General features: G+C 38.3%; 1 pseudogene; it reads right to left on the bottom strand.

Annotated features, from left to right (window-relative positions):
- Positions 1-49,459: 49,459 nt before the first annotated feature.
- Positions 49,460-89,534, bottom strand: LOC128053019 (14-3-3 protein eta-like; annotated as a pseudogene).
- Positions 89,535-144,179: the final 54,645 nt, after the last annotated feature.

A 144,179-nucleotide genomic window follows, 5' to 3' on the forward strand; every position in this document is an offset into this window, starting at 1 on the left:
TTACTCAGTTTAAATAGCCTGTACCCAAGCTCATAGGAATATCTATCTGTTTCCACTCAACTCCATGCACCTATGTAGATAAACTAAGTGGTCACATACCCAGTCTTTCAAAGCAGAAGGATATTTATTGTAATAAGGAAGGAAACAGCATCTTGTCCCCACCTGAGGACCCAGGATATGGATTTTTCGGACTTAAATACCTTTTCCCAAGTTGGCTGTCAATGGAAAGTGGAGCTGGGTAGTAATTCCTTTAGGACCACAGCTTGACCATGCTGGATTTCTGGCAAAGAAATGACAGAGGAAATGACAGAGTGAATTTTGGCTTTAGGGTATCACCTGAAAAGATTTCTGCCTAGCCTTAGCTGGTAACCAGGGTTTAGCAATTTTAGAATCTATTTCCTCTGTGTTAAAAGGTTCGACCACTTAGTTGTCCATCTTTCCCAGATGGCCTGTGAACTTGGAGACTCACTTCACTATGGTGTTTTTCTAAAAAATCCATATTATATTCTATATGTAGAAGTTACCAGGTACAAACCACATGATACCCAGTGAGGTTTAGCTTGCAGAGAATTTCAGAGAAATTCAAGTTTAACTGGGCATCAAGTACTTTTGTATGCTATATCTGGCAACTGTATTCTATAGCTAACTCATTAGACGTGAGGGGAGGGGCAAGCCACTTTTCATTGAGCAAGTCATCTTGTTGAATGTAGATTAGCTTAATAACACTAGAAGTGAACGTATATTTTTTTGTACAGATGGATGGGAAATTCTCTCTTATTTTAAACTATATATTATAAATTAATTACATTCAAAGCTCTAAATCTAAACATATTTAGTATGATTCCCACCATTCATTCTTCCAGGCTAAGATAAGCACTGCAACAATTTTCAGGAACTTTCCACCTATCACTTGTGATTAAGGGTTCCGGAAATTCCAGAAAATTCCATGAATTTTCTTAAACACCAAAACATTTTAATTTTCCCTAGAAATTTTTCTGAGGGGTACTTCATTCTGCTTTCTCTACTTGGGGGTGATTATTGAACATGACTTCTTCTGGAAAAATCAGTATTATCATTACTAACATAAATTCTTTGAGTCCTTAATACAATAATACACCTCACAGTCTATAGGCACATCAGTTCAGTTCAGTTGCTCAGTCATGTCCAACTCTTTGTGACCCCATGAATTGCAGCACGCCAGGCCTCCCTGTCCATCACCAACTCCCAGAGTTCACTCAGACTCACGTCCATCGAGGCAGTGATGCCATCCAGCCATCTCATCCTCTGTCATACCCTTCTCCTCCTGCCCCCAATCCCTCCCAGCATCACAGTCTTTTCCAATGAGTCAACTCTTCGCATGAGGTAGCCAAAGTACTGGAGTTTCAGCTTTAGCATCATTCCCTCCAAAGAAATCCCAGGGTTGATCTCCTTCAGAATGCACTGGTTAGATCTCCCCACAGTCCAAGGGACTCTCAAGAGTCTTCTCCAACACCACAGTTCAAAAGCATCAAGTCTTCGGTGCTCAGCCTTCTTCACAGTCCAACTCTCACATCCATACTTGACCACAGGAAAAACCATAGCCTTGACTAGACGGATCTTAGTCGGCAAAGTAATGTCTCTGCTTTTGAATAGGCTATCTAGGTTGGTCATAACTTTTCTTCCAAGGAGGAAGTGTCTTTTAATTTCATGGCTGCACTCACCATCTGCAGTGATTTTGGAGCCCAAACAAATAAAGTCTGACACTGTTTCCACTGTTTCTCCATCTATTTCCCATGAAGTGATGGGACCGGATATGCCATGATCTTTGTTTTCTGAATGTTGAGCTTTAAGCCAACTTTTTCACTCTCCTCTTTCACTTTCATCAAGAGGCTTTTTAGTTCCTCTTCACTTTCTGCCATAAGGGTGGTGTCATCTGCATATCTGAGGTTATTGATATTTCTCCCGGCAATCTTGATTCCAGCTTGTGTTTCTTCCAGTCCAGCGTTTATCATGATGTACTCTGCATAGAAGTTCAATAAGCAGGGTGACAATATACAGCCTTGATGTACTCCTTTTCCTATTTGGAACCAGTCTGTTGTTCCATGTCCAGTTCTAACTGTTGCTTCCTGACCTGCATACAGATTTCTCAAGAGGCAGGTCAGGTGCCTCTTGAGAAATCTGTACACAGGTCAGGTGGTCTGGTATTCCCATCTCTCAGAATTTTCCACAGTTTATTGTGATCCACACAGTCAAAGGCTTTGGCATAGTCAATAAAGCAGAAATAGATGTTTTTCTGGAACTCTCTTGCTTTTTCCATGATCCAGCGGATGTTGGCAATTTGATCTCTGGTTCCTCTGCCTTTTCTAAAACCAGCTTGAACATCAGGAAGTTCACGGTTCAGTGGAAGTGAGAAATAGATTTAGATCTGATAGATAGAGTGCCTGATGAACTATGGAATGAGGTTCGTGACATTGTACAGGAGACAGGGGTCAAGACCATCCCCATGGTAAAGAAATGCAAAAAAGCAAAATGGCTGTCTGGGGAGGCCTTACAAATAGCTGTGAAAAGAAGAGAAGTGAAAAGCCAAGGAGAAAAGGAAAGATATAAGCATCTGAATGCAGAGTTCCAAAGAATAGGGAAGAGATAAGAAAGCCTTCTTCAGCGATCAATGCAAAGAAATAGAGGAAAACAACAGAATGGGAAAAACTAGAGATCTCTTCAAGAAAATCAGAGATACCAAGGGAACATTTCATGCAAAGATGGGCTCAATAAAGGACAGAAATGGTATGGACCTAACAGAAGCAGAAGATATTAAGAAGAGATGGCAAGAATACACAGAAGAACTGTACAAAAAAAACTTCATGACCCAGATAATCATGATGGCGTGATCACTCATCTAGAGCCAGACATCCTGGAATGTGAAATCAAGTGGGCCTTAGAAAGCATCACTACGAATAAAGCTAGTGGAGGTGATGGAATTCCAGTAGAGCTATTTCAAATCCTGAAAGATGATGCTGTGAAAGTGCTGCACTCAACATGCCAGCAAATTTGGAAAACTCAGCAGTGGCCACAGGACTGGAAAAGGTCAGTTTTCATTCCAATCCTAGAGAAAGGCAATGCCAAAGAATGTTCAAACTATAGGCACATACAGGACTGTTCTTCTGTCTTTAAACGGTCTCACTTTGTTGTGCCTTTATGGTTGCATGATGCTGTTTGCTTTCCTCTCTCTCCATCTCCAGGAGATGGGTGTGTGAATGAAGAACCAAGGGGAAGCTCATTTACAGACGCAGGGTGGTGCTAGTGGTGAAGAATCCACCTGCCCATTCAGGAGACATAAGAGACTCAGATTCAATCCCTAGGTCGGGAAGATCCCCTGGAGGAACACATGACAACCTACTCCAGCAATTACCCCATGGATAGAGGAGCCTAATGGGCTACAGTCCATGGGGTTGTGAAGTTAGACACAACTGAAGTGATTTAGAATGCAGTACATGCATTTGCTATGGGCCAGCTGTGATTATTTTGCAGCTACTTCAGAGGCCTGCTTGTACCTCGAGGTCTAGTTTTGCTCCTGACAGGTGACCTTTTTTGGATATGTGAAGGGCTGCTCTGTGTTTGTCATTATTACTTTCCAAAATGTATTTTACTGGACACAAGTTTTCTATAAAATGTTAATAGATACCTCAAGAGAAACTTTAATAGTTGAAGAGTTTGAGAGACAGTGAACCCGTAAAATGTTAAACCTGTAAAAATTTAAAGCTTCCTCTAAAGAGATTTTCATTATGTTAACAGGGATTATAAAGCCCCAGGTGTTTAACGTGTTGTGTGGCATATTTTGATTTTATCTGTACACATAATCCCTTTTGGTGAAAAGTCATACTGGACACATTGTGACATCTTGTCATCACTCATAGTTTTAGTTGTACACAGAAGCAAAAACCTTAAGCATGATGTAAGTTCCATTCTAAAAACTTGGGAAAAAGGAAAGAAATAATGAAATGATTTATAATGGGGATGGATTAATATCCTTTATGGATTCAACTAATTATGTGCTGGAGACAGTTCTTTGAAAGTAATAGCAAATGTACAAATCTTCAGGTCAGGGCGTTAACTGGAGGACAAATTTCTTATTTAGAAGTAAAGGGTTGAGCTTCTGAATGCTCATGTATTAAAAACATAATGTGTTAGGGTTTAGAACCCGTAAAATATACTAACAGAACTCCTTCCTGCTCTCTGGACAAGTTCAATGAGAAGCTAGTACTAAAGGTTAAATAGAATTTAATGATTCCACGAGAAACTGCCAAAAAATGTCAAATAATCTTGGCTTCTTTTTTTTCCTGAACTGCAACTTGTTTCTATCTGTGCACTTAGAAATATAATATATATATATTTTAGGTGAATGTTATTGCTTTTAATCAATGTTTTATATTATTTTGTCATTAGTTTGGAAGTTATTACTATTAAGTACTGAAGGAAAGGACTGCACATTTTGTTGAGAGGAACACACTAATATCTGCTTTAAGCATGTGTGCCATCTGTCTTTTCCTGAAGACACACACACACATAAATACATTTCTATTAATTATAAACATTTAACCATGTATAACAATGGCCTCTGTTCTTCATTTTATCTCATGTCAGAAATGTAGTTTTATGGCTTAGCATCAATGATAAATTGTAACTTGAATACTTAATTTAATCTGGGTTTAGATCCTTGTTGCAAAGACAATTCCATAGCTTCCTGCAGCTATATTGTCACCTACTGGACCCTGCATCCTTAGTGATCTGTGTGGAGAGGATCAGTTTGATAATAGCAAATTCCTATGTCAGTCATGCTTCTAAAATATAGTACATGTATGGATATTATTTAATTCTCACAATAAAGTGTTCACAATTTCATTTTAGAGATGACAAAACCAAGGCTTATTCACTCCAGAGCAACAGTTAGTAAGTGGTAGAGCTAGAATATGAACATACAAGTAGTCTGATTCCAGAGGTTGTTTATAACCACTGAAAATGGAAATATGGGAGATACTTAGATTATTCCATACAATTCTAATTCTGCATTTCTAGAGCCTTTCCATGGGTTTCCCGGCAGCAATGTGACCAGTGAACTGAATTTTTACAAAACTTTACAAAGATAAGAGGAACAGATAGAGATTCTTCCACTCCCCTGAGCATAGCTGATGAGGTCTGATGTCTTGATTAGGAAGAGTAAAGCGCTGCCGGGCTTGGTGCCTGGTGCCTATAGTCCCAGTTACTCGGGAGGCAGAGGCAGGAAGATGGATTGAGTCCAGGAGTTCCAGGCTGTGGTGTGCTCTGCCAATGGGTTCAGCATTCACATGTTGACCTCCTGGCCACAGGGGACCAGCAGGTTACCTAAAGAAGGGTGAACTGGTCCATGTCAAAAACAGAGCAGGTCAGAACTCCTGTACTAATTAGTAGTGGGATGGTGCCTGTGAATAGCCGCTGCAGTCCAGCCTGGGCAACACAGTGAGACCTTGTCTCTTTTGTTGGAATCTCATATCCCCTGGCTTCCTGGTGGCTCGGCGGTAAAGAATCCACTTGCAATACAGGAGATGCTGGAGACTTGGGTTCTATCCCTGGGTCGAATCTGGGAGCCTGGCAGGCTATAGTCTATGGGGTCGCAGAGTCAGCTGAGCAACTGAACAGGCATACTTCTTACATGTTCCATATATTCCCTAAAAATATATGGAATTCCATATATTCCCTAAAAAAAGAAAAGAATAGTGAAGTGCTAACATTACTGATAGCCAGTGTTTCTATTTCCTTAAGTAGGAATATGTATTATTCTAAATCCTGGGAGAGGGGTGGGCTCTGTCTTCTTCTACTTTTAATATCCTACAATGCAGAACCAAGTGCTTAGTAGTTGTTCCACAAAGACTTTCTGAGTGATTCTAACTTTACTGATAAAATTGAGGCCCTGGGACATGAAGACCTTGACTAAGGCATTAGAATAAGTGGTAGAAATTCCCACCCATGGTCACAGGTCCATAACACTTTGTTGACACTTGGTATTGATCTTGAGTTAATTTATAGGAATGTTAAACTGCTAGAATGATTTAAACATACTGACGTTGTGCCTGTCATGATCATACTAGAGTAAACACTGATAGCTTCATTATCATGACTGGGTCTTGCTGGTGATCAAGCTGATACTGTTGGTGGTTTGCTAAAGCTAATTACTCTCCAGATGTATTTGGGCCAGTAGCACTTTTTGGCTTCCTTACAGAACATCCCTATCTTCAAGCAGGCTGGACAAATCTCCTTTGTATCTTCACTAAGAGTCTCAGGTGGTAGCAAACAAATGCTTATTCTATTTTGCCTCTGAAAAAGCTAGGAAGGATGGTGAACTGTTTAGTGTTGATCAACCCACACATTCTACTCCCTTCTCCGACAATGCATTTTCAAAGACGATGAACCTTCTTTCCAAACAAGAACCATTTTCCAGGGGAACCTTCCCAAATATACCAACAACTTGCATCTTGATGGATCTCTTCTATTTCTATTTGCCCACTCATTATTACTGATGTGTATATATTTTCATATTTTTTTAACTTCTGACAAATTTTTGGTAGTATCTGTTCTTTCATGCCTCTGAATTTTACCATCATGCTCTCTGTTGATGCTGTTCAGTCACTAAGTTGTGTCCGACTCTCTGTGACCTCATGCACTGTAGCCCACCAGGTTCCTCTGTCCATGCGACTATCCTGGCAGGAATACTGGAGTGGGCTGCCACTTCCCTCTCCATTATCATGCTATTAAAATGGCCAAAAATGCAGTCATCACACTTCAGATACTCTGGTATGCCTGCCTTTTCCTGTTTTAGAAGAACATGTGCAAAAAGAATTTTTTAAAAAATCTGTGGAGCATACTATGTGTAATAAAGGATTTTAATTGTCACTGACTTTGAAGTCAGATTACACTTGAATGGCTGTGATAATTACCACATGAACATGCTATTTAACTTTTATACACTTAGTTTTCTATACTGTACTTTCCTTATCTATAAAATGGTGCTGAGAATAAAACTTATCTCATAGGACTGTGGGCATTAAATTAGATAATGCATGAAAAGTGCTAAGCAGAGTACTAGTTTGTACTGAACATGTGTTAATTACTTATTTGCATCTTCCATATTGACTGATATAGAAAGCAGGTCTTTCCAGGTCTGGGAAGGGTAATGTGTGCCCAGAAGTCACAATGAAATCTCCTCCATTATAGTAAGGAAAAAATAGTTTCTGAAAAGACATAGCTATAGGAGTTTTGTAAGTGTGAATAAATACTAATGGCACTGCTAGCCTATTTAATGTGATACACACACACACATACATACAATAGAAGCAAAAATTGTTATTCTGAGAGTCACATAAATGTAATAACAACAAAACAAAGAAAAACAACATAAAAACTCTACCATATTACTTTCTGGGAACTAGTATCTTTATAATCATATGTCCTTAGGTATGATTCATACCTTCAATTCTACATGCCACATTAAATGTCTGCATTGTAATTATACTTATAAATACTAATATAAAATTATACTTCTGTGGCTGAAAGTATATATTCATTAGTGGGAGAAAATAATAGCAAACAAAGCAACTGACAAAGAATTAATCTCAAAACTACACAAGCAATTCCTGCAGCTCAATTCCAGAAAAATAAACGACCCAATCAAAACATGGGCCAAAGAACTAAACAGACTTTTCTCCAAAGAAGAGACATACGGATGGCTAACAAACATGTGAAAAGATTCTCAACATCACTCATTATCAGAGAAATGCAAATCAAAACCATAATGAAGTACCATTTCACGCCAGTCAGAATGGCTGTGATCCATAAGTCTACAAGCAATAAATGCTGGAGAGGGTGTGGAGAAAAGGGAACCCTCTTACACTGTTGGTGGGAATGCAAACTAGTACAGCCACTATGGACAACAGTGTGGCGATTCCTTAAAAAACTGGAAATAGAACTGCCTTATAACCCAGCAATCTCACTGCTGGGCATACACACCAAGGAAAACAGAATTGAAAGAGACACGTGTACCCCAATGTTCATCGCAGCACTGTTTACAATGGCCAGGACATGGAAGCAACCTAGATGTCCATCAGGAGACGAATGAATAAGAAAGCTGTGGTACATATACACAATGAAATATTACTCAGCCATTAAAAAGAATACATTTGAATCAGTTCTAATGAGCTGGATGAAACTGGAGCCTATTATACAGAGTGAAGTAAGCCAGGAAGAAAAACACCAATATAGTATACTAACGCATATATATGGAATTTAGAAAGATGGTAACAATAACCCTGTATGCAAGACAGCAAAAGAGACACAGATGTATAGAACAGTCTTTTGGACTCTGTGGGATAGGGCGACGGTGGGATGATTTGGGAGAATGGCACTGAAACATGTGTATTATCATATGTGAAACGAATCACCAGTCCAGGTTTGATGCATGACACAGGGTGCTCAGGGCTGGTGCACTGGGATGACCTAGAGGGATGGGATGGGGAGGGAGGTGGGAGGGGTGTTCAGGATTGGGAACAGATGTACACCAATGGTGGATTCATGTCAATGTGTGGCAAAACCACTACAATTAATAAGAATTAGAAAATTTAAGAAGAAAAAAAAAGAAAAACTATACTTTTGTGGCTGAAACTATATATTCATTTGTGAATATCTCACACTACAATTAGAATATGAAGGTAAGAAATACTTTATATTTGAATAAGGAAAGGGGTTTTCCATGGGCTCACGTCCCCTTGTTCTTTGTTCTTCTCGGTCCGTGTGACAGAACCCCTAAACATGAAGATGCGCCCCAAACTGCCCCCACCTGCCAAGTTTTCTACGCTTGACTTTCCTCAAAACTGTACTTCATTTTGTTTCACTGAGTTCATGAGTGTATAGATATTTATAGTTTATTTCAGTATTGAAAGTGAACGTGAAGTCGCTCAGTCGTGTCCAACTCTTTGCGACCCTGTGGACTGTAGCCTACCAGGCTCTTCTCTCCATGGGATTCTCCAGGCAAGATACTGGAGTGGGTTGCCATTTCCTTGCCCAGGGGATCTTCCCAACCCAGCGATCGAACCCGAGTCTCCTGCATTGCAGGCAGATGCTTTAACCCTCTGAGCCACCAGGAAAGCCCTGTATATATTTCAGTATTAGCACACAAAATAAGTTAGGCAATTCTCAGGTCCAAAAAAATAAAATTAGATGCTAGGCTGATGTAAGTCAAAGGTCAAGGTTAGGAGACCTTCAGTGCCCATCTTTTGATTTATTCTTGTTCTTAGTGACTTTGTGGAAATATCACTTTTGAAAGGCTCCAAAAATATCTGTCAATAGCCTCTTTTCTTCTAGGTAGGGTGACCATATTACCCAAACAAATGTGAGTGATTATGACTTGATAAAGATTTTACTTCTACCTGTGATGAACTGTCTTAGAGGTGACATGCAGGAATCTTGAACATCTCAAGGTTTATGGGAGTGGTTCATAAACCTTTGGAAAGTGAGCGACCATGTTTGAGTGCCTCCTGTATGAGGAGCTAAGCTAGGGGGTTATCAGTTAATTCATGTTATGACTCAGTGAGCTGGCTCTTTATATTTTCTTAATCTCTGAGGAAAATTGAAGCTTAGAGAGCTTTTCCCCAAATCATATGGCCAGTAAATGACAGAGGTTGGATTTGAATCCAGGGACAGTTCTACCATGTAATAAAGCTTCATTAGATTTTAAAGATTCCAAAAAAATCTACTTGGTAAATTCTTTTAAAATAGTAGATTTTTATACATCTGAAACTGTTTAAATGAGGGAATTTCTAGAAGCAGGGGAAAATCTTCACAATCTGATTTTAACAGGTGGTACAAAACTCCTCTTTTTCCTAACAGAAGCTAACTTCGAAAAAGATCTGATTTGGAATATTGACATAATTAAAGCTATCAGGTAATTTTCTTATTTTCTTTATAAGATATTAGACATCTTGAATCATTGCTTACAATAACCTCGCTATATGTGAACCATAAAGTCTATCTACCATAAGGATAAATGAAGTTTTCATAGTGAGCGAGGGTAATTTTTCTATGTTGTTAAAAATATATTTATACTGCTTTGCACATCAGCTTTGGTTTATAATCATGATTCATGAAAGCCTTGACATGTGACTATAATCTAGAAACATAATGAATATATTTATAATTTTGAAATAACAAGAGAATCACCCTAATGTAATAGAAACAACATAGCCCTGGGCTTTGTCCTCATATTGTCACAAGGTGGGTGTAGAGGTTTGGGTAATGCCTTGGTCTCTCTGGAACCAGTCTCTTCAGCTATCAAATTTATTGGGTTGGACCAGATGATCTGCAGGTTCCTTCCAGTTTTAAGGTTAATAATCCTCAGAATGAAGGGATCAGAGGGGAGAAATACTATATTGAAGAGGTTTTGTGTGCTCTGAGCTGCCTTTTAGAAAGTTGGCAGTAGCCTTTAATCAATCATGAACCCGAGGGCAGAGCTGCAATGTGAGAACTGAAAAGCTTCTTGCTCTTAAATTTTAGGTGCATTTCTGATACTGCAGGGTGGTTTAAATGTCTCTGAGTGCCCGAATGCCACACAAAGCTCACATCACTCGAATCATTATGAAACCTTCACAGATGTGCACAGGAAAGATTTTTCTGAGGAAGTTGGAAAAACGAAACTGTAAATGTCTTCCAGCTGGCATGCCTAAATGTTCTTCATCTCATTGGAGACATGTTCAGGTTAATTTCTGCTGATGACTGATAGCTCATCCAAATGTTACTCAAGATAATGTGAAGCAATTTTTCTCTCCTAGTGATGAACTCAGATAAGAGGGTGATTATTGGGGAAAAAAAAAGTAACTAACATTTCTTAATTGAAAAAAATGGTATCATTACAAAAACACAAAATTAAATTATAATAACTTTTTGAAAAAAAAGACTCAAGGTTGGAACATAAAAAGCATAAGGCTAATTACACACATGCATATGGTGTGCATTCTAGTTAAGTACTGAGGGAGTTAACACCTTCGTGCCTAGCTGGTTTAGGTCATGCCATTTACATCCTGCTGTTCACAATAATAATGATAAGAGATGGGCTGCCTGCTATCACTAAGTACCAAATACAGACCATATGGCAACAAGGCAACATCAAATTTTTTAAAATAGCAGTTTTCTCAAGATTTAAAATAGTTTGATAGGTTAAAACATGCAATTTATTGCACATTTCCTTAATTCCTTTAAATTCCTCTTCTCATCCTGGCATTGTTGCTGGCTGCTCTTCAGCCATTTAATGTGAATGTGAAAACAAGCAAAGAGCATGATTACAAAAATCACATATCCTGGAATGTAAGTTCATTACTTTAGACCATTTCCTTCTTTAAACGACAGCTTCTCTCACTATAGAAACAGCAGAATTCCAGGAAGAAAAACATAGAAAGGGATGACAAACTATTTAGAAATATGCATATAGGCAAACACATGTGATGTGAAATGATTTCTTGAAAGTAAAGATAAAAATAATGTAATCATAGAATATTAAAGCTAGAAGCCATCCCAGCTCTCTTCAGATTCACCCCACTGCTTTACAGAAAACGAAACTGAGGCAGAAATGTGTTAAACCACCCTTCCAAGAGCACATGAGAGTTATTGACAGAAATGAGTCTATCATTTAGACCTACTGACTTCCAATCTAGTGCTACTCTCAAATCTGTATATTATATGTTAGAGTTAAAGATAATATGATTTCAAATAATTAATTTAATAATGATTGATTGAGAAGCTGTTTGGTGTACAACAGGTAAGCAAACCCGGGACTTCATGATTAAAAACAATATATTTCTAACAAATACAATATATATTTTGAGGAAAAAGTTGAATACCTCTTTAATATGATTTTACCTGTTAGCTGAATTAGTGAATTGTCCTAATCACTCTATGCATCAAAAAAATTTGGTATCAATTTTATAGTCATTTCACCAATTGTTTTCTCTAAACAAATTTAAAATGGTGTATGTTTTGATGATGATATCCTCTTTTGTAAAATGGGTCGAGGTGGTCTAAAAGGTCCTTCTCCACTCCAGCAGCTTGGTTCTAGTGTACCTTGTTCACAAAGAAGTTTGACTTTTGAAGCTGTGACCAAAGGATTCAAGGTAATTAAACTTTTGCTGATTTAAAAAAGCCATCACTCTACAGTGTTGGTTAAAGTTACATTTTTGTTTAAGATAGCTTTATAACTTCAAATTATACCTAGATATCTTAGAACATCATTCTCAAGATAAATGTTTAGAAATTTCTATCTACTACTGATGGGGCCCTTATCCATTGGAGTTTTTCTGTAACTCACACTTAAGTGTATGAAATAAGAAGCCATTGAGACTATTTGCATCTGTGCAGAATTTTCAAACTTTTTTTTTGTGTGTGTGTGAGTGCAACGTATTTTTAAAAGCATTTGAAATTAAACTGTTCTCATCGAGATTGCATTAGACTTTTTGCCTCTATATTTTCCTGTTCAAACTCCATGATTAAAACCAATCCCAGATATCAGAGCATCAGGAGGACAGGTAATAAAGCGAGAGGGACAGTCATGGTTAACAGCACTTTCAATTACAAAGCTGAGTAAAAGATTGAGCTTAGAAACTTACAGCTAACAACTGATTTATTAAGAAGTGTTTCTGTTATTCAATTTTGATTTGATTGTAAACTACTCAAGGACCTCAAAGGGTAAAGACAAATGATTATTAAAGACTAGTCAGTGATTATGTAAAAATCTATCATTAAATTTTAAGAAAGTCATTATCCACTTCAAGTTTTGTCAAAATGGCTGATTCTGGGGCTGGAGAAAGGAGAGTCTAAAATATCTTCTAGTTCTAGAAAGGAAAAAAAGCTCAAAAACGGAAAACCACATGGGTGGGGTATACTGAAAAGATACAGGAGCCAAACTGAAAGAATTCCCAGTGGGCAGAGTTGGATCAATCTGAGCCACAAAATAAATAATATAGTATTGGATAATAACACAAAGTATAAAACATCCATGAATATACACCAATATAAATAAGTGATTAAGTAAATGAGAAAGAGATGAATTTCTTGAATTTCTTGAATTATGTAGCTACTAATCCCTCAAGAAGGTGAATCTTAACTCTGTCCCTTAAATGTGAGCTGTGCTTAACAACTTACTCCCAAAGGGTAGAAAAACAACAGCAAAAACAAACAAACAAACAAACAAAAACAAAAACCAACTTTATAGTGAGAAGCAAATGCTATCTCAATTAAATGATCAATGTCAACATGATCAGTGATAATGATAGTATGTACTGATAGCATGCATTTTTGATGTGGCAAGAAATGCATGTCACCTCTATGGCCTTCTTCCCACAAACCTGCAATCTCAGCCTAAAAGAAAACATGATACACACCCGAAGCGACATTCTCCAAAATGCATGATCAGTATTCCTTAAACTCTCAAAACAAGATAAAAATCAAGAAAAGCCTGCGAAGCTTTTAAGACCAGCGGTAACTAAGAAGACATGATAAGTAAATGCACTATGTACCCTGGATTTCCTGTAACAGAAAAAGGAAAAGGATAATATGCAGAGAATGAATGAAATCCGAACTACTTATGGAGGTGAGTGAATACTAACATAATGGTATTGGTTTATTAGCTATGACAAATGTATGATACTAATATACTAACAACAGGGAAACTGGGAGTGGGATATGTAATAACTACCCATATTATATTTGCAACATTTCTGTAAATCTAAAACTATTCTAAAATTAAAATTGTATTTAAAAACAAAGAAATTTGATATTTTGTTCTCTAAGGTTTGGACAAGGTATGTGGCAAGCTTTGACTGGCAGTTTCTATTTGATTAAGGCTTTTTGCAAAAAAAGTTCAGAATAACTAGGCAATAGAAGACTTGCTTAATGCTGACAGTTTATATGAGTATCTCACAGAGAAATAAATTATGTTTCAAATTATGCTGCCCCCTACCACAAAGCTCAAAGCATTTTTAAAGTCATCATTCATTTTCTAATGTGATAAAACTTATGAAAGTGTGTTGTAAATTGTCAGACTATAAAATGTATACCATAATCATTATTTCTGAGATCTCAATAACATATTGGTTGTTAAACAAAGTTTCTATAAGTTAGATAATTATTATCTTTATAAAGTTAATGCCAAAAAAATGGTCCTGCTTAGCCCCATAAAATAATACTTAATGTGATTTTAATTGCACAGTTGTGCCCTTAGAAGAATTATGTGTTAATGTCCAATTTAGTTGGTTTGTCTTGCCTTGGTCAAACCAAGCACTTCATATTCTGAGTGTCATATTTAATGAGCTATGTTAATAAAGAAGGCCAATAAGACTGATCATATTTATTATGTACGTATGATTTGACCTTGAGCATATAGACACAAGCTGACTGACCTCAGTAAGACAAAGCTGCAGACAAGTAAGGCAAACTTACTGAATATTCATTTTCCTGAGAACACAGTTTTGGAGTATGAGTGGGTGATAAAACATTTTTGGATGAATTTGGACTTCAGCCATATTTTAAGATAAATCAGTGGTTGATGTGAGAAGAAAAAGAAAGCTGAAATGCAAGTACACTGGTGAAAGAGATTGACAGTGGTGGGAAACTACACTCCTGCTGTGAACTCTCTCTGTGGATTTTTAAAAAAGAACCTAATTGAGGTATAGTGAAGTGAAGTGGCTCAGTCGTGTCCGACTCTTGGCGACCCCATGGACTGTAGCCTACCAGGCTCCTCCCTCCATGGGATTCTCCAGGCAAGAGTACTGGAGTGGGTTGCCATTTCCTTCTCCAACTGCAGTACAATATACTTCACATAATTAAATTGTATAGTTTGGTAATTTTTGACATATGTATGCAACCATGAAATGATCACCACAGTCAAACAGTGAACATATCAATCACCCCCAAAAGTATCCTTGTTCCAGTTGTAATTTTTCTCTTGTCCCCCCATACTACCTCCATCCTTGCCCCTGATCATTGATCTGCTTTTTGTTACTCTAAATTAGTTTGCATTTGTTTTAGATTCTTTAGATTATTTTTATTCAAATAGAATCATGAAGTATTTATTCTTTTTAAAAGACATCTAGATTTTTTTTACATAGTATTAATTATTATTGAGATTCATTCATGTTGCAGCACATGTCAATATTTTGTTCCTTTTAATTGTATGGATCTAGCACAATCTGTGTTTTCATTCACCTGTTTATGACTATTTGAGCTGTAGTCTCCTCTTCTAAATATTAGTTTTACCACTGTATTTTATCCTTTTACTTTCAGGCAATTTGAGTTTATATTAAAAGTGCATTTCTTATAAGAGCATATTTGGTTCTTGCTTTTATGTTCAATATGAAAATCTCTGCCTTTTGACTTGGGTGTTTAGACCATTCCCATTAATATGATTATTAATATGGTTACATTTACACTTATTTTGTTGTTATTTGTGTTCTCCCATTCCCCTGTTTTCTTTGTTACTTCCTCTTCTGTCTTATCTAGGATTAACTGAATTTTTTATAATTATATTTGCCTTTTAAATTTATTTATTAGCTGTAACTTTTTTTTTTTTTTAGTGGTAGCTTTAGGGTTTGTGGTATAGATCTTTAACTTACCACAGTCTACCTTCAGAGTTGTCAGTAAATTATGGTCAATGAGCCAAATCTATCCCGCTGCCCATTTTTGTAAATGAAGTCTGGCTTTGTTAGGTGATCTCACTGAAGCTGCCAGTTGTTCACAAGATCTGTTTCCCAGTTCTTACACAATTTTAAAATTGTAGCTGCACATGGTTGCCCAGTTGAGGATTACATTTCCAGCCCACTTTGGAGTCTAGTGTGTCTGGATGGCTAAGTCCTCAGTTTTAGAATGTGAGCCCCAGTGAAGATTGCCAATTCTGGTAATGGGTGGGTGGGTGGGGAGGATCAGGAATGATACTAAACTTTAGGTTACTCAGACTCTTTGAAGCCAATTCTGAGTACAGCTAAAGGCACTCAATAAATATTTTGTAATAGATTGAAGAGCCTTGTGATATTTCAATATGAGTGAGAGAAATCACATAAATTATTCTCCTGTGAGATCTTCATGACATAAAAAGACTGATATGGCTATTAATGTTATAGCCATGTGTCCCAGATTCAGCAAGTCCAGCTTCATCATAACAAATGAACTGTACATACTGACACTGTACAGAGTATAAAGTTAGAGCTATAAAGGGCTCAAACGTTTAACTCAGAAACCCTTTCTTCAGTTCTGCTTTACCGTCTCAAGGATAAGGTGAATCCTGAGGGAATGTTAATGGAGAGCACTCAATTCCAAATTAGATTCAACAAGTCAGTGATATTTTTCTTTTAAAAAAGATCTTCAAATAAGTATAAAAAACTACCAATTCACTAATAGCTTTTGTATCTGTATAGAAATACATCTATAAAACATACATAGTCAATGTTTTCTTAATCACCTAGTATAAAAAGTATTACTCTTGAGTGAGTGAGTGAGTGAAGGCTGATGGCATGGCCACGTTAACTCCTCCCAGGTATGAATTATTATTTAAAACTGTTAATCAAGAGTTCACACACAAACAGAAACTGCTGAAAGGTCACAGGAAAAGGTATTCTGTCACTTGTATGCACATAAAACCCACTAACTGGGTAAATTCTCTACCCTAAACACTAATGGTTTGATGTGACAACTGCTGAGCTAGTTTCTTTACAAAAGCCTTTTTAGGACATTCCTATCCTTCTATCTCCTGCCTTGCCCTTTCTCACTTCTCTAATCAGAATCCAGAAAATACTTAATTCCAATGTATTTGTTTCTACTGCCAACAAGATTCATAGAATAAGAAGTCATATGCTATTGTCGCTCTTTTTGTTTTAGTCACTAAGTCGTGTCTAACTCTTTTGTGACCCTATGGACTGTGGCCCACCAGCCTCCTCTGTCCATGGGATTTTCCAGGCAAGAATACTGGAGGGGGTTGCCATTTCCTTCTCCAGGGGATCTTCCTGACACAGGGATTGAACCCAGGTCACCTACAGTGGCAGGAAGACATTTTTGCCACTAAGCCACAAGTTAAGTATGTGTATAAATATAAATATAAATATATATATATGTATGTATATATAAATAGTCATACAATGTGTGTGTAATTGTAAACCTGCCAAAACATGATTGATTAAATGTCAATTTTTGTAAGGAATTAAGTCAATATATTATGACATAAAAGAACTATTAGAAGAGAAAAATTAATAAATTTCACTAAAAACACTCTTTTTTAGCAAGTGTAAAAGGCAAGACTGTAATCAAGAGTGTAATATCTATGTCAAAGTTAACTTTATGAGTCAAGTTGACCAGATCATGAGGTGACCAGACATTTGACTAAACATTATTCTGGGTGTTTGTGGGGTTCTTGCTGGATGAGATTAACAATTGAGTTGGTAGACTGAGCAAAGCAGACTGCTCTCCCTAATGAGGGTGAGCCCCATCCTTTCAGCTGAAAGTCTAAGTAGGGACAAAAGACTGATCCTCCCACAAGTAAGAGGGAATGCCTCCTTCCTGACTGCCTTCAAGCTGGGACATCAGATTTGTTCTGCCTTTGGGCTACATTGGCTCTTCCTGCATCTCAAGTCTACAAATCTTGGGACGGGAACCATCCCATTGACTCGCCAGGGTCTCCAACTTGCCAACTGCAGATCTTGGGACTTGTCAGCCTCTTTGACTGCATGAGCCAATTCCTCACAATAAATTAATCAGTAAACAAATAGACAAACAATATCCTATTCGTTCTGCTTCTTTTGAGAACCTTGACTAACACACTATGTTAGGTAATGAACTCAGATAACAAGAGGTAATGATATAACTGGAAATATAATTAATGAGCAAAATTTTGGAGTAATGATCTTCCTATCCAACAACAAAGTGTCATTTTACATTTATTAAAATAGTTTAAAATTTTGACATTTATACCCAAGCCTGGAAAAGTTTTGTTAAAACTGCTAAAACAATCCATTACTGGAAGTAATAATTTGTCACAACTCTTTATGATAGTAATGCAGAAAAATATATAAAAGTGGGAGAACCATTTATATCCCTTGACACCAGTCATCTTAACATATAGGAACTCTTCTTAGGGAGATAATGCTAAAGAGAAACAAAAGCTATCTGCATAAAGAATACTGCAGTTTTATACATAACAGTGAAACAGTGGCAACAGCCTAAGAAATAGATAATACAGAAATGGTTTAGGAACCTAGTCAAGTGAGTATTATGCATCTATTAAAATCTTAATTATGGTGATAATCTAAAGGACATTCCTTATAATCAAGCTTTGTTCCTACAGATTTTAGGGAAATATGGGTACCTATAATTTTCAGTTCAGTTCAGTTCAGTCACTCAGTCGTGTCCGACTCTTTGCGAGCCCATGAATTGCAGCACGCCAGGCCTCCCTGTCCATCACCATCTCCTGGAGTTCACTCAGACTCACGTTCATTGAGTCCAGATGCCATCCAGCCATCTCATCCTCTGTCGTCCCCTTCTCCTCCTGCCCCCAATCCCTCTCAGCATCAGAGTCTTTTTCAATGAGTCAACTCTTCGCATGAGGTGGCCAAAGTACTGGAGCTTCTTTAGCACCATTCCTTCCAAAGAAATCCCAGGGCTGATCTCCTTCAGAATGCACTGGTTGGATCTCCCCACAGTCCAAGGGACTCAAGAGTCTTCTCCAACACCACAGTTCAAAAGCATCAATTCTTCGGTGCTCAGCCTTCTTCACAGTCCAACTCTCACATCCATACATGACCACAGGAAAAACCATAGCCTTGACTAGACGGACCTTAGTCAGCAAAGAAATGTCTCTGCTTTTGAATATGCTATCTAGGTTGGTCATAACTTTCCTTCCAAGGAGTAAGCGTCTTTTAATTTCATGGCTGCACTCACCATCTGCAGTGATTTTGGAGCCCAAAAAAATAAAGTCTGACACTGTTTCCACTGTTTCCCCATCTATTTCCCATGAAGTGATCATGCCATGATCTTCATTTTCTGAATGTTGAGCTTTAAGCCAACGTTTTCACTCTCCTCTTTCACTTTCATCAAGAGGCTTTTTAGTTCCTCTTCACTTTCTGCCATAAGGGTGGTGTCATCTGCATATCTGAGGTTATTGATATTTCTCCCAGCAATCTTGATTCCAGCTTGTGTTTCTTCCAGTACAGCGTTTCTCATGATGTACTCTGCATAGAAGATAAATAAGCAGGGTGACAATATACAGCCTTGACGTACTCCTTTTCCTATTTGGAACCAGTCTGTTGTTCCATGTCCAGTTCTAACTGTTGCTTCCTGACCTGCATACAGATTTCTCAAGAGGCAGGTTAGGTGGTCTGATACTCCCATCTCTTTCAGAATTTTCCACAGTTTATTGTGATCCACACAGTCAAAGGCTTTGGCATAGTCAATAAAGCAGAAATAGATGTTTTTCTGGAACTCTCTTGCTTTTTCCATGATCCAGCAGATGTTGGCAATTTGATCTCTGGTTCCTCTGCCTTTTCTAAAACCAGCTTGAACATCAGGGAGTTCACGGTACACGTATTGCTGAAGCCTGGCTTGGAGAATTTTGAGCATTACTTTACTAGCATGTGAGATCAATGCAATTGTGGGGTAGTTTGAGCATTCTTTGGCATTGCCTTTCTTCAGAATTGGAAGATACATATACTACTATAAGAATAAGATTCTGTTAAAAATGTATGTGAGTGTCAGGTGAAATGAAAATTAAGGTAGGAAAAAATAGATCCTGGGCCATGGTTAGTACCCAGCATACCTACCCATTGTCTTGTTTGATTTATTGGAGGTGGGTCATTGATTTGGCACAAGAAAAGATGCTCAACAGCCCTGATTTCTGACAGCTAATCTGAAATAAAATCCACATTGTCTAAAAAACTTTAAGAACACACTAGCTATTACACAGCTATTTTCAGCATGAAATCTAAGAGATATTTTTGCTTTTGAGTCTCTGCAAAGAAGACACTGTGTGAACCTAGTGAACAGGGTCCTACATTTTAGTGGGAGGGGATTATTCCTCCCTTCTTCCATGTTTCCATGGGAGAAAAGAATGTCCACTCCCCTCTTCAGGAGGGCAGGTCGGAGACATACACTAGGAGGTTCTCTTTCATCCCCTCTCTAAATAGGGAGGAATGATACAGCTGGTTGAAAAGTTTGAGAGAAAGAGAATGTGTAGCTTATCTCCTTCCTCACTTATAATTCTTGAAACCAACCTGTCTTCTGGGAGTCTGAATACTCTGCAGCTCTAGGGCAAATTTCAGGGTGCAGCTCAGCGTCAGAGAAATGGGGGTAAATTGCTACTATTTACCTTTGCCTGTGACTCAGCTGGTAAATCTCTCTCAATCATGGGTGAAGATTCAAGGAGTCCATTTTGCCACAAAGACAGACCCTCCTCCATCAGGCCTCTTGACAAGGAGCTGAAATATTGACCTTCTTCCATCAGGTGTCTCTGATTCTCTTGCAATTGGTCAGACTTTGGATTTGAAGAAGAAGGTTATTCACTGGCCCCTAAAATTCATGCATTTAACAATATCCTTGTACTAGATACATTATTGAGACTTTCAGGGATATTTCTTACAATGTACCCCCAAACAAGACATGTTGCTATTGGAGAAGTAGTACAGAAACCTATGTGGCTGGAGAGTAATGACTGATGAGGAAAGCAACAAGGTGAGAAGCAGAATGGTAGTTTAGGGACATATCTTAAGTGTAATGTGATGGCATGGGAAGGTTTTAATTTATACCTATAGAGCATTCCATCCAAAAGCAAACTATACTTTCTTTTCAAGTAGACATGGAACATTCTCCATGATAGATACATGCTGGGCCACAAACAAGCCTAACTTTAAGACAACTGAAATCATATCAAACATCTTTTCTAACCACAACACTATGATATTAGAAATCAACTACAAAAAAAACCCCCTGCAAAACCACAAACATCTGGAGGCTAAATAATATGCTAACAAACAACCAATGGGTCACTGAAGATATCAAAGAGAAAATTTAAAAAAAAATCTAGAGACAAATGAAAATGAAAACACAGTGATCTAAAATCTATGAGATGCAGCAAAAGCAGTTCTAAAAAGCATTTATAGCAATAGAAATTTATCTCAGGAAATAAGAAAAATCTCAAATAAACAATGGAGTATTACTCCGCCATTAAAAAGAATACATTTGAAAGTTCTAATGAGGTGGATGAAACTGGAGCCTATTATACAGAGTGAAGTAAGCCAGGAAGAAAAACACCAATACAGTATACTAATGCATATATATGGAATTTAGAAAGATGGTAATGATAACCCTGTATGCGAGACAGCAAAAGAGACACAGATGTATAGAACAGTCTTTTGGACTCTGTGGGAGAGGGTGACAGTGGGATGATTTGGAAGAATGGCATTGAAACATGTATAATATCATATAAGAAATGAATTGCCAGTCTAGGTTCGATGCAGGGTGCAGTATACTTGGGACTGGTGCACTGGGAGGACCTGGAGGGATGGTGTGGGGGGGGGAGGTAGGAGAGGGGTTCGGGATTGGGAACATGTGTACACCCGTGGTAGATTCATGTTGATGTGTGGCAAAGCCGATACAATATTGTAAAGTAAATAATAATAATAATAATAAAGGGAAAAAAATAAAAGATTTATATGTAAACAAAAAGTAAACTATCTCCCATGAGGTTAAAAAAATCAAATAAACAATCTAACCTTACACCTAAAGTAACTAGAGAAAGAAGAAAAAAAATCCAAAGTTAGAAGAAAAAAATCATAACAATAAGAGCAGAAATAAATGAAATAGAGATGAAGAAAACAATAGAAAAGATCAATGAAACTAAAATCAGGTTCTTTGAAAGGATAAACAAAATTGATAAACCTTCAGCCAGACTCATCAAGAAAAAAAGGAAGAGTATTCAGATGAATAGATTAGAACTAAAAAAGGAGAAGTTACAACAGACATTACAAAATCACAGAGACTACCACAAGCAACTATATGTCAATAAAATGGACTAACTAGAAGAAACAGACAAATTTTTAGAAAGGTACAATCATTCAAGACTTAACCAGGAAGAAATATGAACAAACCAGTCACAAGTACTGAAATTGACACTGTGACTGAAAAGCTCCCAGCAAGCAAAAGTCCAGGACCAGATGGCTTCACAGGTGAAGTCTATCAAACATCTAGAGATGAGTTAATACTTATCCTTTGGAAACTATTCCAAAAAAAACTGAAGAGGAAGGAACACTTGCAAACTCACTCTCTCTATCATACTGATACCAAAACCAGACAAAGACACACAAAAAATAAAATTATGGGCCAAAATCAGTGATGAACATAGACATAAAAATTCTCAACAAAACACTAGCAAACCAAATCCAATAAGACATTAAAAGGATCTTACATACCATGATCAAGCAAGATTAATCCCAGGGATGTAAGGATTTTTGAATATATGCAAATCAACCACTGTGATATACCACATTAACATATTAAAGAACAAAAACCATATAATCATCTCAATAGATGTAGAAAAATTTTTGACAAAAATTCAGTACACATTCATTTATGATAAAAGCTTTTCAGAAAATTGGCACAGAGGGGACATACCTCAACATAACAAAAGCCGTGTATGACAAACCCATAGCTAATATCATACTCAATAGTGAAAAGCTGAAAGCATTTCCTCTGAGATCAGGAACAAGACAAAGATGTTCACTCTCACCACTATTATTCAACCTAGTTTTGGATGGCTGAGCCACAGCAATCTAAGAAAAAAAGAAAAGGAACACAAATTGGAAAAGAAGTAAAACTGTCACTATTTATGCAGATGACATCCTATCCACTGAAAGATGGATGTAAAGATGCCACCAGAAAACTACTAGAGCTTATTAATATATTCAGTATAGTTGCAGGATACAAAACTCATACACAGAAATATGTTGCATTTCTATACACTAACAATGAAAGATCAGAAAGAGAAATTAAGGAAACAGTCCCATTTACAATTGCATCAAAAAGAATAACATACCTAGGAATAAACCAACGTAAGAAGGCAAAAAACCTGTACCCTGAAAACTGTAAGATGCTGATGAAAGAAACAGAAGATGACACAGACAGATGGAATGATATACCATGTTCTTGGGTTGGAAGAAGCAATATTGTCAAAATGTCTATACTACCCAAGGCAATCTGCAGATTCAATGCAGACCTTATCAAATTACCAATAGCATTTTTTTTTTTTTAGATCTAGAACAAAAACCCAAAATTTATATCAAACACAGAAGATCCTGAAAGCAATCTTGAGATGACAAAAACAGTTAATCAGGCTCCCTGACTTTACACTATATTATAAACCTATGGTAACAAATAAAGTATAGTACTGGCACAAGGACCGACTTATAGACCAATGGAATAGGATAGAAAGCCCAGAAATAAACCTGCACACTTATGGCCAATGAATCTACAACAAAAGAGGCAAGAAAACACAATGAAGAAAAGACAAGCTCTTCAATGAGTGGTGCTGGGAAAACGGGACAGCTACTTGTAAAAGAATGAAATTAGAACATTCCCTAACACCATACACAAGAATAAACTGAAAATGGATTAAAGACCTAATTATAAGACTGGATACTATAAAATTCTTAAGATGAAAACAGAAGCAGATGACTCTGACATAAATCACAGCAAGATCTTTTTGGATCTGTCTCCCAGACTAATGAAAATAAAAATAAACAAATTGGTCCTCATTAAGGACCAAGTTTTTGCACAGCAAAGGAAACCATAAACAAAATGAAAAGACAACCCACAGAAAGGGAGAAAATATTTGCAAATGAAATGACTGACTAGGGATTAATCTCCAAAATAGCTCATGTAGCTCAATGTCAGAAAAACAAACAACTCAATCAAAAAATGATCTAAACAGACACTTTTCCAAAGAAGACGTATGGATGGCTAAAAGGCACAAGAAAAGATGTTCAACAGTGCTAATTAAAAGGCTACAAACAATGAATTCTAGACAGGCTATAGAGAAAAGAGAACCCTCTTTCACTGTTAGTGAGAATGTAAACCACTATGGAGAACAGTAGGGAGGTTCCTTAAAATGCTGAAAACAGAGTTACCATAAGATTCATTAATCCCACTTCTGAGAATATATCTGTAGAACACCACAATTCAAAGAGACACATGTACCTCAATGTTCACTGCAGCACTATCTACAATAGCCAAGACATGGATGCAACCTAAATGTCCATTAACAGAGAAATGGATAAAGAAGCTGTGGTACATGTATACAATGGAATATTAGTCAGTACTAAATTAGAATGAAACAACACCATTTTCAGCAACAAGGATGGACCTAGAGATTATCATACTAAGTGGAATAAATCAGACAGAGAAAGACAAATATTGTATGTCACTTACATGTGGAATGTAAAAAATGATACAAGTGAACTTTACAAAACTGAAATAGACTCACAGACATAGAAAACAAATTTATGGTCACCAAAACTGAAAAGTGGGGGGAGGGAATGGATAAATTCAGTTCAGTTCAGTTCAGTCACTCAGTCGTGTCTGACTCTTTGTGACCCCATGAACTGCAGCATGCCAGGCCTCCCTGTCCATCACCAACTCCCGGAGTCCACCCAAACCCATGTCCATTGAGTCGATGATCCCATCCAACCATCTCATCCTCCATCATCCCCTTCTCCTCCTACCCTCAATATTTCCCAGCATCATGGTCTTTTCAAATGAGTCAGCTCTTTGCATCAGGTGGCCAAAGTATTGGGGTTTCAGCTTCAGCATCAGTCCTTCCAATGAATACCCAGATCTCCTTTAGGATGGATTGGTTGGATCTCCTTGTAGTCCAAGGGACTCTCAAGAGTCTTCTTCAACACCACAGTTCAAAAGCATCAATTCTTCGGCGCTCAGTCCTGTTTACAGTCCAACTCTCACATCCATACATGACCACTGGAAAAACCATAGCCTTGGCTAGAAGGACTTTTGTTGACAAAGTGATGTCTCTGCTTTTGAATATGCTGTCTAGGTTGGTCATAACTTTCCTTCCAAGGAGTAACCATCCTTTCATTTCATGGCTGTAATCACCATCTGCTGTGATTTTGGAGCTCCAAAAAATAAAGTCTGCCACTGTGTCCACTGTTTCCCCATCTATTTCCCATGAAGTGATTAGACCAGATGCCATGATCTTAGTTTTCTGAATGTTGAGCTTTAAGCCAACTTTTTCACTCTCCTCTTTCACTTTCATCAAGAAGCTCTTTAGTTCTTCTTCACTTTCTGCCATAAGGGTGGTGTCATCTGTATATCTGAGGTTATTGATATTCTTCCTGGCAATTTTGATTCCAGCTTGTGCTTCCTCCAGCCCAGCGTTTCTCATGACGTACTCTGCATATATTAGGATGTTGTAATTAACACATACACAATGTGTGCTGTGCTTAGTTACTCAGTCATATCCAACTCTGCGACCCATGGACTGTGGTCCACCAGGCTCCCCTGTCCATGGGATTATCCAGGCAGAATTCTGAGGTGGGTTGCCATGCCCTCCTCCAGGATACACAATACTACATATAAAATAATCAACAAGGACCTACTGTATAGCAAAGGGAACTCTACTCAACATTCTGTAAAAACCTATATGAAAAAAAGATTTTGAAAAAGAATACATATAACTGATTCACTTTGCTGTACACCTGAAACTAATACAACACTGAAAATTAACTATTCTCTAATATAAAATAAAAATGAAAAAATAAATAAGTAAAATAAAGATTAAAAAACTTAGCTATATGAATGTCTGATAACCAACAACATGGTCCTAGGATGATGTTGCCAGTCCAGTAGCTCTAATGTGACATTTCTCATAATTAAGGCTTTCTAAAGAACTTCTGCATCTTTTATTATAAAACCATTCAACAAACACATACACATATAAAACAAGCATTCCCACTTTTCTTTCCTCACTGGCAGCCACTTTCATTTCTTTTAGCTAATTATTTTGGAATTTCTTTTCATGTGTTAAAATTTCATACTTGTATTGCTACTTCCTGACTCAGTTTGAGGCTTTACCACTTGATTTCCTATTATATAAAACAAGATTTTTGATCAGGGTCTTCCCATCCCATAAGCAGATATCACTCTCATTAACTACTCTTCTGTCATATTATAATTTGGGATAGATCAGTATGTCGTGTTTACATTGTTGTGACTATTAACAGCTAAACTATATTATCAAAATGGTTTTCATTTTTGTGCCCAACTTTTCCTTCCCCTGAAGATTTAAAAATTTTTTTCTATCACAGCCTGTTTACATGTAATTTTCTCTCTGCTTGCAATACCTGCCTTTCTACTTTCCATATTTTTACAAACATGCGTTATTATTTTCTTCCCTTTTGACTTAAAGGGTAACATATTGTTAATATGTGGTAAATTCTTAGTATTATAGTCTGTTTATCGGTGGATAGATGTTCATCATCCATAGATATTTATTAAGTACCTACTCTGAGGTAGGCACAGTATTATGTCCTGGGGAGAAAGCTGTGAATAAAACAGTGTCCCCACCTTGCATCCCAGGGGAACTCAGATATTGTAAGCTTCAGTGGTGACAACTGCTTCTAAATGCAGCACTTTTTGTTGTGTTTTTACTTTTAAAAAGAAACAAATTTAATATCATCTAATATGAAAATATATGCTTATCTGTATTGAGCTCATAAATATGTAAGTAAAAATGTTTATCCAGCTGAGGTTTATTATCTCTTCTAAGCTTCCAAGTTTTTGTTTAATGAGTCACATTCTTAAAGTCACTGAGCAGAACTAGAGGGCCCTAAATTAGCGCAAATCTAACCCAAGTCAATTGCTTTACAGAGCAATTAAATACAGGAATAATTAGTTTTAATCTCAAATCCTCTTAGTGAAGTCACTCTCTTACATAATCAAACGTGCTATTCTTTATTTATTCTTGAAAATAAAGATAAGGTGACATGTGGTCCCCAAACTTTATTTTTACCACTGTTCACACTCTACTTAAACTAGCCCTTTTCCTATCCTGTGGCCACAGACTTTATTATTTTCTAGAAATATACCACAAGCCTTACCTGCTTGTCCATCACCTTAATCTACACTGTTTGCTGTCATTTACCAAATTCTCTCTCTGCCTGCCTATGAGTTACACAGCTGACTACTTCAGGAAGACCTAGATCACTGATTCAAGGCATATGACAAACAAAATGACACACATATTTTACTTCCACTTCCAGAAGAAAGCAGCTCCTCATTACCACTATTGATTCGGTAAACATGTCAGTGCTGGTAAATACCTTTCTGACAATATCCACCTAATGAAACTCTGGGAGAAATGACAAACCTGCCATTAACCTTTAGAACAAATGACAGTGGTAGGACCAAAATTTATCATTAATAAAAATTACTTGTCAATGTTTTATGGATCATTTATCTAAGAGCTAACGATTAATGAAGTAAGTTCAAACCTTGAAGCATTAAGACTTCTATAAGTAAGCTGTTTAACTAAGTGAACAATTACTAATTCTAACACTAGAAAGAGGCACAGATATATGCTGCCTGCGTGTGTGCTCAGCTGCTTCAGTTGTGTCTGACTGTTTGTGACCCTATGGACTGTAACTCGCTAGGCTTCTTGTCCACAGGATTCTCCAGGCAAGAATACTGGAGTGAGTTGCCATGCCCTCCTCCAGGGGATCTTCCTGACCCAGGGATCGAACCCACCTCTCCCGCATCTCCTGCATTGCAGGCAGATACCTCTGAGCCACTGGGGAAGCCCTAAATACACACTATCAGAATTCAGAAGCTTTTCCCAGGTCCAAACTCAGGGACATATTGTGAACCCAACTCCACAATAACAATAAAATTTTATCCTAACTGTGCAAAGAGACTCTATCAGGAAAGCAATAAAACTTATTTATATTTTAGTGAGGAACTTCCCATAAAACTTGATATTTATCAGATTTTTCACAAATAGTCTGGGAAGTTTACTCTGTTGCATTCCTTGATTTAATAAAATAAAAAGTAGAGACAATCATAAAATTTGGGTATCTCAAATTTTATTTTAATTACACCTTTCCAACGTTAAGTACTATGAGTACCAAAAACATAAATATCATGAAATTCACAGCAAGGTCCTGAATACGCTAAAGCATTTCATAAGGTTTTAAAGTCTGTTGAATAATTACAATCCTTTTATCACTCTGCAAGTTCCTCAATTGGTGTCCTTAGACCATCTGAGATTTTAAAAGTCCCTGTCTTAGTTCAATGTGCAGCCACAGTTGAGGCCAGGGATCCACATTTCTCAAAGTTCCTCTGAAAATGACGTGCCTCAGAGCCACCCAGGATCTTGTTAAAAATGCAGGCCAGAATCTTTAGCACTGGGCCTTGAAATCTATGTTTTTAAGAGGGCACCTTAATTGCACTCAGGATCACTTCAAGGCTTAGTATCAACAGAAATGTAATGAGTCCTGATTTTTTTCTACAATGAGTTATCACTTCACCTCTGTGAAAACAACCATCATTAAAACGTCTGCTGCTGCTGCTAAGTCGCTTCAGTCGTGTCCGACTCTGTGCGACCCCGTAGATGGCAGCCCACCAGGTTTTGCCATCCCTGGGATTCTCCAGGCAAGAACACTGGAGTGGGTTGCCATTTCCTTCTCCAATGCAGGGAAGTGAAAAGTGAAAGTGAATTCGCTCAGTCGTGTCCGACTCTTAGCAACCCCATGGACTGCAGCCCACTAGGCTCCTCTGTCCATGGAATTTTTCAGGCAAGAGTACTGGAGTGGGGTGCCATTGCCGTCTACAGATAATAAATGCTGGAGACGCTATGGAGAAAAAGGAACCCTCTGATACTGTTGGTGGGAATGTAAATTGGTGCAGTCACTTTGTAGAGCAGAATGGAGGCTCCTTAAAAAACTAAAAATATGGTTACCATATGATCCAGCAACCCCTCTCTGTACATATAGATAGATACTGATACAGATATGGAGATGGAGAGAGAAAACTTTAATTCAGAAACATACATACACCCCAATGTTCATAGCAGCATTATATACAATAGCCAGGACATGGATGCAAATGTCCTTTGACAGAGGAATGGATAAAGAAGATGTGGTACCCATACACAATGGAGCATTACTCAGCCATAAAAACGAATTAAATGATGCCATTTGCAGCAAGATTGATGGACCTAGACACTATCAAATTAACTAAGTCTCACAGAGAAAGACAAACATATGATATCATTTATAGGTGAAATTGAAAAATCATATAAATGAACTTTCTTACAAACCAGAAATAGACTCACAGACATAGAAAACAAACTTATAGTTACCAAAGCAGAAAGGAGGGAGCAGGCAGCAGGGGGAGAAATAGATTAGGAATTTGGGATTAACGAATACACCCTACAATATATGAAGTAAAAAACAAGGACCTACTGTGTAACACAGGAAACTACATTCAACATTGTGTAATAACTTTTAATGGAAAAGAATCTGGAAAAAAATATATACATAACTGAATCACTTTGCTATACACCTGAAACTTATACAACATTGTAAATCAACTATAGGTCAGTAAAAAAAAAAAATCATAAATATGTCATAATGAATCCTGATTTTTCCCCTTTCTTATTTTCATAAGTCTTCTAAAGCACAAACAGCAGTATCAACAGCTGCAGCTTTACTTTGTGTCTGCAGTGATATGGTTGTTATCAAGATGTGCCTCGTTATTTATTTATTTTTCACTTCCCTGCTAGCTCCAGTACTCTCCCCTGGAAAATCCCATGGATGGAGGAGCCTGGTAGGCTGCAGTCCATGGGGTCGCTAACAGTCAGACACGACTGAGCGACTTCACTTCCACTTTTCACTTTCATGCATTGGAGAAGGAAATGGCAACCCACTCCAGTGTTCTTGCCTGGAGCATCCCAGGGACGGGGGAGCCTGGTGAGCTGCCGTCTGTGGGGCTGCAGAGTCGGACATGACTGAAGTGACTTAGCAGCAGCAGCAGCTCAAGTCTTTGAGATCCCAGACCAATTAATTTCTTAATTCACCAGAGGGAAGTGTCACTCTTATCTTTTAATTTTGGCATTAGCTTGATAAAGAACCATAACTAATTCTTTGAGAAAATTTTTGTTTTTTAGGTTTGTTAAAATTTAGCAAAATAGGCAGTCCATGGACTACTACTTGGGATATAAATTGGTGCATTTTGGTGGGAATATGGCCCTTTCATCTTGGGAAACCTAAGAAGATCACGCTGGGTTTCATGGCAGGGTCATGAGTCAGCCTTATTTCCCCAGTACTACCCCCAACTATGCTGTAGATGTGAGGAGACTTGAATCTCTAATTTAGTTCTGTCCACATTCCTGAGCCAATATGAACCCAGAAAGACTCTCCTGACCTGCAGGTTAGCCTTGCATGATCCTGGCACGGCCCATGGTCATGGGCAGGGCACACAGGATTCCTTTCTTTCTTTGCAGTGTCCTAAAATTATCTGGACATGCTACCAGTTATGTGACTGTCTGCAACTTGATGCATTTAGTAATATACTGACAGCTCTTCATCTCACAGATATATTTGTAAAGGTGGCAAACATTTTTCTTATTGAATATTTTATGTGTATTTGAAATAAAATGAAAAGCAGTTTATAAATTAATAATAATAGCAATTATCTTTTTTGGGCTGCTGTATATCAGGCACTATGTTTGGACATTTTGGATATATTATCTTTAACACTCTCACAGAAATTGCAAGTAGGTATTATCATTCCCACCTTACAAGGAAGGTAATTGAGTCTGAGATTGTTCAATCCAATATCTTACAAATAGTGAGTAGAATCCAAGTTTTAATTCAGAAGTAAACTCAAGAGTTGAAAATACAATCTCCAATTTTACTTTTTGCTCTGTTTTAACTGAATGTTTTATTAAACAGTACCTAGTATATACAATAACTTTAAAGATCCATCTGGAGCCAGATGAATAGAACTTTGATTACTGCCAAGATGAACTTAGGCAAATGTCTCCATTTCTGTGAGTTTAAGTTTCTTCACCTATAAAATGTGACTATTTGAGGCTTACCTGAGAACATGGGCTTCCCTGGTGGCTCAGTGGTAAAGAATATGCCTGCCAGTACAGGAGACATGGTCATTTCCTGGGTTGCGAAGATCCCCTAGAGAAGGGAATGGCTACCCACCCACAAATTCTTGCCTGGAGAATCGCATGGACAGAGGTACCTGGTGGGCTACAGTCCATGGGGTTGCAGAAGAGTTGGATACAACTTAGTGACTAAACATCAATAATAACAACAAATGAGAACATGAGTGTCAAGAACCAAACCAACAGGTGGTCCCTCTGACTACTTATTTTCCTCCTTCATGCCTAACTGTAGTGCTTACCATGTGCATATTATTTCATAGTAAATTGGAATTGAGAATAAAACTCATAGTGTGTAGATTAAACTTAACGTTAAATTGAGAATAAAGATTTGTATTTCTATCAATTCTGAGGAAAGAAATGATTATAAGATAACCTCACACCTAAAGTCCAATATAAAACCAATCTTTTAAAAAATGCAGGGCTCCCTGACTGCCATACTTCACTGAAAAACAGCTAATTAACCACAGATACAACAGATGAAGACAGACGAGTTCTTTCCCTCTAGTTCTTCCAGAAAAGCCCTATTATCACTTTGCCAAAACACTGTGACATTGTCACAAAGCTGGGGAATGCAAACAGATGAAAATAATGTGGTCTGAAATGAAGAAATAGACACAGAGAATTTCTCACTCAAATATTTTTTCACATATATTGTTGTTTAGTCAACTGTCCAATTGTCAGAATCTACAGATGTACCTGGAGGGCAATTCAAAGAAAATGTTAAGAACTAAATGAAAGGAGAAGGAAACTCATGCAAAAGTGCTTTGTTTTGATAAGTTATGAATAAAGTAAGCAACCATAGTTTCATGTAATATTTATATAACACTAAGAAAATTAACAAGAGGGTTCTGTAACCTTTAGGAATTTTAAAATTAATGACTTGAGCCTTGGCTTCTTTCCACGGAAGTCACAGGAGGAGTCACAGTGAGCCTCAGGCTTTTGTCACAAATACAGCAATTACTCTTTATGATTTTGCTAGAGATTCTTTTCTGTTTGAACACTCTCCTCAAACAAAATATGATAATATTAATTTACACCCATAAAAACGATAAATTTTTTGGTTCCTTATCAGGCAGTGCCTTAGGCTCCACTTTAAAACAGGTTCATAGGGAAACCCTCAGTATTCATTACCCAAGAATCCCTACAAAGAGTTTGTGTGGATGGTAGTGAAGCATAGGACTGGGGAGCCAGGATGCCTGGGCCTCCATTATAAATCCTGCCGCTCACTAACTGTGTCTTTGGGAAGAGACAATCTCTTTGTGCATCTGTTTTGTCACCTGTAAAATAAGAGTAATAAGAAGGACTTACTTCATAGGTTGTGGTAAGGATGTAAAACTTTGAGAATATTACCAGGTACACACACAAACACTAGGTACATAGCTGGCGCTATTAAAACCAACAGTTTAGAAAAAGCAATTTGTCAGAGTTACCACCTAGCCACTTGGCATTGAGTAAGTCACTTTCCTGATTCTGATTTTCTTAATCTTAAAATGGAATATATAAGGTGCAGAGTGAGGGCTAAAGATTGTCTTTGAAATCATGGCTGTATGCTGCAAATAGTTGGACATGACTAAGCACAGCACAGCACACAAGCAGCAAATACAGTTGCCCACTGTATTGTAACTGCTCATGTTTTTTAAATCTATATCTTTTATATCTCTCTTCCCACCTTCTACTTTATAATTGCTTGTGTGTCTTTTTATTCCTCTCTCTCTCTCTCTATATATATATATATATATACACACACACATATTTTACATTATTAATTCCCTGAGAAATGGAAGCAATATATATTTATACTTCATAGCACATAGGTCAGTATCTTAAATATAGTGAATACTAAAAAACTATCAACTGAGAAAAATTAATGTTAGTTTAATTTTAGTACTTTGGCATACACTAAATTCTGTGAGTCTCCTTGGCTTTACATTATGGAAGAACTCATTAGGAACCTGGGAAATTAATACAGTAATACTTTCTATACCATATACACAGCAGAAGTAGAATAAAAGTTTGCAAAAATACTGAAAATTTACATTTTCCCTTTGATGATTTGCCATTATTATTATTTGTTTCTCTTGTAAGCTCACAACCCACTAGAACCCAGATCCATTATTTCCACACTTCAAATGTAACTCATCCATATGAATTTAGAAATGTCCCCAGGTAACTGAAACTGATAACGTGAATCAGTAAGGTCTAAGTGTAAGAGCACTTATACCTTCAATCAGCTTTCCAAGTGCCGACTGTGCTGCGCTCCCACGATTGTGCTGTGTTCTGGCCTCACCCTGGCACACCTATGTCTGTTTCTATCCATTATGCTGTCCTGGCCCAGACACAACTTCTAAAATTCACAAAATCACAGGTCCTCAAGTATTCACTAATATAGTCTTTTAGCAGCATGTTAGTTTCCTACTGTTGCTGTAGAACCACAAACTCAGTGACTGGAAATAGCACAGATTTCTTCTCTTATAGTTCTACAGGTAAAAAGTGTGACAGAGGTCTCCCTGGGCTCAAACAAGGTATTGGCAGGGCTGCATTTCTTCTGGAGGCTTGAGAAAAGATGAGTTGAGTTCTTCTCCTATCCCATTACTCTGATTTTTCTTCTGCCTCCTTCTCCTCCCACATTTAAGGACCTTTGTGATGACACTGGGCCCACCCAGATAATCCAGAATAATTTCTCTATTTTGAGGTCAGCTAATTAGCAATCTTACTTCCATCTTCGAGCTTCAAACCCCTTTGCCACGTGAGGTGACGTAGATTCCCAGGTTCCAGGAGATAGGATGCAGCCATCTTTAAGAGTTCATTGTTCTGCCTACCACGAGTTGTTCAAAAATATGTTTAACATCCTTTAAACGTATCCAGGTTAGCGCACTGGAAAACTGGCATTTTAAAACTGGAGTTCTTTGATAACTAATGAGAACCTACTGTACAGTTCAGGGAGCCCTACTCAGTGCTCTGTGGTATCCTGAATGTGAAGGAAATCCAAAAATGAGGGGATACATGTATACACATAGCTGACTTCATTTTACAGTAGAAACCAACACAACATTGTAAAGCAACTATATCCAATAAAACAATTAAAAACTAAAATAAAATTGGAGTTCTTTAAGTAATTTGGGAGAATTAAGACTTCTAGAGGGAGGAGATAGTTCATTTTTGGAAACAGGCTCATGTAGTAATGCCAAGAGACTCTTTCATCTCAGAAGTCTGGTTTCCACAGTGACCAATACAGCATCATCTGTTGTTTTGCAGTCTGCCATGTAGGGCACCCACCTCGATCCCCGCACGGACAAATAAGTGACAGAACACGAAGCCCTCCTGGCAGACACACTTTATCTAAAAGTCCACAGACTGAGGATTTTGATGCATAATTCCCGCTGTGTGCGTGGCAACATGCTGGACTCAATGGAAAGACATCATTCACATTGGATGGTTTCCACTGACTGACAAGTTGACTGCAGAGGGAAACTTATGACAAACAGATAGGACCTCAAGTTCAGCTACCGTCAGAGTGCTAGTGCCACAGATGAGCTGCAGTCTGAATGTGGAGGTTTGCTTCATGTGGAAGCTGGCTTTTTAGACTCCTTTGGTATAGCTGGTTATTAGTAACATGGCCTTGATATAAGATAGCCAGGTGCAAAGCCCAGCTCTTTCCCTTAAGAGATTCGTCAACTTGGGCATTTTACTTTCTAGGTCTTAGTTTTTGCGTCTGTAAAATTAGTGATTGCTACCATACAGGATGATTATGAGGAAAAGTGAGTTAATATATTAATTTTAGCACAGTGCTTGGCACACTGTAAGCCCTCGATGGATGGCACTTCTTTTTCTCTTTTTAATCTGTTAGACTTCACTGCTTTAAATTCTAGCTAAAATATTAGGGAGAATATAAAAATATATCTTTTACCCATAGTAACAAGCTACTGAATTATTATTACATTGATACACTACTTGTTAAAATAGTTCATTCTGTAACACTGTAATTGAAGATAATATTAAATCAATTAAGTGAAAATGAAAATTTTAGTTTAAATGACTTTCCAGCAACATGAGATGAAAGTCCTTATTATTTTGCAAATTCTATTATTTGCAAATGTAGATTTATTTCTGCCTTGTTTCCTTGCCTCTTTGCTTTGGGGTCTCTCACATTTAAACTCCCTGTTACTGTGTTTCTAATGGGGCTTCCCAGGAGGTGCCAGTGGCAAAGAGCCAACCTGCCAACGCAGGAGACATAAGACACAGGTTCGATCCCTGGGTCAGAAAGATCCCCTGGAGGAGGGAATGGCAACCCACTCCAGTATTCTTGCCTGGAGAATCCCATGGACAGAGGAGCCTGGTGGGCTATGGTCCATAGTATGGGTTACAAAGAGTTGGACACGACTGAAGCCACTGAGCATGCATGCATGCAGGTGTTTCTAATAATGGCTTCTTGTTTGTACCTGTTTATCACTATACTCAGAATCTACCTAGTTCAGGATTATCCTGTTCTTTATATGATAATGGTCATGCTAAACCAGGCTTCCCTGGTGGCTCAGATGGTAAAGAATCCACTTGCAATGCGGGAGATCTGGGTTCGATCCCTGGGTTGGGAAGATACACTAGAGAAGGGCATGGCACCCCACTCCAGTATTCTTGCCTGGAGAATACTGCTCCTCTCTCATGGACAGAGGACCCTCATGGGATACAGTCCATGGGGGCTCAAAGAGTCAGACACGACTGAGTGGCTAAGTACAGCACACAACACATGTGAAACAAGAAACAGGCAGAAAGAAGAGATCTCTGATAGAGGAACACATGGATTGTGATGGAACCTATTCTTAAGGAAGAGATAGATTTCAGGCTGGGCTTGGTCTCAGTCACCCTTCTAGACAAAAAGACTAGCTGAGTATAAGCCAGACGAAACACATCTGGTTATGAACATGATATAGACAAAGAGAGCTTCAGGGCCATAGAAATCAAAAGGAAAGTTGGTCCCTAGCAGTAAGCAACCAGCACTGGGGCACTGGGCAGAGCTTTCCTAGCAATAGAGTTGAGAATTACCATCTGTAAAGTGATCTGGAAGGAAGTCCAACTGTAGATGGTGAGATCAAGGGAGTGAATGTAATAGCCCCAGGTTGCTTGGAAGTGTGAGACAATGGGAAGCCAAGAAGCAGAACCTGAACACAGCAAGAAGAAAAATATGTTCTGGCCAGAGCAGACCAAATCACTTAGCTAGTGAGCTAGTGAGGAGGATTTAGAAATTCACCGTCCAAAGTGAAGCTTCAGTTCAGTTCAGTTCAGTCGCTCAGTCGTGTCCAACTCTTTGTGACCCCATGAATCGCAGCATGCCAGGCCTCCCTGTCCATCACCAACTCCCGGAATTCACTCAGACTCATGTCCATTGAGTCAGTGATGCCATCCAGCCATCTCATCCTCTCTCGTCCCCTTCTCCTCCTGCCCCCAATTCCTCCCAGCATCAGAGTCTCTTCCAATGAGTCAACTCTTCACATGAGGTGTCCAAAGTACTGGATTTTCAGCTTCAGCATCATTCCCTCCAAAGAAATCCCAGGGCTGATCTCCTTCAGAAAGGACTGGTTGGATCTCCTTGCAGTCCAAGGAACTTTCAAGAGTCTTCTCCAACACCACAATTCAAAAGCATCAATTCTTCAGCACTCAGCCTTCTTCACAGTCCAACTCTCACATCCTTACATGACCACTGGAAAAACCATAGCCTTGACTAGATGGACCTTTGTTGGCAAAGTAATGTTTCTACTTTTCAATATGTTATATAGGTTGGTCATAACTTTCCTTCCAAGGAGTAAGCGTCTTTTAATTTCATGGCTGCAATCACCATCTGCAGTGATTTTGGAGACCCCCCAAAATAAAGTCTGACACTGTTTCCACTGTTTTCCCATCTATTTCCCATGAAGTGATGGGACCAGACGCCACGATCTTCATTTTCTAAATGTTGAGCTTTAAACCAACTTTTTCACTCTCCTCTTTCACTTTCATCAAGATTATTTCTAATGTCTTTATACATAACCATGCTGAAGTTATATGCAAATATCAAGTATATGGCTTTCAATGTGTAGTCATCATGTAAAGAACTAGTAGCTGTTATCCATTTCAGCGGATTCCTTTTATGATCTTCATGAAGCTATTAGTTAAAGCCTCTTTTGGGAATTCTCTGGTGGTCCAGTGGTTAGGATTCTGTGCTTCCACTGCAGGGGGCATGATTCGAAACTTGGATGGGAACTAAGATCCCACAAACCATGCAGTGCAACCAAAAATAAAATAAAAAAGCTCTTTTTAGGCTTTCCTCCAGGTAGCTACACATAATAGTTTAAATCTCACACTAAATTTATCCAAATACTATCTTCCACAGTACCAAGCGGGCTTGCTATATATGTTTGTTGTTTTTTACTACATTAGTTCTTCCTTTGTCCTTTTCTTTCCTAGATGTATACTGGGAAATATGTTAGCGCTCATGACCTCATCTGTTTTACATGTCCAGGGAAGCCTAATAGGAATTTAGAAAATTCACTTATAACATATGTGATCCCTACATTCTTAGCCAGCAGACTTCACTGGTTGAGTGCTGATGGGTCTGCTGAATGTCCTGCTGAATGTCTTTTACCTGAGCCCAGGTAATGAGAATAGGTGTATCTCTTCTTGGAAATTAATGCTGTTTTTGTCATCTATCTCCAAAGATACAACAGCAGTTTGAGTGTGCTGCAGCTCTCTCTGCTTCCCCAACTCATATGCTCCCTACTAAAATCCCTCAAGAGGCCATCTTCCTCTGTTTCACTCATGATGCATCCTATCTGTCGAGGATTGTACTGGTACATGGGAGGCATGTGGATATTTAGTGCCAAGTTGCTCTTGGGGAACAGGAAGCCTAGCAAGGGTTAACCCTGTGTTGAGGGGAAGGGTGAGGGGAGTAAGGTGGGTCAGAAATCTACACTATTGGTTCTTGAGAGAGCAGACATCAGAAAGGTTTGTGCTTTGGTTGCCCTTTCCAGGTATCTCATGGTCTTGCTTTCACACTGTTTTTTTTTTTTTCCTAAGATCTTTTTTTTCACACAATGCTAACAACTACTGTATTAACTTAGTATTTTAAACATTTTTTCATAAGTACCACTTTTAAAAATATATTCGGCTGAGGAGACCACTCTCTCTGTCATCTACAGTCACCTGAGCCACACCTCTGTGTGGAACTATTTCAGGGAGGAAACTACCACTGTGACTTTGCTAAAGGGAGCATTATTAAACGGATGGGTAAAACAGAGTACAGAAAAACAGCATCGAACATTTATGTATTTGTAAATTGCTGAACATATTTATAAAATTGTCTGCCTAATAATCTTTAATGTGGTGGTGTTCAATCAGTCATGTCTGACTCTTTGTGACCCCATGGACCGTAGCCCACCAGGTTCCTCTGTCCATGGAATTTTCCAGGCAAGAATACTGAAGTGGGTTGCCATTTCCTTCTCCAGGGGATCTTCCCAACTCAGGGATTGAACCTGAGCTCCTGCGTCTCCTGCATTGGCAGGCAGATGCTTTATCACTGTGCCACCTGGGAAGCCATCTAATCTTCAGTGCTCATGCTAAATATCGATACTCCTGTTTATGTAATCATCAGTAAACCACCAGTAAAGATTATCACTTTAATCTTCAATGCTTCCCTTCTTTATCTTTTATTTCTGATTGCTCTCTGTTTTTTTCCTGCTCTTTTGTAAATATTCACAAAGAACATACAATATCTATAGCACTGATAGATGCTGGCTTACAGAATAGAATTACAAGGTACTCAAGGTATTTAAGGTACACAAGGAGACAACAGATGTTTGGATCAACGTGATCCTGTGTGTTAAGTTCTATAGGGAGATTATGTATGAGATGCTGCGTCACCACACAGGAAAATAACTAAGTTTACATGTTGAGGGAAGCTGCCCAAAGGAGACATCTTAAGAAAAGAGTGAGACTTCTACAGGAAGTCAAGAAAGACAGAGATTTCAAACAAAGGGAATATGTCCCTGACCCCACTGGCTGCCCCTTTAAGCACCGTTTCCTCTTCAGCTATTCCTTGCCATTGAAATCCGACTTTGTTTGTATTTCTAGTAGCCTCATGAATCACTTAAGGCTTGAGTAAGCCTTAGAGATTAAATCTTGGTTAGTCTAAGTCAATAGGAACAGTTTTATTACCCTCTGCATGGTTGCTTTAGAAAAGATGACTTCATTCCATCCTGGTCCATGAGATAGAATTGGGAGATGATTTTTTGTGGGGATTCTGGGACATCCCATGTGAGGATGGTTTTTATATGCTGCAATATCAGGATATGAAGTTTGAAACTAACAGAGACACTTGTCACCATGGGAGACAAATTTGATATTAAAAAAAAAGGGGGGGGGCAAAAACAACAATCCTGGAACCACTAACTGGAACTAACTCTGATTTCTTGTTGTGTCTGATAATAAATCACTTTATTTTGTAAGTAATTTTGCATTAATGGATAAATAATAACAAAACAAAGGCTGTAGGGACAATAAATTATCATCGTTCCACAATCCGCATACCTACACTAAGGGCTTGGCTAATGTTTCTGGAATCCTATGGTATTGAACTGAGTAGTTAAGGATGAAAAAGCGCAATTTCCCTGAGGCTGTGGATGAAGACCAGGGCCAACTCTCACAAGCTTGAGACGCCAATAAATAAAGAAGAAACTAGTTTGATTCTATGGGAAAATGCAAGATGCCCTAGTCTAAATATGAATGTCAAATATAAATTTTGCTAGTCTCTGGAAGGGTATAGAGCAACTGAGTCTGGCAGGAAACAATAGGTTGGTCTCTCTGACTTTAGTTCCTTTAAGTTGGCAGGCTCACCAAGTAGACTCACTCCTATAAAAGCCTGCCCTTAAACGTTCAAAGCTTTAATCATGAACCACTTGTACCGATTTTGTTTCACTAAGAAAATCATTTTCAGTTTACGATTTCACCATGATCTTTGGTCTAAAATGCTCAGGGCTTCTTCACTGTTTTTCCCTCCACTCTTCCCCTACACGCAATTCGACGCTCCATCAACATCTGGGGCTTCCTCAAAAAAAATATCCTACCAGTTTTGGTCAACTAGGATCATCTTCTCTGGCACAGACCACTCTGAACAAGATTTGCTCCAGCTTTATGAAGATTCTAAACAAGATCCACCAAAGTACTTTCTTACAGAGATAGAAAACTGACCAAGTTATTTGTAAAAAGCCCCATTCTTTTTATTTACTGATATTTAACATGTACTTAGGCGTCCCTCGGAGGAGGCAATGGCACCCCACTCCAGTACTCTTGCCTGGAAAATCCCATGGATGGAGGAGCCTGGTGGGCTGCAGTCCATGGGGTCGCTAGAGTTGGACACAACTGAGCGACTTCACTTTCACTTTTCACTTTCATGCACTGGAGAAGGAAATGGCAACCCACTCCAGTATTCATGCCTGGAGAAACCCAGGGACGGGGGAGCCTGGCGGGCTGCCATCTATGGGGTCGTACAGAGTTGGACATGACTGAAGCGACTTAGCAGCAGCAGCAGCAGCAGTAGGCTTCCCTGGTGGCTCAGATGGTGAAGAATCCGTGAAGAATTCAGATGGTGAAGAATTCCCTGGGTCAAGAAGACTCCTAGAGAAGGGAATGGCTTCCCACTCCAGCATTCTTGCCTGGAGAATTCCATGGACAGAGGAGCCTGGTGGGCTACAGTTCATGGGGTCACAAAGAATTGGACATGACTGAGTAACGAAGCCAAGAAACATGTATTTGGTTTTTTGAACATATAATAGCAAAAAATTATCAACCTTACTTTTTGCAGACAACATTCAGTTATCTCAAAATCAATATTGCAATATAATTATTGAACCCATATTAATTCATATTGACATAAATTTAGAATATGTACATGTACCAAATAATAAAAAAATAGGTATAATAAAAGTAAATAGTCATGGTGTTTATTTCCCTAAAATAGGTACATTGGAGCAGATGCTTCAGAAAAGTGTTTAGATATTGACAGGACAAAACCCTGCCTCAGAAATATTTTCATTAAAGAACATCTAGCTTTTCAGGATAGCCTTTATAATTCTTTCTTAAGCACAAGAGAACATTTCTATAAAACTGACAAAACCCCATTTTCTTAATTCTCATTGTTTTCCAAAACTATGAGCCAGACTGAAAAGCTGCAGGAACAGAAACCCAGCACTCTTGTTTGTTCTGAAATTCTAGTGCTTAACAAAATGCTTCACATATAATGGGTGTGCTTCTCTTTACATATACATATTTGGAATCAGAAGTCTGAGTATTGCTTTTCTAAAATAAATTTTTTATTCATTTATTTTTGGCTGTACTGGGTCTTTGTTGTTGCTCACAGGCTTTCTCTAGTTGTGGTGAGTGGGGGCTACTCTCTAGTAGCAGTGAATGGGCTTCTCCTTGGGATGGCTTCTCTTGTTGTGGAGCACAGGCTCTAGGCGCATGGGCTCAGTAGTTGTGGCTTGCTTAGTCGCTCTGTGGCATGTGGAATCTTCCCAGACTAGGGATTGAACCCGGATCTCCTGTATTGGCAGGCAGATTCTTATCCACTGTTCCCCCAAGGAAATCCCTGAGTATTGCTTTTGAGTAATACGTGAGCTGTGAAATTCCAGATGTTCAAGCTGGTTTTAGAAAAGGCAGAGGAACCAGAGATCAAATTGCCAACATCTGCTGGATCATCGAAAAAGCAAGAGAGTTCCAGAGAAACATCCAATTCTGCTTTATTGACTATGCCAAAGCCTTTGACTGTGTGGATCACAATAAACTGTGGAAAATTCTGAAAGAGATGGGAATACCAGACCACCTGACCTGCCTCTTGAGAAACCTGTATGCAGGTCAGGAAGCAACAGTTAGAACTGGACATGGAACAAAAGACTGGTTCCACATAGGAAAAGAAGTACGTCAAGGCTGTATATGGTCACCCTGCTTATTTAACTTCTATGCAGAGTACATCATGAGAAATGCTGGGCTGGAAGAAGCACAAGCTGGAATCAAGATTGCTGGGAGGAATATCAATAACCTCAGATATGCAGATGACACTACCCTTGTGCCAGAAAGTGAAGAAGAACTAAAGAGCTTCTTGATAAAAGTGAAAGAGGAGAGTGAAAAAGTCGGCTTAAAGCTCAACATTCAGAAAACTAAGATCATGGCATCCAGTCCCATCACTTCATGGCAAATAGATGGGGAAACAGTAGAAACAGTGGCTGACTTTATTTTTCTGGGCTTCAAAATCACTGCAGATGGTGATTGCAGCTATGAAATTAAAAGACGCTTACTCCCTGGAAGGAAAGTTATGACCAATCAAGACAGCATATTAAAGAGCAGAGACATTACTTTGTCCACAAAGGTCCTTCTAGTCAGGGCTATGGTTTTTCCAGTGGTTATGTATGGATGTGAGAGTTGGACTATGAAGAAAGCTGAATGCTAAAGAATTGATTCTTTTGAACTGTGGTGTTGGAGAAGACTCTTGAGAGTCCCTTGGACTGCAAGGAGATACAACCAGTCCATTCTGAAGGAGATCAGCCCTGGGATTTCTTTGGAAGCAATGATGCTAAAGCTAAAACTCCAATACTTTGGCCACCTAATGTGAAGAGCTGACTCATTTGAAAAGACCCTGATGCTGGGAAAGATTGAGAAGGGGATGACAGAGGATGAGATGGGTGGATGGCATCACCGACTCGATGGATATGGGTTTGGGTGGACTGTGGGAGTTGGTGATGGGCAGGGAGGCCTGGCGTGCTGTGGTTCATGGGATCGCGAAGAGTTGGACACGACTGAGTGACTGAACTGAACTGAACTGAGTACCTGATGGTCTGAAAACACTGAAGCAGACTGTGGGGGTGCTGTTATGCAGTGAGTGTCACTGTGCTTTCAGAAGACTATAACCTATTTCTGATTTTGACCATGGACTCTTAGATTTGAAGGTAAGTAAAGAGGTCTTTTCAACCTCTTACCCACTTCAGCAAAACTGCTGTTTGTTTCTGCTCTTTTTGGTTTTAGTTTGCTTGCTACATTCAATCAGTTGTCTTAGGCATTCTTTTAAAAGAAAGACAGAAAAAAATTTACTCCATCTTCTATATGACTGTATTTTCAGATCCAGAAGAATAGTTGTCCTTCTGCACATGAACAATCCCCAATTTTTTATGACCTTGCTTCTTGACTCTCATCATCTTGATATTTAATCCTTTCACCTTTCTCTGGGACATGGAAATCTCCTTTAAAATGTGGTATCATGAATTGAACTCAGTACTCCTGATTCACTCTTTTTTTTAATCCCAGTTAAAAATATAATAAATCTAGAGAAAAGTTAAAGGAACATTGTATTATTCCCCTTTATTAACAATATTTAATATTCTCATTTATTTTTTCTTTGTCCTTATAAAATACACTAATTTTTGCCTGAAGCTTTGCTATTAATTTGCTGACATTAAAAAAAAATTACCCCCAAATATATTTGCCCCTAAAACATAGCATGTATTTTATGAGAACAAAGACATTTTCTCACATTATCACTGTACCATTAATACATCCAAGAATGTAACATTGCTATGACAATAGTCAACATTCAAATATACCTAACTGTCCAATTGTTATTTATAGGTGCTTCTTTTTTCCCTGTCCCAGGATCCAATCAAGGACCATGGTTTACATTTGGCAGTTGTGTCTCTTTAATATTCTTCGAGTTCTCTCAGTTTTCTTTGATTGTTTTCTTTTTAAAAAGACTTTGGGGCTGGTGTCTTACAGAATATCCCACAATTGGAATTGGTCTGACTGCTTTTTTATGATTAGAGTCAGGTTAAACATTTTCACAATAATACTAGGTAAAGTTGTATCAATAATAATAGGTAAACTTGTGTCATATCACTCTACTGCCTTAAGCGGAGCATGGTATCAGCTGGTTCCATTTCTGGTGGTAAGCATTTTTATCATTTGATCACCATCACTTAACATGGTGTTCCCAGACTCTCCTGTATAGAGGTCAGTATTTTCCTTTGTAATTAATCCACATATAGGGGTAATATTACTTTAAGACTATATGAGCATCTTGTTCTCTAAGATTTATACCTATAGTTTTAGCATCTATTGATGACTCTTGCCTTCATCAATTATTACACTGGCTGGTGCAGAATTTCTAATTTTATCTCTTTAAACTTTACTAGCTGGCATTCTAATATAAAGAAGAGCTTTGCCTTTCCTGATGTGCTTTGTGTGGTTTTCATCTCCTTTGTTCTGAATATTATATTCCCACCAAAGCACCCTAAGATTGCAGTAAATTATTTCTCATAATTGGGTCACACAGGTCACTCAAAGAACAAATTGCAGTTCCATTTGAGCATGTAGAGTTTTAAACAATTCAGCATATATTAGAGCATTAAAGTGTAAGAATTAATTAGATATGTTCATGTAATTCATAGCGGATATTGCTATTTCTTTAGCATCCTGACTTAGTTAATTTTTACTTTTTCAAAGCTCTCTACTGACAATGTATTTTCCTGGCTTCTTATGTTACTTCCTGCTGGAGGTTTATCTACCATTTGTCACTGAACTGTAGATACATGTTTAGCAATAAAAATGATCACATAATATTTCTGAAAGTGATTGTAATTCTACCCATAGCTACAAAGTCATTTGCCAATGATTTTCCCCATATCAGCATTATATGTTAACATGTCACAAGTGTTTATTACATAGTAACATTAAATGAGGAATAACATGGTATAATATTGCAACGTAATACTTCTCTGCAGAAAACCCTTGACAGAGATACTGTTAACATTTAAGCATATTAATTATCAGAAAATGGTCTAAATGGTTTGAAATTAGGATTATCTGGCTCACCTTTTTTTTTTCCCCAGAGAAAACAACAAAGCCTAGAGAAACTAAAAATCACTTCTTTATTTCTTTTCACAAGGTCACTTCTTTTCAAGGACACGGATTTTTTTCTTTAGAGATTCCTGAATTGGTGTTTCTCTCATGAGTGTCATCATCCCTCAAGCTTACAGAAGAAACAGATGTGGCTTTTCTTTCCATAAAGACTGTATGAGGCTGCAGCAGTTAAACATACTTCTCAGCTGCATCTTCACAACTGCAATTTGGCACTGCTTTTTAATTTATCAAATTGAAAAAAACATAAGGCAAAAATTACGAGCCATTTCTCTTGTTATTATACTGATTATACAGATTCAGCATGAGCAAGACAGATGCTAATTTGTGCATAAAGCACATTCCTTTTGACAGGAAAATATATATAAACTGTGGTTGAAGAAAGACAAGGGTAGAGCTAAAAGCATTTTTTGATTTGTATGGAAAGTTTTCAGTGAAAGACATGATCTCCTGCTTTATCATATCACCAGTAATTCCTAGATATAGAGTGTCAGTAAAGACACCCAAACAAATCTCTTCCCATGGAGCCCGGTGAGCTTGGCAACTGGGATATTTGAAACAGGATGAATCCAAGCAAATCACAGAAGATAGGTGTGATTGAGAGAAAACAACGAGGTCACCTGTGTCCCAATTTTTTGCACCATTTCTTCTACAGAAATTCCAATGTGACCTTCAGCAATTCCCTTAACAGCTTTTGGTTTCTGTTTTCCCATCAAGATGTTTGGGTTACATGCTGGCTGTGTACCTTTCAGCTATAACATTTGATATATGGATTCTATTTTCCAAGCTGTGTAGAATGAGTTTGTGATCTAAGCATCTTTGAACTGATATAAATTCAGAGTCAAATAACCCCCATGACAGGTGGATTTTCCCCAAATCCCATTATGACCTAGAAAATTTGGTATTAAAAGCAACTTTCCTCGATACACTTATAAGCACTTAAGTGTCATAAATTCAAGACCCAGTCAGTGCAACAAGAATGATATCTGCCAAGAATGATGGCAAAGCAGAGTTTTAGAAGAATGGAAGATTAAAGCTTAAAGTGGAGAGAATGTCTGTGGTGATAGATGAACTTCTCCTACTTAATATGTAATAAAAATCATACTCTTCCTTCAAAGCCTAGTCAAAAAGCTACTTACTCTATAAAAAGTCCCGATTGCCCCTCACCCACCCTATTTTCCATTCAGTTTCCTTTCCATTTTGTTCTATCTTCCCTTCAGTGTGGTCTTCTGTTAAAATTAACTATTCGCATGTCAATTTCTCGCACTGTTTTGTAAATTTCTTGAGCCTAACACTTCTCTTTCACTTTTGTGTTCATTCTTTTTTACTTTCTTACAATAGGAGGTCTTGGTAAGAAATGTGGAATGAACAAGCTACTACTAACTGAAAGAATTTGGGAAAGTTCAAAAGGAGAGAGAAGATGCCAGTTAATATGGTCTCTCAACCTTCCAGGATCCTCCTTGCTGGAATCTTATCTCGGCTGAGTGATGTACATGCCACCAAGAAGGATCCTGAGTCAGAATGATTGGCTATAGATAACCTGGAAACTAATCCCATCACCATAAAACCCAAGACTGAGCCACGTGGCACAGCAGTTCTCCTGGGTTCCGTTACCCTGCTACTCTTCACCAAGGTACCCCTTTCCAACAAAGACTCTTGCTTTGTCAGTATGTTGTGTCTCCTCAGATAATTCACTCCCAAGCATTAGACAAGAGCTCACTCTCAGGCCCTGGAAGGGTCCTGCTTCCTACAACAAAATGATTAATATGGCCAGTTGTCTTAATGATCACTAGATGCAATTTCTGAGTATTAGCCTCATTACTCAAAAAGTAAATAATCTCACATCAATAAAAAAGAATTAACTACTCTTTACCGCGTTTGCTATTGGAAACAGTGGAAACAATGTCAGACTTTATTTTTTTAGGCTCCAAAATCACTGCAGATAGTGACTGCAGCCATGAAATTAAAAGATGCTTACTCCTTGGAAAAAAAGTTATGACCAACCTAGATAGTATATTCAAAAGCAGAGACATTACTTTGCCAACAAAGGTCCGTCTAGTCAAGGCTATGGTTTTTCCAGTGGTCATGTATGGATGTGAGAGTTGGACTGTGAAGAAGGCTGAGCGCTGAAGAATTGATGCTTTTGAACTGTGGTGTTGGAGAAGACTCTTGAGAGTCCCTTGGACTGCAAGGAGTTCCAACCAGTCCATTCTGAAGGAGATCAGCCCTGGGATTTCTTTGGAGGGAATGATGCTGAAGCTGAAACTCCAGTACTTTGGCCACCTCATGCGAAGGGTTGACTCATTGGAAAAGACTCTGATGCTGGGAGGGATTGGGGACAGGAGGAGAAGGGGATGACAGAGGATGGGATGGCTGGATGGCATCACTGACTCGATGGACTTGAGTCTGAGTGAATTCCGGGAGTTGGTGATGGACAGGGAGGCCTGGCGTGCTGTGATTCATGGGGTCGCAAAGAGTTGGACATGACTGAGTGACTGAACTAAACTGAATGACATGTATTTTCTACATTATGATTGTAGACAGTTAAGTACTCATCAATTTCTGGCAGACAAATGTTAAGATTTACCTGACTGAGCTTCTTGAAGTCAGGGATCATGTCTTGTCCAGTTCTGTGCTGCTGGCATTGGTCATGACATCTGGCACTAAGTATCTGCTCTATTAAGGCTTACTGAATGGAACAATCCTGACCTAGGGAGCTGGGTTAGGATTAGAAGGGGAGCTGTGGGGAGAAAACAATAGATTAGTTTTTTTCTTGGATGAATTCAAAAGAGACTTCCAAGAAAGTAAACAAGGGATTGCAGCTCCCAATGAACCACATTATTTGCAATATTTTCAGAGTGACTTAGTCTTTAACTAACTATAGTTGACCCTGGAGTAACTCAGGGTGGGGAAGTGTTTGGGGCACTGACCCCTGAACAGTCCTTAACCTACATGTAAGTTCAGTCTGCCCTCTTCATCTGGGGGTTTTGATCGGTGGACTCAACCAATCAAGATCACGTAGTACTATAGCATGTATTTACTAAACTAAATCTGTATATAAGTAGACCCTCACAGTTCAATCCCATATTAAGGGTCAACTGTAGTCTCATTTCAACAATATATACTTTTTAATAAACTTGTATCAAGGGATGTGAGACAGTGAGTGTGAGATCATGAGATACAAAAGGAATCATTTAATATTCTAGATTGAATCATCTAAGGTTATCTCATTCCTGAATATTCACTGGAAGGACTGATGTTGAAGCTGAAACTCCAATACTTTGGCCACCTGATGCAAAGAACTGACTCGTTTGAAAAGACCCTGATGCTGGGAAAGATTGAAGGTGGGAGGTGAAGGGGATGACAGAGAATGAGATAGTTGGATGGCATCACTGACTCCATGGATATGAGTTTGAGTAAGCTCTGGGAGTTTGTTTGTGATAGACAGGGAAGCCTGGCTGTGCTGTAGTCCACAGGGGGTCGCAGAGAGTAGGACATGATTGAGCGACTTAACAGAACTAAAGGTTATCTCATTTTTTTCTTATTTTTAAAAATATCCCCCAAACAGCATTTATTTACCCATTGAACTCCAAAAGATATAATTTAAAAGTCTAGTATTTTATAATCATCCATTTCGATTGACATGGGCTGACACATAAGGAAGACAGCCAAAGAGTTACAAAAAATAAATCCATGACTCTTAAATAATCATAACCTCCCCCCACTCCCCAAAGTTACAGGTATCAAAACTTTAGATGTATTGCACTGAAAAGGTTTGTGCACCTCATTATTTAAAGAGGGAAAACAAAGTACAACTTAATCCTCACGTGAGGCAGCTTATTATTAAGTGGATGGAAAGGAGAAAGGATCTCTCCGTCTCAGCTTCCCTGAACCGTTTTCCATCAGTTTAAGAAACAGGTGAGAGCGGTAAATTCATATTTGCATGCACGGACATACTGCTTTAACAAACATTACCAGCTTGTTTTAAATGAATCATTTAAATAGCTGACTGTTAAATAGCCTGTGTCCGCTAATTCTCCCTTCTAACTTCCCCATTGCTTTCACCTCCATTTCACTTAGATAAGCAGGCATAGTACAGAAAAGGCCTCCTTGGGAACGTACCTGTCTGCACAACTGGAAAAGGAAGCTTCCACGGGCTCAAAGCAATGCCAACGAATTTGTCCAGAACTGCTTCCCGGGAGAACGGAGAGTAGATATGAGTAGTCTGAGTAGCTGTGCTGCCACACAGACAAGTTTAGCACTAGATATTCAGTGATTGTGATGAGGAAGGACTGGCGGTGACAGGGTGGGGGTCAGGACCGAGGCGCCTGCGTTGTTTTCTCCAGCTTCCTCGTCCTGTTGGTTGCCCCTCCAGAGGGTGAGGTTCTCTTGCAGCAGCCGCACGACAAGCAGGTAGTTCTTATAGGAATCCTCGTTCAGTGAGTCCAGCTCGGTTACGGCACCGTGAAAGGCTAAGAGAGAGGCTTGCCTGCGATCTTTCTGGATCTCGGCGTAGAGTGAGGCCTGGCCTAGCCGGATTGGGTGCGTGGGCTGCAAGCGCTCTTGGCTGATTGCGGAGGCTTCCTTTCCGCAGAGTGCAGTTTGGGACAACATCCTTTTTCTTCTCACCGGAACCGGCCCCTGCCAGGTAGCGATAGGAGTCGCCTTTCATCTCCAGGGAGAAGACTTTACTCTCACACTGGAAATCACTGCGGTTCCTCATGAGGAACTTGTCCAGAAGAGCCAGCATGGCATTGCACACCGTTTCCAGCTCCCTGTTGATCTTCGCTCGGTAAACCTTAACCTTCTTTAGTTTCTTCTCATTCTGCCACAGTTTTCTGGTCGATGATCCTCCAGGAAGACAGGCAAAGCCCACGTTCTTGTAAGCCACAGAGAAGAGGTCTCGGTTTTCAGTGAAGACAGGTTCATTGAGGCTGGTCGCTTCCTTCATCGCGGAGGCTTTGGCCAGCCGCAGTCGCAGCTGCTTGCGGTGTCCCTTGTCGTTGTGGCCGGGCCTCTCCTGGCACCAGGCTCCCTCACTCGCCCATGGTGCGCGCGCTTTTGGCCACCGCGGAGGCCACTGCCACTGCGCACGCGCGCACTGGCTTGCCTTGTGGTCCAGGCTGCAGGTGGCAGGCAGCTCAGATGGCCCGCAGCTGTGCTGGCCTTCTCGGCTGCCTAGACCTCTGGGCTGGGTTGTCTCATTTTCATATTTGTCTGGAGTGTCGAATAAAGTTTATAATTCCTTTTTCCTCCTTTCTTACATGATTGAGATTTTCTTTTTTATCCACTCCATGAGCTGTTCCATAAAATCGATAGCATCTGTACTATTCACATAGTGTCTGAACTATAGGGGGCAGCATGTGGGGGAGCATGTGGGAAACCAAGGTCTGGTACAGCTGGCTGTTGTTGTTGTTCAGCCCCTCAGTCAGGTGCGACTCTTTTGTGACCTATGGACTGTAGCCTGCCAGGCTCCTCTGCCCATGGAGTTTTCTGGGCAAGGTTATTGCAGGCGGATTTTTTACCCCTGAGCCACCAGTGAAGCCCACAGCTGGTTGTGCACTGGTCAAAAACCTAGCATAGGGGGGTGATGCTTGAGTGATTTTTGGCAATTTTTAGTATATTCATTGCTCAGTTTCCTATTGTTTCATCTACATGGAAGACTATATAAAGACTATATAGAATGTGATTTTCTTTATATTATGTATGATAAGAATATAGGAAAATATTCCCTCTATATGCTCTGAGGTCTAGGGTCAGAATAACATCAGAAATGCTACATGCATCACTTAGACATTCTTAACACCCATTAGCACATCAAGAACCTTTGAGAAATTGTTTAACATTGTTATCCTAGAATTTTCTATGTGTATTTGACCATTTTGCATTTTCTTTCTTCTTCTTCCCTTCCCTATCACTCTTCCTCCGTCCTCTACTTTGACAGAATATCTAATATTAATACTATAGTTTAACCTCTGATGTGTTTTTTTGGAAGACCTCTAGATAAGTTAGAATTTATTGTGGAATAAAATCAGGCTAGGAGAAAACTATAGCATAGTCTAGATTGTGTAGATCTGATGGTTTACTCTCATGGAGTTTCTTTTTGATGTTATATTCTCGTAAAAGTACTATCAAATCTACCTTTATATTTGATACAGGGATGCTGTTTGGAAATATTGTCCATCCCAATGTTCACTGCACATGAAAATGTTTTTTAGAAAAATTTCTGTTAATTGCTAGTGAAAATTTGCTTCTTCCAAATTAAAGCATCAATAAATGTATAACCTTAGTTAAGATGTCAGGAGACAGTTTGGTTTAAGAGTGATTATTTAGCAACTTAGTGATATTCACAGCAATTATAACTTCCTTTTTTTCAGCTATGCACTTTCAGTGTCAAGCTTGTTATCAGGCTAGCCTATGTCATTGTTGTTAGGTGTTTGTAGTAGTACTGGGAGTCAAATCTTCATAACAGTAACATCCTAAAGAATAACATATGCCAAATTTTCTCAGAATAATCTAGCTAAATGCAGAGGAACATCTCCAGAGAACCCCCAGTTATCTCCTACAATTTCATTGGCCAGAACCAGGTTAGGTGCCCAGCTACAACAAATACTAGCAGAACGACTATTGCAGAGGAGATGAGATGACCGTGGCTGGCTTAGATTAACCATAATTTACCCCCAATCTACATAACTACCATAATAAAAATGTGTTTGGTTTTTTTTAAATAAAGAGGAAGGAAGAAATCTTGAGTAGGAAACATAGTGTCTATTCGAAACACTTCCAGGGGCTCCTTTTCATTTAAAAATAAAAAACAGATTAAATTTATAAGCCATACATGTATATTTATGGCCATTCTACTTTATGGCCCATTGTTCTGCTTTTATGTCTTAATCTCATTATCAATTAAAATTTATTTTCCTGTTGCTCATGGTTTTTCTGTACTTTTTAAAAAACGTATAGTTCTGATGTTTTAAACTTCACATGTTTTTCAAAATGATATATAATATATAAAAACTAGAGCTATCAGATACAAACTAGGGGATAGAAGGTGATTAGGTAACTTTCTGTGTTTGAATATACAGGACTCATTGACATTCCAGCTAAACAGTTAGAAAGTACTTTGGGCCAAGCCTTTAAAAACATGGCTGTGGTAATCAACTTTCCTAGCATGATAACACTGAATATTCTCATGTCATTAACATCTCTGACTTACAGAAAAGCAGCAGTGGTGGCACTCTAGGTAGAATTTAATTAGCCAAGACAAATAAATTAGGTTTCGTGCTTCTATCAGGATAGAAGAATTGCAGAGGCTGGTTTGGAAATTTTAAGCCATTGAATATGCCATCTGACCTCTCAAGGAAATTAACTTTTCTAGCTGCCATTCTGAAAAGTTCTAATTAAGCTATATTGTTATTATTGACTTATTTGTTACATTGGATGTCATATAGGCAACTTTCTTGAAATTCTGGAAAATCTTTCAAATGCTTTTTTTCTTAAGGTACAACTGCATGATAGGTGAGATGGAAGGCATCTTATGATGGTACATGTCAGCTGGACCATAGAGAAGATTTATAGATTTAATCATACAGATCCCCAAAGATTCACTTTATTCTTTCCATATGGGGACCCAATTTGAATTACATTTCCTTTGTACAAGAGACTTATAGGATAAAGAATGCATGGAACATTTGAAAAAAAAAAAAAGAGCCTATGTAGTAATGGGAAGAGACAGATGTTGGAAAGGCAGATGTGGACTCATTTTATGGGAAACTAAATCAATAATGGGAAGACTTACATAAGAGTGACAGTTAGTAGTGATCCTAAGGGAAATGATTCAATTAAATAATATATAGTACAAAAAGTATTAGAAAAGGATTTGTAGGTAGAGAATAACTAATTATAGGGTTATGCAAACTTGGAAACACTTTGTGTGGTTGGTGCTTGAACTAAAACATATTTCACTAGTACAATTACTTCAGCAGAAAGTAGGAAGTATGTGTTGGAATCAGCAAGGACCCTGGAGGGCACAGACATAATGAAGAAGCAGAGAAAATTTTATATTCTTGCAGTCAGAAAAGAGAGAAAGGAAATGAAGGGTAAATGTCTTTAGAAAGAACAGTTAAATGTATGTGATTATAATGTGTGATACATAATAAATTATTCCTATGTGATAGGTAATGTATGTTTTCTCAACGTCCCCATAAAATAATTGATAAAAGCTGATGTTTCTCACTAATTCTTTGTGAGATAGCATGCATTTCAGGAATGTAACAAAGGCTGAGTTCTGGTCTCAGGTTAGTTCAATTGAATCTTGGAAGGACAGCTACTTAAGATTCCATTAGTTGGGTTTTGTTCTGTAAATGGACTTATTTCATGTTTATTTATTTCAGTTTTGGAAAGAGATACTGCTTTTTATTTTTCTCCATAGCAGACGTCTAGAGTTATCTTGGGCTCTGCTCTGTTCTCCCATCTCACTGCAGAGCCAACACTTTTTGCAAAAGGGCCTTCTGTTTGGGGCAAGGGGAGAGTTACTCAAGTATATGGCTTTATGGGGAATAATGAGGGGCAGCAGGGCACACCAGTTCAGCATTTCTGTAGTCTTTGAATTAATTACTTTGATTATTTTGTCTTTGGACAGCCCCTGCTGTTGGATGACTTCCTATGGAATACTGGGGAACTTCTCTGGAGTTTTGCATGAGATTCTTGGAATACATGGCTTTCACCTTTGTAGTAGTCCTCTCTACCTGTTTTGGGTTTTGCATGTGTGTGTGTGTGTGTGTGTGTGTGTGTGTGTGCATATGCATGTATTTTAAACACTCACTCTCTTATTGCTTCCAATTGCCAGCAATTTCATAAAAAAATTTTTGCCTATCAAAATAATCTCTTCTTGTTTCTACCTAGTGTCTATTTATTTTTATTTCAATTGGAAGGAAAGAGAAGCATGTGGGGTTAGTAAACTTAGCCATCTTTAACCAAAGTCACAGGTATATATTCTTGACAGTTTAAAACACTTTATGTTCAGGGTGTACATTGGGCCCCTCCAATGAACTGATATCCATTTTTTTCTTAACAGGTTACAATATTAAAATTGATTCAGTTGTTCATACCTTATCATCACTTACTCATTAAGTCATGTCTAACCCTTTTCGATCCCATGGACTGTAGCCCACCAGGCTCCTCTGTCTGTGGGGTTTCCCAGGCAAGAATACTGGAGTGGGTTGCCATTTTCTTCTCCAGGGGATCTTCCCCACCCAGGGATTGAACCTGGGTCTCCTGGCACTGCACGCAGATTGTTTATCGTCTGAGCCGCCAGGGAGGCCCTCATTTGTCATGCTTTCTGGCTAAGGGGGAAAACATCCTTTTGGCCCAGAAAAGCTCTTTCTGGAAATGACCTGATGTATACCAGTGTTTATATAACCCAACTCACGTAATTCCTGCTTTGGTTTTAGACATTAGCTTAAAGCAGGATTTGATTTAGTAAACAACAGTTAATCAACTTTTGTGGTTATTGATTAAGGCATTGCATCTGCATGTGAAACCATCATAAGTAAAAGGAAGATGGATGGAATATGAGCTGGTGCTGTGCTTCCTGCTTGCTGATATTCTTTTATTCTCCTTTTAGAGCTAGAAAATTAAAATTTGACTTATAGATAAGTATTGCTAAGTGCATATTCAAGCTAATAAAGAATTATTAAACACACTTAGTGAGGAATCAATTTTCAAAGTGATTGAGTCCAAAGAAGCCAAGTACGGAAAGGTCTTGAGCATAAATAAAAATAAAAATATATATATTCATATATATATGAATATATATGAATATAAATCTCGATGCTGTCACTCTTCATGATACTTTTTACGAGAGAGTTACCTGTGCTTCTGCCTTCCTCCCAATTTCTTCCTCTGGGAGTAATATCATCTTCCTAGGAATAATGGTCATTCTAGGAGTAATATCATCCTTTCATTGTTGTTGAGAGTAAATTAAAGCATCCATAGTATTTAATAGGACTTCTCTGGTAGCTCAGACAGTGAAGAATCTGCCTGTAATGCAGGTGACCTGAATTTGATCCTTGGATCAGGAAGATCTTCTGCCCACTTCAGTATTCTTACTTGGAGAATCCCATGGACAGAGGACCCTGGCAAGCTACAGTCCATGGGGTCGCAAAGAGTCAGACACAACTGAGTGACTAACACTTTCACTTTTCAACACAGTATTTACAGTAGTAAGCGCTTAATAAATGTAACTTAAACGGTCATTGCTATTTTTGCGTTCCACTCTCCTTCGTATTTTCCTCGTCGCCTTTAGCCCTAGTTCCTAGTTCTCGCCTCTGTGTTGGGATTTCTGCAGCCTCACACAGCTCTTCTATCACTCTTATTCTCACATTCAGCACTATTCATCTTTTTCTTGATTTACTGATAATCAATCTTAAAGTGAAAATTTTATCCCTTTGTGCTTTTTAGCTTTTTCTGCCTAAACCCCGCAAACCGTATTTTTGGTTCAGTAACCTCTCCTGCAACATCTGCCACAAGGCTGGGCTGGAAATGCTGGCTAACAGAGCATGCTGGATGGCAGGGTTTTTAAAATTAAATGATTATGAAACACAGGAAATTTAGAAGTGTTATATAAACTCTACTAAAGATCATATTATTTAAAAAGAAATATACTGTTAGTATTTTCACTTTTTATATTTATCATATAAAAGTTTTAAATAATTTATAGATATAAGCCAGCTTTTCTTTAAATGTTTCTTCCAAGAGACTGTTTTGGTATTAATAATGCCAAAATGGGATTAATGATAACAAGCGGGAGTAAAAATAAGTTAACAGATTTGAAATTCAAATTTTATACATTGCACTCTTCCTGGCAAGGCACAGACATGCCTTGAAGCTCAGCCTAAGCAAACTCCCATTTACCTCTCCCTTTTGCTCACACACATGTGCACTCACACACATACATACACACTCAGATGCAAAACCCTGAAATTTTTATGTAGTATCTACATTTTTGTTATGCATACAAAAATTTGATCAGAAAGTAATCGCTGAGACAAAATTGAATTATAATACTCATGCTATCACTCGGATCAAGAAAAATTCACCTAAGACATTCTACACAAGTATTTTCTATTTTTTCTCTTCCTATCTTCTCTCAGTATTTCAGGGGTATGGACAACAAAAGTTAAATTACTGCCCTCTTAAACCTAGTCGTCATTGTCAGCTATGCAAGAAAACTCCTCAACAACTGAAGGTATCACATGTCACTACAGAAGAGATAAGAGATGTTCAAAATTCCCATTCTTTTTTTCGTGTGTCTATTGTGAGTAGAAAATTTAAAGATTTATGAAGAAAACAAACTTATGGTTACTAAGGAGGGTAGGGAGGGGTGGGATGAACTGGGAGATTGGTACTGACATATGTAAACTACTATGTATAAATAGATAACTAATGAAAACCTACTATATAGCACAGAGAGCACTACTCAAGGGTCTGTGGTGGTATAAATGGAAGGAAATCTAAAGCAGAGGGGATATATGTATACATATAACTGATTCACTTTGCTCTACAACAGAAACTGACACACATTGTAAAGCAACTCTACTCCAATCAAATTATAAAAATTAGAAAAATAAGATTTGCAAGAACACAGTTTGGAAAACCAGGAATAAATTCTACTTGTCATGGAACTATAAGTCAAGTATTGTTCAAATTCCAAAACATCTGTGCAGGATTTCTATATAGTGATATTCTGGGAAACTCCTGGAAAAAAAAATCTCTGATATTTGGTCTGCAAGATGAGTCTCTATCTTGGATATAGTTGAGTGAGTAACTTCTACCAGTTCACTGGCAGCTGAGTTTGAGTTTCTGAAAAACACTCAAGTTGAATGATATATTTATAAACTCTAGGGATTTTCATTTGAGCAAAAAATAATTTTAAGAAATGCAGTGAGGCAAAAATGTGGCTTCAGAGTTTCTATAAAGAAGATGGAGAAAGCTAAATGTAAGAAGACTTGTAGCTGAAGGATGTCTATGTTCTGCTATGACTATAGTTCTGTAGGTTACATCTGCATGCTGACATTAAATGTTTTCATGTTTTTTAAGACTTAAAACAATGCTATGCATATAGTAGATATTTATGTGCCTTTGGAATGTCCTGAGCCTCTTTCCTATAGTGGATTTCTTACATTATGAATCCTGCTTCCTAAGATGAAGGCCATAAACATGTTTTTCCAGGCTCCCTTGCAGCTAAGGTACAGATGTGTGACCTTGATTCTACCAGGCACACCTCAAAATATGAGGTCTCTTATTGGTAGAGTGGTGTGAAGAAGGTAATGCAAGGGGGATTCAAGTCTGATGATGAATTTGATTGCAGGTAGATGCTCAGTTTCAGAAGCAGCAGCAGCATGTGGCCTAGCTTCCAGCACCTGATGTTGGAAAGACAATATACAGAGCCTGTGCCCAGCATGCAGGCTTAGTGTCCTCTAGAGTCATTTTGTCCCACTCCTAGTTATATAGCCTTTAAGCCTGATTCTTCAGAAGTCTGTAAGCTGTTTGAACCCATCTATTAAATTTCTTTTCTACTTGAATAGTTCAGAACAGCTTCTTTTGTCTGCATCTCACAACTTCAATTAGTACCTAAAACAATGGTACTATCAATACTATTGCTACTACTAATAGTTTATATTTGTATATAACTTTTGTAATTTTAAAATAACATCTGACTTCTCTGCTGGTCCAGTGGTAAAGAATCCACCTGCCAATGCAGAGGACATGGGCTTGATCCCTGGTCTGGAATGATCCCACATGCCACGGGGCATCCAAGCCCTTTTGCCACAACTGCTGAGCTCATGTGCCTAGAGCCTGTGTTCTGCAATAGGAGAAGCCTCCACAATGAGAAGCCCATGCACCTCAACAAAGAGTAGACTCCACTTGCCACAACTAGAGAAAACCCTCATATAGCAACAGATACCCAGTGCAGCCAAAAATAAATATAAAATAAAATACCATCTTTTGCATCTTGACTTTCAAATTATCTCTTTCAATTCTCATCAGTTCAGTTCAGTCGCTCAGTCGTGTCCGACTCTTTACAACCCCATGAATCGCAGCACTCCAGGCCTCCCTGCCCATCACCAACTCCCGGAATTCACTCAGACTCACGTCCATCGAGTCAGTGATGCCATCCAGCCATCTCATCCTCTGTCGTCCCCTTCTCCTCCTGCCCCCAATCCCTCCCAGCATCAGAGTCTTTTCCAATGAGTCAACTCTTCACATGAGGTGGCCAAAGTACTGGAGTTTTAGCTTCAGCATCATTCCCTCCAAAGAAATCCTAGGGCTGATCTCCTTCAAAATGGACTGGTTGGATCTCCTTGCAGTCCAAGGGACTCTCAAGAGTCTTCTCCAACACCACAGTTCAAACGCATCAATTCTTTGGCACTCAGCCTTCTTCACAGTCCAACTCTCACATCCATACATGACCACTGGAAAAACCATAGCCTTGACTAGATGGACTTTTGTTGGCAAAGTAATGTCTCTGCTTTTAAATATGCTATCTAGGTTCTCATATCACCTTTAAAACCTGGGATGTGGTAGTTCCATCTGACATGTAAGGAAGCTATAAAACAGCAAGGCTAAGTAGCTTGTCTTGTCATAGAGCTTCCTGGTGGAGACAGAAGTAGAAATTAACATTATTTTTGCTTTGATTCTATTGGCTTCACCGTTATTTAATCCCATAAAGAAATGAACTTTTCTCCTAACCCTTGCTCAAGCTCCTTGATTTCTTACATGCTTAATAATAATAATAATAAAAGATTCCACCAGAGAAACATTTTGCAAGTAGAATTATTGGATTTGTAAACGTTCTGTGTGACAAGTGACCTGCATCCAGCATCTACTCATCTTTGTCCAAGGTGACTGTTCTCTAGTGGCAGGGGCAGTTACTTATTTCCTGCACAGTTCCTGATCTCACTCTCCTCTGGCTCCAAAGATGAGGGTAAGATTTATACCCACATAGAGTGATTGGTTGAGGGAGAAACAGGGACATGATCCTATGAGATGCCATCTGGATAATCCTGTAGAGCCATGTTATCTTCTGCTGGTTTTAAACATGGAAGGATGCAGGCCCAACCTTCATAATGTATAGGTAAAGTTGACCCAGAGAAAAGACCTGAGAGATGGGTCCTGATCCCATTGTGTGAGTCTTTCATTCCAGCTGTGCCTGGGAGTTTCAGTTACATGAGCCCCTAAATTACTTTCATGCTTAGTCCAGTTGGATTGGATTTTTTGTAGCCAAAAGAATTGATAATCTGTGCCCTTCTAACTTTCTTGGGATTCACCAGTTCTGCATAATCCAACAGAGCAGTAGTCAGGCCAAGAGATAAGTCAACCAACTAAAAATCTAATTTTCTTTCACAACTTAATTACTATTTTTACATGAAAGGACTCCAAATATTGTTTTCCCAAATGTAGATAAAGATTTAAGAGGAAAGCAATAGATTAGACATTAAGAATGTATAACTTTCTGAATATTTCCTGCATTAGTCCTGTTTCTACTTTATTAGTAGTCAATAATCACCCCTTTCTAAATTTAGAAATTACCTTATAATATCCATTAATAGACTTAAAAGAACAGAAAATACTTGTAATGTTTTTTACATAATAAGCAATTAATTGAATTTGCATATTCAAAACCTAGGTCCTTGAGATATTAAGTTCAAAAATTTATTGTACTTTTGCAAAATTTTTGTAGCCAATTTTAAGGCATAGTTAAGTAAATTTGGGTGCCTTTTATAAACTGTATACCTATGTCTCAAAATAATTTAAACTGTATATATGAGTTTAATCACATTCTGTAATTTTTAAGTATTTTAATATCTGACTCACACAAAATCTTCTTGCTATTTAAATAACTCTTTCATAACTAATATATTAAAGTTAAAAATGTGGCAGATTTAATGTCAAGCAGTCAATAACTTCATGCAAAGATGGGCTCAATAAAGGACAGAAATGTTAGGAACCTAATAAAAGCAGAAGATATTAAGAAGAAGTGGCAAGAATACACAGAACTGTACAAAAAAGATCTTCACGACCCAGATAATCATGATGGTGTGATCACTCACCTAGAGCCAGACATCCTGGAAAGTGAAGTCAAGTGGGCCTTGGAAAGCATCACTACAAACAAAGCTAGTGGAGGGGATGGAATTCCAGTTGAGCTATTTCAAATCCTGAAAGCTGATGCTGTGAAAGTGCTGCACTCAACATGCCAGCAAATTTGGAAAACTCAGCTGTGGCCACAGGACTGGAAAAGGTCAGTTTTCATTCCAATCCCAAAGAAAGGCAATGCCAAAGAATGTTCAAACTACCACACAATTGCAGTACTAGCAATTTAGTAGTGCAATTTTACTATATTTAGACATAAAAATATTCGACACATAAACTCTGTAAAGACATGCTAGTAAAGTAATGCTCAAAATTCTCCAAGCCAGGCTTCAGCAATACATGAACCGTGAACTTCCAGATGTTCAAGCTGGTTTTAGAAAAGACAGAGGAACCATAGATCAAATTACCAACATCCACTGGATCATCGAAAAAGCAAGAGAGTTCCAGAAAAACATCTATTTCTGCTTTCTTGACTATGCCAAAGCCTTTGACTGTGTGGATCACAATAAATCTTGGAAAATTCTGAAAGAGATGGGAATACTAGGTCACCTGACCTACCTCTTGAGGAATCTATATGCAGGTCAGGAAGCAACAGTTAGAACTGGACATGGAACAACAGACCGGTTCCAAATAGGAAAAAGAGTACATTAAGGCTGTATATTGTCACCCTGCTTATTTAACTTCTATGCAGAGTACGTCATGAGAAACGCTGGGCTGGAGGAAGCACAAGCTGGAAACAAGATTGCCGGGAGAAATATCAATAACCTCAAATATGCAGATGACACCACCCTTATGGCAGAAAGTGAGAACTAAAGAGCCTCTTGATGAAAGTGAAAGAGGAGAGTGAAAAAGTTAGCTTAAAGCTCAACATTCAGAAAATGAAGATCATGGCATCTGGTCCCATCATTTCATGGCAAATAGATGGGGAAACAGTGGAAACAGTGGCTGACTTTATTTTTCTGGACTCCAAAATCGCTGCAGATGGTGACTACAGCCATGAAGTTAAAAGACGCTTACTCCTTGGAAGGAAAGTTATGACCAACATAGATAGCATATTAAAAAGCAGAGACATTACTTTGCCAACAAAGGTCCATCTAGTCAAGGCTATAGCTTTTCCAGTGGTCACGTATGGATGTGAGAGTTAGACTGTGAAGAAAGCTGAGCGCCGAAGAATTGATGCTTTTGAACTGTGGTGTTGGAGAAGACTCTTGAGAGTCCCTTGGACTGCAAGGAGATCCAACTAGTCCATGCTAAAGGAGATCAGTCCTGGGTGTTCATTGGAAGGACTGATGTTGAAGTTGAAACTCCAATACTTTGGCCACCTGATGCGAAGAGTTGACTCATTTGAAAAGACCCTGATGCTGGGAGGGATTGAGGGCAGGAGGTGAAGGGGATGACAGAGGATGAGATGGTTGGATGGCATCACCAACTCGATGGACATAGGTTTGGGTGGACTCCGGGAGTTGGTGATGGACAGGGAGGCCTGGCGTGCTGTGGTTCATGGGGTCGCAAAGAGTCAGACACGACTGAGCAACTGAACTGAACTGAGTCAGTAACTAATAAACTTAGTAAGGTGTTATCGTAAGTCAAAAGTCAACTCAAGTACTCCTTTTGAACTGGAATTACAAGCTGTGGCTCTAATAAGCTAAATGTTAACAACTGTATAAAATCCTAAATTTTCACAGATTCTTTCTTAATTACTATGCAGAGTTAAGCAAACTGTACAGTTATAGGAAATAGTCCTCACAAGAACCTTCACTTCAGACACTAGCTGCAAATTCAGGGTCTCCAGTGCCACCCTCACTTAGGACCAGCTGGCTGCAAATTCCAGGATTCCCATGGCCACCCTCAGGTTTGATAATTTGCTACAAGGAGTCACAGGAATCACTGAAAGCCACTGTACTCACAAGATTATACAGGGTCAGTGTACAGGACAAAATTATCCAAAGAATATTACATTAAACAGAGTCTAGGAGGACTTCCCTGGTGGCTCAGATGTTAAAGAATCTGCCTGCAATGTGGGAGACCTGGGTTCGATCCCTGGGTTGGGAATATCCCCTGGAGGAGGGCATGGCAACCCACTCCAGTATTCTCGCCTAGAGAACCCCCACTGACAGAGGAACACAAGGAGCTGGATGCGACTGAGCATCTAAGCACACACACACACAGGAGGCCTCCACAAAGAGCTTCTGGTCATCCCCTCCTTGTAAAGTTATGCACAGCACTGCCTTTTCCTGGCTGTGATGTGTAACAACATGCAGGGAGTACTGGCAACCAGGAAGGCTCACTCCAGCTGTTGGTGTCCAGAGCTTTTACTGGGGCTCAACCGCAGACTGCCCACTTTGGTATAATCTTTTGTCTCCAAAGCTTCCTGATGTCAGGCTTTATTTTCTAGTTAGTCTGGAGGTCAAAATTGATTAGCATGACTCAGAGCCACCATAAGAAATCAGTGTTAGATTCTCTGGTGGTCAAAGGCCCCAGCAAACAGATAGTTCTATTAATACCAGGCTGGACGTGCCAGGGGGGAGAGCTCACCTTCCAGAAGACAGACTTTCTTTGTGTAGGATTAATTCATCAGTACACAATGCTGAGGTATTTTCCTCTATCTTTGATTTTCCTAAATGTTTCTAAGTGATTATAAATCGTGTGAGTTTGAAAGACGCTTTCTGTGGAAGGTAATTAATATCCCAGCCAACTGAGATTATGTTTCCCTTTAGTTTTTCACCTGGCATGAGTTCTGGAGTTGTGGCCATCTGAGGCACTCTGTGCTGTTCACTGAGATGAATATATTGTTGGCTTTGTCTTAGAACTTTCTGAATTTGGGCCAAATTTACAGGTAGTTGGATTGGTTTTTAAATGAGAACCTTGAGATCTACAGGTGAAAGGTTTCCTAAGTAAAATAAGTAAACAAACATTTTGGATTCTGTAAAGTGACATATACTGTTTTATACGCATAATTTTGATGTTACATTAGCAAGCTCCTTATGAGAGAAATGGGGATTCCCTGGTGACTTAGATGCGAGAGACCTGAGTTTGATCCCTGAGTCAGGAAGATCCCCTGGAGAAGGAAATGGCAACCCACTCCAGTTTTCTTGCCTGGAAAATCCCATGGCCGGAGGAGCCTGGCAGGCTACAGTCCATAGAGTCACAAAGAGTCAGACACAACTGAGTGACTTCACTTTCTTTCTTTCACTTTAAGAGAGAAACAGTAAATTTTCATCTTGTTGCAGTAATTGTGAGCAAATTCCTTCTAAAGCTTACTTACCAGCCACGGTTTGGACATAAAGAGTATTAATAATGCTTTGAAGCAATTTTGCGACATTATAGGAAATCATCATTTTGGGATCCTTTGATGTTTTAAAAAAGCTTAGAGATTTGTTTCTAAAAAGCATGGTGACAACATACAGCTGTCATTATGGGCTCAAAACAAAGGGAAATCACTCTATTTGTGTGGATTTGGGAAGCAGGACACCTAAGCACACGGTAAGGCAAGTCCAGCCCAGATGGCTGCCTGACAAAACTCATATTTCTTGTCAAAAGTACAGCAGGGTGCCTCCAAGAGTGGGAAGTTCAGTTAGCAAATTCCACAAGCTGTGTCTTTGTGTTCAGACCATAGATTATGTACTCAGCCTCTTAGACTCCAGAAGTTAATTGTAGCAGAGCTCATTACTTCACAGATTTGCATATATCTCTCCTTTTCCCTAGAAAAATGGTTTCTAAAGATTAAATGTTGAGTTTTTAATGAAGATATCTTTTTATCATTTATTTTTAAAATTCCTAGCTTCAAATCCCATTGTTAAATTGGAGTTCAGTATCATTTTTACATGTGGAATTTACTGTCACCATCATATCATGACTAACGTATCAGCATATCACATCTGAAGCAAACAAAGTACAGAATTTCAGCCAAAATAATGTGGGATTTAGATGAAATAATAACTGAATATATACTGTTTTATATGCATAAAGAAAACCCTTAGAATTACAAAGGATGCCAGTTATATGGTAATATGAAAGTCCATGGAATTCTCCAGGCCAGAATACTAAAGTGGGTAGCGTTTCCCTTCTCCAGGGAATCTTCTCAACCGAGGGACTGAACCCAGGTCTCCTTCATTGCAAGTAGATTCTTTACCGCTGAGCCACTAGGGAAGCCCGTATGGTAATAGAGGCATTAAAAACCCAGAGTTGATACACAAATGCACATATGTTCTATTAGAACATCAATAAAATCTACAGTCGTCTAGTAGTTGCCTTAATTTCTATATAGCAGTGAGCACTGGGCTTTCCAGGTGGTGCAGTGGTAAAGAATCTGCTTGCCAGTGCAGGAGATACAAAAGACACAAGTTTGATTCCTGAGTTGTGAAGATCCTCTGGAGTAGGAAATGACAGCCAGCTCCAGTATTCCTGCCTGGAAAATTCTGTGGACAGAGGAGCCTGATGGGCCACAGTACATGGGGTTGTAAAGTCAGACAAGAGACAGAACACACACACACACAATGAGCATTAAATAATATCTGCAACAATTATATAGTAGTAACAAAGGCTCAAGTAATTCTATTATTACTACTATGGTAATAAATTATTGCTGCTGGGTCAGTCGCCAAGTCATGTCCGACTGGCGACTGAGCAGGTCAAGCTTCCCTGTCCCTCAGCATCTCCCGGAGTTTGCCCAAGTTCCTGTCCATTGCATTGGTGATGCCATTCAACCATCTCATCCTCTGTCACCGTTATCTCCTTCTGACCTCAATCTTTCCCAGCATCAGGGTCTTTTCCAATATGTTTTCTCTTTGCATCAGGTGGTAAAAGTATTGGAACTTCAGCTTCAGCATTAGTCCTTCCAATGAGTATTCATGGTTGATTTCCTTTAAGGCTGACTGGTTTGATCTCCCTGCTGTCCAAGGGACTCTCAAGTCTTCTCCAGCAACACAGTTTGAAAGTATCAATTCTTCGGCACTCACCCTTACAGCTGTATGTGACTACTGGAAGAACCATAGCCTTGACTATACAGACCTTTGTCAGAAAAGGAATGTCTCTACTTTTTAATATCCTGTCTAGGTTTGCCATTGGAGAAGTAAATGGCAACCCACTCCAGTATTCTTGTCTGGAGAATCCCAGGGACAGAGGAGCCTGGTGGGCTGCCGTCTTTGGGGTCGCACAGAGTCGGATACGACTGAAGCGACTTAGCAGCAGCAGGTTTGCCATAGCTTTCCTGCCAAGAAGCAATTTGCTTCTTGTCTTCTAAATATAGGGTTTGTTAAATTTCACTTAAAGGTTTGTGAAAATTGAGATATAATATGTGTGTATGTGTCCAGGGAGTGTTGGCCAAAGACTGAATTCTAGGTAAATTGGTTTCAGAAATGCAAAAACTACCCTCTTTTAACAGGTGGCTATCTAAATGGATTTTGAGAAATGACTTACAGTTTGCAATTTCTCCGACTTTACCTCCCTTTGTTATTCTCAGTCTGTTTCCTCCAAACTGTTAAGCAGTAAAGTAAAGGCCCCCCCAAGGGCGCTTGGGCAAACTGAAGGAGATTATTTTTGCGTTTTATTGATACCCTTGGCAGTCAAGAGAGTCCAAGTAATGAACTGGATGCTGGCAGCTTCAAAGCAGAAAAGCTTTCAAAAGGATAGGAAAACAAGCTCAGAGCCTGGAATCTGCAGCAGACAAGGAAGGAAACTTGGAAAATTGGTCCAGGAAGGTAAATAGACAGAAGGCCTAAGGGAATTCCTTGAGAACAATTTAGAATTCAGTGCTTTCTTGTATTAAACACATGAATTTTACCTCTTATATGAATGCAGTATATATCTGTCAATGTGTACTTTGCCTATTTGTATGTCTATGTGTAAATAGTTGTTTGATCTTCTCAAAAAAAGCTTACTGTGTGTAGTGTTACTCCACACTTTAGAAATGATGGAACTTGAGGCACTGAGATGTTAAAGGCTTGCCTAAGATTACATAGTTTGTAAGCAGAAGATTCAGGCTTAGCATATAAAGCTTATTTCTTAACACTTTCCCACATGGATAATTGAAGGGATTAGGCTGACCAAGCCTTATTCTGGTGTACAAAATGTTTACACAGAGCTTTCAAAAGGTCCTGAAAGGTGATTTCTAGTATGCTAATTTTCATTGACATGCAAGTATCTTATGCTGTAATGCCATTAAAATCAGATCAGACACTACATTTATGAACTTTTCTAGAAGTTATCAAAAGTATGGGTTTCTCCTTTAGTTAATATTGTACCTGATTCTTAACTTCAAATCTTTCCAGCACAGAGTGAGAAGATTCCTCTAACTAGCCATGGGCTTCTCCAAATTACCTGCCCAGACTCACGTAGAGCTGATGTGTGAGCTAGCAGTGCATGAAGAAGTTCATTATAGAAAGGAATTGGATTTGATTAATTTTTTCTAAACACTGATTGACTGCGACAGTCCATTTTGCTAACATTTATGTTGCAGTAAAGTTTAATTATGGATTATTTCACCATAAGGCAAACTAGACAGACATAAGGCAGAGAATGAAAATTTACAGTGTTGTATATATATCTATTTCTAATTTTCTGCTAGTTGCTTTTCTATTTTATTTATGACTTTAGGCACAGAATTTTATGAATACACACAATTGTGTTCCTAAAATAAAAAAAATTTATAAAAACTGTTAAAGACCAAGAAATAGATCATAAGAAATACAGGATTAGTAGCCAATATGACACCATCTATATATATGTACACATGAGCTTTTCCCTATTGACTTGACATTAATGGTCAAGTTGGTAAAAAATAGATAAACCAATGTGCCATCTGATGTGGTTGTTTCAGAATAATGATTTTGCTCTTACATATCACTGGGGTGTGAGGATGGTAGAAAGCTTTTCTAACTGCAGGACACTAGCTTAATACATTCTGTCACCATACCTTTTTTCTTTTTTTCTTTAATTTTTTTCAAAATGACTCTCTATTCATTTACCTCTTTAAGTGACGAAAGAATTATAGATACCGCTTTGGAATTAGTCAGGCTTATCCAAGACATTTCCTATTACAGAAAAAAAAAAAATTAGCTTGTAAAGGAGCTCAAAAAAAAAAAAAAAAAAGAGTGATTGAGTGGAGAAGGAAGATGGTGAAAGGGACATTCAGGGGCAAAAGTCCAAATTTTAATGGTGTGTCCAAGTTCATATTTATTAATTGCTGTTCATATTGGCTTCTGACCCATAAAAATTTGGATAGATATGCCAATCAGACAAGCACTGAATGAGAAGTGTGTGCACATTAATCTCAGGTCCCCAAACAATTCTATTTTACTGACATACCTTGGGTATTGGATGATACTGGATATAAAATAATGAGCAAGACTATTAAATTGTAAATATGAACTTCTCAAGTTTAAATCAAATCTTGTCCTTGTTTGATCACCACAACCCTCAATTAAAAAGATTTCCTGGTTTGTTTCAGTAGAATAGGCAATTGGGAAGGGTCAGTGGGTTGAGTTCATTATTATTACTAACATCTGGGTTGATAGCTTCAACAATAACAATTCTGGTATACTAGAACGGGGAACTAACTATACAGTCTTGTTCAAAACAGTTCATGCATGTCACTCACTGCATTCTTTTGAGGATGAATTTTTGTGCCAGTTTCTTTTTAACACTTCATATGAAACTTGCACACTGATATTTTTAAAATTTTGTTCAACTTTGTTTTAGTGTCCAGCAAATACCAATTTGCTCTAGAATCAACTAAATAAATAATTAAGATCAAAGTAAAGAAAAAAATTTTCTTCTAATCCTTTCTCCTGCTGTCATTACACCTAAGCTAACCATTGAAACATGCGGGTCCATGTCCTCCCAGACATATACATTGGTGTGGTAAAGAACCTGCGGGCCAACGCAGATGTAAGAGATGTGGGTTCAGTCTGTAGGTCAGGAAGTTCCCCTGGAGAAGGGCATGGCAACCCACTCCAATATTCTTGCATGGAGAATACCATGGACAGAGGAACCTGGCAGGCTACAATGAACAGGGTCACAAAGAGTCAGACACGACTGAAGGACTTAGCACACACGTAGCTGAGTGACTGAGCATGCATGCACACATGGTGTTTCCAAATATATTCATATATTTCTGATGCAAAATATTCAATATCTTCATTTTAGAAACAAATTGAAAAAGTTGCACCTTTTAGATCTTTACTCGAATAAAATTTCTGATTTCCTTCTCATTCTTTCCTAATTGCTTATAATTTAAGCTTGTATCAAATAAATGTACAATCAAGCTAATGATTATTAACCAGCTAATTGCTAATTAAACTTTTTTTTTTTTGCGAGTCAGACATGTTTCAACTTTCTCTTAAATTTCTGAGTTTCAATCAGTGCATTTAAGTATATTCATTGAAGGTTTATAACACGTCCAGGAATAATATAAGGGCTAGAAGCAATAATAAAGTATAATAATTGATCTCACCATTTAAAAGTGATTTCAGTGTGCCCAAGGATACAAAACAAACATTGGGAATATATTGGAGAGCAGCTGATGCAATATGGAAGAGAGATAGTGAAGGAACAAACCCTGAGAATTAAAGACACCTCTGAGAAGGCTTCAAGGGCTGGAAGGAGGCTACTGACCCTGAGAAACTTAAACCTTAGGAAGGAAGGAAGGGAAAATAATTCCAGGCAGAGGAAGCAACGTGAGCCAACGCGTGAAATTAATAATGATCTTGGTGTGACAGGCCTTTAGACAGTGGGGAAAGGTAGTGAAAATTTGATGTGGGAAGTGACAAAAAGTAGCCATTATTAGATAACAACATTTTGACTTGAAACCATCTGAATGAATGATTTTGATTTATTGGAAGCCTTATCAAATATCATCTTCATCATCTCTCTAGTTGTCTATGGAAATATTCAAGTGCCTGCTCACATCCCATATATCTTTCAAATCAAATGTTCCCCACACTGCACTCATCGTAGCCCTTCTATTGAATGTCCCAAATTACCACAACAGAGTCTGTTAATAAAGCAAAACCTAGCTTGTGCTTGTTGCAGCAAGAAAAAAACCATGAATCTGATATGGTCTTAGCAGTGTCTTAGGAGAGGAATATTTACAGAATTTTGGCTTCTAGGCTCAGGTGACATAAGTCAGTTCCTCCAAGACAGAACTAATTGGGGCTGCACAAAGTCTCCCTAAGAACGTCTTGATAAGCAAACTTTTATTTGTTAAGTGGGCTGTTGCTCAGATGAACAGCCTCTTATCTTTAATAAATCTATCTGCAGGAATTCCCTAAAACAATTGGTGGAGCTATTTTTTGCTTTACAGTCTTATCTTTATCTGGAAAAGTTTTCCCAGAACAAAGAACTCTATCATGTTGACATAGGTGGTCTGCAGGCTTGTCTTTAAGTCATGTGGACACAGATGGTCTCAGTTCTCACCTCCCTAAACCAGGTCCTTCTCAGATGTTTCCTGCCTGAGTCACTGGTAACACCCACCACCCTCCTGCTCTCCCGGGGAACGAGCTTGACGTCATGTTCACTTCCCCATCCTCTGATGCAGGCTGTCACTCTCAGCTCCCATACTTCCCAAATGTTCCCCAAATGCTTCCCAAATGCTCTTGCAGCATCTCTCCTGTCTCCACACTTTCTTTCACACAAAGGTTAAAGTTACATTTCTAAAATAAATAACTGCATATATAACTTCTCTCCTAAATGATTTACAATAGTTTCATACTTTATATATATAAAGTATGTGACCCTATGGACTGTAGCCCACCAGCTTCCTGTATTCATGGGAGTTTCCAGGCAAGAATACTGAAATGGATTGCCATTTCCTTCTCCAAAAGACCTTCCTGACCCAAGGATCAAACCCATGTCTTGTGCATTTCCTCCATCGGCAGGTAGGTTCTTTACAGGAAGTCCCTATATAGCCCATACACATCTATGTGTATATATAGATGTATACAAGATGGTTTCATTAATCAATTGCATCTCAATTAAACTGGACAAAAAGTTTCCCAATACTAAAAAATAAAACCTGAACTTAATAGCATTGGCTTCAAGACCCTCCCTGAGCTGGTCTCAACCTCTTAATTCACTTCATACGATGCTTTTTGTGGGTAAATAGTTTCCTTAACACAACATAGAGTTTTCAGGTTTTTGTCCTACCTGATACACTCTCTCCCTTTTCTCCACTCAAACTTCCTTTATTCAGTGTTAGAACTCTCTGTTTCCTTCCTATTGCTCTCTGTCTTCCTACTAGTCTCCTTAGTTATCAAATGATTCGATCAGTGTCCCAGGGTTATGTCCTTGCCTCACCACAGTTTGTACTTTGTCTTTTCAAATGCTCTCAGCTATTTTAATGCATCTGTTTCCTCATATTTGGTGGTTCTCCAATCCACATCAATCTTCCTTATCTATCCTCTAAGCTCCAGATGCAAATTTACTGCGCTACTCACAGCCCCTTGGGATTCCTACCGGCATTTCAGATTCAACACGCTTGAGACCAAATGCATCCTTCCTCCTGTAACTTTTATCACAGTATCATCACCCAGAGAACAAACCTAGGTGCTAGTTCCCTCACCTCTCACATCCCATCACTGACCTTGCTTTGCCAAATTTACTTCCTTAGAGTTTCTCAGGTCTTTCCCATCCCTGGAGCCCATCTCCAATCCTCTACAGTTGCTCCAGTTCATGACTCACAACTCTTGCCTGAGATTTGGTGACCACCGCCTAACTGCTTCTCTGACACCTTGCCATTTTCATATAAGACTCCCACTGAGCCACCTGTGTTTCTAAAATGTAAAATTGCTGTCCCTTGAAAGTTTTCAGTGGCTCTTAAAAGCCTACAAAGCTACAGATCAGCCTCTTCAACATGTAATATAAAACCTCCTATAAAACCTGATCTCTGTGAATCCATGCTATATTATGTGCCTTGTGTTTTGCATTTCAGCAATTATGATTTTTTTTTTTTTTTTTTGCCTTTGAGATTGTGTTTATGTTTCCTTGGCCTGGAGTTTATGTATTCCCCAAGTCTTCTGAATAACTATGTTATTCTTTAAGAGTCCATTAGGCATCTTTCTAAGGGAGACTTCTGGGATAAGATGAATTACACCTTGTATTCTCATAGCAGGGATGTACTATTGAACATAACGTAATGACATTATTTCAGGAGAAGGAAATGGCAACCCACTCCAGTATCCTTGCCTGGAGAATCCATGGACAGAGGAGCCTGGCAGGCTACAGTCCATGGGGTTGCAAGAGTTGGACACAAGTTAGCTACTGAACCACCACCAGACATTATTTTTCATAGGTCAATTCTGTTGCATTTTTAGGACTTGGACCTTGTTTTGATTCTATCTATTTCAATTAATCTTCACAAACGTACAACAAAATAGGTATTTTAATTATTATCATCACTTTACCTGTGAGAATTTGAAGTTTACAGAAGTTTAGTGACTTTCCTAAGCGAGCAAGTAACAGAGCCTGAACTTAAGCCCAGATCTGCTTGAGTTTTAACTATTATTCTATGCTAAGATGATGTTATAATGAGTTCAGTGTTTGCATATGGTATATACTCAGTGCAATTTAATATTATTAACCAAATGGATATTATCCATTTTTATATATTTAGTATATAACTTACTGTAAGTGTTCAATAAATATTTGTTTCTTTGAAATAAAAGATGATTGTTATCTTCTGAGTTGAATTAAATATTCCTTAAACAAAGATTTCTGTACTCCAAAAGCACTTAGTTTTTAATTTTTATAATAGTAATTTGAGTTTCATTACCGTGAGTCGTTCAAGTGTTTGTGCTTCTTATGACCATAAACTTAGGGTCAGAGAATATATGTATATCAGATTATTTGTCCAGATATCTTCCAAATGCTCTTTCCAGAATTAGATTAGAATTAGATTATCAAAGTGTAATATAATTTACATACATAGAGTTGTATAGATCTTCAGTATATAATGAATGATGACAAATGCAGGCACTTACCCCATCAAAAGATAGAACATTTTCATCAACCCCAAGAGTTTTTTTAATTCCTCTTTCAAATCAACTAGTGTCCCATCCAACATGGAACACCCATTTTCCCCCTTGGCTGTTTTAAGGATTTTCTCTTTTTTATTCATTGCCAGCAATTTAATTACTATAGGTCTCAGTGTGATTTTTGTTATGTTTAATCTGCTTGTAGTTTGTGAGTTTTCTTGGGTCTGTGTTTATATCGCAAATCAAATTTTGAAAATTCTTAGCCACTGTCCCTTCAAATATTTTTGTGCCCCACCCTGTCTCTTGACCTTTTCCTAAACGCCAATTACATATTTGTTAAACCATTTGATATTGTCTCATCGATCACTGAGGCTCTGTTCATCTTCAGTCTTTTTTCTTTGTATGTTTTTTGTGTTGTTTCTATCACCTGATCTTGAAATTCACTATTTTTCCCTTGTGTTGTATCTAATCTTCTGTTAAGTCCATCCAGTGATTTTTTATTTTATTGTATTTTTAGCTATAGAATTTCATTTGGTTCTTCTATATGGTTTCTATTTATTTATTCACAGTCTCTATCTTTTTCCTCCCTATGTTATTGCTGTTGTTCAGTTACTATGTCATGTCCCGCTCTGCAACCCATGGACTGTAGCACACCAGGCTTCCCTGTCCTTTACTATCTTTCAGAGTTTGCTCAAACTCATGTTCATTGTATCGATGATGCCATCCAACTGTCTCACCCTCTGTTGCCCCCTTCTCCTCCTCCCCTCAATTTTTCCCAGCATCAGGGTCTTTTCCAATGAGTTGGCTCATTCCTCCATATTCCTGGTTTATTTTCAATCTTTGAACATGAACATAGCTGTAACACTATTTTTCACTGTCCTTGTCTGTTAACACATTTGAATCACCTATGTAAATTATGGTTCTGTTTTTATTTCCTGATATGTCTCCTGAGTATAGGTCATGTTGTTCTGCATCTTTGCATGTCTACAAAGTTTTTACTGGATCCTAGATATTGCAAATGCAGTATTTGTGAAGGTCTAGATGTTCTTTCCTTCCTTGAAGTGTGTTGAGTTTTATGTCAGATATTTAATTTCTTTGAAGGTCAGTTTGATCCTACTGAGGCTTTCTCAAGCTATGCTCCAACAAGTTGAAAGTCAGTTTTGCTGAACTAGCCCTGCTCGTCAGCAGTTGTCTTTCTGGAGTCTCTTCAGAATCTCTTGAGTAAGATTCTTCACTCTGGTTGGTCAGAATTCAAATGTCTCTCATTTGAGAGACAACGGGCCCTATGCCAGTTTTGGTGGTGGGTCTGGTTAGAGCTCCAGGTATTTGTTCACTCTTACTAGCACTTCTTTGCCATTTTCATATAATCCCATCCTGGATGTATGGAACTTAGAATTCAGCTAAAGATCTAAAAGGGTTCAGGTTGATTTCTGGAGCTCTTTCTCTATGTGTCTCTCTTGTTGTCCCTCAGCTTAAGTGCCTGTCTCACCTCTGATCTCTGTCTCTTAATCTCAGTGAAACCACTTTGCTTTATTTCTGCCTTGTCCTCTTCTGTTCCAAAAGTGCCTTCATGAAGCAATCTGGGTCAGTTGTGGGGTTCCTCATATTGGCTTCCCTTTTCTCATGGATCAGAATCCTGTAATGCCTGTTTTCTGGTATATGAAAAAATTACATATTTTAACCAGTTCTCTAGTTGTTATAGCAGGAGCTATAATCCTGGATCAGTTAACTTCACTATGACTGAAATTGGGAGTCATTAAAATTAGATTACATTAGAAAAAGTAGCTGCTAATGTTATAACTTTATAGGCTCAGTAGATATTTTTGGCAGGCTAGAGAATCAAAGTATTACATTTTAAAGCACATTTTAAGGATATATTGATCACTTCATTCTTATTCTTAAAAAGACTTCTACAGTAGTTATTTTTTCTATACTCTCACCAAATACACCTTTGGTTGTGTTATTACATTCACAACCAAAGCATTCAACACACATTTTGATTGTGTTATTATTTGACAACAAAACTGTCAAAGGCTATTGCTCATTGGTGAGTCAGTGGCTTTCTGCAGATTTTATTTGTGCTAAACCTATTCCTCATTAATCATAAAAAATAGCTTGTGCAAAAATAAAATACTACCAAAGAGGGTATATTCAGGGTATATTGATGGACAGGATGCATCTTACTAAATTCATCCAGTCCACTGAGCTGTGATGAGCATCTCCCTTTATCTGGATGAGTGAGCACATGGTATGTCTCATTTGAAAACCAAAACAGTTCTCAGAAATTTATAGTAGCATGAAGTCATAGTTTAATAACGTCTTTTGACAATAAGCATGTCTATAAGAAAGAGCTTGAATTGACTAAGGAAGGATCTTTGGCAAAGATTTCAAAATGTTGCAATGACATTGGCCCTACTAGCAAGTTATTTTCAACTTTGTTGCCTCTCATGAAGAACTGAGCAGAAGATAGCTATGAAACCCAAAGAAAATGAATGACCTGAAATAGCTACTCTAGACTGTGACCCTGATCAAGTGATTGAGGTTAAAGAAAAGAAAAGAAAAACACTCTTTTTGAATCTGGGAAAAAATACGTAGTAGTAGTAAGTTTTGGAAATATAAATGCAATGTATAGAGTAGGTTTTATGGCCTGAAGTTACTTGGAGTTTAGAAGGCTTAGAGGAATAAAGTGTTGGTCTTACTCAATGGGCTTTGGAGGGTGAATGGTGGACACTATGAAAAGGGAAATATGTGCTTTCAGAGCTCTCTGCATAGCAGAACACAGAGGTGGAATATTGAAATTCATACCATGAGCAAACTTTTTTTTACTTTCAAATGTGTCTATGACTCTATCCAGTCCCCATTTTAACAAACTCTTGAGGGGACCGATTATTTTGAACCAAAGTGAAAGTGGAGTAATAGTTGAAATCTTGCTATATTCAGAGCTGGTAAACCAGCTGTCTGGGACAGCGAGAGGAAGCCCTTATTTGTGGTGCTTCTTGATTTTGGGGGTGCAAATATCCTTACCATGACAAAGTTTATATTTCCCAGATTTTAACAACTGGGTTAAAACTTGCTGAAACTTTTATAAGACCTATGGGCAGCTTCAGCACACCATTGGCTATATGATATGGTACAGCGCAAGAGAGGTTGTGATGATCTTAGTTTAGAATTCTGGCCCCATTTGTTTGTGAAGTATGACCTTGGGAGAATAACCTTTCTGGCTGTATCCAATAATTTGTGATTTACTAATATTACAAAGGGTTGTTGTGCAAATTGAATGAGGTAATGATTGAGTGCTCAATACAATTCCTGAAACATAATAAGCATTCAATAGTTGGTAGCTATTATTGACTATATGGAGTTTTGAGATATTACAATGCAGTTACAGAAGAGTAACTGCTTTTTTAATCTGAGGATTGAGAAAATAAAATACCTATTATGAATTCTGTAATTTTGGCAAAAATATTTTCATTATAAAATGAATAGATATAGCAGGCTTATCTACATTTGAAACATTATTTGTATTTATTCTTACTACAGAAAATGCTGGGATGCATATGGGTTTTTAGATATGTTGTGATAAATTAATGGTTTCCTAAGAGTCAAAGATTCGTAAGTTTGTAACCACTATACTAATAATTTTGCAGTGAAAGTTTGAGTGAGGCAAACGAGTCATCACCTGCAGAGGTGAGTGAACAAAGGAGTTGATACAGGTCCCTGGAGTTACTGCATGTTCACAAATGCAGTTTTCTAATCCAAACATCTAAGCACTTTTCTGTACTTGATGATGGAATTTCAAGTAAGACCCAATTTTAGGTAAATTGGACAGAACTGAATTTATTTTTCTAAGACTGTATAATGTTTCATGAGGGACAGTCCTTTTACTTCTGTTTTTCAGAACCGTATTCTTCTGAGGAAAATATCAATATATTTTTACCTATTGAAAAAAATACTGATGAAATTGGCTCATATAGTAGCTTTCTTAGAGTAGAAATGTCTCTTTGTCAGAATCCTTCAAGAGCTTTTGCGTTTTGAAGTTCACTCTATTATTATCATTAGATATTTTGTTCATTTAAGACTTAATCCAGAGAATACTCTGAATTTTTAACTCTCAGTTAATGTTTTGCTCCTTTAACAATGAAAATATCATGAAAATTTTATAAATGTATTTCAAAGAGTAGCATGAGAGTATTTCTAGAGCTCTTTATGGGGGCAGAAATAACAAGATCACCTTTTTATTTTGATGCTACTGTGCCAAGCCTATCAAAATACATATATTACACTGTAATTCATATTTAACAAATGGCTGTGATTATAGTTGAATTCAAGCCTATCAGAGGTAATAAGACTGCAGCTACAATAATTCAGGATAATACAGACAGCATCCATAGATTTCTCTAGCCTTCTACTTTTGTGCAATCGTAAAGCTTCCCAATTACACTGTTGGAAAATCAGTGAAAAATGCAAATGGATAAGAGGTTGTCAAGCAGTTGTGGGAACTGGCAAGAATAATAATGTTGGCAGTTCTGTAATCACCAAGCATACAAAAGCTGACAGGACAAGCACTTTCCTACCAATTGACTGAATGTATGTTATTGCTGCATGTCTTAAAAAGCACAGGTGACAAAACACCATTTTCTGAGCTGGACTTTTAAGCATTTTCAGTCTCATCATGATTTGCTGACTGGCAGAAAGAAAGAATGTTGTTTAATATTGAATTAGTTATTCCATAATCAGCTGTGTTGAATGCGTTATAAGGACACATTTCTTTTTCAGCAGAGGAGCAAACAATGCACAAAATATCCTACTAAAAACATTTTTTGGAGCCAATCTAACTTTCTCCATTGATTGGGCATTATCCAAGGAGCTCTGAGGACTGTTTCCCTGGATGGAAAGTTCTGATCACTTGGTGAGCTGGGTGCAGGACCTGGAGGCCTCCATAGCTGGATCACTCATCAGTGAGCCTCATATATTGGGTTGGCTGGAAAGTTCTTTTGGGTTAAGATTGCACAAAAACTCAAATGAACTTTTGGCCAACCCAATATAATGGAGGCAAAAAGGCAAGAAAGATAACTGAGGGGAAAGATGATTCTGTTGTCTGTCCAGTTGCCCAAGGTTTCGGTTTACCTGCCTCTAAATGACTTTTTTTTTTTAAGGGCCTATATTTGTTTCCTGAAGAGGGCATGGCAGCTCACTCTGGTATTCTTGCCTAGAGAATCCCATGGACAGAAGAGTCTGGCAGGTTACAGTTCATAGGGTCACAAAGAGTCAGACACGATTGAGGCAACTTAGCACCTTAGCATGTATCTGTTTCCCAGGGCTGCAATAAGAAAGTACTATACACTGGGTGGCTTAAAACAACTTAAGTTTGTTTCTTCACAGTTTTGGGGAAGTGAGAAGTCAAAGTGTTGGAAAGGCTATGTTCCCTGTGAAGTCTTCCAGGGAGGATGCCTCCTCGCCTCTTCCAGCTTTGGGTAGCCCCAGGTGAACTTTAGCTCGTGGCAATAGAACTCTACTTGCTGCTTCTGTCTTCACGTGGTCATTTTCCCTCTGTGTCTGTGTCTTCACAGAGTGTTCTCCTGTGTGTGTTTATGTGTGTGTCCAGTTTTCCCTTCTGTAAGGACTCCAGCTGTGTCCTGTTGGATTAGGGCTCACTCTGATCAGCTCATCTTAAATTTGATTATAACTGTCAAGATCATATTTCCAAATAAATTCATGTTCTCAGGGACCAGGAGCTAACATTTATATTTAGGGGACACAATTCAATTCACAGGACACTAGGGCACAGATTACTTCTTACGTTCTACACAAGAGAGTTAATTCAGTTATCGTAATAGCTAGGAGTATTCAATGGGCTTCCCAGGTGGCTCAGTGGTAAAAAACCCACCTGCCAATGCAGGAGACACAGGTTTGATTCTTGGGTCAGTAAGATCCCCTGGAGAAGGAAATGGCAACCCACTCCAGTATTCTTGCCTGAGAAATCCCATGGACTGAGAAACCTAGCTGGCTGCAGTCTACAGGGTCTCAGAGTCAGACATGACTAAGTGACTGAGCACATGAGTGCTCTAAGATATTTAAGACAAAAAATAAATTAATGGAGTGTGATTCATCATTCATCTAGCATTACAGGAGTTTATGAATGTTCTCTCTGCCAGACACACACTGGGCATGCCAATACAGTGATGAACAAAACAATGTGGTACTTGCCCTCATGGAGCTTGGAGTTTTGTATATTGGATAATATTCAGTTATTCAATATAAATAATATTCAGTTAATCAGAGTTGAGTTAAATCTAGTGAAGGGAAAGTTTGGGATGCTAGGAGAGCATATACTGAGAGGATTTGATGTAGTATGGAAAATCAAAAAAAGGTCTTTGAAAAGCAAGATAAGTATGGCAATAGTAGTAACAATAATAGAAAATAATGGTGCCAACATCAAATGGTGGACAGCAGGTTTTGGAGGGAAAATTGTGACTTTGATTGGATACCCTGAATCTGAGAGTAGAACTATAATTTCTGAGGTCTCCACTATAGTGGTAGCCTTTTAAACTGTGGCAGTGAGTGAGTTTGATGGGTAGAGAGAAAAGAGTATGAGTAGGATGAGGGCTTTACTGGGTTCCAAGGCTCTCCAGGATTTAAAGAGCAAGTAAAAAAGGAAAATGAAATTAGAAAAGTGACTGAGAAGAAGGAGGAGGTAAATTAGATGTGCCATAATGTGACAGAAGCCAAGGGGAGAGAGGATTTCAAGGCAGTAAACATGTCTAAGACTTCAAGTAAGATGAAAATTGAGTAGTGTTAATTATACTTAATAGTGTAAAAGTTATCAAAGCTCTTATCAAAAATAATCTTAGTGATGTGGAAAGGGCAATGCATGTATTGAATGAATGAACTGGTGAAATAAGGAAGCTGAAAAGTAAGAATTTTGTACCTACTTCAAGAAGTTTGACTTTGGGAGAAGTGAAGGTAGTGGCTAAAGGTAAGATGGAATCTTGGTGTGTGTGCATGTGTGTGTCTGTGTGGGCACACATGTGCACCTATTTTAAACAAATAATTTTGGTTTAGATCAAGCATAAATAGTCACAGTAAGGATTCAGTGAAGAGAGAGTTATTTAGGATAGAGACATCACCAGCTTAAGATTCTAGGAAGTTTAAAGGTGGTGGGATTTGTAACAGGTGGAAGGGTGAGGGAGCAGATTTGGGTCCAGGAATTTGAGAGAGTTTATATTTCATGGCTCCCGATTGTTTTGAGGGATAAAGTTAAAGTAACTTGCCTCAAGTGTAAGGAAGACAGACGTGCCAGTTTGTGGAGACTGAAATAGTCGTTGCAGAGGTAGAAGGTGGTCATAGAAATCCAAGTTTGAAAGCATGTTGGTTCAGACATCTTTGTCATTCTGTTTTCCAGATGTATTTCAAATGTCTGGGATGGGACTGGTGCATAGCCCACACTTCGCACATTGTTGAAAGAATGCTTTATGAATTTGAGGTTGCAAGGTGACCATTGCCTAAAGGCCGGAACACAGGAACAGACTTCTGTCTTTGTTTATATTTGACCTGAGTCCCTTTACACAAGTTAAAGACAGTTCTTAGCAGACTTAAAAGGGACTTCTGGCTTTAGGAATTTGAAATGGTGTGAAGAAATGTAGCCTATTCTGTACTGCAATTTATATCTGTAAGAAAAGATTACACACATTTTCAGCCTAGTTTTCTTCACTTATCTAAGTTCTTGCTCTCTTTCAATTTCTTCTTTGCTTTAAGGCATCTTTGACAAGAACACATCCACTTTGAGGGAGCTTTTGTCAAAGGATTACCACTTCTTTTTAAGAAATGCATGCACCTGAGAGAGATTTGTCATAAAATGAGTGGCAATTATTCTGTGTTTAGAATTAGTATTGGAAGTGGTAATGGCATGTTACTTCCATGATTTCCACATTCAGTTTAGTCTGTGCAACAAATGGCTTGAGTCAGTTTTGACAGAGTTTGCCACTTCTGATGGAAACTTGATAAGTGATTAGACAATATCAATTTTTTAGTGTTAAGCAACTCAACTCTCAATTCTGAAGTAAATATTCTTGTAATGCCACATATCCTGGTGGTACTACGTAGGCTTCTCTTTCAATGCTTATATTTTATTTTGGAAGTAAAATTAGAATAATCATATAGTAATTTTCATTCTTGATAATGATTTAATAACTTTGGATTCACAGAGAGAAAACCTACTAAAATTGTCCCAGGAGCATATATGTGAAGATGTCTGATATCTTGATTAATTCCTGCACTTAATTAATTCTTTCTGTCCCTTTTTCCAGTTTGCCTGTGTCCCTCTTTCTAATAGCAATTGAGACCCATCCTTTGACAATATATTTATAATTGATAGCACTTTCTTTTCCAGATTGCAGCACTGAAAATAAAATTTAAGTCATTTTATATTTTAAGTGTTCATCCCACAAAACCAGCAAATTCTCCAAAAGATGTAACATACCATCAGTGATAAAATGCTCTGAGTAAGGCTGTAAAATATATTTAATTATGAGAATCATGTTAGTAGCCTCATGATAGCTTTTATTTGATAGTTTAGAAAAATGCTATTCATCATCCAGAATCAACAGCTTTTAGAAAATTTTTTTCAATGCAGTTTGTTTTTTGCAAGGAATAATTTGTACATGAAATGCATTCCAGAATAGAGCTTAATTCCCTCTGAATGGCGTGAGTATAAGTGACTCATTATGGGCTAAGTGACAATTAATTCATTTTCATCATTCATCGATTCATTTCAACTTTGGTTAGGCAAATTAACCACCTGAGGTGCACCTGTTTGAATGCATGTGTTAGGCTTGCATATAAAGTAACTGTAGAAAAAAACAAACAAACCACCCCCCAAAACTTGTTTCTATATCCTCGGGGACAAGTAGAGTGCATCACAAGTGATAAGTGCTTGATAAACAGTTACCAAAAAAATTAAAATTTGCTCAAATTCCACTATTACTCATTTTAGGTGAAGTGCATATTTCTACCATGTATTATTTTACCATTTACTTTTCTGCTATCAAAACATCTACAGCAACTATTACTGAGATATTCTTCCATTAAGCATCTAATGTGTATTTAGAGTAGGTGTAGTATGCAAATAGTTCATCTAACTGTAAGAAGTGTGGAACCTATACCTACAGAGAAAACAGTTGTAAAATTCCAATGACTTTAGCGCCTAAGACTTGCTATGATCTATCCTCAAACTGCTGTGACTCCTAATGGTCAAAACAGAGCCTTGAACTGTTTTTAAAAACCATTACCCCCTTTTCAAAAGAACATCAATATGGTTATTGTAGAGATTCCATAGATAACAGGATGGGCCCCATCCAACATCTGGTTTGATGTCAAGACAGATGATGCCACACACATACCCAATTTATGAAATGATTTATTACTAAGCTCCCAGGCAGGTCTGAAATGACTTAGAGAGCAGGGAAAAGGAGTCTTAGAGTCTTAATGGATGTTAGGAGGTGGGGTCAGGATGAGGATTCGTTCCTGTGTGGTTTGAATCTTCCCATTGGTGCCCAAGGAAGGAACACCTGGCCTTTCTTAATTTGCACAGATTGGGGGTGAGGGGCAGGAGGAATAAAGGATTGGTGAAACTTAAAAGATGTCTGTGATCAAACATCAAAAATAGAACCAGGGTCTTTATTACAGAAGCCATTATGGGAAAGCAAAATCAGAATTTGGGAGTGTCGATTTTCATCTTTGGATCATTTTAAATGATCTATTTCTTGGAGGAAATCAAGAAATCATTTCCTTTTGCGTCTTTAAGGCCTCACAGGTTGTGATTAACCCTGGGCCACCGCTTTCCCTTCTAACCGTTGTTTCTATCATTTTACTTCCTGGAACCAAGTGCTGGCCATATGGAATCATGGGTCAGCTCACCAACTCTGGATCTTTGCTCTTGCTCTTCTCTTGTCCTGGACATCTTTCCCACCTCATTTGCAGGTATATGTCTTATCCACTCTTCAAGCTCAGTTAGAGGCTTGAACCTTTTTCTGGTTGCGTCTCTTGGAAGAAATCACTGCTTCTTCTAAAGCCCCAAAGCATATTTGGTTTGCTCTGATAGCACTTGCCACTTTCTAGCTGGTCTCTGAAAGTGCCTGAAGATTGGGATCGAAGAGATGGATTGCTTTTTCTATCTTCTGCACTTTCTCAAAAGATATATGTTCTAAGAGGGCAGGAATTTTGTTTTGCTCATTCTTTTCCCTTAACACTTAGAACAGTGTTCACTATATACTATTTTGTAAATAAATAATAGATAATATTTAGTGAATAAATAAAAGTAAAATTCATAAAGGCTCTCTGACTCAAACTTCTATTAGATTCTTATATTGCTTTGTTATGCACTGCTTAAATAAAAGGAAAAGGCAGATTTTGTTGAGAGTTTAGCATTTCAACTGGTTGAGTTGGCAGTTGAACTAATTTAAAAGGAAAAATCAATACTGAACCAAATATTCACAACTGGGCATCTCAGATATGGATCTATAACAGAGAATCTAGCATTTTCAGAAATTGAGATAGATTTTGATTGAAACAGGGAGTGTTAAATAACCTGTGATCACTGAGAAGGTACTTGGCAAGCACAGACATTTGCTTTTGCCCTGTTTTCAGAGATTTATGCTAAATCTGTTCTTTTTATCACAGCTGTAGGCAAAATTAGCAGATGCTGAGAGGCTGGCTTTGTCAAGCTGTGCACAAACTCCCCTTAGCCATACTTGTACATACAGCATTCACTGGAGGCCAACCTAAGACAGGTTGTAAGACAAGAAGTGATCTCAATTACTGGTATTGTGAACATTTAATGATATCAGGTGGGCCAGTCTGAGTGAGGGAGGTCTAATGAGGAAGGAGAAATCAAGAATGAATACTTCCAAAGTCTGGCCTCTAAATTGGGAGATTGGAAATGACATATACACACTAACATATATAAAACAGATATTAATAATAAGAACCTACTGTATAGAACTCTACTCAATACTCTATAATGACCTATATGGGAAAAGAACCTGAAAAAGAGTGAATATAGGTATATGTATAACTGATTCAATTTGTTGTACACCTGAAACTAACACAACATTGTAAATAAACTATACTATAATAAAAATTAAAAATGAAATTATAAGAGTAAAAACTTGAAGTTCAAAGAAAAAATAAGCTTGGCCTCAGTGTTCAAGGAGTAACTCTTCTCCAAGCAAATGTGACCCAAACACAGTCTGCAGAAGGTTGTGGTATCTGAACTCACATACGCACTCCTCAAACTAAAGGTGTCAAATTCCAACATCAAAATCCCTAGGTAAATAGGATTTCAACTGATGGTTGGTTGGTTGTTTTAAAGACGTTTCCTTGCCTTTCTACTCCCGGTATCTCTCTTCATATTCAGGAACATAGTCCATGCTCTTCATTCTTAGATTGTGGATGCCACAATGGAAAAGACGAAAGAGAAGGATACCTGATTACAAAACGAGTTGAGCAATAGGACTAGGAGGTCTGGAAAGTTAATTACTAACGAGCCTGGGGCAGATTGTATTTTTCGCTCCTTGAACATGCACTAGTCTTGTGATTTGCTTTGAGGAAAGGGACACTGTGTAATTCAGAGTCCGGGGCTCAACAGGTCTTACAGCTTCTGCCTTTGCCCTCCTAGCTGCTGCCCTGAAACTTCTATGTAAGAAGCCAGCCTAGTTTACTGGAAGGTGAGAGGTCATGTGATTGGTTGACTCTCTGCACATTAGAGAAGTCAGCTTAGATAGACCTTTTGTTTCAACTGAAGGCAGCTGTGTGAGTGAGTGCAGGTGAAGCCAGTAGAGGAACCACCTAGCCAACTCACAGATTAGTGAGAAATTATAAATCATGTTGTTTTGAGTCACTTAGCTTTGGGAAGATTTTGTTACATGACTAAAGATAACTGATGCACAGCTTGATTGTGAATTTCAATTGTTTTTTAGTCTACAGGGCAGTCTTAATTATTTCTTTCCACTTTCCAACTTTTTTAGGTTTTTAAAAGCAAAAAAATTTCAATATCTTTAAATGTTATATACCTCTGAAAGGTCATTTGTTCATTCATTTATACTCACTTTGGTGTTCTTCAAGTATCGTATACGTGTTAGGAAGTAGCAAGCTGAGACTCTAGAGGTAGGTGGACACTAGACCCATGCTTTTCAATTCAGTATGGGCTGACAGTTAAAAATGAAATAGAATAGATATCAAAATTACACATAGTAAAGGTAAGTATGGTTTCAGTTATTAAAACATATGTGTATACTGAGTCATAGTATGAATGTTTTTTTTACCTTATTAAAAAAAAGTTTAAAAGCCACTGGACAAGATCATGGAAAGCATCACACAGTTTCCTAAAAACTTAGATTTTTTCCCAATAGTCTGCAGTGTCATTGAAGAGATTCAGGCAGGTTTATGTTTGAGTTTTAGACTGATTGTGCTGGAGGCTGTGTGATAGATCTGTTTGAAGGAGGAATGACAGAAGTAGAAAAATTAGAAGTCTAGGCTGAAACAGAGGTAAGCAGAGAGACTTTCTTTTAACAAGGATTTACTACATTTGGAGAGAAAAGGGTAGATTTGAGAAATGTTTAAGAATTTAGATCAGAAAAAATCTGAGGTCAATTGGATATGGTGGTGTAGGGAAGGAAGGAATCAAGGAATTTGCGGGTTCTGACAGATATATGGGAAATAATGTTAGGAAAGGCATCAAGAATCTAGAAAAATGGTACAGATGAGCCTATTTGCAGGGCAGGAATCAAGACAAATGCATAGGAAGTGGATGTGTGGATACCAGGAGGTGGGTAGTGGGATGAATAGGGAGCCTGGGATTGATGTGCACTGCCATGTGCAAAACAGATAGCTAGTGGGAACCAGTGTATAGCACAGCGGGCGCTGCTCAGTGCTCTGTAGTGACCTAGATGAGTGGGATGGAGTGGGGAGGGAGGCCCATGAGGGAGGGGATATATGTATACACATGGCTGATTCACTTTGTTGTATAGCAGAAACTAACACATAAAGCAACTATATTCCAATTAAAAAAAAAAAAGAAAGGCATCAAGGATGATACAGAGTTCTATCTTGTTTGAATGGCATAGCCACAAACAAGGATAAATAATGTAGGGATAAGACCAACATCTGTATTGGAGGTTTTACTAATTAATTTAGTTTGGAGCATGGCAAGACTGTGCTGTCTGCAGGACATTCAAATAACAGGTAGCTAGATAAACGAGTTTGAAGCTGGAGAAACAGATGTGAGCATCATTCAATGGTAATTGAAATCAAGATGGTAGATATGTAAAGAGACTATAAAGGGAGAAAAATGGGCCCAAGGAAAGAACTTTTAAATACTGGGGAAACCCTTGAGTAGTCAAAATAAAAGAAGGTCAGAATGATGGCCGGAGAAGAAGGCCAGATCCTTCAGTGTACCAGAAATCAAGGGAAGGAGGGTGGGTTTAACAGTGTCAAGTGAAGCAGAGAGATCCAGGAAACTAAAAATATTCTTTAGGTAAGTAGGGAATCATTTATATCAGTGCAGGGGTGGGGGAAGGAGCAGGTGATGGTTCAATTAGTAGAAAAAGAAAGGATGTCTGGATGAAATGAAAAGGTGAGCATCTTCCCCAACCTCCCTCGCATGAAAGTGAAAGTGAAAGTTTTCAGTTGTAACGGACTCTTTGCAATCTCATGGACTTTACAGTCCATGGAATTTCTAGGCCAGAATACTGAAGTGGGTAGCCCTTCCCTTCTCCAGAGCCTGAGCTCATTCTATTCATTGCTTCTTCATTAGCATAATTCAGGCCTCCACTGCCTCTTGCCTGGTACTCTTTCCCCACTGCTTGCTGTACAGACCTTGTGATTTAAAGAATCATAAGAACTGTGACAAGTAGAATGAAAATAATATATGAGTTACTTTTACAGCAGTTAAGTGAGTACTCTGCCTGTTATGATGCCTACTATGATACAGAGCTGATGGTAACATGGTAGCAGGAACATTTAACCTTTTCTGAGAGGTTTAAAAAACTTCCCAGAGAATGTGTTATTTGAACTGAATGTTGAAGAATGAGTGGGTTTTTCTCGGAGGATCAGGACATTTGAAGTAGAAGGGAAGGCGTGTGCAAGAGGAACAACAGAGCACATGGCCAGAAGGTAGGTGGGTGTCTTAGTCTTCTTGGGCTGCCGCAACAGACTGGGTGGCTCAACCAGGAGAAATCTATTTGTCAGAGTTCTGGGGGATGGGAATCCAAGGTCAAGTACCAGCATAATCAGACTCTGGTGAGTTTTCTTTTCCTTCCTTGCAGATGGCTGCCCTCTTGCTGTGTTCTCACTGGGTGGAAAGAGAGAAAGAGCTCTTTACTTCTCATTAGAACACTACCTCCATCATGAGGGCATCACCCTCATGACATCATCAAAACCCAATATCTCCCTCACAGCCCCATCTCCAAATAGCATCACATCAAGGGTTAGGGCTTCAATACATGACTCTTGGAGGGACACATTTTGGTCTACAACACTCTGCCTCCCCCTAAAATTCATGTCCTTCCTTGGATGCAAAGTACATTCATTCAACCCCAACAGCTCCCAGAGTCCCAGATCATCAACTCTAAAGTCTAAGGTCTAAAGTCTCATTTAAATAACATCTAAAGCAGGCACGGGTGAAACTCAATGCAAAGTTCATCCTGAGGCAAAATTCTCTCCAGCTGTAAACCTGTGCAAGATGTGTTTTGAAATCCATTTTCCAATGTGTATGTGTGTGTGTGTGTGTGTGTGTGTGTGGCGGGTAGTTTAAGGGTAGAGTGCCACAAGGCTGCCCCCCACTACACCTTCAGATGCTAGTAACAAGCCCAGGTTATTAACTGTAATGTTAGCCTGCTCACTGGCTACAGATTAGAGGTTTCATGACCCCCTCCCTAGACTTCAGATGAAGTTTACCAGTTCAGGTTGTTACCTGTACTTATGACTAAAGTGAAAGCAACTAAAGTGTTAGGAACTTAGTCATGTCTGACTTTTTGTGACCCCGTGAACCCCCACAATGGTATTCTTCAGGCAAGAATGCTGGAGTGGGTTGTCATTCCCTTCTCCAGGGGATCTTCCCAACCCAGGAATTGAACCCAGGAACTTATGACTGACTGACTATAAATCAGAGGTTTCCACAATCCCCTCTCTTTTGGTTTAATTAATTTGCTAGTGGGGCTTATGAAACTCAAAAAGAACATTTTACTTACTATATTGCTAGTTTATTATATCAAGGGTGCATGCATGCATGCTAAGTTGCTTCAATTGTGCCTGACTGTGTGTGACCCCATGAACTGTAGCCCCCAGGTTCCTCTGTCCCTGGGGATCCTCCAGCCAAGAATACTGGAGTGGGTTGTCATGCCCTCCTCCAGGGGATTTCCCAACCCAGGGATTGAACCGTGTCTCTTATATGTCCTGCATTACCAGGCAGTTTCTTTACCACTCACGCCACTTGGGAAGCCCCAGTTTATTATAAAAGGATGTAATTTAGGATGGGGGAGATGGGAGAGATTATCCAGATAGGGGAGATGTGTAAGGCAAAGTATGTGAGAAAGGGAAGGGGCCCCCAGGTGTGTCATTTTCCCCAAATCTCCATGTGATCACCAACCAAGGACCTCTCTGGACTCTGTCCTTTAGAGTTTTGATGGCTTCATTACATGGGCATCATGTAATGACAAAGAGACAATACTTTGTCAACAAAGGTCCGTCTAGTCAAGGCTATGGTTTTTCCAGTAGGCATGTATGGATGTGAGAGTTGTACCATAAAGAAAGCTGAGCGCCAAAGAATTGATGCCTTTGAACTGTGGTGTTGGAGAAGACTCTTGAGAGTCCCTCGGACTGCAATGAGATCCAACCAGTCCATTCTGAAGGAGATCAGCCCTGGGATTTCTTTTGAAGAAATGATGCTAAAGCTGAAACTCCAGTACTTTGGCCACCTCACGCGAAGAGTTGACTCGTTGGAAAAGACCCTGATGCTGGGAAAGATTGAGGGCAGGAGAAGGGGACGACAGAGGATGAGATGGTTGGATGGCAGCACCAACTCAATGGACATGAGTTTGAGTAAGCTCCAGGAGTTGGTGATGGACAGGGAGACCTGACATACTGCTGTTCATGGGGTCACAAAGAGTCAGACATGACTGAGCAACTGAACTGAACTTACATGGGCATGATTAATCATTGGTGATTGATTTAACCTGCAGCTCCTCTTCTCTCCCTGGAAAACCATGGGGTGGGATTCAAAGTTCTACCCTCTACCATGGTGTTGGTTTCACTGGTAACCAACCACAATCTTTAGGTGTGAGTGTGATCCAAAAGCCACCTCACTAAGGTAGCAAGAAACAACTCTATCACTTTTACACAGATAATTCTGAGAATTTTAGTAGCTCTGTGCCAGAAATGGGGATCAGTTCAGTTCAGTTCAATTCAGTCACTTAGTCGTGTCCAACTCCTTGCAACGCCATGAATTGCAGCACGCCAGGCCTCCCTGTCCATCACCAACTCCCAGAGTTCACTCAGACTCACGTCCATCAAGTCCGTGATACCATCCAGCCATCTCGTGCTCTGTCCTCCCCTTCTCCTCCCACCCCCAATCCCTCCCAGCATCAGAGTCTTTTCCAATGAATCAACTTTTTGCATGAGGTGGCCAAAGTATTGGAGTTTCAGCTTTAGCATCAGTCCTTCCAAAGAACACCCAGGACTGATCTCCCTTAGAATGGACTGGTTGGATCTTCTTGCAGTCCAAGGGACTCTCAAGAGTCTTCTCCAACACCACAGTTCAAAAGCATCAATTCTTCGGTGCTCAGCTTTCTTCATATATATATATATATCCTAGTATAAATCACAACATCACACTGCGGAACCTGACAGATTTTGTGTCCCCAAAGTATGATGGTAAGACAGCATTGGATAAACATTTCCAGTCCAAAAGGGAGAAATCAGGAAGAAGAAACAGGGAGGGGTCCCAAGCAATCCAGTACCCAGCAAGGTAAACTGCATCAGATCCCAAGACTCAGGATTTAGCCCCTTTAGTTTAATGACCCACCTTCCAGATCCATTAGAGCAGGAGTCCAGCTCTCATGGCACTGCTGCCCGAGGGTTGCACCGCTGAAAGCTTTGCTGGGCAGAGATGTTATCCCAAAGGCTCCAGGTAGCTCTGTCCTCTTGGCTCTGGAAGACCCCTGCCTCATAGCACTGGTTAGAATTCCCTGTCTTTATCGTCTTTAATCCAAGCTGGCAATGTCAATGCTCAGATAATCCCACAATCTCATTCAGTTCAGTCCCTCAATCCTGTCCAACTCTTTTCCTGTCCATGGACTGCAGCACGCCAGGCTTCCCTGTCCATCGCCAGCTCCCAGAGCTTGCTCAAATCCATGTCCATCAAATCAGTGATGCCATCCAACCATCTCATCCTCTGTCATCCCCTTCTCCTCCTGCCTTCAATCTTTCCCAGCATCGGGGTCTTCCAATGAGTTGTATAAAAATTTCTTTATTGTGTGATAATCCAGCCCTTGGTGTTCTCTTCTGAAAATGGTGTGTTTTTTTTGTTTTTTTGTTTTTTTTCAATATGGCCAGGATGAATACTATCTAAATCTTAAAGTTTTGGTTCATTTTTGATGAACAATTCATTATTAATTTCTTCTCTCTTCCTGATTTTTACAATCACTCAGGAGGAATCAACTTTAATACTTTGCTTAGAAATCTTCTTACCTAAATATCCAATTTCATCATTTGCAAGTTTTGCCTTCCGCATAACACTGGAACATGAACACAGTTCAGCCAAATTCTTAGAATTGCCCTCCCTCCAATTTCCAGTAACATGTTTCTATCTGAGACCTTGTTACTGAGTCCAAGCTTGTACTGCTCACTGCACCCGCAGGCCAGGAAATTGAGAGACAGGTTGCTGGAGCAAGGACTAGTGACTTTACTTAGAAAGCCAGCAGACCAAGAAAATGGTGGACTGGTGTCCCAAAGAACTGTCTTCTCCAAGTTAGAATTCAGCCTTCTTTTATACTATGAAGTGAAAGTGTTAGTTGCTCAGTCATGTCTGACTCTTTGTGACCTCACTGACTGTAGCCTGCCAGGCTCTTCTGTCCATGGAATTCTCCAGGCAAGAATATTGGAGTGGGTAGCCATTCCCTACATCAGGGGATCTTCCTGACTCAGGGATCAAACCTGGGTCTCCTGCATTGTAGGCAGATTCTTTACCTTCTGAGCCACCAGGGAAGCCCTTTTTTTTAATACTAAAAAGGGAGAGAGTAAATCCCTGGTTCTGACCAGACTCAGAAGGGGATGTGCTAATTTCTTCCTTCCTGCCCCCAGGATGTTTTTTTTTTTTTCTTTTTCTGTGAGCTACACAAAGATATGTTAGCTTAAAGTTTATCACCTGGGAGTCAGGGTTCCCAGAGATGGGCCATTATGTATAATTTACACTTATAATTTTGGCATTGTCCCTTTAAAGTTTCTTTCCTATCACAACCTCACCAGAAATGGCCTCTAATGTCCATATTTTTATACCATTCTGTTAATAATTATTTGTATATTCTCTAAGAAGATGGAAACTTTCCCTCCAGGTCTCTTCTCTCCTTATTATGGGTCCTCAAAAATTAAACTTTAAAACTCCCTTCATAGCAACGTTGGCTTCTTCTAGTATGCATCTCAAAGCTCTTCCAGACTCTACTCATTACCAGTTCCAAATCTACGACCCCATTTGTAGGCGTTTCTTATAGCAGCACCCCACTTCTCCATACCAAGATCTGTCTTACTGTGGGAACCAGTAATATATGAAGAGATTTTCTATAAGGAGTTGACTCACACAGATTTAAAGGCTGAGAAGTCCCAGGATCTGCAGTTAGCAAGCTGAAAACCAAGGAGAATCAATGGTATGGCTGTAGTCTAGGGCCAAACCTAAGAATAAAGAGAGCCAATGATTTAATTCCAGTCCAAGTCCAAATCCAATGGCAGAAGAAGACCAATGTCCTAACTCAAAAACATTCAGGAAGAGAGAGCACATTCTCTCTTATTCTGTCTTTTCTTTCTATGCAAGCCTTCAAGGATTGGCTGCAGACCATCAAGAAGAGCAATCTGCTTTATTCTACTTATTCCAATGTTAATCCCATCTAGCAATACCCTCACAGACACACCCAGAATAATGTTTAACCAAATATCTGGGCACCCCATGTCCCAGACAAGCTAACACATAAAATTAATCATCACAGTGTGAATGGAAGAGCTCCTGGGGATTGAAGTTGGATGGGCAGAGTTGGAGCCATTTAAGAGCCTACCTGGTGAGCCTTCTAAGGCTTTTTGTTCTCTTTTTGCTAATAAGAAAGCATTTAAGAGTATTTTAGCAGCAAGGACATATGATCAGAACTGTGTTTTCATTTCTTATTAATATTGATGATGGTGATATAAATTTTTTCAGAAATTCACACAAGAGACCCAGAAGTCTGGTTAAGACACAGCAATATTTAGAGGCAATCTAGATTCTCATCCCCAACTTCAGCACTTATTATCGATGTGAGTTTGTCAAGTTACTTAACCTCTTTCTAAGTCTCAGTTCTTCCATCAGTAATAGAGAAACTACACAGAGTCCTGTGAATCAAATGCTATCACAACTAAAATAACTGGGAAAAAGTACCTTTGCCCAGATGTTAGATCTCCTACCCTCTCTGTGGACACAGTCAACCTAGATTCGCTGCCTACATCAGAGCATATTTTCATCAGTAAAGGAAGCAGTATTAAGAAATTATATTTTTGTGTTTGGAATCTCATTTTATTATTTATTAAAAAAGAGAGTTGACTGATAGAAGCAAGTGGACTGCTTTGTGTTTTATTATAAAAAATTTCAAATATGCACAGGAGAGAGTATAGTTCATGAACTTTTATTTACACATCACAGACTATCAAGATTTTTGCACACATGCTTTATTGATGGCTTTCTGTGAAGTATTTTAAGCACCCAGACATCACACACACCATAGTGTACCCTAAAAATATGGGTATATTTCTGCATAACTAAAATGCATTATCACACCTACCAACACTAAGTAAATATTCACGTGTTCTCAACAATAATGATAGTTCGGTGTGCTTTTCAAACTATTCACATTATGTGCTAAGTTATTTCAGTCATGTCTGACTCTTTGCGACACTATGGACTGTAGCCCTCCAGGCTCCTCTGTCCATGGAATTCTTCAGGCAAGAATACTGGAGTGGGTTGCCATGCCCTCTTCCAGGGGATCTTCTTGACCCAGGGACTGAACCCATGTCTCTTAAGTCTCCTGCATTGGCAGGCAGTTTCTTTACTACTAGAGCCACCTGGGAAGCTCCATTCATCTTATAGGGGCTTCATTAATGAAGGCACAGAAATTGATGGACAAAAAATAATCTATCATTTCTAAATATATGCATAATCTTAGCAGTCCCTACAAAAAGAGCTGTTCAGTTAGATTGGCTTATAATTTGAAATACAGGGTTTAGTGTGAGTTAATAATATTCACACAAAGACTTGTGCTATTGATGATGATGACAGTTTAAATCTGACAAATCAATACTAATGCAAAAGTAGAAGCCACAGGGAAGGCTTCAGAACATTACCAGCAGGCTAGCTTTCCTTGTTTTCTCTGTAAAAGCTTGTATTTTACCTTAATTAAAAAGCCATTGACATTCAATTCAGTGATGTGTGTGTATATGTGTGACAGAATATGTATATATGTGTGTGTATACATATATATATACACTCTCTTTTTAAGTGAAGTTATTGGAAAGCAATGACTTTCTTCATAAATTAGAATAACAAAGCCTTATTGTTGAAATTGTTTTTGTACAACTACTCAAGTTGAAAATGTCTTTATCCTTGAAACTGACTTTATCCTAGTCATGGATTGGTGGTGTTTAATATTCAAACTTCCTAATTCTTTTTTTGAAAGGCTGTCACAGGAGCATTGCATGTAGAATATATAATGATTTATTTAGTCTCGCAGTCCCTCATACGTGGGAACCAAAGAAAAGAAAAGGAAGACAAGCTGATTCTCTCTTATTAATAGAAACAACTGTCTGTGAATTAAATAACTGACAGTACAAAATTAAAAATAGTGACATAAGAATCTGATTTTTAAAGTGTTTTTGCTATTCCTACCATCCATCCATATTTTAGAAAATGTATTTATTTTATTTATTTTGGATGCACTCCACTGCTTTCTGTGGGCTTTCTTTGGTGGTGGTGAGCAGGAGCTGCTCTTTGCTACAGTGCTTGGGCTTCTCATTGCAGTGGCTTCTCTTGTTGTGGAGAACGGGCTCTCGGGTGCATGAGCTTCATTATGGACACATGGGCTCAGTAGTTGTGGCACATGACTTGGTTGCTGTGGTGCATGTGGAATCCTCTGGGACCAGGGACTGAACCCACATACCCTGCATTGGCAAGAGGATTCTCTTAGCACCCTTGGCATGTGTGCTAAGGGTGAAGGGCATAAGCAAGATGACTGAAAAGTGAAGGTCAGCCATATTGCCATATTTCTGAGTATAAACGTGGTGGCTTAGAAATACTCTTTGAAATTCCGAGGGTTACACATAAGCCAGTTAACTTTGCAGCTGTGTCCTTCATAAGTTTCAGCTACAAGCAACCAGGCCTAGCTTTAATATGATTGCAAGATGATTTTGGTGTCAAAAAGACAAGAAGCGACTTGACATCCCCATTAGGACATTTAATAACTGTCTCATACTCATCTCCCCCAAACTCATCTCACATCAAGATTCCTCCTGCTTCAACTGCTCAGGCTAAGGAGCTCTACTTAGAGTAGCGCTTGAGTCTTTTTTCTCTCATAGCCCATTTCCAGTGTTCAGAGAATCCTGCAAGCTCTACCTTTAAAACATATTCAGAACCCAATCACTTTATCATCACCACCTGGGTCCAAGTCACTACATATCTCCTCTGGATTATTGTAGTAACTACTTAATTGGTGCCCATTTTCCCTCTGGTCTGTCTGTAGTCTTGCCTCAACACAGCAGCCAGGATGCTTTGTTCTAGTTTTTAGTTTCCCTACTTGAAACTGTCCAAATACTTCCAATGCCCGAGTAAAGTCCGAAGTCTGTGTTACAACCTATGAGGCGCCACTTGATCTGATTTTCAGGTTACTTTGCTCCCCCTCTTTCCTTTATCCTTCAGCACACTAGACACACCATGTCCCAGGAATTTTGTACTTGTTACTCTCTCTGTCTAGAACATCCCTCCTTCCCCTAGGATAGCCACACTGCTGGCTCTCTCATCTCCTTCAAAGTTTTACTTAAATATCTTCTTGGTGAGGCCTTCCCAGGCCTCCTCATTTAAACTTGCAATCACCTGCAATGTGCATTCTTCTTTCCCCCAGCTCTTTTCCAGGTAGCATTTTTCACCGCCTAAGCCATGACTTATTTTGTTTATATACATACCTTTATTGTCTATCTCCTCAACTACATTGTAAGCTCTCTGAGGCAGAGGGCTTTTAAAAATTGCTACATCTCTTGTGATAACAAGAGTATCTCATATATGCGTGCTCAGTCGCTCAGTTGTGTCTGACTCTTTGTGATTCTGTGGACTGTCGCCCACCAGCCTCCTCTGGCCGTGGGATTTTTCAGGCAAGAATACTGGAGTGGGTTGCCATTTCCTCCTCCAGGATCTGACATATATATGAACAAAGGTACCCATGGAGCTATTTAGCAGTATTTTGCATTATATATTTTTTAAAACATGCCACCATACTTTATAATACTTTCTTTTCACATCCAACAATTTGGCATAGAACTGTTTCTACATTTTTTGTTTTAAAGGTAGAGCTTGCAGGATTGTTAGATAGTTGGACCATAAAGAAAGCTGAGCACTGAAGAATTGATGCTTTTGAACTGTGGTGTTGGAGAAGATTCTTGAGAGTCCCTTGGACTGCAAAGAGATAGAACTAGTCAATCCTAAAGGAAATCAGTCCTGTGTATTCATTGGAAGGATTGATGCTAAAGTTGAAGCTCCAATACTATGTTCACCTGATGCGAAGAACTGACTCATTTGAAAAGACCCTGATGCTGGGAAAGATTGAAGGCAGGCGGAGAAGGGGATGCCAGAGGATGAGATGGCTGGATGGCATTACTGACTCGATGGACAAGAGTTTGAGCAAGCTCTGGGAGTTGGTAATGGGTAGGGAGGCCTAGCGTGCTGCAGTCCATGGGATTGCAAAGAGTCAGACATGACTGAATGACTAAACTGAACTGAGCTGAAAACATGTTACCATGCTGTATAACACTCTTTTCACATCCAATAATTTGGCATAGAACTCTTTCCACATTAGGATGTGGCTCAGCCTCATCTGTTGGAATTGCAGTATGTCTTATATGGATATGAGCTTCCCTGGTGGCTCAGTTGGTAAAGAACCCACCTGAGATGCAAGAAACCTGGGTTCAGTCCCTGGGTTGGGAAGATCTCCTGGAGAAGGGAAGGCTACCCACTCCAGTATTCTTGCCTGGAGAATCCCATGGACAGAGGAGCCTGGCATGGCACCTCCATGGCGGTGCAAGAAGTTGGACATGACTGAGTGACTTTCACTTTCAAACAGATATAGGTCAGGAATTAAGGGACATTTGAATTATTTCTGATTTTTAATAAAGACACTGTAACATGCATGTTCTGTACCTGATTCCTTGAGCATATGAGACTGTATTTCTTTAGGGTAAGCCGATTTGTGTTTTTTCACCTCTGCTAAGCTGGAACTATGTTTCCTGGAACTCCCTCTCTTACATAGTTCCTACATACTAAATCTCTAAGAAGCATTTTTTCATGAAATTTGAAGATGGAAGTTATCAGTAGCCATATTGTTTTTATACTTGAAAAGTTAGTCTGGGCACCATGTGCTGCCTCTGCTCACGCACCTGAAAACTCAACAACTGGCTCCTACGACAGCCCTGGGGTAGAAACTGAGCCGCACTAGGCCAGCCCGCACCTTCTCCTTCAGCTGCTCCACCTCCTGGATAAGTCACATGTTTATTCTGTGATGGCATGCATGGGCTCCTCCTGTAGGATACCCCCATTACTCAAGTGAGAGGTTGGTTGGGGCTGAAAGTCTCATGCAGATTCTTATCCTTCCTCATGGCTTCAGCCTCAGCCTCCCAGGTTTCAGTTCATTCTTCCTTCTCCCACGTCATTTCCATCTTCTACTCCTGACTGCCAGCCTTTGGATTTCATGCTCCAGAACCAGACACACCAACAATAGCCACATACTGACTGTGTAGCCAACTCCCACAGTTGCACAGGGTCAAGCCAAATACATGTATTTATATACCAATGGTCCTGCTTCTCTGTTGAAATGCTGATAGATGCAGGTAGATATTGAAAAACAAATTTTCCAGGTTTTAGATTTTGTACTTTTTTTTTTCATTTTAATAGATTAGAAGATGGATCTGTCATCTATGAAACATTGGAAGCATTTTCTCCCAGGGATCTATAAATTATGAAACTTGCACCTTAACAACATGAAAAAAAGTGCTTCCCTGGTGGTTCAGATGGTAAAGCTTCTGCTTGCAATGTGGGAGACCTGGGTTTGATCCCTGGGTTGGGAAGATCCTCTGGGAAAGGAAATGGCAACCCACTCCAGTACTTTTGTCTGGAAAATACCATGGACAGAGGAGTCTGGTAGGCTACAGTCCATGGGGTTGCAAGCAATAAGACATGACTGAGTGACTTCACTTTGACTTTAACAACATGAATAGATAGTAGAGTGTGTTTCTTGCTGAGAGGGTGGCTACGGAGGAAACCAGGGAAGGGAAACGAGTAACATGAGACCAAATGATGTGTAGTCCTCATTTGCACAGCTGGCCTCAGTTAACAGGACCACTGTGAATCAATTTACATTTTTAAATACTCCCTTTGCAATGCCAGAAATCAGAAACAATTTCAACAAAATAAAGCTTAGATTTTTTTTTTTCTGTTGAATGTCATTGAAGGTTTGTTGTTCATGAACAAAAGCAATTTTGCTCAGTGTGTGCATTCTTACTCTTGGCAGATGTGGGACAGATGTTTTTACTATTGACACATGGGGACTTACAGGAAAAACACCCTTCTAATTACTCAAAGCAGCCAAAAACTGTGTTTCATAACTTAGTGATGGAGTAAAAAATATGTCTCATGGCTTAAAACATCCATATTAAGATGCCATAATAGTCTGTTGTTCCTTTGATCACATCTATGTTCTAAGAGTCAGTTCTATATATCTCTGTCTTAATGGAGGCCCAGTGAGATGCTTTAAACTCTAGCCCCTTTGTTATTACTGATTGAAATGAATTTTGGAAAACAGAGTCCTTTTTAGATTTTCTAGTTTCTCTCTGCTATACCATTTGTGTCAAGCAGTAGTCCCTAAAGTTGTCAATAACAAAAGGCCATTTTAAAAAGTGAAGGTGGGGTGAAGAAGAGGGTGGGATGAATGGAGAGAGAGTAGCAGGGAAGCATGTACATTACCATATGTAAGATGGATAGCTGGTGGGAATTTGCTGTCTGACTCAGGAAACAACCCGGGGCTCTGTGATGGCTTGGAAGCGTGAGATGGGGTGGGGATGGTAGGGAGGTTCAGGATGAAGTATACCTGTGTATACCTATGGCTGATTCATATCGATGTATGGCAGAAGCCAGCATAATATTGTAAACAATTATCCTTAAGTTACAAATACATATATTTTTTAAACTGAAGGAGATTTCCTCTTTGGGCAAATGTTTGGGTGGAGGGATATGCTTAACAGAACAGGGCCTGCCTGCCTCTTATGGTGTGCATTCTGAGTTTCCATAGTCAACCTGGCACATCTAGCTTCACCATAGAAAGTGACTGTGGCTGACCCAGAGAGTCCCAGAAATGGGGTCCACATATGCCTTTAACAGAATCTACATGCCTTGAGGACTTACGGTCACAATGAGCAAAAGCCAATTTTTGTGAGATTTATGTTTTCTTTTGCAAAAATTAGACGAATTCAGATACTAAGCTGAAGGTTAATTTTTATCTCTCTCCACACGGCAACTCTGTGGATCTCTGGAGACCTCTACCTCTTATCTCACTGGCAGCCAAGGGCCCAGCACAGCTGGGAAAGAGCAGGAGTTTAAGCTGCTCTACAATGAGAAATTTCACAAAACAGTCCTGCTTGTATTCCAGAGGCATCTGTTAAGTCACTCTCCAGGGAATCTGAAAACACGTTCTAGCCTCCTCAGGTGAAATTTAGGGATGTGTTCAAGCTTGGGAACAGCTTTACTGATAATGTATGAAATCTGAACAGAGTTGTGGAGTGTCTGCCCTAATCTGGTCCCTAAAGTACTTAGAAATAGGTGTCTTCACTTCTTAGAGATTCTTTTTAAAACACCATGAAGGTTCATTACAGTTGAGAAATGCCCTTTTTTTTCCCAGAGCATTTCTGGTCTAGGGTTCTGGGTTTGGTCTTTCTAGTCATCTAAATTTTCTGTGAGCAGAGCACATTCAGCCAGTCCTGGTTTCCCTAGAATACACTCTGCATTTGCAGCCCTATGGTTTAGTTTTCCTTCTCCTGAGGAGAAAATAACTTACTTTTTAGCCCTGACTCTGATGTCATTTCCTTTACTCTTCATGCCACAGAGGATTCCATTCTGGAAAGTGGCATTTAGGATTCTGGGAAAGGTGAGATATGGTATACACAGTTCATATAGAACTTTGGGTTCAGAGTAGACATTTGCACAGCAGTAAACTCAGATGCCATTTGATACCAGCCAGCTCATTCTCACTCACCTCTTCCCTCTGCTAGAGAGTACCTCCAACCCTAACAGGCATACCCTGATACCCAAAGTTTCACACTCATCTTCCCCTGCCTAGCTTTCTCTGCTCATTGTTCTTGAAGACACAGTCCCAAGCATGGGTCTCGAGGGACCTCATTTTAAGAAGTGGTGGTGAAGAGCAGGGTTCTTAGAACCAGGCTGTGTGGGTTCCAGACCTGGCTTTTCATTTACTCATTGTGTAAACTCAGGCAAGTTACTTGATCTCTTTGTATCTCAGTTCCCTTATCTGTAAAATGAGGATTAAAATATTTTATTACCACATAGTGTTGTCTGTATTTACTGAATTAATGTGTCTGCTTTCTTGAATAGTGTTGGCCACTAGTAGGTACTATGTAAGGGTTAGCTAATATATTCTGACATTTTAAAAACACTGCAGTTATTACCTAAGTATTTCTTTTCTTTTTTAAAGAACAGTTCTGGATTATTGGTCCTTTTTTTTTTTTTTTTTTTTAAGTTAAAAGAATGTCCAGATTCTTTGACCCTCTCCTTCCTTTCTCCTATTTACTTTCCTTTTAATTTCCTCTCTGTACCTGCATAGAGCAAAATGAGTCCACCTGGCTGATTCCTGGTGCAAAGGGTTCCTTGGGTATCACATTAGAAACTTTGATGGTCTTAAAGATGTGTCTCTTAATGCATCCCAGTGTTTTAACATGACATCAATGGCTTTCTTTATCTAACAGCAACAACCACACAGAAGTAGGAGTAGATACTTACCTAGACTGGATCTTGTGATAGGTATATAGACCTATAATCTGTCTCTTTATAAACTTAATCTTAACGTTTAGAGACATGGTGGTAAATACCAGATGCAACAGTTAAAGGAGTGGAAGTGATCTCCTCTGGGAAGGGATAGGGGGCCCAGAACTGCAATTGTCTTCTTGTACACTGTAAAATGATTTGACTTTCACCTGTTTCTTCTGCTATTTATCATCATTATCAAGAAACATGCTTATACTTTCTTGATTTTTTTTTTCAGTTTTATATATTATCCTATGGTTTCTTATAATTGGGAAATGAAGATTTAGCTCTCTTACAGCCCTTCTCCCATGATCTCAATATATTTCAGTTAGCTCAATACTGTATTTAGACAGTGTACTGACTGTAAACATTATTTACAGCTGAGCTATGTAGTATGTGGGCTTCCCTGGTGGCTCAGAGGTTAAAGAGTCTGCCTCCAATGCGGGAAACCCGGGTTCGATCCCTGGGTCGGGCAGATCCCCTGGAGAAGGAAATGGCAACCCACTCCAGTTTTCTTCCCTGGAGAATCCCATGGATAGAGGAGCTTGGTAGGCTGCAGTCCACGGGGTCACAAAGAGTCGGACACGACTGAGCGACTTCACTTTCACTTTCACTTCATGTAGTATGTAGTACACTTCTTTTATTGTACAATGCTGAGCATCCTCGGAGTTAAGAGCCATTATTTCTATTTATCAGTCACGTATTCAGCACCCTTGATGTCTTCAAACACACCAGGTAATTACCAGATTTGGTTTTGTTCATGCTAGTTTTCCTCCAACTCCCTATCTTCCTGCCCTAAGCCAGTAGTTACTTGGGTCTCTCCTCACCATCACCAGAAACAGTAGTGTATTTTTTTTACTTCTATCTTTTGTTGGATTCTGTTTTTTTAAGTCTTATGTCTTCCTTTTTTTGATCAAGTGGAACACATTCTCCACTAGTCTCCTGAGAAAGGGAACAGAGAAGATAAATTTGTTGAGGCTTTCACATGTGCATATCTATTATCACATATACTCACAACAGTCAGCAAAGTAGTTTTATTATACTTAGCTTATTGATACGAAAACTGAAGTTTAAAGAGGTTTAAGAAATCTTCCCAACCTCACACACAGGGAAGTAGAACTGAGAAAGAAACTGGCAGAGTTGCATACATGTAGGCACACACATACGATATAGAATTGGCTAGTGCCGTTTATCCTTAATTAATTTCATTTTTACAGAAACAAATTTTAGAGAATTAATCTGAAGAGTATAAATTTTTTTCATTCATTTAATTTTTTTCTTTCTAGCTTTGCCTTGACAATTAATTCACTATTCTTCTTGAATGATAATTCTAGATACAAATGTCACTTTCTAGAATTAGAATATCAGCTTGAATATTAAAAGATAATAATCAATGAAGAAAGTTTACAGATACAACAAATTGAGTTTGGCTATTCCATATCATATGAATGTTAGTTTGGATATTTAATTTTTTTTTCATGGGCATGATATAAATAGCAACAATACTACAAGGATTTATAGCTTCTGAGTAATTAAACAACTTATCTTAGAAATACTGGCTACAGTTTTTATTAGAGAAACAATCCTTCACTCTAAATTCTTTATTGAATTATGTGACTATTGAAATTGAAGTCTAGGCAATGGCCTTAGATGGACAGGGAAGCCTGGGGTGCTGCAGTCCATGGGGGTCGCAAAGAGTTGGACACAACTGAGCCACTGAACTGAATGGCCTTAGATGACTTTGAGTTCTCTTCTTTAGCCCTAATATGTTAAAACCATGTCACATAAAAATGAGGAATAGTGTGTAAAGGGGATACCAATGATCAGATCTTCCATAACTGTTATGAACTGAATGTTTGTGTTCCCTCACTGTTCATATGTTGAAGCCCTAACCCCCAGTGTGATGGAAGTTGGAGACCAGGCTTTTGGGAGGTATATTGGGTTTAGACGAGGCTGTGGGGGTGTGGGCCCCCAGTGGAATAGTGCCCTTATAAGAAGACAAGGAGAGACCAGAGTATACCCTTTCTCTACCATGCAAGGATACTGAGAGAAGGCTACTGTTTACAAACCAGGAAGGTGGAATTAAATTAGCTATCACATAGATCTTGTACTTTCCAGTCTCCAGAACTGTTAGAAATAAATGGGTGTTGTTTAAACTACCCCGTCTGTGGTATTTTGTTATATTAGCCAAAGCACATAAATATAATAACTCATTTATTAAATTTTGGGATATTTTAAAACTTAGGATATTATGACAAGGAACATTGTATATTTAGAACAAACTATTTAGGTGTTCATCTAAAATATCATGTAATTTGGAGGTCCGTATAGCATTTTTTCAAAATCAGAGCTCTACAGTTGGAAACACTAGGGTTCAAGTTTCACCCCTGCCACCATTGGCTGTGGGAATCTGAGCAAGTTTCTGCATTTGTGACATAACATTAATAAGGCACACTTAGTAGGGTACGGTGACAGTCAAGAGACTAATGTCCATCAGGTACTTAGCATCATTCTTTGTATGTAATAAGTACATAATTAGATTAGATTGGTTTTTAAAAGTGACTTACATTTCTCTCTCTCTCTTTTTTCCCTCTCTCTCTCCCCTCTTTCCCTCTCTCCCTCTCTGAGGTGGCAAAGTCAGGCCCAAATCAAGAGTAGTTTCTTGGCTAAGAAGTCTGTATTAGTCAGGATCAAATCACAAGGCAGAAAGTACAAAATCTTTTGAACAAGGGAAGTTTACTATCAGTTCAGTTCAGTTCAGTCACTCAGTCATGTCCGACTCTTTGTGACTCCATGAATCGCAGCATGCCAGGCCTCCCTGTCCATCACCAACTCCCGGAGTTCACTCAGATTCATGTCCATCGAGTCAGTGATGCCATCCAGCCATCTCATCCTCTCTTGTCCCCTTCTCCTCCTGCCCCCAATCCCTCCCAGCATCAGAGTCTTTTCCAATGAGTCAGCTCTTTGCATGAGGTGGCCAAAGTACTGGAGTTTCAGCTTTAGCATCATTCCTTCCAAAGAAATCCCAGGGCTGATCTCCTTCAGAATGGACTGGTTGGATCTCCTTGCAGTCCAAGGGACTCTCAAGAGTCTTCTCAACACCACAGTTCAAAAGCATCAATTATTTGGCGATCAGCCTTCTTCACAGTCCAACTCTCACATCCTTACATGACCACTGGAAAAACCATAGCCTTGACTAGACGGACCTTTGTTGGCAAAGTAATGTCTCTGCTTTTCAATATGCTATCTAGGTTGGTCATAACTTTCCTTCCAAGGAGTAAGCGTCTTTTAATTTCATGGCTGCAATCACCATCTGCAGTGATTTTGGAGCCCCCCAAAATAAAGTCTGACACTGTTTCCACTGTTTCTGCATCTATTTGCCATGAAGTGATGGGACCAGATGCCATGATCTTTGTTTTCTGAATGTTGAGCTTTAAGCCAACTTATAAAGAATTATTAATAGTGGAATGAGGTAACAGCGAAGTAACTTTGAGAGGAAAAGAAGACTGTAAAAGATACAGGGTTAGCAGATACAGGGAGCACCCACCATACCCTAGGGTGAGATACAGTGTCCGAGGAAGGACCCTCACCCCACCCGGCTGAGATCCAGGCCTCCCTGCAGGGACTAGGTGATGACTAGATGGCAGAAAAGTCACTGTGGAGATGTACTTGTAGGACTGGCCAGGGATCTTCCCTCCATGTTGTCAGAGAAGGCTGTCCGCAGAAACTATCAAGCCTCAGAACTTGTGATGTGCTGGGGACACCTGCTGACCATTAGATGCTGCTGCAACTGGGAGCTAGGGAGGCTGCCCTCTGCGGGAGTCTAGTCCTCTGCTCTGAACTTCCAGGGCGCTGTCAGGTCATCTGAACAAAATAAAGGTCAGCCCCCCTGGGTTGCTGAATGACCATTCTTGTAGAATCTTAGGCATTTGTATACACAAAACTTGGAACAGTGACCCAGGCTGGGGTACCAGCTTGCATTGTCTGGGGCCCCTGGTTATGCCACTGCTGCTTGAGTTGAATGCTAGGCAGAGTGTGCTGCACCCAGATATTGGAGAAAGGTGCATGCTTCTGGAACTCAGCACAGAAGGGAAAGCAATGGAAGAAAATTACTCTCTGCTGGAGACTGGGAAGAGATCCATCTGAGAACCAGGAAGAGAAAGCTTCTTTTTCCCCAAATCTCTCTCTAGAACACTCTGTGCATGTGTGTGTGCTCAGTCGTGTCCGACTGTTTGTGACCGCCATGGAATGTTGCCTGCCAGCCTCTTCTGCCCATGGGATTCTCCAGGGAGTGGGTTGCCATTCCCCCCTCCAGGGGATCTTCCCAACCCAAGGATTGAACTGGCATCTCCTGTGTCTCCTGCAGTGGCAGGTGGGTTTTTTTAACATTGAGCCACCTGGGAAGCCCAGCACTCTCAATAGATGAGGCTTAATATCTTGTTAAGTGGCAAAGGAGAAATATCTGCAAAACCCAATTCTGTTACCATACTGCATGAAAAAAGGGTGATATTGCAAACTGACCTGTAATAACTTCAATAATCTGAACCATGTCACAATCAGAAACTCACATACAAAGATATCATCGTATCAGGATAGTGTGCTGTGGGCCCTACAGAGGTCAAGAACAGTAATCTTTAATGGGGGATCAATGTGACATATACGACTCCAGGTGTCTGACATCCATGAAAGAAATTTTAAATCTTATACTCAGAGAACTTAAGGAGGAAGCAAGAAACAATTCGAGTCGAGAGTTAAGTATGATCGTACAAACTTTTCGCCAAACAATTACAATAGGTGGCCGATTTTTAAACTATGTTTTTGTGTAATTTATGTCTTTTTAATCATCCACAGGCACACTCAAACTGCTTTCTATTCAAGTATTTATTAAATTCCACAATAAAGTATATTTCTCTAAAAGCACTATAAACCACAAATACACATTACTTTAAAATCATACAAAATCATATCACAATATTCCACATGTACCAGTTCTGAATTTCCCAAAGCCTGAAGATCATTACTTGGTAGGTTAGCCAGAACTGTTTTCTTTTTGTTTCTTTGTGATTTTGGTTAAAAAAATTTCTCTGTCGCACATTTATTTCTTGCCAACTTGTCACATTTGTTTTTTTTTTTTTTTTGCTATTGCTTCTCTTGGGAAATGCATCTTGGTAGGTAAAAGAACATGTTAGAATCCAATAGACCTGGTTTAAATTCCAGGTCTTACATCTTTTAATTTTGTAGGCTTAACCAATTTATCTCTCTCTATCCCTAGTATTTCAATTTCTTCATCTTTGAAAGGAAAATGTACATAAAAACCATATTCTTACAATGATTAACAGTCATATAACTTACATATAGACATACTTATGCTATTTGGTAAACTGTTGATACACTAGAAATGTTAGTTTATCTTTTGAGGCTTAGCTAACATCAGAAAGGGGAGAACAAAAACTCATCAGTCTGTTTTCTGCTTGTTAATATTTGTGATAATGGGAGTAAAGGGAGGAAATTTTGAAATCATGGAAAACTACAGTTTGGCTCTCATCCATCTGTGGACATCAGTTTGATGAATAGTCTCTAGAGTGAGAGAGGCACAGACTCGGTCCTCCCAATCAGAAAGTCTTAACAAATCAAGTTGTGAGTTTAGGGTGATGACAAGGCCGTTTATTCATCTCTTTCTTTCTCTTAGGACTCTGGCTGCTTTGGTGCCCTCAGGAAATGATATAACATCAGAGTTAGATTAGATATTCTCCATAGACTTGGTTTTTGGATGTTAGTATGACACCCTGAGAGCATACAGAATGTTTATATGTGCTGGATTCCTCTGGCTTCTTCATGATGAGCTTTCATGATGAGCCAGGGCCAACTGGAATAGCCCATGCAGACAAGATGATATCGTGATAAGCTCACATTCACCAGATGTTCCATTTTCTACTCTCTCCCATGTGGCAAAAAGTGAAACTGCCAGCCTCTTGATTAAACCACCCTTCATCTTCTGTCCCATCCAAAATGCCAACTTCATAAATTATCTACTCCACCCATTCTTCACCCTACAGTCCCCTGACTGCATCACATACCTTACACTCAAAAACAGACCAGAAAACAAATGTTAAAAAATTCCCGAGAGAAAGCAGAACTTCTTGAGGAAAACAGAATTCATTTGTTCTGCTTTCATTTTCCTTACTAATTAAAATAATTTAAAAGCCATACATCATAAGAAAAATAGAACCCATAGGAATGGGTTGATACCCAAGACGTATAAGGAGAGGAAAAATCAAGCAAATATCTGTTTAAGACAACTTCAAAATCAGCCCCAAATTTTTTTCATGAAATACTGGAAGAAGTTAATGGAAGATCACAAAATTATTTTTAAAATTATGGAAAACAGTCACTAACAACCCAATTTTTTGAAACAGGGAAGAAGTCCACAAATTTTAGAATAGAAGCTTCACCATGATCATGGGAAAGATTATGCAATGGATTATTAAATGGCAGTTTGTGAGCTCTCAGAAAGGAATGAAAGCTCTCTGGAGATCAGCATAGTTTTATATAACAAAATCATGTCAGATCTCACATTTCCTTTACTGACAAGGGTTGTGAATGAGATAGGGCAGCAAAATGCTTAATATGGTATATGTTAATTTCAGAAGGACAGTTACCAAAATGTCTCTTGATGTACTTTGGGCAATTCATTAATTTATTTATGATATGGTTAATAAACCCATATTATTTGTCAAAGATTATGCTTGCACTATGCAAGATAGAAGAATGTAGCCTCGATGATGATAACTGTGGGTAGATTGAATACTTTCTAAAATCTGTACTTCCAAAGTATGTACTAGAATTCTAACAGTTGGGAGTTAGCATGACTAACAGTCCTAGCTGTCCTATATTTTTATGAAAATTCTTAGCTACCAAGAATTGCTTGAATTTAAGTGACATATTTGAAAACAGAATCAAGGCTGAGTGATAACTTGACAGGGTATAGTGATGGATCAAAACAGACAACGCAAAATTAATTGGAAATGACACAGTACCTTGCACTTAGTTTCAAGAAATCAACTGCACAGGTAATAAAGAATCTTTATTAAAACAGAAGCTCAAATGAAAACATCTTAGCTATTGCATTTCCCTGGAAGGCCACTATTTATTGTGACCTCCCTACCAAAAAGGTAATATAATTTGAGCTACTTGCTAGAGGCTCAAAGTCAGAATAAGAGTCCATCATATGGACACTACCTTATACTTGCCAGACCATTTCTACCATATTATGCTCAGCCTTGGATACTGAACTTTAAAAGGGACAGTCTATGTCTACAGCATGCCAAGTTGAAGACAACAGTACTATGTATGTTTTGGCAATCTTGTCATAGAAAGTCAGCTGAACTAACTGAAGGATGTCTGCACAGAGAAATGAAAACTCTCAAAGGAGATAAAATAATTATCTTGAAATGTTGAAGGGCTTCAATGTGGAAGAGGGATTTACCCAAGTTTGTGAGCTTGTGACCTTCAGAGCCTTGGGATACCCAAGGGACTGAGAGGTCTTATTTGCTGTGTAGGGTATTGGGGATTTGAAGTGAATGGAAAAGAGGTGGTAGAAGGGGTTTGCTTGAAGGAAAACCAATGTAATAACAAGCAGAAGCAGAGACTAGTGAGTAGAGCAAAGCCTTTGAGATCAGGTGCGCCTGGATCCAATTCCTGGCTTTAACTGTGTGGTCTTGGGAAAGTTGTCTAATCACTCTCAATTCAGTTTATCACCTGTGAATTTGGAATAATGGTAGTAACTAATTCAGAAGATTGATATGAGTGTGAAAATACATGATGCATGTAGAGAGAGAAGTGCAAGGCATGTCATCAGTTAATACTAACTTGTCTTCTTCCGTAATGCATTGGAGGAAAGCTAGGATTAGCATTTGAACATTAGATTAAGATAGTTTTTGGCTTTCTAATGTAAGAATTTTTGATCTGTTGGAGTGTCCCAATATTACATCTTAAGTGATAATGAGCTCTCCTTCGCTGGAATGTTCAGACAGGTTTTGGGAGGAGCTTTATATCGTATACAACATCATTCTAGAATGATCCTATTAGTTCCTAGCTCTTGTAAGCATGAGGATCTGTATTTAGCGTCAAATATTTCTCACAATTTTTCATATGATAGTGTTTGTATTTTTACTATTCAAGTGAAATAAGTGAAACATACTGAGTTATTACTGTGGAAAATATGAGTGACAGCTACAACATACTGAGTTTTTACTGTGTTGTATGTATTTTACAATACCTCTACAATAAACTTTGGTATAGTAAACTCTTTGTAATAAACTCTGTGAGCCAGATGAGCAAACCAGGCCTTCTAGAACTTAAAAGCATTGGACTAGGGCTACAGAATTTATGGAGGACAGTGTAAGCTTTAAAATATTTTTTTAAAAAACCTAATTCTCATACAAATAAATAGTAAATGTGTGCCAAACTATTATTTAACTTATCATTGAGGAAATTTTAAAAAAGACAGCAACGTTTTTTTCAATGGAAGATAGCAGAAACTGATTATATTATATAGAATCTATGAAAGAAAGAATGCTGTGATAAAAGTGCTAAATCAGATATAAAAATTTTATTGCCTTAATTTCATGAGGACAATAAAAATATAATCTTGGAGTTATCCTCTCTCCCGGACAGGACTCTCTTTTATCATTATTAAGTTGAGCAGGGAACAGCCTCCAATACCAAGTTTCATGTGTCGAATGTTGCTGTTGTTTAGTCGCTAAGTCATGACTGACTCTTTTGTGACCCCATGGACTCCTCTGTTTATAGCATTTTCCAGGTAAGAGTACTGGAGTGGGTTGCCATCCCCTTCTCCAGGGGATTTTCCCAACCTACTGCGTTGGTAGGCGGGGGCTACCAATGAGCCATCAGGCAAGCCCAAATGTGTAGACTATTTATTGAGAAATGTTTGTGGGATCAATACCTATGGAAGAGAGGATAAGAAAGCACGAATGGGCAGAAGGAGAAGCTGAGTTGTGACCCTGCCCCAGCAGGTCCAAATCTGTTTTCTTAAGCTGGGAGGAAGGTGTTAGACTATTATATACTTTTCTTTACATAATTTCACCAGTCATGAGCATGAGAAGCTGGTTACTCTTGGGAGGAGGCAAGACCTTGAGAAAGCCTATTTTCTTCAGTGATGGAAACCCCAAAGAGGACTGACAATTGAGAACTGTATTTTGGTAGTATTTCTGTTAGTTGGGGGACTATGACCTTCATTTCAGGAGGGAGATCTGAGGAATAACTTTCTCAGTCTACCATAAATAAACATAAGTTGTATCTTAGTATTCTATTCATTGAAGTCTAAATTTAAAATGTTGTTAAATGTCTGGACCTTAATCAGTAGTAAACAGTAAGTCCAACAAACTTACACTTCCCTAGGTCCCAGAGAGTCACAATGGTTTTGTCAGATAATTATTAGCATCACAACTAAGGATTTGCAATTTTATTTCTTTCTTATTTTTTAAATTATGAAAATGTGATACTACATTTACAGGAGACTTGGAATATACAGAGCAAAGTTATATATAATTACACTGTATATTACAATTATTTTTTGAAGTAGATAAATTAAGATTTTTAGTTGGAGTTGGGCTTCCCTGACAGCTCAGTTGGTAAAGAATCTGCCTGCAATGCAGGAGACCACAATTTGATTCCTGTGTTGGGAAGAACCCCTAGAGAAAGGATAGGCTACCCACTCCAGTATTCTCAGACTTCCCTTGTGGCTCAGCTGGTAAAGAATCCTCCTGCAATTCCAGAGACCTGGGTTTAATCCCTGGATTGGGAAGATCTCCTGGAGAAGGGAAAGGCTACCTACTTCAGTATTCTGGCCTGGAGAATTCCAAGGACTGTATAGCTCTTGGAGTCACAAAGAGTTGGACATGACTGAGCAACTTTCACTTTCAATATCAAACTCTCAGAAATTAATAGAATGGATAGGCAGAAAAGTAAGATACAATAGATCTGAAAAGCGCTATGAACCAATTCAACATTATTAAGATTTATACAATTTTTACACAACAGCAGGATACAAATTCTTTTCAAATTCCCATAGACTGTAAACCAGGAGACACTGAAACATATCCAGGCACATAAAATAAGGCACAATGATTTCATGGTCTAAAGTTCCTGAAATCATACGGAGTTTTTTCTCTTATCATTGTGGCACTCGGTTAGAAATCAATATCAAAAGATATTTGAAAATAACCCAAATATTTTCATGTGCATTGTGACATTTACCAAGAGCGATCTTTGATTTAGCTATTGAAAGCCTCATTAAAGTTAAAAGACTGAAGAAACACAGAGGGTTATTGCAGAGAAGAAAGCATTTAAATGATAAATTAATATCAAAATGAGAAAGTAATATCAAAGATACCTTAAAAGCCCCTTGTATTTGGAAATTAAATGTCTACTTTTTAAATGATACATGTGTCTAAGAAGCCATAACAAGGAAAATTAGAAAATATTTGTAACAATAAAAATGAAAAGAGAATTTATTATAATTAGTTTCATGCAGCTGAAGCTGCTCAATGCAACTAAATACAATATGGAATCTTGAATAAGGTATGAAAACAAATAATGGACACTAGCATAAAACTTTATGAAATTTAAACAAAATCTATAGTTAATAATACTGTACAATATGTTAATATCCTTTTTTTTTTTTTTACAACATAGTATTTCTTTATAGTTTCAGAATTGGGTTAGAAGTTTAAAGCCTCATTCAGTTTTTTTAAAAATCACTAAGGTAATAAGCTCTCTAGACTCTTAGCAGTAATACTAGTGCATCATTTAATTTTTTTCTTAACAATAGTAGGGAGATATGACTCCAGAGAAAGCTCTCATCAATTAAGACAATATCATGAAGTAGTTAAGAATTGAACATCTTCAACTTATAATTTTAAAAATATTAGCATACATGAACTCAAGATGTGCTATTGCTTCAAAATATGAACATTTCTTGGTAAAATATGAATATGAGATACTCTTCCCAGGGATTTGCAACCCACAGATTGCAAATAAAAGAATCAGATAATTTTAGGACAATTTCTACCTTACGTATTCTGAAGTGCTTGTCTTCCTCAGAGAAAGAGCACACTATGGATATTTACTTTTTTTTCTTTTAAATTAATTTCTTTATTTTAATTGGCAACTAATTACAATATTGTGGTGGTTTTCACCATATGTTGACATGAATCAGCCATTGGTGTACATGTGTCCCCCCATCCTGATCCCCCCTCCCACTCCATCCCTCATCCCTCAGGGTTGTCCCAGAGTACTAGCTATGAGTGCTCTGCTTCATGCATTGAAAGAACAGCAAGCAAAACCTCTTTCCTAAATGTACTTTTTTTCCTTAGTAGTGACTGAAATTCTTTTAACAAGAACAAAATCTTGCATGTTATCACTAGTGTTAATGCCTAAATTTAAACGACCTTATGAGCAGCAATATTATGCAGTGGACATTATTATTGCTGACCATGAATTTTAGAAATTCTTTCCTTGCGGGCCTACTTTGAAGTAAGATGTGACTTGTGATTCGGTTTGGTCAATAAAATACGAGTGCAGTTATCATTTCCAGGCAGAAGCATTTATAAGCTGGTACATGATTTTCTCTGGTCTGTTTCCCAGTTGCAAGAATTGGAGAAGCATGCATTGATATGGAGGTGCCAGCAGTTTGAAGAGGGCTGGAATGCAGAATCACCACATGCAGGCTGGCTGCCCTGGAGAGCTGCCCAAACCCTGCAGCAGACTTTGTGGGACTGACAGAAACTATGTCAAGCCACTGAGATTTCTGCCTTTATGACTTTAGTATAACTGAGCTTAATTTACTAACAGAAATGAAGACTTCTATGTATGCTAAGGTGTGACTGACTCAGATCATCTCCTTTCTTTTCAGCAGTTTTTGGCAGAAAGGAATGGTAAAGAGAAGCCAGGAAGGCATTTTTGAGGATACTCAGTCAAGAGAATGTGATGGATGTGAAAGGTGGACCATAAAGAAATCTGAGCACCAAAGACTTGATGCTTTTGAACTGTGGTGTTAGAGAAGACTCAAGAGTTCCTTGGACTGCAAAGAGATTCAACCAGTCAATCCTAAAGGAAATCAGTTCTGAATATTTACTGGAAGGACTGATGCTAAAGCTGAAGCTCCAATATTTTAGCCACCTGATGTGAAGAACTGACTCATTAGAAAAGACCCTGATGCTAGGAAAGATAGAAGGCAGGAGGAGAAGGGGACGACAGAGGATGAGATGGTTGGATGACCTCACTAGAATCAATGGACACGAGTTTAAGCAAGCTCTGGGAATTGGTGATGGACAGGAAAGCCTGGCGTGCTGCAGTCCATGGGCTCACAAAGAGTCAGACACGACTCAGTGACTGAACTGAGCTGAGTCAAGGGAAAGGAAACCGGTTGGTGCAACAAGGAAATATTTGTAACATTTTCAAGTTTGTCCTGTGACAAACTTTCAGTGATGTTGCTTATTGAAAGTATTTTTGTAGTTTATTGGAAGTATTAAACATACTTTTGTAGAAGTGTTTTTGTAATATTAAACGTTTCCTTCTCTTTCCTTCTTTCTTCCTCCTCCCTCCCTTCCTTCCTTCAAGATTTGATATCAGAGGAACTAGAGCAGAGAAACCTTGAAGCCTGAGTAGAAAGTCTCAAAAATTATATAAAGACTTTCTTACAGTTTACAGAATATTATGAGATTTTGAAGATACATAGCATATTTCAACCTGTGACTATTGAAAAGTAGTTTACCATTCAGAAGTCCTTCCAAGTACAAGCAGCACATATCTAGGCCACTGAAAGTTTTATTAGTTACTACCTCCACTACTGGGAAAGGACATGTAAAATGTAAGTCACAATCTATAGAGTTTCTAAAAATGTAATCATTTTTTATTAGAGTCATACAGGCTTATAACAAGATCACAACCACACTCCTGTATTCACTCAACCATTCCCGTCTCTAACTCCTACTTTCAAGAGTTAAATACACTTCACTCTTTTAACAAATTTTTAACAATATTTACCTTTAAATTTCATTTATTGCTTATAGTTCTCTTTTTCTATTTTTATTTTATATAGTATATTGAGTTACAACTAAGAATGAAGATTTACCTCCATTAAATTGGTAACTGCCCCAATTACCATCCCCTTATACACACCACGCTCCCCTAATTTTAAATATTATAATTTAAGCAAAATCAATATTCATGGATAATACTATGACTGTACATATTCACAACTAAGCCATGTAGTATATTATGAAACATTCTATTTTGTATACAAGTTTTATTTTCTCTGGATGTTATAATTTTCTCTCAGTTTTTTAAGTTTAGTTTTCTAATTGCTGCTGCTGCTGCTTAGTCACTCCCGTTGTGTCCGATTCTGTGTGACCCCATGGACTGTAGTCTGCCAAGCTTCTCTGTCCATGAGATTCTCCAAGCAAGACTACTAAGGTGGGTTGCCATGCCCTCCTCTACGGGATCTTCCTAACCAATGGACGGAACCTGGGCCTCCTGCATTCCAGGCAGATTCTTTACCACCGAGACACAGAAAAAGCCCCAGTTTTCTAATTACTTAGCTTTAATTCAATGCTCTGACAAAATTATAAAACCACAAAAGTCCCAATGATACATTCAAACACATTTGCTGGTTTCATTTTTGTTCCTGACACAGTCCTCCTGGAGTCCTCGATCTTCTGAAATTATTATGACCATTTGCTCTCTAGGTCTGCTGCCTACATGTCAAAGTGCAATCTTCCTTTACTATGAATCTGCATGCCTTCTGCAATCATGAACATGCTTGAAAAGAATAAAAACTGGAAAAGCCTCATCAAAGAAATAGAAACTCTCAACAAAGAAACAGAAGATATAAAGAAGAAGTCAGTGGAAATTTTTTAATGGAAAAGTGCATAACCAAGATAAAAAAGATGGACTGAAGAGTGGAATGGATGGGACAGAGGAAGGAATCAGTGAACTAGAAGATAAAACAATAGAAACTACCCAATTTGACTAATAGAGAAAAAAAATGACTGAAAAAAATATGAACAGAGTCTGCTTTGGGTCCCTGTGGGATGATAATAAAAGATCTAACATTCATATCATCAGATTCCCAGAAGAGAGTAAGCAATGAGGCCCTGAAGGAGTACTCAAAGAAATAGTGACTGAAAACTTCCTGAATTTAGCAAGAGGAAAAATCCCCACAGATTCAAGAAACCTAGTGACCTTAAACAGGGTAGGTCCAAATAAATCTATGCCAAGACATCACAATTAAACATCTGAAAATTAAAGACAAAGGAAAAAGTTGAAAGCAGAGAGGAAAATGACATCTTACCTAAAAAGGGAAAAGCAGTTCCAACAACATTGGACTTTTCATCAGAAATCATGGAAGCCAAAGGGATTGGCAAAATATTTTTCCATTGCTGAAAGGAAATAATTATCAACAGGAATGTTTTACTCAGTGAAAATATTTGTCAGTAATGAAAAGGAAATCAAGACATTCTCAGATGAAAGAAAACTACGAAATCTGTTATCAGCAGACCTAACCTAAAAGAATGGTTAGAGCAAATTCTTTAGACAGAAATCAATAAAATTAAAAACAGAAAACAATAGACAAATCAGTGAGACTGGTCCTTTGAAAAGATTAATAAAACTGACAAGCTTCTAGGAAGATTGACAAAGGAAAGAAACTGTGGACACACCCACACAGTATCAGTAAAGAGACTCTGCAAACATCGAAAGGAAAATAATGGAATGCCGCAAGCAACTTTATGCACACAAACTTGACAATTTTTAGAAAATGGGTCAATTCTTTGAAAAACTCAGAAATACCAGAACTCATTGAATATGACTCAATATGAAGTAGCCAATTTGAATAGTCCTATAAATATTAAGCAAATTGAATTTGTAACTTAAACACTGCTCACAGAACTCTCCAAACCTAGAGTACATAGGTACTCTAGAGAATTTCATCAAATATTTAAAGGAGAACTAACAGCAGTTCTACACAATCTCTTCCATAAAACTGAAGAAAGAATATGTCCAAACTTATCCTGTGAAGCTTACTATAGAGCTACAGAAATCAAAACTGTGTAATGTTAGCATTGGGACAAATCCAGATAGTGGAACAGAATAGAGACCCCAGAAGTAGAACTAACATACACAACAGATTTTTTAGAAAGGTGCAAAAGCAATTAAATGGAGGAAAGGGGCTTTTCAGCAAATGGCCCTGGAGCAGTTAAACATCCAGAGTGGAAGAACCCAAGAACAGAAACTCAATCTACTTCTCATAACTTATAGGAAAATTTAACTGGAAATGTGTCACAGAGTTAACTGCATTATGTAAAACTATAAAACTTCAAGAAAAAACAGAAAAGAAAATCTTCAAATTTAGGGCTAAGGGAAATATTCTTAGACTTAACTCCAAAAGAATAATCCATTAAAAGTGATGTTGACAAATCAGACTTCATGTAAAAAATTGCTTTTTGAAAGATCCTGGTAAGAGATTGGGGCTTCCCAGATTGCTCAGTGGAAAGAATTCGTCTGCAGTACAGGAGATGCAAGAGACACAGGCTCGATCACTGAGTTGGGAAGATCCCCTGGAGGAGGAAATGGCAACCCACTCCAGTATTCTTGCCTGAAGAATCCCATGGGCAGGGGAGCCTGGCGGGCTACAGTCTATGGGGCTGAAAGAGCAGGACAAGACTGAGTGACTGAACATGCACGCACAAGAGACTGAGATAAAAAGCTACTGACTGGAGGAAAACATTTACAAACCATCTCTCTGAGAAAGAACTTGTATCTCACTATGTGAAAAGCTCTCAAAACTTAACTGTAAAAATAGGAACAATTCAACAGAAAATAAGCAAAGGTATAAACAGACATTTGACTGTTGAGAAGATACAGTTGTCAAATAAGCACATAAAAAAATATTCAACATCATGAGCCAATGAGATAGCACCACACACCTAACAGAATGGTTAAAATAAGAAGTAGTAACATCACCAAATGTTGGTGAGGATATGGGAAAATTGGATTACTCATACACTGCTGGTGGGAATGTAAAATGTTATAGTCATTCTGGAAATATTTTTGCAGTTTCTTAAAAACTAAATGTGCAATTTTTGATGCAGCAATTACACTCCTAGGTATTTATCATAAAGAAATTAAGTGTTGTGTTTACGTAAAAACCTAAACATAAATATTTATAGCCCCTCTCCAAAGGAAACAACCCAGATGTCTTTCAATGGATGATTAAACAGTTATATGTCCGTACGACAGAACAATAAAAAAGGAATAAACTATCGATGTATGCCATAACCTGGATGGATCATCAGAAAATTATAGTCATTTAGAAAAGCCAATCCAAAATTGGATTGCATGATATGTGATTCCATTTATATAAGATTCTTGAAAATACAAGACTATAGAAATGGAGAACAGATAAGTGCTTCCCAGAGATTAAGGAGGTGTGGAGGGGAGGGGAGTACATTCAGCTTTCAAAGTGAAATATGAAGGATCTTTTTGGGATAGAAATGTTCTGTATCTTGATTGCATCAATGCCAGTATTCTGGTTGGGCTATTGTATCGTAGTTATACAAGATTAACACTGAGTAATCATGAGTAAAACTCTGTAAAACTGAGTAAATGGTACAGAGATAGCTTTGAATTATTTTACAACCATGTGAACCAACAATTATCTCAAAATATAACATTTAACTTAAAATACTATGGCATAATGTGAAAAAATAGAATTTTGAAATATTTGGTAGTTGACAGATAAACCAATAAATGAATATTATATTTGTATATGTATATTTAGTAAACATATTTATACATATTGCAATGTATATATATTAGTGTGTATATGAAAAAACCCATGAATTTACTATTTGGACACTTACAAATGCATTGCCAACCCATGATACACACACACACACACACACACACACACACACACACACATAGGGAATTGATATTTGAAGATTCAGCATTCACAGTTAACACTAGGATTTAAGTGACTGACTCTTTGTGACCCGGTAGAGTGAAGCCTGCAGGCTCCTCTGTCCTCTGGAGTGGGATGCCATTTCCTTCACCAGTGGATCTTCTCGACCCAGGGATTGAACCCGAATCTCCTGCATTGCAGGCAGATTCTTTATCTTCTGAGCCACCAGAGAAGCCCATCCAGGGCATGTAGGAACTTATAATGTTGCCAGTTAATGGATTTTATTGGCACATTGCAGTTCTGGTGTGTGTTAGCAAGTTGTTTACCTAAGCAGGGGGCAACTGCAACACAATTTTATGCTTTACTTTTCATTCCCTATTCTTTATATTATCCCTCATGTTATAAACTTTTTTTTTTTTTCTGAAAAATAGCCATTAAGTAAGAGAAAGATACTAATATAAATGTAGTTAAATTCAGTGTTAGATGTGCAGGGAAAAGACAAAGTGCTAATAAAGGAGCAAATCATTTATAACATAATTTCGTGTTTTTAAAATTTGAGAGATTCATCAAAGCATTCATATACATCCCTCGAGAAAGTCGAGGGCTCACAAATGCATATAAAATACATATTACCATTTCACTAAAGAAATTTAGGTATAAAGTAAGCAATTTTAATAGCAGAACAGAGTACATGAGGATTTTGGTTAAATTCATTAGGATTCTTACAATATAACTAAGGATGAGCCAATGACATTGAAGTGATATGAACACAGTCATTTTTAAAACAGTGTTCTAATGCTGTGGTTGTAGTTGGAGGAGGCAGAGTTGTATCAGTAAATATTATTATTATTATTATTTGGTATCAGTAATTAGCACTAGTAAAAATACTTTTGTTTATAGTAATACTAGTAAAAATATCCTTTTCTGTCCTTTAAGTTGAGACTTTTGCAGGGTGCTTTAAAAAATCATCCAGATGATAAAAGAAAAATACTACACATTATTATATTTTCTTTTATTTTTTGGTGTATTTAGTATTGCTTCCCTCTTCAAACATCTATAGTTTCCAGTTTCACTGAATTTTGCCATTATAAATAAAACATTTGGAAAATGATTTTTTCAGAATGATTTTTTTTCTTGCATGAAGGTTTTAAGTTAAAATTTACTCCACTTTCATCACCTCACATGAAACTTACAGTTCAATAATTTTGTTTCACATGCGTTTTTAATAGCTGACCGTGGTGCTTGAGTGAATGCTGACATCAGCTATAAAATGTTGTGGGCAAATCAACATAGTTTTACAGATCATATATAAATCATGTATCATGTATACTTAACTTTGACAGAAGTTTGGCATAACTTTTAAATTCTCATTATCAGAGGACATATGAAATTGGGGAAAACATAAGAATTGTTTCTGGAACTTTCCAGTTCCCTCGGAAAATAATTGAGTACTGATATGCTTAGGATTCCAGAGTAAATTTTCCCCACCACAATCAATATTTTACAATGTCTGTAAGTGGTAATTCTTTTCCTCAAAGTTTCTTTAACTTGATACTTAAGCAGGCAAGTATTAGAGTTTTTGAGGAGAGTTAGAGAGAGAAGGTGGGGGAGGATTAATTATGCAGCCTACACATTTATTTTACATACATTGTTTAAGCCTCAGAGAACTGGGCTGGAAATTTTATTCATTTATTTTGCAGAAACAGAGATCTTACAAAAACTTTTAAACTAATAAATTTGATAAATTTGCCTTTCTAATATCCACTGTATAGTAGAATGGAAAAACTACTGTATTTGGAGTTAAAAACATACACATATATTTTAGATTTAAGTTTTGGCTCTAGGCAATGTTCTTATGCTCAGACAAAAATGGAAAATCTTGTTCGTTGCAAAGCAGAAAGACATAGATCTTCCCTAAATAGCCAAGGGACATGCATGTTTATAAATATTTAATATTGCTGTTATGTCAATATAGCTAGGAGTTTTAGTTTTAGTTTCATTCATTTCTCTCTATAGATGATCAAGCTTTTTAAGTATATTAGCCCATTTTACTCCTTCTATCTGCTAAATTTATCAGTTCTTGTGAAAACTATTTGATACTTGTTTCCTTATATATTGGGTTTTTATGAGTTGCACATAGGTTCACAATAGTTATGTCATCAAGTAATGTACATATTTAAACATAACAATGCTTTTAACTCTGAATTCTGTTTGCTCTAATGGTACTACTTTTGCTATATTTTCTTTCTCTTGGTTAGTATCATTTTCCATTCCTCCATTTTAAGACTTCCTATGCCATTAAGTTCTAAACTTGAACTTGTAAATAGCTGAATTTTCTTTCTTTTTACTCAAGTTGAGAATATCTGCTTTTTAAATAGGTTTACTTCCTTATATTTATAATGGTTACATTTCTATCATTTTATTTCTGTATCATGTAAGTCCTTCACTTTGGACTCATTCCTTCTTTGCATAACATCCTTATTCTGCCCTTTCTAATACTGGTTTCAAAGTTATACTTTCTGTTCTATATATTTGAGTCAGTTTCTCAACAACAGTACAAACAGCTTGTTGGGCTGTGTGATTCTTTGCTGTGAGAGCCTGTCCTGTGCACTGTAAGATGCTTCTGAACAGCATGACTGACCTCTACCTTCTCCTAGAGTTAGGGCAACCAAACGTGTCTCCAGCCATTGCCAAATATCCCACAGAGGGGAAACTCACTCCCATTTGAGGACCACTGTTTTAAAAGTTATCTGTCAATTGTCATGTGTACATATATTTTAACAAAGCTTAAAGTTGCACTGTATCTTCTGCCCAGAGAAGATGAGGACCTTAAAATGCTGTATTTGAACCCCTTCCTTGTAGATTCAATTTCCCTTCTGGTAAAGTACTTTCTTCTGAGATGGTACTCTCTGTACTCACTGGGTTTGTATCTGAAAAATATGTTTATTTTAGCTTTACTTTTAAATGACAGTTGAGATTGGTTTAGAAGGATGATATTACTTTCCCCCAGCAATTAGGGGATATTACTCCAGTTTTGTTTGGCACGTATCATTGCTCATGAGAAGTCTGCTGATCATTACTTGTAAATGATTTGTATTCTCTTAAGTTTTTATTATTTCTCATCATCTTTGATGTTCTGTAGCTTCCTTATGATATTTTATTCCATTTGTGGATTTGTTTTTAAATTATCCTCCTTAGGTTTTAAGAAGTGTTTTTAATCTGAGTATTCACTCTTTCCTCAACTCTGGAAAATTCTCCAACATCATCTCATCAAATATTGCTTTCCCCTCATTTTATGGATTTTCTCCTGGGACTGTAGTAGAAATAAGTTGGAATATCTTATTCTTTGCATCTCCGCTTTCACATCTCATCCCGTTATCTGACTGTGTTTTAGTATCAGTGATTTCTTTATATTTATCTATCATTTTATCAATTTTTCTTTGGTACTGTCCAACATAGCTGCTTACACATCTGAGTTTTTAATGTTAATAAACTACATTATTTAATTCTGGAATTTACATTTTCATCTTTATATCTGACTCCTCTCTTTTCCCCACAATGTTTATTCTTGAATTTTGGTTATATTATTTTCATCTCTGAAAATTGTAAACTTGCTTTTTAATATCTCTTAAGATTTGAATAAAGATATTGATGAGATGTGAATTTTCCCATTTTTATAGCTGCTGTTTCTGATTTTGGCAGTCTATTTCATTTGAGTGTGCTGAAATTTCTACAAATGGACAGTGGCAGTTATTTTTCTTTTGGAGTGGCCTAAGTTGTCAGAGTGTCCTTTCAGTTATTAGGTAAATGTCTTGGCCCTGTGCTTCTTCAAAAATCATGTCCACAAGCTTGTGTTTTCTCTTTTTCTCAGTTACAATTATTCTTTCTGTGGCCCACAGAGATTAGCTGTCCTCTAGCCATATCCTAAGGCTATCAGGTACTCTCTTTTCCTTTAAGACAGATAAGACAACTCACACAGATTCTTTTCTTAGGAACCTTAGTTCCATCTCTCAGACACCAAACCCAAGGCCATCAAGAGCAGCTTGGTGAAACTGTGTTAAAAATCCAGTCATTTAGACCTATGTTCAATCTAGATATGCTGTGGGACACTGTAGTTCTCAGTCACTCTTTGTTTAAGTTTCCTTTTATTTTCTGGCACCAGGGAGTGCTCATTTTTTTTTTTTTACTTTGGGGCTTGGGTTTGAATTTAAATTTTAATGGTTATATTTTGTCAATATAATATTAATATATAATTTCTATGTTAGAAGTTTTCCACTTCAGTTGAGTTTTCTGTATTGACTAGAACTCATTTAATTTTCTAATGTGTCATTATTTCTTACTACTACTTTTGCTTCTATATCTTCAATTTTTAAAGAAAGAAACCATTATTTTATCCAATTTTACTTAGATTTTACTCTGTTCTCTCCTTGAAGCCTTCTACATCTGTTTCATAGAAACTGCCTCTTTCATGTCCTACTGAGAATACAAAACCTGTTTTGAAAAAACCCCTGCTAGTTCATACAGTTCCATGTAGTTCATACACTTTTCAGATGTCTGTACTTCATTTTTGCTTTAGGATAAAGTTCTTTCCTCTTTCATCTCCAGTACATTTTTCGTAAGTTCTACACTTTTTCTGATTGACCTTCTAAATCCAGCCTCTACCGTCCTTCACCCTGTGGGCACTTACTGTGAAACTAATATGTATGGACTCCGTCAACAGACTGGAGAGTCTTCTGGCTTCCAGTTGAGTTCAACCAGGAGGAGCATCTGTAGGCAAGGAGAGGACAGAGAGAGAATAAGGTTGGAACACTTATTTCCCTATCTTAATTCCTTCCAGGTTATTGACTTGGCACAACACCCACAAGGGATCCTATCATTGTAACTACCATCTCAAGATTCCAAGATCTGTTACCTGACTTCATCCCTTCAGACTTGGTGTAGAAATGGCTACCTGTGATTGCTGCCTGGGGATCTGCACTATCCTTCCTTGTATCTCTACACCCTGCTCACACCTTGGTAGAACAATCCCTTTATTGAATTCTTTTCTTGTATTAGTTTTTGTTTGTTCTTTTCTGAATCTTGTTTTAAAAAGTTTAACTTCAGATTTTTGCTATTTTTTTTATCATTCTTTATAGGGAGGTGATCTATCTAGAGCAGCCAAAATACATGTGGAGTTTCCTTGGCCAGAGTCTTAAAATATGTTAGTCAGTTCTGTTTTCCACGTTTATAGCTTGAGTTTATTGTGTTCATATCATACGGCTTTGTTAGAATCAAATCTGAATTTATCCTATCCCATTGCCTAGCTCTCCAATATTCTTTTCTGTACTGCCTTATGCCAGCTGTGACACTCCTATTTAACTAGCCAAGCTACATTCTCCATAGGAAGGGAATAGAATAACACTTCCTGGCATACATACATTCAGAAAAGGCTCTCTCTATACTTGTTTGTCATGAAAATTATCACTCAAGGGCTACTTCATCTTACTGAAGGTTTAAATCAAAGAGGAAGACTCCAAGCTGAAAAGGTTTAACTGTAAAAAGACATGCGGAAGCATTCTGCTTCCTCTGGGCCAAGTACCTCTTGGCATACTAGCCCTTCTGGGATTGATAAAAACTATCAATTCTTGAAAAACACAAATAAAACTACTACTTGGTAGCACTGAAGAGTAATAGAAATGTGTGGAAATTGGAGAAGAGATGATACTTGGAAGAAGGGAAAGGATTCTGGTGTTTCCTGTTTATAAAACATTTATCCTCCACCTCCAGGGATTGCTAAAACTGATGGAAAATGCACAGTGTTACTTGCTTGAAGAACCAGAAGACAGGATTCAGTGGGCAACTGCAACCACTGAAATATGAGGAGGAAAAACACCAGAAAAAGAGAAAACTAGAAAGAAGGAGCCTCAGATTCTGTGTGTAACTCTGCCCAAATCTCTGGAAGCTCAGCTAAAGCTGAAAGAACTGAAGAGAGATTTGAGAGGCTACCCACAGCAGGGAAACAGAGTTTGGTACTTGGCCTTCAACCAAATAAACTGCTTGCTGAAAAAATAAATAAATAAATAAATAAATAATTGAAAGTATTTCCTTACTGAACTTATCAGTCCAGGGCAGAGCTTATCTGTGTAGGGAGGGTTTCCTTCCGGTTCTGTTTCTTTCCCATTTTTGCTCCCCCACTTTCTACCTCCCGCCCTCTGCCAACTCCTTGAGATGTTTTCTTAAACCTCCGTTCATCCTGCTACAAACTAGACAGAATCTCCTATTCCTTCTGCTACCTTGTTTTTCAGTCATTACTTGCAAGGAAAAAAAAAACACACTGAAAATAGCTCATCAATAAAAAAGAAATTATTCAAAGTGGATAACCATTTAAAGCATGCAAATTCAAGACAGCTGAAAGAGGTGGACTTCATGAAGAGGAAGCTGGGCCTAGTAACAAAGTCATCAGGTCTAGAAAAAGGAAGATATTTCTCTTTCTAAAGCTACATTACTCTTTTGTCATTGCTTGTTTTTGCATCCAATATTGAAATCCTAACTAGAGCTCTCCACCCATAAGTCTACATGACCACTTGGCCTCCACTCCCAAAATGACTCATTTTTTGAGCCCAAATTGCAGGAAAAACCAAAAAGCAAAACCAAGAACTGGCCCCATCAGCAGTGGCTGGTGAGATAACATGCATGATACATTTGTTGAAGGGAAATAGGAAGATGGGTTACATCACCCCCACAGGAGTCCTCTGGGATACAGAAGATTTTCTTAGAAGAAGGCATGCAAATGGTGTTGTCAAATATGCTGCAACCTTTGAAATCAATAATTTATGATACTTTGATATAGCACTTAATAACAATAGATAATTATTTTCACGATGGGGACACTGCCAGGATACTTGTTAAGCCAAAAATATTTCTTTTGCTGTCCTCAAAAGCAGAGCTGCATGGATCAAGGAAGTGGTCATTTTGATTGTCAAGGACCTTAGGCTATATGTTTTTCCAAAGTTCACATAGCATGGTTTGATGTATTATCTAATTTTTCAGACCAATAGTCGTAGATGTTATAGGCAAATACATTCTCTCTTTGTATTATTTTCCATCCAGGACCTCTAAATATTCTTTTGTCAATTATCATATATATAATCCTTTTTTTAAAAACTGAAACAGTAAAGTGTTAACACCCAGTAAAAGACTTTATGGGAACATAGGGACTACATCAAAATGTTAACAATGGTTATCTCTGTGAGTGATTTTCTTTTATTTAAAAAATGCTAAAATATTCTATAACTAATTGTATTGCTTTAATAATAGAAAAATTAACTTCATAAAAGTAACACATTCTAAGTGCACAGGGTAAATATTTTTGTAAATGAGAACTGTGGGTATAAATAAGTGATTAAAGTCTTGTAAACATGTAAGTATGGCCGGGAAAAGCACAGAAGTAAAAACCAGGACAACTTAGAGTAAAGAGCGTGCCAGAAAATAGCAAATAACTTTACAGCTACAAAAAAAGAAAAAAAGAAAATGAGAAATAATGGTCAACATAAAAGACAATAAAGGAAAACTAGACGTAGACTTTGACATTTACCTTTAAATACATGCAGTAGAATCTTGACTAAAAACTGCTATGACAACAAACATCCACTAAAAACTTCAGTTAAAAATTCTTTTTTCTTTTTTTGGCCTTGGTAACCTTTTTCAAAAAAACTGCCAGTGGTCTGACTAGGAGATGACAAATGCAGACAAGATCCATGATAAGAATAAGAAAACATGAGGAAATACATATACTTCAAATTTGGTCACTTAATCAGATCATTGATTATTTATCTTTTCTCTGCTGTAAGTCTAGAGACTAGAAGGAGGGAAATCAAAGTAATAGCAGAGAAGTGATTTCTTAGTGTTAGTCTTGAAGCAACTGGGGCTGCCATTGATCAAGATTTTATATTTTCAGGAGAGTGAGAAAAATTAGAACAAAATAGTGAACTTCATGTTAAGGTAAATTTATTAAATTTACATGAGATCATATCCTTCATAACTTTCATTGTTAAAATATCCTTTTTTCTATGAAATGACATAGATAGTGGATGGTGATTATTAATGTATTTCAAGCAAATGCAAGAGCTATAAATGCTATATTTTCCCAAATTTTCTGAATATGTTAGATCCCAAGAGTTATAGAATTACAGCTTTAAACCATCATCAATGTACATATCCTTTAAAGACAATAGTTCAATTGAGCAAGGAGATACACATCCACAAATAGGAATAGTACCATGCATTATGTGGTCCTATGATACGATGAGTGGCACAGATGTGGGCTGGTAGGACCAGGAAGGTCTCAAGGTGGAGGTGAGTCTACCCTGTGATTTATACACTGGGTGAGATGTTAAGTGATGATGGCAGAGAACAGAGCACTCTGGAAGAAGACAATGGGGAGATAAAAGTTCAGAATACACAAGGCCTATGAACTGAGTAGACATATTTGCTGGACATGGCAAAAAATAAGATAGGACTGATGAAGTTGAGAAAAATCATTCACTTCAAGATTGTGTTAGGTTCTTTTAAATTAAGTAATGGCAATTGTTTGGCAGTATTAAAACAAAGTGAGTGACTGTTTGAAATGATTACTGTTAAAGTTTTTCTTTTTTCTATGTCTTTGGTGCTCTGATGTTTAAACTATGTATCTAGGTTTGAATTTATTATCATTTGTTCAGTTCTTGACATGTTGATCTTCTTGAACATTTAACAAATAATTTGAGGAAGTTCTCAGTAATTTGAATATTATCTTTTGCCATTTTCTCTAAATTTTCGATCTTTAGCTCCTAAGAGACATAGATTAGAACACCTCATTCTGATTCGTGTCTCTGAATATAACACCTGGACTGGCCAAAGGACTCCAATCAATCCTCAGATTGGTCTTGCTGTTTGAGAAGATTGTGCCCATCTGAGCAGTCTTGTCTTGATAATACTCAGCCCAAACCTGATATCTGATGTCTCAGGTCTGCTTTGTCTGTAGGTCTGGTGTAACCAATTTTCATGTTTTCTTTGACTTCCCAGTATTTCTCTACCATGGACCAGTGACTTTCTCTATGTCCAGGAGAGTGAGGCCACCTTTGAAGTGGGATGGGAGACCTCTTGGAGGTGTGAGGAAGATGATCCAGTCCTGAGTCACTGCAGGCTTTAGGCTCACTCAGGGGATTGAATTCTTGGTCCTCTCCACCTTTAACATACTTTCTCCAGGTAGCTTATGGCCTAATTCTTCAATATTTTTTCATTTTTATTCAAGTGCCATTCAATGGGATCTTTGATGAAAGCTATTTAAAATGGAAGCAAGGTTTTATGTCAGTTTTTTGATTTGCAGATAGTTTATATTTGACTCTCAAAACTGCGTGAAGTACAGCACTCTGTTTATAAGATGTTCGGGAGATTTTTTTTCTTCCACCCTTGAAGAGCCAAAATTCCATGTTGTCTCCCTTTAATGGTGACTGAGCTTTCTCTCATTCTTTCTTTTACCTAGGGTAAAATCCTTTAGGGATAGTGTAGTCGCAGCTTTACTGGGAATCTGTTTTCTAACTCTCTGTCTTGAGCGGATCCTTTGTCTTGTTTCTAACTCTGGGATGGGTTTATAAAGTGAAAGTCACTCACTTGTGTCTGACTCTTTGTGACCCCTTGGACTATACTGTCCATGTAATTCTCCAGGCCAGAATACTGGAGTGGGTATCCTTTCCCTTCTCCAACCCAGGGATCGAACCCAGGTCTCCCACCTTGCAGGCAGATGGGTTTATAAAGCTCAACGTTATTACTATGACTAATCAAACTCCCAGAGATACTTACTACCTCACCTCACTGCTTATCACTATTGTTGCAATTGTTATTGTTCAGTCACTCAGTCGTGTCCAACTCCTTGTGACTCCATGGATTGCAGTACACCAGGCTTCCCTGTCCTTCACTATCTCCCAGAGTTTGCTTACATCTGTCGCCATCCAACCACCTCATCCTCTGTTGTCCCCTTCTCCTCCTGCCTTCAATCTTTCCCAGTATCAGGGTCTTTTCCAATGAGTTGCCTTTTCCTATCAGGTGGCCAAAGTATTGGAGCTTCAGCTTTAGCATCAGTCCTTCTAACCTATATTCAGGATTGATTTTCTTTAGGATTGACTGGTTTGATCTCCTTGCTGTCCAAGGGACTCTCAAGAGTCTTCTCCAGCACCACAGTCCAAAACCATCAATTCTTGGGTGCTCAGCCTTCTTTATGGTCCAACTCTCATATCCATACCTGACTACTGGAAAAACCGTCAGTTCAGTTCAGTTCAGTTCAGTCACTCAGTCATGTCTGACTCTGCAACCCCATGAATTGCAGCACGCCAGGCCTCCCTGTCCATCACCAACTCCCAGAGTTCACCCAAACTCATGTCCATCAAATCAGTGATGCCATCCAGCCATCTCATCCTCCATTGTCCCCTTCTCCTCCTGCCCCCAACCCCTCCCAGCATCAGAGTCTTCTCCGATGACTCAACTCTTTGCATGAGGTGGCCAGAGTATTGGAGTTTCAGCTTTAGCATCAGTCCTTCCAAAGAACACCCAGGACTGATCTCCTTTAGAATGGACTGGCTGGATCTCCTTGCAGCCCAAGGGACTCTCAAGAGTCTCCTCCAGCACCACAGTTCAGAAGCATCCATTCTTCAGCCTTTGTTGGCTATAATGTCTCTGCATTTTAATACATTGTCTAGCTCTTCCATTATATTCCTATGATCTCAGCTATATATTTATAAAGCTATTGACTACTATATTATTTTTTCTCACACTTCTAGGAGGGATAATTTTTTTTATCTAACATATCTCATTGCTGGAAATGAAAAATAAAATCAGTGTGTTAAAATATTGACAATGGTACAAGATAAGATTAGAAATGTAAAAGCTTAGTAGTGTATCAGTTAGAAGGCTAGTACAAAGCACTTCTTTTAAAGACTATTTTCTTAGAGCACGTTCAGGTTTACAACAAAATCCAGAGGAAGGATTTCTCATATACCCCCTGCCACCACACATGCATAGTGCCCCCCAGTTTCAACATCATGAATGGTGTGTTGCTTCACCCAGGATGAACTTACACCGACACATATAATCACTCAAAGTCCACAGGTTACCTTAAGTTTCACTCTCATTTTTGTATATTCTGTGCATTTGTGTATAATGACATATGTGCTTGTTGACTCTTTGTGACCCCATGGACTGTAACCCACTAGGCTCCTCTGGAATGGGTTGCCCTTTCCTACTCCAGGGGGTCTTTCTGACCCAGGGATCAGACCCATATCTCCTGCATTGGGAGGTGAATTCTTTACCACTGAGGCACTTGGGAAGCCCCTATAATGGCATTATAACATCATTCAAATTATTTTCACTGCCCTAAAACTCCTGTTTGTTCTGCCTACTCATGTTCCCCTGTTCCCATCACCCCTGGAAACCACTAGTCTTTTTGCCATCGCCATACTTTTACTTTTCCAGAATGTCATATAACTGGAATCATAAATTATCTAACCTTTTCAGATTGGCTTCTTTCACTCAGTAATATGCATTTACATTTCCTTTCATGGCTCTCTCTCTCTCTCTCTCTCTATATATATATATATATATATATATATAACTGCTGAATATTTCATTGCCTGTATGTACCATTCACCCACTGAAGGATAGACTGGTTGTTTTGGCAGTTTTGGTAATTATGAATAAAGCTGCTATAAACTTCTGTGTGTAAAATGGATAACCAACAAAGACCTACTGAATAGCTCATGAAACTTTATTCAATGTATGTGTCAGCCTGGGTGGGACGAGGATTTGGGGGAGAATGGATACATGTATATGTATGGCTGAGTTCCTTCACTGTTCACCTGAAAGTATCACAAAATTGTTAATTGGCTATACCCCAATAAAAAATAAAAAGTTTAAAGTTAGAAAAAATAAATATCTGTGTGTAGTTTTTTTAGGCATTTAGGTTTTCAACTCCTGTAGAATTCCTAATACAAGCAAATGTGATTGGTGGACTGTTTGGTAAAATGTGTTAGGTTTTAAAAGAAACTTGCAAACTGTCTTCCAAAATAGCTGTACCATTTACATTCCCACCAGCAAAGTATGAGAGTTCCTGTTGCTCCTTATTCTCACCAGAATTTCGTGCTGTCATTGTTCTGGAGTTTGGCCTTTCTAAATAGGAATGTAGTGGTTATGATAAATTTTTGACTTGACCAAATAAAAGTTATGTTTTAAGGCAGACTAAGATTTAAACAAAATTCCCTATTTGTTTGGGCCTCCTCTCTCCATCCCTAATGTGCAGTGTGCATTTGCAATACCACCTTAGCCGGAGCTCTCCAAAGATAGGCATGACTGCCAAACTGTAAAAACTGTTTTTCCCCTTTCCTCTGATGCTAACAATATAACTTCTCAGAAGAAAAGCATCCTTTCCCAACTCTTTAAGGGGTCGTGGTGACTTGTTGCTTGCTTTGTACATGCCTACCTGGACTATGTATCCTTGGCAAACTTTATGTAAAATATCAATGCTGTTTTGATGCACAATCTTTGTCTTGAAAATGTATATGACTGTGCCTTCAACTTCCAATGGGTAGAATAGTTGTCAGCGTTTTCTGAGAATTTGTTTCGCAGTTTATCATCCTCAGTTTGGCTCGAATAAAATCCATTTGTTTTCTTAACTTTATTTTTTAATGAATTTTCATCAATAGATTTAACAATTTTATATGTTTAGTCACAAATTAGAATCAAGATTTTGATAATTCAGAAATGTTGTGTACTTAGTGAGTATGAAGTGGTGGAAGAAACATGAAGCCAAAGCAGAGTAATTTGGGGGGTGGGAGGTAAGCAGTTGAATAAAGAGCATCATTCTATTATCTGAAGAAGTAAACATAGGACTTTGACTTTCACAGAAGAGGGCAAGGGGAAGATGTCTTTACCAAGCTTAACATACCAAGAGCTGATTTGTATCTTCTCTTAGGACAGAGGAGCCTGGAGGGCTACAGTCCATGAGGTCGCAAAGAGTCTGACATGACTGAGTGACACTTTCTTAAGCCTTAGATAGGAGCTTTCTACTTCTATAAACATTAAATAAAAATTATCGAAAAATCCAAAAACTTACTGTTGTTGCTGTTGTTCAGTAGATAAGTTGTGTCTGATTCTGTGACCCCCATGGACTGAAGAACACGAGGCTGCCTTGTCATTCACTATCTCCTGGAGTTTGATCAAATTCGTGTCCACTGAGTTGGTGATCTTACCATCTCATCCTCTGTTGCCCCTTCTCCTCTTGCCTTCAATCTTTCCCAGCATCAGGGTCTTTTCCATTGAGTCGGCTCTTCAGTATTGGAGATTCAGCTTCAACATCAGCATCAGCCCTTCCAATGAATATTCAGGCTTGATTTCCTTTAGGATTGACTAGTTTGATCTCTTTGCAGTCCAAGGGACTCTCAAGAGTCTTCTCCAGCACCACAGTTAGCAAGCATCAATTTTTCAGCACTCAGCCTTCCTTATGGTCCAACTCGCAGATTTGTACATGTCTACTAGAAAAAACCATAGCTTTTACTATATGGACGTTTGTCAGTAAAGTGATTAAAGCCTTTTAATACACTATTTGGTTTGTCATAGCTTTTCTTCCAAGGAACAAGTGTCTTTGAATTTCATGGCTGCAGCCATTGTCCACAGTAATTTTGGATCCCAAGAAAATAAAATCTGTCACTGCTTCCAACATCTTATGGTACCAAGAAAATATGAAAGTATCCTAGTGAGATACCACTGCCAGCAAGAGTCAGCCTAAGGAAAAGGGAGGTACTCTGGATAGTTTAGTAGGTTACAGGTCCTTGAGCAGTGACTGAACTTATTAGGAATTACACATTTTCACAAATATAATTTCACGTCCATGGTTATAGTTCCATTAGTCATTCCATTGACTAGGTGATTGTATGCCTTAAGTTACTTGTGTTAAAAAGTAACATATTACATAGTGAAATTTGTTTTCAAAGTGTTGAATGCATGAAGCAATTCTGAATCTAGGTTATGTGACAGGTGTTTGGGGTAAGCATTGTAATTCTGTCACAAAATTCAAAATGGAAGCAATCTTGCCTTTGTAAAATATAGCTCTTCTATGCCCACTTATTTGAAAATAAAGCTGATTTCATGAAAATAATAAGTCAACACCCTCATGACATGTCATTGACAGACAACTTTCTATTGCAAGAATAAAGTGCTATGAGTCAAGAGGACAGGTAGACTTTTTCTCTTGACTTTTCTTTTCTGCTACATGGTTTGGTCTACAGGGATTTTAAATTCTTAGCATATGGTGTGTGAATAAACTACTAATGTTCATTAAACACCCACCAATTAGTTAACACATTACAAAGCTGAAGGGAGCTCAAGAGATTTTCCTGTTCAGGACATTTAGGCAGATGAATATGTAAATCAGAAATACTCAACTATTTGATGGATCAGCTCATTAATCAAGTAGCTGGTATGGCACAGTGTAATAGCATCAAAGATGATAACCTTCAACACTGGGTATGAGGTCTGATTGGAAATTGCTACCATATACCTCTCTTTCCTTTTTACAGTTTTCAGGCAGCTATCCACTTTTTCTCTTGTTTCTGATCTGCAGTACAAGAAACTCCTACAAGTAACTGGAGCTTCAGCTTTTGGCTACGATGGAAGAAATTATAACAGATGAATATCCCATTAAGAAACAATGGAAAATAAATCCTACACATGCACATACATCAAAACCACAACCTGTCTGAAGGTGTTATAGAGCTTCTCAAAATCCAGGAGTTGGCTCAGTATCTTTAGAGATAAAGCTTATTGACATGAGTCCACCACTTAGCATGTGGTGATACTCGGTACATGTGCCAATTTTTAACCTTGGTGGAGTGAGAGACTGAAGGAAAATACTAAGGGGCAGCAGAGCCAGCAGGACTTTGAGCAATCCTATGGGGTTTATGAAACAAAAGTAGATGTATAGACCTGTGAGGGAGGCCAAGGCTTGAGGGTCCAAGATTTGGGAGACAAATAGGGTATAAAGAAAATGTTTTAGAAGTGTTGAAAGAGGAATGGGCTATTTCTCCTCTAAGTATTTGTTCATTTATAAGCCCACAGGGCAAGATATCCAAAATTAAGCAAAAAATAAAAATCAAGCAAAGATTTCAGTAGTCTCCCTTCTTTGCTGGGGAGACAGAAATTGTAGGAAAGAATATCCCAAATGGAAAACAATAACCTTGGTTTACATTAAAGGCTCTCAACAAGGAACCTCTGGGAAGAGGGGTGGTTGTTTTACATGCTAGGAGACAAAGTTCAAACCTTGTAATGTCTGAAAAACAGCATCATGTCACCTAGGTTGAGACAATCTGCCAACACTCTGGCTGGCTGTCAGAAAATGAGTGTTAAGTCTCTGGAGGTAAATATTGTGATCCAGAGCCTCTCACATTTTTCATGCACAATGACTGAATATCAAAAAAAATTACCAAGTGTACCAAGAATTATGCCCAAGAGAAAATGATAAACAATAGCAATCAGTTGTATGGTTGATGCAGGCTATTGCAATAGAAAACTAAGACTTGAAATTTATGGTAATTAACATGTTCAAGATAATAGAGGGTGAGACAGGCGATTCAACCAGTGATCTGAAATCCACAAAAGGAAACTGTAGCACTAAATATATAATTTAAAATAAAAATGCAATAGATGTGTTTAATAGCAGATTGACACATCTGACAAAAGGATATATGTCTAAACAGACAAGAAAGACTGAAGCACGGAAATATAAAAGATACCAAAAGACATATGAACACATTGGAAAGTTCCTATACATGTAATTTTTATGATAGAAGGAAACTGAATGGAGCAGAAGTAAGACTGGAGACCAAATGTTGAGAATATTTCAAAAGTGATGAGAATAATCAGGCTAAAGGTTCATGAAGAGCTATAAGCATAAGCATGGATAAAATGGAAACAGAAACCAACCAAAAAACATGCAACTGCATCATAGTAAAAGTGTTTCAAACTAAAGATTGGGGAAAAATATAAAGAACAGAGAAACCTGAGGCAAAACATATACTAACTTTCACAAGATCAATAATAGAACTAATGACTGACTTCTCATATGGATAAACACAAGTCAGACAATGGAATGGAATCTTTAAAATATTGAAAGAAAGAAAATTGCCAATCCAGAATTACTCTTTCCTTAGTGGAAAGTTTCTTCAAAAATAGAGGCAAAATAAAAATGCTTGTAGGTAATGATTCTGAGAATTCTGCACTTGGAGGGCAGCACTGTAAGAAATATTAAAGGGTTTGATACTAAACAGAAATGATTCAAAATAGAAACATGGAAATCAGGAAGGAATGAAAAGCAACAAAATGGTAACTATAAGTAAATCCAAGCAATTACTCACCATGCAAAGCAACAACAATCCTGATTTCCCAGGAAGATTAACATAATTTTTAACTTAATATTTAATAAATACTTTTCAGAAGCACATATTTTCTTTCCATCTAATGTTCTCTTTACTTTGAGCTATGGAAAATCTACTTCTAATAGTGAAAGATGAGATGTCATCTAGGTTTATTTTAATCTCATTTTATTTTTGTTAACCTGTATGGTGGCTGCCCTATCCTAGACCTTTTCCTGACCCCTTGACTGTTCCCTTTGTCAGGTTCAAATTTTGAGAAAAGCCATTGTAGGCAGCAGACCTTTGACAATTCTGGTGTCTAGATTATATTTATCTTATTTTGTCTGGCTGTCCTTGTTTTTTTGCTTTGTTTTGTTTTTGGTAATTGCTTTATCCATATAACCTCTCTCTCAAGGAAAGTTCCCAGGGCTCCTTTTCTTTCTTTCTTTTGCTTATCCACTTTTTTTTTTTTTTTAATGACTACATGTCCCAAGCTAATATTTGTTCACACCTTTATCATTTATGTACCCAGATACTTATAGACTTTGAATGACAAGTTTAAAAACTACTTCCCATGTAAGAAACAGAAATTAAAAAAAAATATTTTGTGACAAGGACCACTCTGAACTAGAGATAGACACTGAAAAAAACACAGGGTCTCAGTGTTTTACTGATTTTAAATATATGCACCTTATTTATAGCCATAGGTGATATTATCATTCAGAATTTTGGACATGCTTAGTCAAGGACTACACAGAGTCTGCCTGGAATATGGCACGTCATTCAGCAGTCCAGTGATTTATTGTCATTTCAAATGGATATTCTTTAAATGTTTAATATTTATTTAGTAGGGACAGGAAGGGGCCTTCTTTTAATTAACTGCCTATCTATTATGTTTAAACTATGTAATTTAATGTATGTCCTAAATATTACATAATATTGTATTTTCCTTGAAATTCTTCTTTATTTACAATCTTTCTGTTACTCATGGCTTATAGGGTTTTTATTAGTCACTCAATCACTATGGCTTCCCTAGCGGCTCAGAGGTTAAAGCATCTGCCTGGAATGCTGGAGACCCGGGTTCAGTCCCTGGCTAGAGGTAATCAGAAGGTTATCAGTTCAGTTCAGTTCAGTCGCTCAGTCGTGTCCGACTCTTTGCGACCCCATGAATCGCAGCACGCCAGGCCTCCCTGTCCATCACCAACTCCCGGAGTTCACTCAGATTCAATAGTCTTACTCAAAAATGCATTTTAAAATCCTTTCTGCTTATTTTCATGGTGGAAAAAAAATGTTTCCTACTTCTTTCCAGTGATTTTCCTCTTTCTTTTCTTATTTTTATTTTTATTGAGATGCAATTGACATGTAGTATTGTGTACATTTAAGGTATACATTTATACATTGCAATACAATTACCATCACATTATTTGCTAACAGCTCTATCAGGTCACATAATTATCATCTCTTCTTTGTGGTGAGAACAATTATGATCTAGTCTCTTAACAACTTTGAAGTTTGTAACACAATATTGCTGACAATGATTATTGTGCTGTGCATGGACATCCAGAATAAATTTTAACACTAGTCATAAGTTTGTACCCTTACAAACAGCTCCCCAGTTGCTTCATGAAAGTCCCTGAACCCATTGCCATTCTAGAAGGTACATAGAATGTTCAGAACTGAGATGATAAAACCTGCTTCTAGTCATTGCACGGTGTCTGTGTGATTTTGGTTGGAAGTTTCTGCTGACAGTGACTACGCCATGTTAGGGGCCTCTCAGCTGTCTGGTCTCTGAGTTGAGGGTAGGCTTGTCAGCAATTGGAATGCATATAAAGCAAGCTGGCTGTCAAACAGCAGAACCACTCAAGCAAGATTGGGTGGCGCTAATGAGGCTTGTTCTGAAACCAATGTCCACTTCAGGGCACTGTCTACATCAGTGGGAGTGTAACCAAATTACATTCTGGCAGTTTTATCAGGAATTCTGTCTGGAAAGTCCAGTGAACTGGCACCAATGCCTGATTTGCTGCAATGGAGCTGTCGCACACAGTATTGGAGTGGCCTTAGGTATTAATATGAGCTTCCCTGGTGGCTCAGATGGTAAAGAATTTGCCTACAATGGAGAAGACCTGGATTCTATCCCCAGGTCAGGAAGATCTCTTGGAAAAGGGAACAGCAACCCACTCCAGTATTCTTGCCTGGAGAATCCCATGGACAGGAAGAGCCTGGCGAGTTACAGTCCATGGGGTCGCGAGAGTCAGACATGCATGAGAGACTAACACTTTAGGTATCAATAGCTTCCTGGCTTGTAGCTCAGTTGTGTTTTCCAATCTAACTCTATTGATTCTGCAACCGGCAGAATCTCCACCTTTCCCTTTCCAAGCCATTTCTTCCAAGGTTTATATATATATATATATTTGTAATTTTGCAGGGTTTTTTTTTTTGGCATTTAGTATATCTTTCATGAGCATTTTAAATTAGATGATGAGAGTATTTCAGACCATGCCAACATGTAAAATGGGCCTAACTGGAATTGTTTTTCCAATACTATGGTGCTTCTCTCGTACCATTCCTTCACGAGACGCAAACCTCAACATATCTTAGGGTTAAATTCCATAATCCCAATGCAAGTTAATGATGCTACATCTGTACCATATTTTACAATTTATAAGAGTTTTCCATTATGGAAACAAATCCAGGCAATGAACCACAAACAGTAGGGGAAGAAAGATCAGAGGGCTCTGCACAAGGATGTCAGTTGGCTTCAGTCTCTAAAATTTACTCTGAAAAACAGGGATAAATTATGTATTATCTTGTCTACTTTATATGAGGAATTTGTGTTCTTCCTAGGGATGGATGTACTCTCTGATTCTGTAGGGATATGTGTGTGTGTGTGTGTGATATCATTGTGTGTGAAAAAATTACTTTAACTTTAAGTTAAGGATCTATTTTGTTCCCTTTTGGTTTTGCATCACAGTTTAGTATTTTCTGGCATTCATCAAACTTTAAATGATACTATGCCAATAATTACGTATTTCTAATTTCTAAGTTGTTCTCTTGACCACATTGATAGTGGAAAAATGACATAAGGAGAAATAGATTTCACTTCACTGTCATTCCATTTAATATATTTAAAATATTTTTAGTACATGTTTATCCAATTTACAGCATTTTCATGAAGATGGGATTATTTATGTTATTATTTCTTTCCCCATTAAATCTGTCTTGAACACTTAAAAGACTGTTGCTAAGTCACTTCAGTCGTGTCCGACTGTGCAACCCCATAGACAGCAGCCCGTCAGGCTCCCCTGTCCCCAGGATTCTCCTGGCAAGAATTCTGGAGTGGGTTGCCATTTCCTTCTCCAATGCATGAAAGTGAATGGTGAAAGTGAAGTCGTTCAGTCGTGTCCAACTCTTAATGACCCCATGGACTGCAGCCTACCAGGCTCCTCCGTCCATGGGATTTTCCAGGCAAGAGTACTGGAGTGGGATGCCATTGCCTTCTCCCCTTAAAAGACTAGCTAATTTAAAATATTTCATTTTTGAAAGATTCAAGATGTTTCACATTCATAGTATATCACATGAGATTAAGATGTTTTGGTATGTTTGTTCTGTGGAGAAACACTGAGTTAAGAAATACTATACAGTTCATAAGATGATTCATAATTAAACTGTGTCAAGATTTCATATCCCATAGTTGATTGCATTTAATAGCTTAGTATTATTGGGAAGGTTTGATTGCTAACCTTTTTTTAATTGCAGAAGTATTTTTCTTCTGACTGTTAACATATTAAAAATGAATAAAATGTTAAATAAAACTTTAACAAAATATTTTCATCTTTCCCAATGTGTTGAGAATCTAGCATTTATTAGTACACAAAATTAAGATAAAAATATTCTAAGGACAAAATAATGAAGATACTAAAATTTGTCCATAATGTAAAAAGTAAAAATAAATCATTCAAATCTATATAAACACATTGAAAAGGGGTTTGAATATTTGTAAAACTCCTTTTAGGCAAAGGGATTTTCAGAAAAATGGCTTTAGGAAACAGTCTATTTTTGTAACTGTATCCTTAAAATTTCTAAATCTATCATAAAATTTATTCACACATATGTAAATGTTTTACATTACTATTCATAAACATATTTTTACCCTTCAACACATTCCTAAGTACAAATAGATAGGAATAAATATAAATACAGTGTACACATGTTTATATATGTGCATATATTATATCTATATGCATGCATATCCATTATTCATTATCACAGTAATACTGTATAACAAAAAACTAGGACATCTTCAGTTCAGTTCAGTTCAGTCACTCAGTCATGTCCGACTCTTTGCGACCCCATGAATCTCAGCACACAAGGCCTCCCTGTCCATCACCAACTCCCAGAGTTCACTCAGACTCACGTCCATGGAGTCAGTGATGCCATCCAGCCATCTCATCCTCTGTCGTCCCCTTCTCCTCCTGCCCCCAATCCCTCCCAGCATCACAGTCTTTTCCAAAGAGTCAACTCTTCACACGAGGTGTCCAAAGTACTGGAGTTTCAGCTTCAGCATCATTCCTTCCAAAGAAATCCCAGGACTGATCTCCTTCAGAATGGACTGGTTGGATCTCCTTGCAGTCCAAGGGACTCTCAAGAGTCTTCTCCAACATCACATTTCAAAAGCATCAGTTCTTCGGTGCTCAACCGTCTTCACAGTCCAACTCTCACACCCATACATGACCACCGGAAAAACCATAGCCTTGACTAGATGGACCTTTGTTGGCAAAGTAATGTCTCTGCTTTTGAATATGCTATCTAGGTTGGTCATAACTTTTCTTCCAAGGAGTAAGCGTCTTTTAATTTCATGGCTGCAGTCACCATCTGCAGTGATTTTGGAGCCCCAAAATATAAAGCCTGACACTGTTTCCACTGTTTCCCCATCTATTTGCCTCAGAAAGGAATAAAAAGATATACATTTATTTATCTCACATTGACATGCTCAGGTGCTCTTGGCTGGGCTGGCTGGTGTACCTGCAGTCAGCTGGAGTGACAAGACAGCTCTGCTGATGGAAGCTGGCTCTTTTGCACCACTAAGGATGGCCTGGTTTGGACTGATGTAGGATGTCTGGGCTGAAATGACTAGGGTGATGTGGTCCTGCTACATTGACTTTCAACCACTAGCAGACTAGCCTGGTTGTGTTCATAGCTGGTAGAAGTACAAGAGCAATAACAGACATATGTGTGCTTTTTTTTTTTCCATCCCTCCTTGCACCATCACTGCTAGCCTCCCCCTAAGGAAAGCAAAATCACATAGCTGAATTAAAAATCAAAGAGTAGGGAAATATACTCCATCTTTTTTTGAGGGAAGACGTGCAAAGTCATGTAGCAAGAGCGTGAATGAAAGGAGAAGTGAACAGTTGGAAGTATTAATGCAATCCATATATTGAAACTTTTATATTTAGGCTTTCAAATGAGACTTTTCTTGATAGAATTAGGAGTCTTTTGAACTGGAATGCAGTCAAGGACTATCTATAATTAATAAAAGAAAGGTCTTGAAATTTTCCCTAATATTAAGTGACGATAACAGTTTTGCTTTGACAGATATTTTAGTCAAAATTAAATATTTCTTTTAATTATAAAGAAGATTCCATTATTGAAGGTGGAATTGAGCATGTCCTAAAAGGATCTGAAAGCACATGGTAAAGAGTGGGGAGGAAAATTGTGGGCATGATGTGTGTGACTACCTTCTAGAATTCTGTGACATTGCGTTTTCTCTCTGCTTGTAATATGTCTTGTACTTCTCTTCTCTCCACATGTTCCGACATCATAGAAACACTTAATGGCACTTAAGCTGCATCAGAGCAAATAAAACAAATGAACAAGCTGAAACAAATGGATTTCACTTCCAAATTCAAAGCATGAGATGGAGGGGGGAAGAAAATCCCAAGGGTTTGGAAACTAGTCTTGGCAGTCAGCCACTTAAAGGGGATTTTATTCCCATATAAGATATACCAGAATCGAAGGGAAAGAAAAGTAGATATCAAAGCTGTATAGTCTAAATCATGAAACTAGGAAGATGGAATACAATTGAGTGAAGCTAGAGACTTGGTTTCTCTGAACAAAGGAGCTCATCTCACCCTTCTAATGCTTGTTATTTCTAAATATTTGTAGGCTTGACAAGCAGTGCTACAATTATCCCTCCCGGTTATTAAATCCACTCTGTATTAGTAATATTTTTGGAAACCTTATGTGCTAAGTTGTTTCCCTGTGGAAAAATAAGCTTTTTTCCTTAATGATTGCTTAAGAAAGAATAAGTGAAAGATGAAGTATTAAAAATCTATCTGGAGTATGACTTCATTTTAAAGAAGGATGTTTTAGGAGACAAGAGAAAAATAAATTACTGTTAAAGGAGAAAATTCCTATAAAACTCCTGTAAATTGGTAAACACATAAAACGAAAAGCTCTATTTTGACTGCTGGAATATTTTGTACTCAATTGTAACCATGAGAAAGTTTCTAATGAGTTGGTCTATATCATTTATGCTTGGGGTTGTTCTTAGATCCATACAGTTATTTTAGGAAAGAGAGAAAAGTCAAGGGACCAATCGAGAACAGAGATAACATAAACCTGAATTTGCTAGCACATGCTTTTAAAATCCACAGTGCTTATGATTTAAAAACTACCTTCAACAATTGCTGAGGTAATTCACTCCACTATCAGAGTACCTTAACATTTTTGAGATAAGGATCCCTTGAGAGGCTAATCTGAGCTCTCCTTCCCTGGAACATTCAGAAACCAGAATTTTAGATCCATTCTGTAGAAAGGAAGTAGTGATTTGTAACTCTATTGAAAAATATTATAACCTTGCGGAGTTTTAAAATATAGAAGTTATGTATAATGTTAATTATAAATGAGATGAACAAGTGGAGAATTTTTACCATCTAATATTAACTATAATATTATTGATAAATTGGTATAATGCTTCATAATTAAAGTATTTTAAGAGCATTATGTGATTTGATCCTCACATAATAATTAAGTTATTATTTTTATTATCATTGTCAATATAATGATCATTATTATTACTTTATGAAATCTTAGTTTAAGCAATTTCTTCAAAATTGCTTTCATACACACTTTTTACATATTATATCACATTTTTCTGGGCAGTGCATTTCATTTTCCTCATCTGTAAAATATGGTTAATAGTTCCTACCTCACAAAGAAAAGAGTTCATTGAGAAAATAATACACATGAACCCTTAGAGTAATTCATGGCATAGAGCAAATGCTTGATAACTATAATTCATTATCATCATAATGAATATATATTTAATCAGAATTTAGATGGCAATAGTTTAACAGGAACTTGATACATAAAAAAGTGTTGAGTAAATTAAAAGCCTAAAAAATTCCTGGATAGTCTAGGATCAGTACATATTTATTTTCATGACTTCTATATAAATATATACATTGCTGAAATTGATCTTTAAAATCCTGTGGTTTTAATAGAAGATTAGACTGTATTTAACTATGTTAAGTGTGTGTTATGAAACTAGGGTCCACTTAATTTTGGAGCCCTAGTAAATTGGAGTGTTTTTTCTTTTAAGCCTTGGAGACAATAATAGGAGAGTGTGTTCACAATTAAGCAAGTTGTCTTCGGAAAGTGCTTTTATATGACGGTGCCTTGTGTCACCAGGCTCAGTTTCTGAGAAACAGTTACACAGGGTACAGTAACAGGCTGTGCCCTGGGATGACCTGGAGGGATGGTGTGGGGGTGGGGGGGAGGTGGGAGGGGGTTCGGGATTGGGAACACGTGTACAGCCATGGAGGATTCATGTTGATGTGTGGCAAAACCAATACAATATTGTAAAGTTAAAAAAAAAAAAAAAAGATACACAGGCTTTAGATTTGTAAGAGCTTCCAATCTGAGCCCTTAAAGGCCTTTCCTTTCCTGGTGATCTAAACAGAACATGACCTCTCTGAAACTCTACCTTAATGTATCTCATTGCTTCTTCATCTTTGACATACAGGATTTTCTATGGGTGGAAGACATGCTTCTACTTAATACAGAAAGAGCAAGCAAGAATAAGAATCCTGTCAGGATGGATAACTTTCACATTTTATCTGTAACTATGGTCTCTATGGGCTTCCCAGGTGGGCTCAGTGGTAAAGAATTTGCCTGCCAATGCAGGAGACACAGGTTCAATCCGTGGTTTGGGAAGATGGCTTGCAGAAGCAAATGGCAACCCACTTCAGTATTCTTGCTTGGGAAATCCCATGACCAGAGAAGCCTAGTGGGCTATAGTCCATGGGGTCACAAAGAATTGGACCCTACCTAGAGACTAAACAACAACAATAGTCTTATAATTTGTTAGTCTTAAACCCAGAGCTAAAGGAAATTAAGATTCATCCACAGTCTTTTTGCCATTGTGTCTCCATTAATTTCTTGGGTGGCTGAAATTTACTCTTGAGTGGTTTCTTCAAAAGAATTCAAAGGCACTATATATTCTAAGTTCTTGCAGGTTTAGTTTGTTGTTTTCATTCTTACATAAGAATTTGGGAAGTTATAAAATCTCATCCTTTGAAAACACTGTAGGCATTCCTCCACTGTCTTCCAGTGTTCCTGTGGAAATTCTGGAGACTAGCCTGCTGTTTTACCGCTTATCTGTAACTTGATTTTTATCCTTGTACTTTTAAAGGACTCTTTGATTATCTTGGAAGTCAAGTGATTTTACTGTACTATAATAAAATTGGATGTTCTATATCCATTTTTCCCTTTGGAATATGCTGTACTTTTTCTATCTCTGGATTTATGATGATAAAATTGGAGCATTCTTTGCATCATATTTTTAAGTAATTTTATGTGTCATTATTTTGAATCTTACCTGTAGGGGAGTCATTTAGGTATATGTTTGATTTCATACTACTTATTTTTTTCTGTAGTCCTCTTTAGCTCTCCCCACCCCAGTTTTATTCATAAATAATTGACATATGTGAATTAGTAAGCATTACCATTATGCTTAATCGCTAAGTATTGTATGACTTTTTTGCGACTCCATGGACTCCAGCCTGCCAGGTTCCTCTGTCCATGGGATTCTCCAGGAAGGATTCTAGTGTGGGTAGCCATTCCCTTCCCCTGGGGATCTTTCCAACCCAGGGATCAAACGTGGGTCTTCTACATTTCAGGTGAATTCTTTTTATCATCTGAGCCACTAGGGAAGCCCTATAAGGTGATGGTCTGAAGCGCTATCTACAGAGTAGGACCCCAGCCAGGGGGATCCCTCTATGTGCCTGACACTCAGAACAACAGAGAAGGACCCCAGGCAAGAGAGCCCTCTATGTGCCTGAACGGGCAGAACTACGAGAGAGACTGGCCAAAGAGGCCTTCTGATCGCCAGCTACCAGAGGCTTGAAAAAAGCCTCTGATAGGACCATAACTCCTGCAGCAGAGGAAGTCCCGTGTCCCTGCATACTTGGAGCTGCAGGGTCCCTGCAAGCCAAGCAGCTGCACCACCTTCATGCTCAACTCTCACTTGGGCAGAGTTGCCACAGGCAAAAAAAGTTTTGTGTCTATGTGCACAAGGTCACTTTGGTTGTGCCTGATTCTGTGATCCTGTAGACTGTGGCCTGTCAGGCTTCTCTGTCAGGGAGGGGGGTTCTCCAGGCAAGAATACTGGAACATACTGGCCAATACTGGTTGCCATACCCTTCTAGAGCACTATTTTTCCTGCTGCCTTAGCCACCATCTCCCCTTTGCACCTGGTGCTGCCAGAACCCCTGCAATGCAAACAGCTGCACCACCTCCACATCTGACCCTCACAGGGGGCAAACCCAAGTCCTCCAGGGTGGCCCCAGGAGCAAACCCCAATGGACGACCCACATGCAGATGTGGAAATAAAACTACAATTGAAACTCAGGGGCAGTGTGGCTAAGGAAGAAGACACAAAATCTTCCCACCAGCTGTACAAGCTACAGATTAAATCCACACAATCAACTAGTTAGACTCTGTGTCTATGTAATATACAAAAGATCATTGAGAGCTCCCACAAAAGAAAATGCACTAGTTCCAATAGCTGTGGACATTAGAGGCAAGAACACATAAGAATAGGGACAGATTAGAATCTGAGCTGCCCCCACAGTAAGTTCAGAGACCAGCACAGTGTTGGAGGGCATCCTAGGGAGGTGAGGTGGATTGTGACTCCCAGCGAGGGAAAGGACTCTGACAGCAGTGACTAAAGAAAAACATTTATTATTCTTATGTTTTGACTTGTTCTGTAGATTCTTTTTGGATTCCCCTCCTCCTTCCCCCCCCCCCCCGCCCCCCGCCCCATTGTAGTTGGTGATTTTATTGGCACTATAAAAAGCCTCTTGATGAAAGTGAAAGAGGAGAGTGAAAAAGTTGGCTCAACATTCAGAAAACGAAGATCATGGCATCCGGTCCCATCACTTCATGGCAAATAGATGCAGAAACAGTGGAAACAGTGTCACACTTTATTTTTTTGGGCTCCAAAATCGCTGCAGATGGTGATTGCAGCCATGAAATTAAAAGATGCTTACTCCTTGGAAGAAAAGTTATGACCAACCTAGATAGCATATTCAAAAGCAGACACATTATTTTGCCGACTAAGGTCCATCTAGTCAAGGCTATGGTTTTTCCTGTTGTCATGTATGGATGTGAGAGTTGGACTGTGAAGAAAGCTGAGCGCCAAAGAATTGATGCTTTTGAGCTGTGGTGTTGGAGAAGACTCTTGAGAGTCCCTTGGACTGCAAGGAGATCCAACCAGTCCATTCTGAAGGAGATCAACCCTGGAATTTCTTTGGAAGGAATGTTGCTAAAGCTGAAACTCCAGTACTTTGCCACCTCATGTGAAGAGTTGACTCTTTGGAAAAGACTGTGATGC

This window comes from Budorcas taxicolor, chromosome 1 (assembly GCF_023091745.1).
Source record: "Budorcas taxicolor isolate Tak-1 chromosome 1, Takin1.1, whole genome shotgun sequence".
NCBI lineage: Eukaryota > Metazoa > Chordata > Mammalia > Artiodactyla > Bovidae > Budorcas > Budorcas taxicolor.